The 144,179-nt window shown below is 34.3% G+C and overlaps 7 protein-coding genes, 1 long non-coding RNA gene and 3 pseudogenes across 13 annotated transcripts in view; 7 read left to right on the top strand and 4 right to left on the bottom strand.

Moving 5' to 3' along the window:
• Positions 1–3,112, bottom strand: part of LOC132266558 (F-box protein At4g35930) — a 3,764-nt gene extending 652 nt beyond the window's left edge. The window contains exons 1-5 of the mRNA XM_059767463.1: positions 2,970–3,112; positions 2,800–2,842; positions 2,102–2,622; positions 322–396; positions 124–233 (exon numbers count right to left, since the gene is read on the bottom strand). Coding sequence (XP_059623446.1) covers positions 124–233; positions 322–396; positions 2,102–2,485 — 569 coding nt within the window. The 5' untranslated portion in view covers positions 2,486–2,622; positions 2,800–2,842; positions 2,970–3,112. The remainder of the gene's footprint in view (positions 1–123; positions 234–321; positions 397–2,101; positions 2,623–2,799; positions 2,843–2,969) is intronic.
• Positions 3,113–26,364: 23,252 nt separating this feature from the next.
• On the top strand, positions 26,365–35,650 carry LOC132266556 (protein MID1-COMPLEMENTING ACTIVITY 1). Of its 2 annotated transcripts, XM_059767460.1 has the most exons (10): positions 26,365–26,720; positions 26,853–26,913; positions 27,143–27,404; positions 27,491–27,950; positions 29,137–29,561; positions 30,278–30,387; positions 33,156–33,227; positions 34,579–34,685; positions 35,129–35,222; positions 35,375–35,650. In XM_059767460.1, exons 4-10 carry the CDS (start codon positions 27,543–27,545, stop codon positions 35,425–35,427), a joined length of 1,269 nt encoding a protein of 422 aa, XP_059623443.1. In that variant the 5' UTR covers positions 26,365–26,720; positions 26,853–26,913; positions 27,143–27,404; positions 27,491–27,542; the 3' UTR covers positions 35,428–35,650. The 2 variants fall into 2 exon arrangements, with proteins under 2 accessions (XP_059623443.1, XP_059623444.1); XM_059767461.1 differs by lacking the exon at positions 27,143–27,404.
• Positions 35,651–52,322: 16,672 nt separating this feature from the next.
• On the top strand, positions 52,323–53,793 carry LOC132267510 (uncharacterized). Its single transcript, XR_009469015.1, has 3 exons — positions 52,323–52,507; positions 52,585–52,642; positions 53,423–53,793. It is a non-coding gene; the product is annotated as an uncharacterized LOC132267510 (long non-coding RNA).
• Positions 53,794–68,767: 14,974 nt separating this feature from the next.
• Positions 68,768–71,084, top strand: LOC132266555 (SKP1-like protein 1B; annotated as a pseudogene).
• A 2,016-nt stretch (positions 71,085–73,100) lies between these two features.
• Positions 73,101–75,418, top strand: LOC132266554 (SKP1-like protein 1B; annotated as a pseudogene).
• A 2,014-nt stretch (positions 75,419–77,432) lies between these two features.
• On the top strand, positions 77,433–79,748 carry LOC132266553 (SKP1-like protein 1B; annotated as a pseudogene).
• A 3,671-nt stretch (positions 79,749–83,419) lies between these two features.
• LOC132266552 (pentatricopeptide repeat-containing protein At3g51320) lies at positions 83,420–88,273 on the bottom strand. Of its 3 annotated transcripts, none has more exons than XM_059767457.1 (4): positions 85,897–88,273; positions 84,750–85,707; positions 84,122–84,168; positions 83,420–83,869 (listed from the first exon to the last, which is right to left on the bottom strand). In XM_059767457.1, the coding sequence occupies exon 1, from the start codon at positions 88,035–88,037 to the stop codon at positions 86,283–86,285; it is 1,755 nt and encodes a 584-aa protein (XP_059623440.1). In that variant the 5' UTR covers positions 88,038–88,273; the 3' UTR covers positions 83,420–83,869; positions 84,122–84,168; positions 84,750–85,707; positions 85,897–86,282. The 3 variants fall into 3 exon arrangements, with proteins under 3 accessions (XP_059623440.1, XP_059623441.1, XP_059623439.1); XM_059767458.1 differs by having other exon boundaries at positions 83,420–84,168; positions 85,897–85,991; positions 86,150–88,273; XM_059767456.1 differs by having other exon boundaries at positions 83,420–84,168.
• A 775-nt stretch (positions 88,274–89,048) lies between these two features.
• On the top strand, positions 89,049–92,315 carry LOC132266551 (uncharacterized). 2 transcript variants are annotated; one of them, XM_059767455.1, is made up of 4 exons: positions 89,049–89,199; positions 89,309–89,363; positions 89,962–90,116; positions 91,979–92,315. In XM_059767455.1, the coding sequence occupies exons 1-3, from the start codon at positions 89,099–89,101 to the stop codon at positions 90,088–90,090; spliced, it is 285 nt and encodes a 94-aa protein (XP_059623438.1). In that variant the 5' UTR covers positions 89,049–89,098; the 3' UTR covers positions 90,091–90,116; positions 91,979–92,315. The 2 variants fall into 2 exon arrangements, with proteins under 2 accessions (XP_059623438.1, XP_059623437.1); XM_059767454.1 differs by lacking the exon at positions 91,979–92,315 and having other exon boundaries at positions 89,962–90,380.
• Positions 92,316–93,959: 1,644 nt separating this feature from the next.
• Positions 93,960–94,370, top strand: LOC132316316 (E3 ubiquitin-protein ligase At1g12760). Its single transcript, XM_059814811.1, has one exon. It carries the CDS (start codon positions 93,960–93,962, stop codon positions 94,368–94,370), a length of 411 nt encoding a protein of 136 aa, XP_059670794.1.
• Positions 94,371–96,841: 2,471 nt separating this feature from the next.
• On the bottom strand, positions 96,842–98,590 carry LOC132267509 (protein FD). The gene is given in 3 exon segments (XM_059768665.1): positions 96,842–97,240; positions 97,581–97,658; positions 97,906–98,590. Coding segments are annotated over 3 exon segments (756 nt in total). The 5' UTR covers positions 98,512–98,590; the 3' UTR covers positions 96,842–97,168.
• A 9,807-nt stretch (positions 98,591–108,397) lies between these two features.
• LOC132266550 (la-related protein 1C-like) lies at positions 108,398–122,206 on the bottom strand. 2 transcript variants are annotated; one of them, XM_059767451.1, is made up of 6 exons: positions 121,303–122,206; positions 120,584–121,202; positions 120,350–120,509; positions 120,152–120,242; positions 109,694–109,765; positions 108,398–109,436 (listed from the first exon to the last, which is right to left on the bottom strand). In XM_059767451.1, exons 1-6 carry the CDS (start codon positions 121,822–121,824, stop codon positions 109,131–109,133), a joined length of 1,770 nt encoding a protein of 589 aa, XP_059623434.1. In that variant the 5' UTR covers positions 121,825–122,206; the 3' UTR covers positions 108,398–109,130. The 2 variants fall into 2 exon arrangements, with proteins under 2 accessions (XP_059623434.1, XP_059623436.1); XM_059767453.1 differs by having other exon boundaries at positions 120,350–120,479.
• Positions 122,207–144,179: the final 21,973 nt, after the last annotated feature.

Below are 144,179 nucleotides of genomic sequence, written 5' to 3'. Positions count from 1 at the left end.
ATTGAAGACCATAGGCTGGGTCAATCCACAAGCTATCATATCTTTCTTACTAACTCATATTAGAAAATGCAACAGAAGGGAAATTAGATCTCAAAGATGTTTAATGAGACTTGAGATACCTACCTCGCAAAAGGCCAATGTTCTGTTGGGAGTGGTGTCATTGTTCTTAACATCTCTTGTCGACTTCGATCTGGGGTAGTGTAATTGAAGTGGAACTGCCTAGCAAGCAAAACCTGATCCAATAGCATAAACAGTATCATTCATATTCCTCTCTGATATTAAACTATAAAAACACACATGTATACACTTGCAGAAACTCACAGCCTTTCTAATTCTCTGAGAGACATGGAATACTGCTCTGAGTTGGTCATGGTGCAGATGGCAGAGTATTTTGACCTCAAATTATAAACCAAATACAAATCAGTAACCCATGAGAAAAATAGTTAAAATACACAGAAAGTAGATGAATGCAACCATCCAATGCCTTATAAACCTAGTTTCATCTTTTCAAATACAACCATGCAATGCCTTATGAATATGTGTGTATGTGTGTGTGCGTCATAACAATAAAAATTCTAGGAATACTAAAATGATCTTGAATATGTGTGTGTATGTGTGTGTCATAACAATAAAAATTCTAGGAATACTAAAATGATCTTAGCATTTATCAATAAGTTGTTTAACTTCATACTTTGCGAAAGAAAAGCCATCCTGGAAGTAAACTTAGGAGAAAAAAGTAACTATGCATTTTCACCATGGCTCCTGGTCTACGAATTCTACGATTCTCAATTCTGTCTAGTCTATTTCTTTCCAGTGTTTGCTTCCAGGAAATGGTAAAAAATTAGAACGAAAAGGGAATTTATTAACTTGCATTATTGACTACCAAAAAATAACTTGCATCATTTACCAAACACATGTACATACCAGCCTCACCATTACAAACATCAGCATCAAAAACACCAGCCTCCCCATATTTTTCAAGAACCTTCGTATAATATATGAGCATATCCAATCTTAAAAAGAAAATTTGTATAATATGCTGGAATCTCTAAGGGATACACGAGTTTTTCACTGAATCAATGTTATATCATCAAGACCAACCTCAGCACAATCAGATTAACATCCAACTCAGAAATGTATGCACTGGCCTTGGAAGTATTCACCAGCACCCCAAAATATAATCCCAATCCACACAACTCACTTGACTCTACAGAACAAGAACAAAGTTCTTCAAATGAGGCATCACTTCCCTCAAACAACATAGAGAAATCTTCAAAATATATATCAGAAAAAACATGTATCTATCTTGAAATCTCACTATAATCCCAGATGTAAAAACTACCATAATAAGCTTCAATTTCTTTGTGCAGTAAGTGTGGAGTAACCTATTAGTTCCCATTATTTGCTGTATAAGATGACGTCACCTAACGCACTCTAGATTCCCAGTCGAAAGCCAATCTATTTCATAATCAACATATAAAAAGTTACTTGAGTCATTACTTCTACGATTTAACATGTATCTTTGGAGAGACAGTAAAATTCAATACATAAGTAATGGACAGACCGATTCTTTCGTTCAAGTAGAATCTCCTCTTCCTCTAACATGGGATATTGAAACTTCAAGTCCCCACGGGGACAACAGTAGGTGTGTGTGATTTGTGTCAATGTTCCTACATCATATACATGACCATTGTGCCCCAAAAAAAACATATGCACATGCCTCCCAGCCTCAGGTCACAGTTAAATAACTCTAGTCAAGTTAAAGATTAAGCCCTCAAACAACAAGGATCTACAAGGTTACATATGCAGCTCTATTTGGTAAGCACAAAAATACCAAAAACTCAAAATAATATAATCAATTGAAAATATCAATCAACATATAGAGAATTGCCAAAAGAAAGGACCAATTTAGGCAGTTAGAATTATTTATAATTAAAGTTTGGAACACAATTAAACTATAGCTATAAAGTTGTTCCAGCAAAAGATAAACTATAAAACAAAATCAACTGCATAACCAATTGATATCCATCAAAAGTAATTTGCTCAATTTAAATTCTTTATCCAAATCAAACAGTCAAACAGAAATGAGGATTATAAATACCAATAGATCCATTGGGAGAGACTCAAGCCTCGACTCGAATCTGTAGTCCTCAGCACGAGGAGTTTTCGGTGTCCTCATCAAATTATTCTGTTTAATAATATCAAGAGGCCCAACAACAGGACCAAACCCAAATTTTTCCGGTGATAACACCGAAGGGCTCTGGTGAACACCCTTGTTTAAAACAACATCATTGCCTGTCTGCTGGTCATCCAACACAGCAACCCTTTTCTTCCCAAGGTCCTTGCAAGACTTGGTGGTCGCCGCCTTATTGTTCCGAAGCTGAGCAAGAGCACCTGGCCTTAGATACTTGTTTTTCGATATCCTTAGCCTCCTTTTCTGCCTCGGAGTCTTAGATTCCCTCTCTTTTGAGGGAACTTTCCTCATACTTTATTCTTCCCTTTTCAATCAATATTATCAATTTGGTCTCTCCTCTAATCTTAAATTCGCACCCTCTTTGCCATTTCCCTAATACATATTCAATTTTGAACCAGAAATAACTTAATAACAACCCTCAATTTAACCTGAAACATACAAATTCAGAAAAATCAAGTCCAAAACTCAAACTAGAAATTACATCTTTTCTACAATAATAATATATCTAATTGGAAAAAGATACATAAAGAAAACCATAAAACAATAACTTCAAAGAAATTTATACACAAACCAAGTGATAAATAAGAAACATGATCGAAACTTACACGATTAGAGCCATGAGCCATCACTAGCCATTTTCAAATCAATCTAGCACAAAGAAATTTCATCAAACCTAATTAGAACTCGATTAAAAACACAAACCCAAAATAATTAGACAAGAGAACACAAAAAACAAACGATTAAATACTTTAAACAATACATCAAATTCAAGTACCTTTACGATAACAAGAGAATAAACAAAGTAGACTGATAAAAATGTTATCTTTACTCAGCATCATCTCAGGAAAACAGAGTGAGTACGAACCTCATGGCACCAGAGCAGAAAACAGAGAAGAAAGTAGAGAGAGAGAGAGACAGAGAGACAGAGAGAGAGAGAGATAGAGGGAAGGGGCCACTTGACTAGGGTTTGTTCTGTTTTTGAATTTCTTTCGATTGCCCGCCAAATTTTCAATCAAGAGTGGACTGGGAGGAGGGTACGTGGCGTGTTCTGATTGGGTGAGGATTTACTGGACCGAGTTGTGGGGACACTGGGAATCCAAAGTGCCTATTTGATGGGCCCATCCTACGGCGGAAATGGCGGCAAATAGATTTGGGGATTGGAAATTGATTTATTAAACGTATATTTTATTCATTAGTGTAATGACTATATTGCCCCCGGATGGTTGTGCTTATTTGGCAACAGCTTGTGGTGTAACATTCTTATGTTGCTAAATTAAAGGCCTTAATTGTAGGGTTTTGACATTTAATGCACTTAAATTTATTTTTTTAAATAAAGTATTTGAACTCTTTGGATCAAACTAATATAAAAGTATTGTTTTTATGATTTGTCTATAGCATCAGTCTCTTTTGTTTTCAAATAATACTTGCTACATGATTAGATGGCTCTGAAAACTTTCTTGTTTGATTTTTTTTCAAATATGTGGGTTGTTATTTAATGATATTATTATTTGAATTATTTTGAATGATTAGGAGTGGCACATAATATGGAAAAAAAAGGGTACTTGAAAAAGTTTTTATCGAATTTCTTCTTAACAAGTCAAATCACAATATGAGAAATGGGATATTGAATATTTATTTAAATATAAGAAATGATTCTTGAGTCGACGATTACTTTTTAATATCTTGACGAAACGCAAATAATTGTACACGTCTTACCACTTGCAATTACAGTATACAAGCGCATTGGGGTGGGGGAGAGTGAATAGAATTTTGAAATATGACAACATTTCATGAGATTTAAAATTATTTAAGCAAAAAATTACAATTTACCCAATTTGACTTCGATTTTAATATTTTAGATTTCAATTTATTTCGGACACATAAATAGAATTTCATTTCAAATTTAATTGAATTCCTTCTACTTTTATAAATTCAGATTATACAAAGAATTTAATTCCAAACATAATGGAAGGGGCAATCGAGACATTCAAATTGTATGAGGCTTGATAACTAACTGGGCTCTCCTCGTGAAACGTTTCAATATATGGAGCTGAGCTCAAATAAAAGCCCATTCACGAGTAATTAATTGAGCTTGAAGGCCCATTTTGTTAAACTCCATGTGTGGGCCAACCCTACGGCTTTTAATTCTAGCAATTATTTCTCTTCGGCTCTTTTGCATTATGAGTCTTTACGACCTTATCACATTCACATTTGACTTGCTTCTTTATTTATTTATTTATTTTTATTTAGATAAGTAAATTTTAAAAAGAAGACCACGACGAGTAAAATTCCACATCACTATATAATTTTAAGAAAATGTTTCATGGTGCATGTTATTTGCAGATCACATAATGTGAGTAGATATTTTTAAGAAAGACTTAGCAACAAAATTAGAAATATGGGGAAAGGCATTAAAATCAAGGGGCCTAATGTAAAATTTTAAAAAAATAAAAAACAATGAGAACATAAATATTATCCTTCAAAATCAAAGAGTACGTCCGTGTCGAAAGAACGATCTATATAACAAAATGATGTAAAAATAAATGGTGATGTAATATTAAGTGGGATTGGAGCCGACAAAGTGAAGGCAAGCTAGTAGCTTCTTTTGTGACAAACGACTACAAACTTATTATTATTATTATTATTTTCTTTCTATAAAAGAGTTATTAGGCTGACAATATCGTATGGAGTGGAGAGTTAGTCGTTGTGAGGATGTTTAGTTGAATGATAGAACCGCTAAAAAGGACTGAACAAACCATTAATGAACATGTGAGGAAACATTAGGTATAACACCTGTGAACAATAAAATTAGTAAAAACAAACTTAGGTGGTATTCATATTCAAAGTAGATCCAATAATATTTAGATGGTAAGCGAGAAAGAGACAAGCCAATGTTTACCTTGGATGAATATAAGTTCATTCCATACCGGACCAGACCGGAATAGGGTTATATACATTCTCATTATGAGAAAGGGTCATTCGAGCGTATCGAAATAGATACTATGTTTACATATGGATCCCTACGTCGTTCCATTCCATTTAGGATTAGGAATAGGCGTAGTAATCGGACCTGCTTTTACACATCTCTCGTTAGTTGGGACCCTATTTACCTCTTTGGGCTTGTTTAACTAGAAACCACTTAAAATTTTAAATTTAAGAGAAGACATGGCATATATATATAAGAAAAAAAAAATTCCATGTGGCCAACTCATTCACGCTGATATAGGCAAAGATGATGAGGATATAACTTCTTGAACATTATTTGATTATAGAAAACCCTAAGCTTATGTTTCTTAGTGCATAAATTTCTTTCCTTCTTCCTTTTACTGCATTCACGCCTCTTTCTCTTTTTTTTCTTTTTTTCTTTGTTTTTTTGGGGCACTTTTTGCTTTAAAATCTCACGATTCCATGACCAAAAACTGGTCCAGATGGATGCACCAGCAAAAGGGTTTTCCATAGGTTGGGCCATTCGTCCGGCCCAATTAATCCTGGGCTAGTTATTGGACTGACCTGTTGCAAAAAAACACTAGTCATTGCCTTTCATGTTTCATTTTTACCCACCAAAGCATTACCAATTACGTCGAAGACGATGATGATGATGGCGGCATGTAATAGACAGAATTGGAACCAAATACTTTATGGACGACTTCATTTATACGGGATTAAGATAAAAATGACCCGGACTTACTTGGTGTGGCCCCACACAAATTTCTCAATGCTGCAAAAAATCTTAAAATGAACATATATAGGACACTATTTTAAATTTTACTGTGTCAGACCCACAACACTGTTCAAAAGCATAACTTTAAGACGGCTAACACCGCTATGCCCGACAAAGGCTTATACAAGCCAAATCAGTTGTGCCGATTCTTACGTGGTCGTGATGAGATCATCAATTGTTGTGGTTCCTACTGCAATCTTGCTAGAGAGTCGGCAACAACTGACACAACTAATATACCACCATTCTTATAATAATTCTTTTTCGTCTTCCAACTATTGGCATGATCGTAACACCTCAAAATTCCATATCATTATGTAATTGGGACTCCAAATTATATACATTTATTAAAATATATATATATATATATATATAGTTTGCTACATATCAAACAAGGATAGGCTTTGAAATAGCAGTTAATGATTAATTGAATAATTAATTAGATTCGACCACCTTTATGAGACATAAGAGTAAGGGAAGGTAATATTTAATTGAATTGTATCCATCACACTGTGGAATCGCACCCCCCCCAAAAAAAAAAAAAAAAAAGGGCCTAACCTAGCCACCTTATAAAAATAATAAAAATCATAAATTATAGTGACAATACTAATAGTTACCTAACTAACTATATAATAATTTTAAAAATAAATAAATAAAAGTAAGTAGAGCAAATGAAAATAACGTACTACCATAAATTGCCACAAGTTGAGAACGTACGAATTACTATGAGAAGAATTGAAACATAAACTACCAAATTTTTTATTCATATGTTACGTTAAGTTAATCTAAAGAATTCTCTTATATCGTGTAGAGTAAGCAAATTTTTAATGGATAAGACAAAAAAAATTCTTGAATTGACAAGCGTTTAAACGTAGGCTCCAATTAGACATCAATCAATATGTATAAATAATATTAAATAGGAAAATGATAATAATTTTGAAAAATAAAAAGTTAATAAAAAATACTTTTAGGAGAGCGAAAAAAGATATATAAGATGATGACTCCACATGAATGTATCAAATCAGCAAGTATCATTCACCATGTAAATTCTTCTTGTTAGACTTTTTGGTTTGTGCCCAATCATTTTCTTACAAAAACACTTGTTTCACATCTCTAAATGCTTTTGTATTTTTATTTTTCGGATTATGGTAAGTTGCTTTCCAATTGCCATTTTAATTTACTTTTTTTTATTAAAAAAAACCAAATTAATTTACAAAAAATACACGCTCACAAACCCCACTTTATTCTTACTTTACCTCCCGTGCGACTTAAACTATTGAGCTTTCTATTACGTATCGCTGAATTACAACTATTATGATAAAATAAATTTAATTCAACATGAACAAAGTGAGCATAGACCTACAGTTCTAATAAGAAAAAGATTCTCGTATTTGTTTTAATTATACGAATCGTTGTATGTATATATATATATATATATATATATATATATATAGGGGCGGAGTCAGGATTTCAATTTGGGATAGAGAGCATAGGGCAAAAAATAATAATAAAGAAAGAAAAGAAGAAAAATAATAATAAGAATTTTAAGTAATAGAAGAGCAAAAAGGAAAGAAGAATGACATAATTTTGGAGAGAAAAGTAATTAGAGCGTAAACAAGGAAAGTTTTACTTTTTAAAGGAAATTAAGGGAATTTAAAGACAAGAAAAGGAAAATAAGGAAAAATTTATATAAAAAATAAAAAACTAAAATAATTTTAGGAAATCATTATATATAAAAATTCCCATTTATACGTAAAAGAATTAAGAAAATAACTAGAATAATATAGTAGACGAGATTTTGAAGTTAAACAATATATGTTAAAAAATAAGAGAAAGATACCCAGTTGAATGGCATTGCGTATTCTTGACACATGATTTAACTTTGTAAACTCAACTCTGTGTGCGTGTGACTTCTAGGTTGATATGAATAAAAGTTTTTGCACTTTAATAGTGAAACCGTACATTTCCATTAGCTGTCCAACCTTACATCACAGTACCCAATTTGTCTTCTAGTAATTAGGCCTCCTCACAACTCACTACCCTCACACTTTCCCATTCCTAGACTATTTTATTTCCAAACACCAACTTGTTCCCTTTTAGGTTTAGTAAAAACACATATGGGTGGCATTACTACGTGCACTTATATGAATATTTAATTTATAAAACATGCCTTAATTAAAGTTTTATTTGCAAAAAGTATTGGTCAAGAAATTAAATAAAATTAAACAATTATCGAGTCTGCACTCTGTTATTCTAATGAGTTGTCCACTCTCTCTCTCTCTACATATATATATATATATATATATATATATGTATAAGCTAGATGGTGGAACACTCTCCCCACTTATTAAAATTAAGACCATTATTCTTGTTTATTTATGGTGTTGTGGGGAGAATATTAATTAGGTATATTAGAGGAGTCACATTAGGTTCAGTGGGGGCCAACTGCTCCCACTGAACGTTTCAGTATATATATATTTTTTTACTACATTATACTAACATTCTCTTTAGTTAGTGTTTATTATACTTAATTTTTTTTATGTTTTGGATTATTATATTTTTTTTTTTCTTTTAGTTAAAACTTACAAGTGTGTGCGGTAAAGCGACCACCGCCGTTAATTTCACTATTGATCAGAGATTATCAACGCCGATGTGATAAGATTTTTAACTTCACATTATCGCTAGAATTAGGGATATAATTGTTTTTTCATATAATAACATTGGACAAAAGTGTCTTCATGACATAATAATAATACTCCTTCTATCCAACAAAGAGTGTCATTTTTGGAGAACTTGTGAGTTCCCAAACATGACACTCTTTTTTAAAACAAAGGGAGTAATGATAAGAGATAATCAACACTAATAAATGTATCCCTCGAATTAGGGGTATAATTGTCTTTTCACACAACAACATTGGACAAAAGTGTCTTCATGGCATAATAATAATAATAATAATAATAATAATTTACCATATCAACTTAACTATCTTTAACTACAAAAATTCAAAATGAAGAAAAGGTGAGTGGCCTTTATTTTTAGGCAAAATTTTTAATAATTATAGATGCGCCGTATTGAGATCCTAAAAAATTTAAAAATGCCCTTTAAAATATTTTAAAATTTTAAAAAATGCCCTTTATAATAATTCAAAATGAAGAAAAGGTAAGTGCCCTTTATTTTTAGGCAAATTTTTTAATAATTATAGATGCGCGGTATTGAACTCCTAAAAAATTTAAAAATGCCCTTTAAAATATTTTTAAAATTCAGAAAAGACCTATGTTATTCTCAATCATTGAGTCCCACAAAAGTTTTAAGAATCAAAATTCAGAAAATAACCCTATTTTACTTCTACCATTTGGTTTTGTAATGATTTCCTCCCGTGAAGTAAATTTTTGCCTCCGTCACTAATTAAGTGCCTAGATAATTTTGGATATTATTTACGTAAAAATGATTTAATTCATACTTTATGGGTTCCTATCTATTTATTATTTTATTAAAACAAAATGAAAGAAAATGATTTTTTCAGCAAGGACATTAATGTTGAAATAAGCTTATCAATACACTAGGTTACAAATAAGCATCCTAATTTTGGTCATTGCTGAGGATAAATCTATTAAAAGAATCCCTAACCATCACACAAATGCCAATACCTACAAAATCTAGTAAAAGAACAAGATTAAAAGACACATCACACCTTAAATTTTTGTTTAAGCTTCTTTATGTTTCCCTCCAACCTATGCCACCAACTCACCAAGCCTCACCACACATCTTATTGCTATCACAAACTTGTGATTGAATCTAGGCAAAAGTACAAAAAAAATCCCTGAACTATTCAGTTTTTTGCAAATACTCCCCTAAAGTACCAAAGAGTGCAAATACCCCCCTGAGACTCACTGGACAGCATGTTGATTTGAAATGACCGAAATAACCTTACTTATTACATTATATAAAATAAAAAAAAAAACCTAATTATAAAATACCAATTATACCTTACTAACTTAAGTTTGTGTTAGAGAGAGAGAGAGAGAGAGAGAGACGTACAGAAAGTTAGAGAGAGATGGAGGCACAGACGGGGGAACTGGGTCTACCGTGATAACAGATCCACAATGGATTGTGAGAGGATCGACAACCAGAAAGGATTCCGATGATGACGAAGCAACAAGGAACAGAGGATATGTTCTTAGAGTGACTGAACGATAAGGACGGTTTGTTGTGGATGCTGCCAGAGTTGAAGTACTATTCAGGAGATGATGGCGATTCGATGAGGATGGTATGCCGGTGGTGGTCTCGCTGGATGATAAGATGGTTCGTCGTAGTCTTGGAACGAATTGTGGGTACTGAGTTGGATAGAGAGCGAGGAGCGAATGAGTTGACGACTTAACCGGGACCATTAACAGACCCCTCCAATGTCGCCGGTGATGAGGTTAAAGTAGAGGAAAAGATTGAGGCGGCAATGAAAGACGAAGGCGACGAATTGGGACGACGGCAAGAGAGAATTCCGGCGAGCAATGGCTGGTTTTCTACAGATATATATATATATATATATATATATATATATATATATATATGTATCACCACTACCACCATTTCTACCACCATCATCACCACCCATTCTGACCCATGACAAAGCCAATCACACCCATCACTGAAGGAACAGTGATGCATGGCATTATATGTCTGAATTTTGATAATTAAATTTCATTCATACACACACACAAATTTGAATTTTTAAACCTTAAGCCCTAACAAAACAAAACCAATCTCACACCTCTAATTAACAACAATCTCATGAAATTTTACAGATTATTCAGCTATATTTCCATTGCATTTCTCTGTTTTGTCTTTGTTTCCATCACCGAAGACGATGTGAAGTGCTTGCAAGGTGTGAAGAACTCTCTCACTGACCCTCATGGCAAGCTCAATTCGTGGACTTTCACCAACAGTTCAATCCGCTTTCTGTGTGAATTCGTCGGAGTTTCATGCTGAAACGATTTTGAAAACCGTCTCTTCAGCCTCGGGCTTCGCGGTATGCATCTCACCGGCAAAATTCCGGAGTCTCTACACTATTGTCATAACTTGCAATCTCTCGATCTCTCCGGTAACGATCTCACCGCCAGTTCAAATTATCAAATTTGGAAAGAAGTTTCTGTTGCAAACAATGATCTTTCCAACACAATTCTGATGAATTTTGAAGATTTTGATGCGAGGGATTTTGCCAGGAATAATGGACTTTGTGGGAATCCAATTAGGGAGAGTGGTGGTTTGAGTAATAAGAATCTTTCAATTAGAATTGCAGTGGGTGTTTTTGGTGCCGGGGTGTGGATGTTGTTAGGGTTTGGGTTGGGGTGGTGGTGCTTTAAGAAGTTGAATTGGAGGAGCCAAGAGTGGTTACTATTGGATTGAAAGAGGGGATGATGATATAGTTAAATTGAGAAATTGAGGGCGCACAAGCTTGTTCAGGTTTTGTTGTTCCAGAAACCGCTTGTGAAACTTAAGCTGGCGGATTTAATAGCTGCTACCAACAATTTCAGATTGCCCTCTCTGGCTTCGTCGTCTAGAGGGTTTTCATGATAGTCTCCTCCTCCTCCTCCATCGCCGCCACCTCTTAAATTCATCAATGCTCGTGTCTTCAAAGCCTTCCCAGACTCCTTCATCGGAAGCTTCCATTGCTTGCTTCTTCGATTGACATGCGAATCGTACTGTTGATCACCGATGTCCCCCAATCGGAGACGCTCGGCCTTGGCTGCCATTTCGTACCAACGTTCTCTTATGAAGTCACCATCAAATTAGTTCCGCTGTTAATCTGACCCTCCGGTGGCTGTAGAAGATCCGCCATCCGATTCTTACACTGTCCGGGGAATGATATTGATATATATAAGTGAAAAAAAGAAAATCTAACAATGAAGTTAAGGAATGGCTTTTTTGGTACTCTTCTTAACGTCATCCAATGGGGGTATAATTGGTATTTTATAATTAGGCTTTTATATATATATAATGTAATAAGTAAGGTTATTTCGGTCATTTTAAATCAACATATGCCGAAAAAGTTGATCCGGTTAGTCTCAGGGGGGTATTTGCACCCTTTGGTACTTTAGGGGGGGTATTTGCAAAAAACTGAATAGTTCAGGGGTTTTTTTGCACTTTTGTCTTGAATCTATATGGTCCCAATTCCCAAGCCAAACAAAAATCCAAACCTAAAGTTTATATATATATATATATATATATATATATATATATATATATATATTATTTTCTCATTAACTCTACCCAATAGTAAGAGCAAAACAAGTCCAAATTGTAATTTGTGTTTTATTTTGAGTTTCGAAGTCGGATGCTATTTTCAAAAACTAAATTGTTGTTTTAGTTAACTTCAATTACCTTTTAATCAGATTTTAGAGAGGTGAATACTCTTCTTCTCTCTCAATTAAATACAAGCTTAGTGATTAATATTTTTGCAATTGAGAGAACCAACTCTCAATTTAATACAAACTTAGAGATTAGTATTTTCGCAATTGAGAGAACCATTTGAAAATATCTTTTACAAAAAATCACCTTAATAATTGTGTGTATTTTTATTTATTAAAGAGCATATACTATTACATATGAGTGATCTTGGGAGTTGGGATGGTGTTCTCAAGATTGGAGTTTCGAACTAGTTGAAGTTTCATTCTATTTGGATTGGAGAGCAGGATTTAATTTTTCTCTTTTGTCTTTGAGATCTATAGGAAAGAGAATCTAATCGCATTATGAAGTGATCAAAGTGTTCGCAAAGCATTTATGTTCTTTCAGTAACTTGTCTACAAGGATTAAGGATTAAAATAGAAGTATGCAGCGATTGGATGAGTAACAAGTGTACGCCTGTGACATAGAGTGAGTGTATATCCGAACAGTTATTTGTCCGTGATTTTTTCCCATTTGGATGCTAAGATCCTATAATCCACATATTAAACTTTCACATTTATACCGCATATTGCAACTCACACGTAAAAGTGTGAGGGTAAATCGAATGACATGTTAATCTTGTTCTAATTTTATGACACACAAATAATTCGCAATTGCATCCATTTCAAAATATTAGTTTATGAATGCCCTCTCGTTGAATCGGAGTTCGTGTGTCTCAATTTAATAATAAAATCATTCCCAAATCAATACAATTTTTTTAATGTGTGTATATATGTATATATATAAATGATTTAGACATGTCATTCTTTTGGTAGTGTGGTTATAAACTTATATATGCATGTGCATTATATAAATCTCAACCTTAAAATGGCTTTTGTTTGGTGCAAAATTGTCCCGAGTTTTCTGTAGCTTACTGCTTACCAGCCGCCGACAGATGAGATGAACCAAGATTAGTGCGTTGTTTAGTCGTTTTACATCTTTTTGTGGTGCACTGAACCTCTCATTATTCCGAGATCAAGTCTCTAACGATTTTTATTATTCCATATGTCCTAAAATAAATGTCTCAAGAAATTGTGTGACAAAAAATATATTTTGAATGCTTAGTCGTTGTCACTCATGGCACGTTGTCATGACTTGTCACTCATATGTTTAATCGTTGTCACTCATGTGTCGAATATTTATTTAAATATTAAAATAAATGTCTCTTTTAAAAAATTGTGTGACAAAAAATATATTTGGGATGTTTAGTCGTTGTCACTCACGCATCAAATAAATACTTAAAATATAAGTAATAATCTATTCAAAACTATTTAACAAAAAATATAAAAATAAGATAAAGATTGTTTTAAAATGTGAGAAGAACTCGTTCTATGCTTGGACCAATCAAACCTTATCCTAAGCCCACCAATAATTCTTTTATCATGTTAATTTTGTTTGTGTGTCACATGTATGAGTACGTCCTTTTCTTTTCTTTTCTTTTTTTTCTTTTATTTTTTTATTTTTTTATTTTTTTTAAAAAAAAGAGTACGTCCTTTAACTACCTAAAGAATCAACCATATATAATTCTTAACTTTTTGTCGATGATAAGATATGATAAAATAGTTGACTACAGTTGTTAAGGCTTGAATCTTAACATATATTGCATAAAATAATTTTAAAAATGTTTATCGATCATATATCAATTGATTTTTAAAAAAATAAAGAAAGAAAAACAAAACAATGCTAGTTTCTCAAAATAAAAAGGGCAACCACCAACTTATTGCATTAATTGCCATTAGACAGGAAGACATGTGAAATATATTCTAGAGATTATTATTTTATTTTTCGGAAGGTGAATAGATTAATTTTTTTCGTGGTAAAAGAATTAATTGTTGTGATGTATGAGCCATATATTTCTTTTTCGGAAATTATGAGCTATAATATAAATTAAAAAGAGAAGAGGATATGTAGGTATGGTCCTATTTAATTGCAAAAAATAAATAAAAAAAATACTCTGCATATATATATATGGTCCCTATATACAAATTCAGATTACATTGTAGAATGGGAGATGGTCTATTTTCGGTTAAAACTTGTTATTCTTATGACCCACTGTTAAGGATGTATGTATATATATATTATCATATGGTCCCTATATACAAATTCAGATTACATTGTAGAATGGGAGATGGTCTATTTTCGGTTAAAACTTGTTATTCTTATGACCCACAGTTAAGGATGTATGTGAAGGATTCAAGTTGTTGATAACTCGTATATAGTAGTTCGAGCGCTACAGTAAAGCACGGTTCGTAGTAGTTTGATAACTAAATCTTAATTATTTTTGCTAGTTCATGAACATGTTGAAGAAACTCAGGAAGACCATATATGCTATTTGTTCATTAAGAATTATTTAAATACGAAATGAGGCGATATTTAGGGATGCTCTGTCGTATTTGAGCTCAAAAGCGTCCACCATATTCACAAAACATTTAAAGATAATTTTTTTCCTTAACAATCTCATCTCAAGTTCGATTTTAAGCTCTTATTTCGGGCTCAAAATTGACTAAAACAAGCCAAACAAATTGAGCTCAAACTCGAATAACCAGATGCTTAAGTTGGCTTTGCTCGTTTGCTGCCCTATTCATTGTTAAAAACTTACATGTAAGGTATTATTTCTACATTTTTAGCGGACGTACACTTGGTCAATTGCTCCACTTGGTGCTTTGAGTTTATTTTTTATTGTTTGTACTTACGACAAAGGTACAAAATGTGCTCGGAGCTCAAATTCCTCTCTCTCTCTCTCTCCCCCTCTCTCTCTCTCTCTCTCTCGGAGAAATAGGTTATATCAACTAAGTTAATAGTCTAATAGTTAGCACTTCAATTCCACAAGTTGCTATATGTAAGTTGAAATATCTTCTTTATTTATTTATTTTTGGGTAATTAAGTTGAAATATTATTTGTTTATTATTATGTCTATTATTTATTTAATTTCTGGTTGAAAAATGGTTACATTATAGTTGTGCACTTCTAAACTTCCAAAAGTTTATTTGTTTTTCTTTCAAAGCAAATGACAAGATTTTACCATAAAGCACTAATTGGACTTTACTAATATAGAAAATTATAATATGAAACAAGTTTTGTAGTACTAGTTTTCAAACATGACAATGAAAAGGAGGGCTCATCTAAAAATTACGAGATCAACCACCAAAAAAATACTTATCTTTTAAGTAGACCAATGTAACAATAATCAAAGTAAATTTTTTTTTTTTAAATTTTTTATTATTATTATTTTTTTTAAGGTAGAAAAGTTAGATTATAAGTTAGAGATGTCAAGAAGTCCGGCTTTCAAGGAGACCAGAAGCAACTCAATTACTGGATTAGTGGAGAAGGTGTTGACAATAATTAAAGGAATGTTGAAAAGAAAAACTGTAAGATATTAATTCTACCCGTCTCTCACTTTTTCTCTGTTCTCTCTGTACCCTTTCTCTCTCTCCTCTCTCAGCTGCTCATCCTCTTCCCTGCTCCCTTTCATGGGAGTGGGAGGTAACTTTTCTTGCCTCCTACAGATTAATAATCTTGTCTTAATAAGTTCATTATGTGGGTAATTTTTCACGTCGTTTTTTGTTGTTTGATTTTTTCCCGGCTCGACAGGGTGGATTCGTTGTTTTCCCTTCGACTAGATCTCTGATCTAGGTCGATTTTTGTTTTCCCTACCTTGATTTGATTTTGTGAGGGATTGGGGGTGAAGAGGTGCCTTGTGGATGCAGTTTTGAAGCTATTGCCTTGATAATGGTCTGATTTTTAATCATTCTAGTTGTTACTTTTTTTCTCTTGGTGATTTCTATTCTAGAACGGTGACTCTTCTCAATAAATTTGGAGTCTGTTCTTCATTTTTATTGCTTTACTTGGCGATTTGTATGCCTTTATCTGGCTTGGCCTTACTTTTGCTTGGCCTTTGTGCCTTTCAAATGATTAAAAAAAAAAAAAAAAAAATTCTCCTCCAAATAGGTGTAATAAAATGGGGTAAAATAAAATTCTACTAAGAATTGGCCGTAATTTTGGCATCAAATCTTGTGAATCAATACATGTTTGGCCGACGAATAGGGAAAAGACTAATCAAATCATTTAACTTGCATTCAACACAGTGGTTTGTGAAAGGTAGGCTGATACTCGAGTCTAGAAGATAAATGATTAATTGAAGGAATTCATTTTTTTAAAATGAGGTACTCCTATATGGCTATATGACATTATGACTGGCACACTTAAGTATAATTGTGTCCCACTTTTCATGTCATATAATGATGGTTTACCTTAGTCAATGTTAAGACAAACAATATATATATATATATACATATATATATATGTATATATATATAATGTACGGATTGCTAGCTGTAACTTTAAGGTCCAGCTTGGTTTGAGAGGAATGAATGGGAAAGAGTAGAAAAGAAAAGAAAGGTTATGGAGGATAATGTTTATATTGTGTTTGGTATAAATTATTAAAGGAAAAGAAAAAAAAATATAAAAAAAAAAAATAGTTGGATTTGGAGGGATACAAATTAGGCAAGCTGGGTGAGTTTTGATACCATTTCAAAAATGGGAGAAAATGAAAGGAGAATGGTTATAAAGTTTAATAATAATAAAAAATAATATTAAATTGGCCCTTATTCTTGGTATTTTTATTAAGAGTATTGATCATTGCACGGATTTGTTGCACCGAATGAAAAATGTTATGATAAGAAATTCATTAAGTATTATTACTAAAATTTCATTTTCTTTCTTACAATATCATTTCCCTTTATTTCCTTCCTTTCTATCATGACTAATGTTATTAGGCTTTTCCTTTTCCATTGTACTAAACATAACCTAAGTGTCAGTGAAATAAAAATATAAGATTCATATAGCCAAGGTCAAGTAATCCAAAGGATACTATGTTAGTGCAATTTGTTACATAAGGGACTCTATTGTCTTTAGCACACGTTGTCTTGACAATGCACTCAGTACTCATACAAAATTTTTATATTAAAGATACACACTCATACAACATATTATGTCAAGTAACAATTTATACCACTATTAAATCGAGAATACAATATATTTATATCATTCTTACATTTTGATTTATATTTACGATTGTTACATTTTTGATTTGATGTTTTTTGCAAGAAGTGTTGTCAATTTAAGTGCCATTGGGGCTAAAAGTGCACGGGAGAGAATCAAAATTTGTTACACAAGTATTATGCAACATATACCTTTTTTTTTTTAGGGTGTTACATCCCAACTTTCCTTTATATTGACAATATCTAGTAATATTTACACTCTTTTGTAGCAAAGAGAGAATTGGACCATTACCTAAAGGAGGTTATGAAGGCATGTTGTTATTTTTTATCTACGTTGACAACGTGACCATGTGACATTCTTAAATAATGATTGAGCCTCTTTTGTGCCAAAAAGGATCAAATTCCATCATAGTAAAAGTCCATCTTGTTCCAAATGTTTTGAAATTCCATTAAAAAAAAAGAATGTTCACATTAATAGAATTCGAAATTTACTTATATAATGCATCATGATTTGGTGGACCAATAAATAATTGTTGATATATGTAAATAATAAAAAAAGTAATATATATTTGGATTTTTACCTGTGAAGACGTACACTTTTCTCGTTATTGATGTGAACCAATAAAAAATGAACATGTTTTCTTTCATTATTATATCACGTATGATGAATGTACCACCATCTCTAATTTGGTAAGTAAGATTTCTAATAAGCAAACAAAATGAGATGAGTTATTTGAGATCCATTTTCTCACCTCCTCCTGTTTTTGAGGCTTATTCAAGCATGTATTCACCATATCTGATTTGATAATTAAATTAATGTGAGTCATAATTTTTAAAATGGACAACTATATTGAAATAAATGGAATATCAATGTTGAGGACGTATACATTTCACTTATGAGGGCCTAAGTATTTTATTTACAAAAATATGTTTCTACTTATAAGTAATTTAGTTATAATTTAAGATCCTTAAATAAATTTAATTGTCTATGTTTGCTGGTATTTATGGAAGAGTATAAATCAATTTTATTATGAGCAGAAAGAGATTGGGGAGAGGGCTCTAATGCAGTTAGCGTTTCACCATTGGCATGAGTATCAAAAGGTTATTAAAGGCGGCCATGAAGCTAGGATGAGCAGTTCCTCTCAATCTGATGTTGTGTGATGGAAAGCTCCTGCAGAAAATGGATTGAAGCTGAATTTTGATGTTGCCTATAGAGATCACACCAAAGATGCTGTTACTGGCTTAGTTCTTCGAGATTGTAGGGGTAAGGTTTTAAAGGCGGTTATCCATTTCTTCCCAAACGTGGCTTCTTCATTAGTAGCTGAAGCCATGTCTGCAATATTAGCCTTAAAGTGGGCTCAAGCATGGGAATTAATAGAAGTGGAGATTGAATGAGATTGTAGTTTGGTGATTAATCCATCAAAAGTTTCAGTTGACATTGAAGCTATTTGGGGAGATATTCAGGCTTATATAAAACTACATGATCGATGGAAGATTGGTTGGGTGAAACGGCATGCAAATGTTTTGACTTATAGTCTTGCCCAGTATGCTATGCAGAGAAGTGAAATTGTATGTTTTTCTGATATTTTTCCAACTTTCATAGAAGATAAAGCTTATATGAATTGTATTCATATTTAATTTCATCTAATGAAAGATTTTCTTGCCTTTAGAAAAATAAATAAATAAATAAAATAAAATAAAATAAAATTATATACTTCGTATTAGTCTTATATTCTCCATATATCTTATTATTATTAGGGTAAAGTGCAAAAAAACCCCCTTGAACTATAGGGAAATTTGCAACTAACCCCCTGAACTTTCAAAAATGCAAGAAATCCCCTGAACTATGCAAAAAAGTTACAGATCACCCCATCCGTCACTGTTCCGGTCGGATCTTGCCGTTAAAGTGATCACGTGATGGTCACATGACAAACACTATATTTTTAATGACCATAATGCCCTCATGACCATGAAAAGACACTAATGCCCCTTATAACTATTAAATCCATACCCCTTTTTTTAAACCCCAAACACACCCTTATACTGTTGATTTTCTTCCTAGCATTACCTGAATGGAAAATAAAAAAATCTGACTCACGATCTGAACATAGTTCTGTTTTCCTCTTTCCCTCCCTCTGTCTATATATATATATATATATATATATATATATATATATATCATGTTGTTGTATAGATTGCTCGGACAATGAAAAAAATTTCAAAAAACAAAAACAAATTTGCTTCCCCCAGCAATTTGATACAGGTATTGTGGAAATTTGAGCTCTTAATGATTTGAACACCACGGTCTCTGAGGAAGAAGAGAGCCAAACCACCTGTTATACCCTTATAATCTCCTCCTAAATGAAGCTGTAACCTTTCCAAAAGAAAATGGGTTTGCTTTGTTTCAAGAAGACAAAAAAGGAATAGGGAAATTGAGTAATTAAACTACTCAATTGGGAAATTGTACATCAATTCTTCAAATCCTATGATGTTTGCTTCCGAAAATATGACCGGCAGTTGTAGAGTCGACACCTCAACGTCGCCTTCAACGTGAACCAATGAACAACAAAACTCAAAGAATCCATGCCCAAACACACCGTTAAACCAAATCAAACCCACCACCATCACTATTATCTCCATCGGCATCTCAACGGGACACCATCAAACTTAATCGAACCAGTACACAAACCCACTACCACCACCCAATCTCGCCACCACTATCACCAACCACTACCACTACCCCACTTCTGCCACTACCATTACCGCCACACATATAATATACACACACAAACACACTCATATATCCTTTGGTGCCGCCGCTAGTGTAACGTGCTTGATCGAAGAGGAATTGGACATACACACAGACATATATATATATATAATACCAACACCGATGAGTACTTCGGCACAAGAGACGATGGCGGAGTAGGCGCAGGAGACGACGGCAGCGAGATCCCGGCAAAGACGAGGATGATTTGGGTTTTGAGCTGCCACCGAGTTACAACTCGCTCGGTAACTCGTCCCGACCCAGTGGATCTAACGCGTCAACGTGTTGAAAATGTGCCGCCTGCAACGGGTAAAGAAGGGTTATTGCTTGATAATGCTCTGATTGGGTTTGTCCATTAGGGGTTTTGCAATCAATTGATTTAGGGGTGGTGGGGTGAATATAAGATGAAGAACTGAGGAGTTACTGATTTTGGGGCTTCTGAAAACAAAGTGATTGATTTTGGGGCTTCTAAAAACAAAGGTGTTTCCATTGATGCGGCCGACGTTTCCAAGAACCTTGATCGTGTCCCAACCTCAGTCCTGAAGTTCAAGCGCCGTAGCGTTCTCCGCCACTTTGTCACCATTGTCAGCGTCGCCGATTTGCTCTATTTGAAGGCCGATATGCTCTGTTTGAGGGCTGAAAGCAATGGAGGTGTTTGGGGTATGTTATGATGTGTTTGGGTATGAGGATAACAAAAAGGGTGTTACATTTTGATTGGTTTATGAAATTATCAACTACCACATGAGGTATAACTCTCAAAACAACGTAGTTTTAAATAAGGGTAAATTTGTCTTTTAATATTTTTGACCGAGTCACCTACCGAAATGCAACAAATCAATAGTTTAGGGAATTTTTTGCAACAAAATCATAGTTCAGGGAGGTTTCTTGTAGTTCAAGGGGGTTAGTTACAAAACCCCAATAGTTCAGGGGTTTTTTTTGCACTGTACCCCTTATTATTATATGGTGTAAATATTATACAAAATATATAGTATAATAAGATTTTAGTTTAATTTTAGTCTAAAATTGTAGAACCAAATCATTTCTCACGATTCAATTTTGTTCGTTTCCCACTGATTTTACAGTCCCACTTAATTCTAATTTTTACAAAATTAAAGCACCGATTTAATTTCAAAATACTCCTTAAACATATTTATTTATTTTTTAAATAAAACAAATTGTTTCCAAATGGGGTATTTATAGTGCCACGTCATGTACTCTGATCCAAGTTGACAACGTGGCGTAGTAATGGGTTACGGGTAGACAAAGACAATAGATGCAAGAAAAAGGAAGATGACACGTGTTATGGATGGCATGTGCCTGTCCACATTAATGTGGGCCCACCTGGCAGTTGCCCGAGAATGGTTGTTCATCTGGAATATGCGCCCTCCTGTTTGTAGTCGAACACTAAATGACTCCTTTGCCCTTTCTCTCTCTAGATGGACCTGGACAATCCAACCTCAATATATTATTACCTTGCCAACTGTCTCTCTCTCTCTCCATTCATTTTGTTGTTAATAATCAATCAACCAAACACTGTCTAACTTTACACACACATTATGAATCTGATTTTGGCAGTGGCCCTAACATTTTTATTGTAAACTGTCTAACTAATTTGTAGGAGAAATATCGAAAAAGAAAAAAGAGAGGGAAAGATAAAGTTTAATTCCTAACAAAAATGATGGTTTACCAAAGAAAGACAAATGAAAAAGATGATTGATTTTGACTCATTGTATTATTCGGAGAAACGAAATTTTTATATGATTTGGAATTACTATATGATAACGGTAAATTATAACTTGATATGTAAGTAAAATATAAATAAAATTAACATATTTATTTACATATTAGATTGTGATTAGTTGATCATGAAATAATTTCTCCTTTTACGTATAATTCATTTTTTACTCTCAGTGCATTAAAATTATAGGTGCGTGAGATTATAAGTATGATTGTAGTTAGGCACAGAGCCATCATATATTATTGTTGTTCAAATCTGTCCCTTTAATATAATTCTTTGCATCCGCCACCAATTATATTGGCATGCTTATTATAAAAAACCAATTTAATTAGGCACAGAGCCGTCATATATTATTGTGTGTGAGAGAGAGAGAGATTTTCAGTATGATCATAGCCATCCTTATTGTTAGAACCCTAAACTTTTATACTCAGTGGAATGAATCATTCCACTTATTCTAAAGGTGATTTGAGCTTCTCATTTTCTCCACATTCTTATTTATTTATTTATTTGCCGAATTTGAGAGTGGCTTTGGTTTGAAAATGAAAACAAAGTAGTACAACTTATTATTATTATGTTTATTTATACAAATAAAATAAAATTCATGTGAGTTTTACACTGAATAGTAAACATCGTCATAAAAAAAATTAAAATTTTATACTAAGTTGACAATTTATTTTTAAGTTTTAAATTTAAAAAGTTAGTGACTTTTTAATTGAGCCAATCAAGTATTGGAATTTTTCAATGCAAAATTTTCAATTTTATTAAGTAACATTTTAATCGAATGGCAACTTCAGAATTTTCAATTGCATTAGCTTATAAACAGTCTATTATTTACTCAATATATTGATGGATAAATTATAGCATTCAAAATGAAATTCACGCCACTTTCAATTCACTAATGCTAAGTTTGGTAGCATGTAACATAAGTTCATTTTGGTGGTATAGATTTATCATGAAATAATTGAAGAATTTGAAACAAATAGACATAGACCCAATTATTTAAAGACTATTGATTAAATTTAAATTTGATAATTTATATCTAAGTTTCACCATATGTCTACATTTGGGTTGTGAGCTTTTTACGTGGATTTCAAGTAACATGGTAAACAAGTATAAATTATAATCAACACAAACAAGTGTCACGTGTGTAAGGATACTAATAAATTGTATCTAATGTACCTCTATTCTAGTATTCTCTTGGGTCTTTAAATCTTAGTTGTATGGAATGTACTAGTAATATTTTCAATTACTAAATAACCTTCATAAATATTTAATAAATTTCATAAATAAAGTAAGGAATGTGTTTAATGGTAAAATTTATTTTTCCGGCCTTTTATCTACCGATCAAAATTAAATTGTCATTTTTTTTCATTCTCTTCCATCCAACCAAACAAAAAAAATTTCATTCTCTTCCATCCAACCAAACAAAAAAAAAAAAAAAAAAAAACGCTTCATTTCTTCTCTATGGATGTATCAATTATCCTTTCTTCTCACTCTTCCATTCAATGAATGTAATTGTCTTTATAAAAAATAAAAAAGAACATAATTGATTAATTAAAAAAAGTTACCTAAAATATTAAATCTCTACTTAAAAGTTAGAACTCGGCTTTAAAAGTTACAAATTCTAATTTCATTTAAAAGCTCTACTGAACTAAATTTAGTATTTAAAAGCGCTGTTAATAATTACCAAACACATCTAAACGTAATTTTTTTAAAAAAATAAAAACAATTTTAAGCAATAGAGAAACAATTCCAAATAAGCTAAACAAAGGTGGACCACTAAACTACTTAAAGTACATTATAACTTTGAAAAGAACTAGGTAAACTAAAATCAAATTAAGGGAAAAAAAAAAAAAAAAAACTAAAATCGAATTAGAAGTTAGAGCCAAAGCCCAATTCCTTCAAGTTTTAAATCAGTAAAATTTCATGTCTCTATATTATCTCCTGCATTATCAACATTTTTTTATTTTATTTTTATAATTTCATCCTCAAGCAAAAAAAATACATGTATATGGAATCTTGCCTCAGAATTTAAGTCAAAAAAATACATGTATACACATTTTGCTTGGGTTCTAAGAAAAAATTTCTGGTTTTATTCTTGATATTATTAAAAATTTAAAACCAACAAAAAAGAAGAAGAACTTAAAACCAATTTAAAATAAAGGGTTCGTCATATTATTGTGGGGACACATCAGGGTCTAAATTATATCAAAAAAGAAAAAAAAATGAAACGAGTTTCAATGCTGATGCTAACTTTAGTAATTCCTCTTTACACACGTAGCACCTAACATTTATACCACACCTAAAAATAGAGGCTAAACTAACTAAATGAGCTTTAGTATCTCTCACAATTAATATGCACAGCTCATCTATTATGTTCTTATGAATTTCAATTAGATTTTGTCCACCTACAACCCTGTGGGCGAAGTATGAAATTTTGCATATTGGTGACAGAATAATTATATTTCCGCAAATCTTGAGATAGAATTAGTTAAAAGGCAGTCTCCACAAAAGTTTAAACTTTGACATCTTTTTGAAAAGTAGGTATTTAGTGGATGACAATTTGCTCCACGGGATAGGTACCCATCCCATCTCATCCCGTCCTGTTTATAAAATAGTTTTGGGAACCGCTTAATTTATTTGGGTGAGAATGATTTTATTAATGAAAACTCGCGCGAGTTTGGGTGGGAGTAGGAGAAGGTCACTCCGCCCTGCCCCATTTAGGTAGGTAAATTACTAAATTATATTTATTTTATTAGTATATATAATTAGCTCTAGAAATCTTAGGTCACATTTAGTCACTTTTTCAACTGTTCTAGAGAGCGGCAAAGCCCTATGAACGTACTAAAAGAATGTTTATACGCTTGAATTTTATGTTAAATTAGCTCCTTTTTTTTTGAAATTTTTCAATAGTTATTTGTATTTGAGGGGAAAAAATAAAAAAATGTGGATAAATTCTGGAACTAAATGGGGCGGTGCGGGTGCTCGCGGTGGGTCAAAAAAGTAAAATAGAGAGGGTGCCCACGGGTTGAAAAAGTTAAACGGGACAGGGATGGGATGGAAAGGCCCCGTTTAAACAATTTTGAGAGGAAATGGGGTGGGAGTTTCTAAACGGTTGCGAGGGTAGGGGAGGGTACACCAACCCAAAACCGCCCGTTCCTACGCTGCGGATATGAAGTCTCATTCGAAGCATCCCTAGTTGTTAGGTTTTAATTTTTTCTACTCCATTGGTCCCAAATTAAATTTCCTTAGAAAAGTCAAAGTACTATTTTGTGTAACATTATCAATTTAACCTTCTTATATTGAACTTATACTATTTTGTGTAACATTATCAATTTAACCTTCTTATATTGAACTTATAAAAATTAAAGTGATTATTACATATAAGTGGTGTTAATGGCCTATATTTACTATTTGATAGAGTCAAAGTTTCATAATTTTGTAAAAAATGAAGTTGACCAAAATATTGACGTGGACACGAAAAAATACTGTTCATTTTGTTTTGGGCACAGATGTACCACATTTTGTGCACATAGGTACCACTTTTTGTGTAGCACAAAAAGTGGTACATAATGACAAAAAAGTGACACCTTTTGGTAAATGAATACAACAATGTTTTTTCATATGGACGTCAACATTTTGATCAACTTTATATTTTTTGAAACTATAAAACTTTGACTCCATCACATGTTAAATATGAGTCATTAACACCATTTATATATAATAATCACAAAATTAAATTAGTGAATTCACTATAGACTGATTTAATAATTCATATCAATACAATAATATTAATAATAATAAAACTCCTCATCTTACAAAGTTAGGTTTTCAAAATCACAAAATAAATGTCAAACTCAAAAAAATTATTATATCTTTTTGTAACATTGCTCAATTTAATCTTTTGCATTAACTTTATAAAATGTAAATCATGACTCATTATAGATACATTTGAAAATTCATTCTTTACCAATATTAAAAATAAAAAAAATTAATATTCATTCATTACTAATACAAAAAAATAAAAAATAAAAAATAAAAAACACGGGTAGTATTAAAACTCATTTATCTGGGTAGTACTAAAACGGTAGTTTATTTTGTTTTATAGGACAATTAAAACCTATAGTATTAATGAAAGAATTACAAAAGATAATTAAACTCTTAAATTTTTTTAGCACCATAAAACTCTAATCAATCAATCAGTTACCATGTTACTACAACTTCTTAGTCAAAATTAATTAATCACGTATGACTATGTTCACATTTTTAATTTTTTATTGGTTGGATAAAAGTTGGGGCATCTCCATTACGTGGAACAGCTGTCACTTAAACTCTCCACCAAAAACAACTTTCATTTCTCGAGTCAACCCGTACGCATTTTACCACAACCCCGTGAAGATCGCCGGTATTCTCGTAATATATAAGAAACATTGAGGATGTTTTAGACATTTCAGTTTACTACCGGTCCACCAGTAAATGCATGCTTGTCTGGTATAGTATGTGCACTCAAACCCAAAGAAAGAGACTGTGTTAGAGAGAGAAATAGAGGAGAGAGAGAGAGAGAGTGTGCTCTCTCTGCAGAACAGAGCAGAGACAAAAGACACCGAAGCCGTGAGGAGTGAGAGAGAGATTTGAGTCTCTTTCTCTCTGCAACTCATCAAATCCTCCAAAATCTGCTCAGAGATTAAAGAAGCTCTTTTGCGCAAAGCAATGTCTGCTAATTTTAGAATTTTATGTCCTTGTTGTTATCGATTTCACGTTTTTTGAGTTTATTCGCTCATTAAAAGCAACAAATCACGGAGGAAAATAAAGCCAGGTGATTACGGAACCCTAGAGAACGGAAGTTTTTTTCGCGGAAAATGGAGGTAAAATACTCGCGATACACTCACTTTGTCGTTAACGCACAGAATACACACACTCACTTTTTGTACGTGTGTATATACATATATATAGGTCACACATATATTCATATCGAAAATAATTGAATGCTATTACAGTTTGTAGCTGGATTTTCCGGCGAAGAAGAGTAAGGCAACCGACGGTCTCAAGTTGACATTGGTGAGCTTACTAGGTTTTTTTATTTTTTAAATTTTAATTTAATTTAATTTGTTTTTATAGTTTGTTCTTGTTGAAGAGATTAATTAAAATCAATATCATTATTTTTTATTATTTTTTGAGAGAAAAAAAAAAAAAGAAAAGAGAAAGAGAGTGAAGAAACGTGAAGGATAATTTTTGAGATTTTGTTGTTTGATTTGGTGAATTTCGTTGCATTTGAATTGAATTCCAGAGTTATCTTCAAAGATCTCGCATTGAATTCAATTTCTTAAAAGATTCTGTGAAGAAGCTTTTGATCTCGCTTGGAATCAAAGATTGTAGTCAGAGTTCCTTTCCGTTACAGTATTGCAAGTGGAGGACTTCACTTTAAGCTTGGACTTTTATGGCAATGTTGAAAAGTTTGGTTTAGTAATTACTAGTACTTGAAGTGGAAAATTCTGAATTTTCCTACATTTTCCTGATAAATTTGTGTTTGTAAAGGAAGAAAACGAAAGGTAAATACCTCCACAGTTGAGAAATTGGATCAAGAGTTGTCAATTAGGTGATTAATCTATTGATCTGAGAAATGTATATGTTGTAGAGTTGAGCAAGGAAGGGTTTTGGTGACCATTGATTGATCTGAGAGGTTAAAGATGGCAACTTGGGAACATTTTGGGGAGATTGCAAATGTGGCCCAGCTCACGGGCATCGACGCCGTGCGACTAATTGGGATGATTGTGCAAGCTGCGAGTACAGCTCGATTGCACAAGAAGAATTGCAGGCAGTTTGCGCAACATCTGAAGCTCATTGGGAACTTGCTTCAGCAGCTCAGGATCTCGGAGCTTAAGAGGTATCCGGAAACCGGAGAGCCACTTGAGCAACTTGAGGATGCATTGAGGAGATCCTACATTTTAGTCAACAGTTGCCAAGACAGGAGCTATCTCTATTTGCTAGCCATGGGATGGAACATCGTGTACCAGTTCAGAAAGGCTCAAAACGAAATTGACCGATACTTGAAGATAATTCCCCTCATCACTCTTGTGGATAATGCTCGATTCAGGGTATTTTAAATATTGCTCTTCTTCTTTCTAATTTTTTATTTTCGGTTGCTATTGCTTTTTCTTACAAGTATATTTTATTAATTTTTTCTAGCATTTGCAAGTTACTCTTGTTTTTTTACTAATTTTTCCCCCAAATTGTTTGAAATCAAGGCACACATGCATGTTTTTATTGATTCGACTTAGTTTTGGAATTTTCCGCAATATTTTTTTTGATTCCCCTCTCAGATATGTTGTTTGCCGCTGAAATTTTATTTTCTTTTACCAACCCTTCACTCCATGTGGAACCTAATATATTACTGCTACGTATCAGACTTGATTTTCCTGCTGATTTAGTTAGTATGTGTTAAGAAAGGGCATTTCCTGATTACCTTAATTGAAGGTGCTGGGAGAGGTAGATTAGGTACAGACTTGACCTTTGACAATAATTGTGTAAAGTGCGCCTTTCAGAATTGAACACCTGTTCTCATGCTTGAGTTTGACAGCTTGAACTTTCATCACTGGTATATTGCTGTCGGGACTAGTTTGTTTCACAGTAGCCAAATTTATTAAAGAAACTGTATATAAAACCTGGCAGTGGTTAAAGCGTTCACGATATGGTCAAAGGTTCCTCATCTTATCTAATGTTCAGTTGATATTTAATGACTGTAAGTTATAATACTTTGATAACTTTTCATGTTTCAGTATGAATGCAAATGGTCTGATACACTAAACCATGAATGTCTTTCATACAAAAGTGTTGTTTTCTGTAGAAAGTGGAAGTTTTATGTGAAGTTCTATTCAGTATTAGGGGAAGAGTATAGCTTGGTGTCACTATACTCAAGAATTAACATTTTGGTCCGTAGCATTGTGGTGCCATATGGTTAGGCTAACCATTCCTTTGCATTGTGACTGGTGAAAGGGAAACAAGCATAAAGGAAATGATCAATAGGAGTTACTAAACACAATCATTTGCACATGCATATATACACAATTTCCATTATTAGTCGCAGACTATATTTCTGTGTGGATATGTGTATTGCACTCTAATAAACACACTCATTAGATATGGTTTGGCCATAATAATACAAAATGAGACAAGGACAGCATTTTTACTCTTAAGTTACAGTTTGCTTGATAACTTATGTGCTAGTCTATCTTGTAACCCTTTTAAAAATTTGATTAATCTTTCCTTCCTCCAATTTGACAGGAAAGATTGGAAGATATTGAAAAGGATCAACGTGAATACACATTGGATGATGAGGATAGGAGGGTGCAAGATGTGATTCTGAAACCAGATCCCTCAAAAAATGACACGATGGTGTTGAAGAAAACTCTTTCTTGTTCCTACCCAAACTTGCCTTTTAATGAGGCACTTCAAAAAGAAAACGAAAAGCTTCAATTAGAACTACAACGCTCACAAGCTAATTTGGATGTGGGCCAATGCGAAGTAATTCAGCATCTGATTGATGTCACAGAAACTGTTGCTACGAATTCTCTACAGATACCAGAGAAAAGTTCACCCATAAGAAATTCCAAGAAGCTGGAGCCTAATTATTCAGATGTCAACAGTGATAAAGAACATTCATACTATGAAAGTGACACTCAGAGAAGTGTAACTCGTTCAACTCAAAGGTTGGTTTTTTTTTTTCTCTTTTGCATAGGAATTTAAATGAAATATGGTTCCTAAATGCACTTCAATTTCGCATGGTGCCAAAACACATGTGGTACATAAAAAGGGTCATTGCCCATCTCCATTAATCAAAGGTGTCCAGGGGTGGATTGGATAATTGCTCAACCTTTGGCATTGTTTGCATGAAGTGGCAACTCTCAGTATTTGAACTTTGAGTCTTCACGCTTGATAGCCTAGCATTTTACCGATGAACCAAGAATGGCCCCTAAATTAAACAGTTCATGTATTGGCTTTATTGTGTTATTCATTGTAATATCTATGCTAACTTGAACAGTTAAATATTAGCTTTATTGTGTAATTCACTGTTCCATCAAGGATTTTGTTTTACCAACTTCCTGGATGCTTCATAGCTTGACTACAAGTTTTATTGTTGTAAATGGTGTGATCTAAATGTGCAGAAATCTGTGTAGTGTCAAGCTATCTCAAGTTTTCAAATGCAGGAATTCTGAAAAATCTTAATCTTGAAAAGTTTTATTATACTTAGTTACGTATATTACACAAAGGATTTCAGCTTTTTATTCCTTACTATTTTCCTGGGAGTTCATGTGAAATGGCCTCTTGAGCTTTCTTGAATGACAATGTGCATGTTATATTTAGTTCCATTGCCCCCATGTGCTGTAAACTTTAGGTTTCTCTGATACTATATAATTATATGCAGAAACACATCTTCAGTTTCATCCGGACATGATCTGCTGTCCAGGAGTGGTTCCCACCAGCATGAAGAATGGCATTCAGATTTACTAGGCTGTTGTTCAGAACCTACTCTGTGTATGTTCTACTATCATATCACTTGATATTCAGTTACAAGACATATTTTGTGCATGTTCTATTATCATATCCCTTGGTATTCAGTTAGTTGATCAGAGTGGTTATAAGTAAACTGCTTTTCGTACTTGTCTTTCATACTTCAAACCTAAGAGTGGCTTTTTTTTTTTTTTTTTTGGTTTTTCCTTCCATCTCTCTGTTGTTGTTATTGTTATTAAATTTATTACAAAAAAATTTAACCTTAACATGTTGTTATCATATTACATCTTACATGCAGACACACATGTAAGATGTAAATCTGGATGTAATTTAAAATCTATATTTGCTTCACCTCCCATGAATTATAGAGAGGAAGGTAGTGATCCTTCTATTTTACTTTTCTTTTACTTCTATCGCAAACACTAGATCATTAGGTTTATTATATGCACACACGTATATCCTTGCTTATTATTATTATATTCTGTTTTTTTTTTTTTTTTTGGGGGAGTGGGGAGAGGAGGTGGTGTTTCGGAGAGTGAGGAGGTATCCATGGGCAGTGAGAGATTGTATGATAGTCATGGAGAGTTTTATTTGTAATAGACCTTTTTTTCTATGGTTTTTACCTAGCCACATTTGGTACAGTGATTCTTAACATATGAATTGATTTTCTTTTTCTGATACTTGTTTGCTAGTTACTTCTTATTGATTAGGTGTAGATTAAGTCTTATTAAAAGTCTGGTTTTGGATTATGATCATGATTTCCACAAATGGAGGCATATTTGTTCCAATCTGAAAGGTGATTAAAGTTTTGGAGGGTGAGGAGGTGTACATGGGCGGGGAGAAATTGTATGATAGTCATGGAGGGTTTTATTTGTAATAGGCCTTTATTTTCTCTGGTTTTTACCTAGCCACATATGGTGAATTGTGTTGGTACGTGATTGTAAATGTGGGATAATTTTTGAATTCATGCCGTTTTCTAGTTACATACAATTGAATGACTACAACATTTCAACTTCTATATTAGTAATTGTTCTGTTCTGTACGTTGAAGTAATCAACTATGGTTTACATTTCATACATGATAATTTGGTTTGTGACTTGGATTCTTTGTTTTCCATCTGATGTAGTTTGTATGAGAAATAGGAATTGAGTGAATTCTGATCATATATATATACATCGAGAGAGAGTGAGAGATGAAAAACAACAAATTGCTCAAACCACCTTGGTCTTCGAACAGTGAAAGGAGAAATAATTCGTTTCGTGATTTTGGTTCAAGACCCAGGCGATGTGGTTTGGGGATTTTGGTTCTTTTCATCAGTTTGGGCAACATGAGTTTTGTTCACTTGAAGATCCAAACATGTCGTTTGGGTAATGTCGTCATTTCACACTATAACTAACAGCTCCATAACGGAATGGTCATAGATGATCAGGTTTATAGTTTAGGGGGTTATTTGTTAGATCAGGGGGTAATTGGGTAATGTGATCAATTTTGATAGTACAGGGGGTTTTGTGATTTTACCCCTTACTATTATTGTGATTATTTGGTGTTATTATTCAAATACAGGTTAAGAAAGAATGAACCCATTTCTACTATGAATTCCATTGTTTAGGTAATAGTGTTTTTGGTTTCGTATGCTATGGGCTTGGGGTTATAATGTAATCTATGCGCATGCTTCATCTAGTGTCATTTTGGCATTCTTGTCTTCTTACATGAACAAATTCTTGATATTATGGAAAATGCGCTTGGATGTTAAGAGTTGACACCTATACTTGAACCTATAGTGTTTTTTTTTTTTACTTGTTGAAGTTTTTTCAGTTTTAGCTCATAGTTGGGAACTTATTTTATTTTATGTATTTGTTTTTTCTTTTTTCATTTTTTTTTTTTGTTTTTTTTTTTTTGTCTACTTTGATGTGAACTGTATGAATCCACTGTAAACTCATTGAAAAATTTGAGCATATGACAGGCACTCATTGGACATGGAATACAGAGCATTAGTTGCTGCCATGGATCATCATGGCCCATGGGAGCATTCTTGCATATGTTGTGTCATTTTCAGCGTTTAATGTGAAGTTTGGTCTTCTTTTATCTCTTTCTTTTTCTTCTGCTACTTTTTTATTTTTTTATTTGTTGGGGGGGGGGGTCTATATCTTTAAGAGATTGTGTTAGTTGGATGGGATACGAAGCATCCATTATTGCTCAATCTTTTGCGGGTTCTGTTCAAATTTGAATCTTGGTTCCACGTCTCCTTTCCACTTCTATAATTCAAAGAAAAAGTAGGCCACTTTTCAATTTTGAATTGCCTCGTGACCAATCTGGTACTGATACACCTACTTGTGGCCTATGCATGGCTTGTATTGGCTCAACCAGGGATCTCAAACCTGTCCATCTTTGGTTGCGTCGTTGTTTTTATACTTTTTTATAATTGACCTGGTAGCCATTGCATGAAACTAGTCATAAAATACGAAAAAAAAAAAAAAAAAAGGTTCTTTCTGTGGTGTTTTTTCTTCTTCTTCATATTCTTTCTTCTTGCTCACTCTGAGGAAGTTGTTTATTGATTATGTGGCTTCTATGGGCTGTTTCCTTCCGGTCCTTTCTAGCTCAGGTCCTCCTGCTTGTGTATTTTTGGCATTTCCCTTCCTGACATTCCGATAACAGCTTTCCTTTATTCTGTATATTTCCAATATTTGCTGCTAATAGACAGTGCTATGTCGAGTAACTGAAATGCTAAGCATGCTATGCTGTTATTACTATATACTTGGTTGTGTTCTAAGCGTCTCATCTGTACTTTGCAGGTTTAAAAACTTTCTTCTATCCTTGTGGCACATTTTCGAAGATTGCTTCTGTGGCGACTAACAGGCATATGTGTAAGTAGCTCCAATTGTTGTTCAAAACTACACTACCTCGTGATTGATTGCATCTAATAAGATTTAGAACCTGGGTGATTGAGTTATATCTCGATGCTTTCATATCTATGCATTCTCGCTCTTGGTTATTAGTTTTTTGGTTTTGTTCAAACTTTGGTATCGAATGTCTATTTGTGAGCTGCTAATAAAACTTGGGAGGAGTTGTACCGTATATTGTTACATACTCTGTATTGTCTAATTCAAATACCGTGTAATACGTGCTTATGTTGATGACTCTGATGAAGCATTTGTTTGTTCGACAATGATGTAAAAATGAACAGTGGTTGAATTTTTACATCATGTTTAGAGTCTGATGGATGTTTATTAGAAAATTTCATTTTTCTTTCCTTTTTCCAGATGTTCCCTGAATTTCAAAGCTCTCCGTGTGCACTCAACCATTGAAAATATTAAAATGCTATTGGTTTTCTTTTATATGTCTGGAAGAGCAGCTGCATAACTGTTTTCAGCCTCTGCTGCAACAGTTTTTGGGGAAATATTTGTAATATTTCACAAATCTTTCTAGGATATTTTCTCCTCTTCCAGATGGAACATATTCACCTTCTTTGCTATTGTTATTATTTTTTTAAGGAAGAATTTCTTGAAAAAAAATTGACCTTTTTTTTGGTAAGAAAAAAATCTCCTGTGAAAATCAAAGCTAGGAATAGCAACCTAATAAGGGAAACCTTTTTTTAGTGAAATAAGCATTGTCCTTTAAATTGTTGAACGAAGTTGTAAACATCTATATTAAAATAACTTTGAAAGTTCTTGCCTGCCAACAGTGTGTCATTGGTGATTGTTTGTAGAATTGGTTAATCAATCTGTGAAGTAAATTTCCCAACCTTTCTTGAACTACCTTAATTGAGCCATACACTATCAGATGTTTTTCGGGAAGGAAACCTCTTTGAGAGGAGAGTAAATGATCCAATTTCCTTCATATTAGAAGATTGTGAGATAGCACATGTAATCCCTCATAGTGCTCCTAAAACTATGGGAGAGTGAGAGTTTTGCAACCATCTCCTAAGTCTAGCGCCATACCCAATATTTCCTGTTCCGGGCCAGCTTTAAATATCTGCTCTCTCCCAACCAAAATAATAGAATTTGAGCTCAAATTGGAATTTATATTTGTAGATGTTCTGATTTAATGGATTCTAATTTAATGGGAGCTGTATCATAATTGGTTTGTAGTGTTGTACTTTTCAATTTCCTCACATCTTTAGCTTCAACTGCAGCATTGCTAAAGTTTTTAAACTTTATTCATGATTTTGGTACTATCTGAAAGCTTACACAAATATTTATTGTCTACGTTCATCAGCTTCAGCAGAAGCCTGTAATGAATTAATGGCTTATTCGTTGATAATGTCATGCTGTTGCTATACTTGCTGCATCCGGAGGAAGCTTCGCAAGACGCTGAATATCACGGTAATTCCCCTACTGCAGCAACGCAATATCTTTATGTACTGGAAACATGAAGTGGACAAGTGGCTTTTACCTTTGTTTTTCCCTTCTGCCGTCATCCCTGTTGTACACGCACCTTGTGTAGTATAATGGATCTAATAAAGATCTGTTTCCTTATTCTACATTTCTAGTGCTAGATCAATAATTGTGCATAATACACTTAACAAATTCATTTTTATTTATTTTTACCTGATTAGATGCTACTTGATCCAACCACTTTGTAAATGCTAGATCAGATTATCCAAAAGCAATTTTTTATCCAATCATGCAGATAAATTAGATGCAATGCATTTACAAGCCAGCTGTACATAATATGTTGCTACTAGTGGTCACGTTTTGGATTTGAGGTTTCCCAACAGATAGCAATTACAGCTAGTTTTAATGTTTATGCTGTTTATATTTGGCAGGGAGGTTTATTTGATGATTTTCTCTCACACTTGATGTGTTGCTGTTGCGCCCTTGTCCAAGAATGGCGAGAAGTCGAGATGCGTGGGGTTTATGGTACGTCCAAGAGATCTATCTTAAGTTTATTGAAACACCTAAAATGCTCCTCTATCTTACCAAAAAATTCTACTGTGCCTAGTACCAAGAGATTTTTAATTATATACAACATGCGTACACATTTGTGATGTGATGTAAAATTCATCTTGCAGGTCCTGATAAGACGAAAACAAGCCCTCCACCCTCTCAATACATGGAGTCCTAAGTGATAGGATGAAAGAAATTGTTATAGTTGTTTAAAGATTTGAAATATACTTTGAAGCCTTGCATAGAGATAGTGGCTAGATGCAATTGTTACTTTGCATCATGTGTTTGTGTTGTTTTGTGCCATTAGCTCACCTATTATGTAAAGTTGCTTTCTATATCTTCCATATTAAAGCATGTGTATCATAGATAGCCTTTTCAATTATAGTTTTCTTTCACTTTAATTAATGCCAAAAGATGTCATTTCCAAATTTTATACTGTGTTAGTTGCTTAGGATATGCTTCAGTCATTTAAGTGAGAAAGTAGTGGCATTTTGGTCATTTTAATAATTGCGGTTATCTTAAACTTCATTTGACAGGGGAGGATAGGTCAAATAGATTGGAAGAAAAAGTACTATTCTCTTTATTAGGTAAGTACGTATATTTGCCCACCTTCAAATTCCACACAAGGGTGAAAGCGCGTAATGCGTTAGCCTTAATATTTAAAAGCACACAATAGATTAATGATTGTGTGTTGGTGAAATTTACGCGATATAATACGACACCGTTTTCCTACAAAGAAAAGAGTAGAAGATCGATAAATCTTGACATTACCGATGTGGTGCCTGCTAAGAGTTCTCTGACGATCAAGTCAGTCACCGAAGGTTTAAAACAAAGGCAGGAATTTAATAATAATTTTTGTCATAGATTATTTCCTAGTCGTCTTTCTCTTTATCGTCATTTCCCTTATTTTTGATAAGGGAATATCATAATTCTTATCCCATGGAACTTATCATATAAAAATCTTATCCTTGATAAGATTTGTCATTATTCCATAGAACTTATTCAATGGAAATCGTTATCTTGATAACGAAATATTATCTTTCGAAAGTAGAAGAGATTTGGCGGCTGGTCAATACTTAGTTGTCTCTATCGTTAGGTCAAGATAGGTTAGGTTTATTTTTCCCTATCAGTTGCCCCCCATTCCCAAGCTTGCTCGTCTAGCTTTGGGCACTGTTCATTGAATAGTAGAATTATTATTATTATTTTTTTACCTTTGGATACTCTTCCCTTGGGTAATGTTCCCGTGGATACTCTGTCTTTGAGTAATGTTGGTACTCTGCAATTGGGTAATGTTCCCTTGGGTATTCTGCCATTGGGTAATGTTCCCTTGGGTAATCTTCCCTTGGGTACTCTTCCCTCAGGTAATGTTCCTGTGGGTACTCTCAAGTCTACCCTATTCTAAGGTAGCATTCACTAATTTTTTTTTCTTCTTGAAATCAATCTTATTAAATTGATTTATATAATTTTCTTTCTTAAATTAGCAAGAAATTATCCAATCTTGAATCATAACCCTTAAACATAAATAAAGGCAACTTATGTTTGCCTACCCGAATACCAAGAGCTTGCCCCTTATCCTTCTTCTACCCTAATGGTAAAATACCCTTCATGACTTTATAAAGCCAATCACACGATAATACCAATGCTGCTTTCATGGGTACAAAAAATATATATCTAATCCAATGGTTCGTTCTAATAATAACTTTATCAAATCCCCAAACTCTCGAAAAATGCTCCACACACATCTCTTTCTGAGATATACATAAAGCTAACTATATGTAAGTCAAATAGCTCTCATCCTTTTAATATCATTCGTTATACTTCTAGCAAATAATATCTCTTTCACATGACTACTCATCTTTGAGACTCAGCATCTTTTTTTTTTGGATACTACGCAATCTCCTCTATTAGAATCTTTGATCTCTAATTCTAAATTCTAGATTCTTCCTTAATAGAGAAATCGAATACAACTCGAATATGAATCGAATACGTATTCTCTTACTTCATCAGACCTCCTCTTTTTTATAATGTCAGCCATTTTATAATTACAGAATTTAATAGACATCAACTCGTTCTAACGGACCGTAGATAGAATACAACGAATCCTATTATGGGCTCTAAGTATCAAGAGACGCAACGCGGAATCCACATAACGAAAGACACCCTAGGGACTTGAACCTGGAATGCTCTGATACCAACTGTGATACCCTTGAATTTCCACATGTAGGTTGGCCAGGCTCACACCCGAAAATACGGGAATATCAAAACAATTTAGTATTTAAGCGAACATAGAATACAAGAAGAATAAAAAGAATGAATAAATCGCTGAGTGAAATTCTATTAATAAAATAAAACCTCATTTACAAAAATAAATTACATAAATTTAAAATTCTAAAATACAACTCGAAAATCCTATAAGTCAAGGACCCCTAAATCATAAACTATTAATTCACCAAACATCTAACAATAAATAACAATACTAAAAAGTAAACAAGATGAGTAGATGAATAACAGTCTCCCAACTGCGGATCCTCAGCCTCGAGACTGAAACTTCTAATAACCTGAAAAATAAATAGTGGGTTAGACCCACGAGTAAGTTCCCTCTACCAAGCCTCTGAAAACCAATAAATAAAACATCTCTAACCAAAATCATCCTAATTGAAGCTTTAACCTTTAATATAAGATGATACATATATATTATATATATAAATATATAAAGAATATGTTCATTAATATATTCTTTGAAATCCAAGACCATAAACAATGATAAGACTACCTCCATATTTAAACTAACCATCAAGTACATTCCACTTTTAAGAGAAAACTCATTTAAACCTAAATTCCATATTTAAATAGTTATTTAACGATTTAAATAATAAATAATAATCTAAGACATATTTTTCTTTAATTCAAATCCCAATACCCACCAATGTATGATTTTATTTATAAATATCACCTAATAAAGATTTATATTTTGGCAACTCACCATGCCTTCACTAATATTATTTTATTAATATTATAAAATAATATATTATCCTTTAAACATTAGTTTATTATAATATAAGAATATTTATTACCTCCAACTTATAAACACAATATCCATAGATGTATATTTAATCATCTAACTTACTTAGCAATTTATTTATAATTTGGCAAATCATCCATGCATCCACAAATATTTATTTATGTTTTGGTAATCAACCATGTCTCTAGAAGTATATTTATTTATATGATAGTAACTCAACCATGCCTCTACAAGTAATACATTTATACTTTGGCAAATCAACCATGCCTATTAAATGACAATCTATTTATGTCTTGGCAACTCATCCATACCTCCAAAAGTATGTTTTTATCCATACTATTAATTAGCAATTCATCAATGTTTCCCATGTATGTATTTTATTCATACAATTAATAAGACAATTTATTTATGCCTTTAGCAACTCATCCATACTTCCAATTTAACCATGTACCAAAACTTTACAACTAACTATGAAATAAATCATACATAGGCACTCCATACAAGTTATAAGCATATAATTAATTTGAATAAACAACCTATTATGATTTCATCAACACCACCATCATATATATAAACATGATAAATATCAATGAACAACTTATTAGTTGATTAGGTTATATTTATTTATTTATGCGTGCCAGTATAATACATAGGCGTATATAACATTTAAGTTACACAATTTAGCAATGTCCAAATAACACATTAAATATAAATATTAAGAATTATTTGGTCAACACCCAATCAATACAAATTATCCAAATTGGTTAAAACAATTATGGGATAAGATATATAAATATATACAAAATTCGTACTGTCTTCCAATCCAGTTTTGATAAGGTAAACATTCGTTTCACGAAATTTTCGTGAAATACAAAATTATAGATAATCGAATTTCCATTCAACCATGAGGAGTTTGAGCCGTTTTGACACTCGAGGAAAGAGATATAGACAGAATACTAAAACAGGAATTGGAGAAAGTTTCCTAATTGAAGAAAGATTCTTCCTTTTCTTCTAATCAATTTCTTCACATTAATTTATCCTATGTTTAGGTGATTAACATGCCAATTTAATCTATAGATTTTGATACCCAAAGTGATAAACCTATGGGTTCTAAGAGGAGAGTTAGAAAAGAATTTGTCTAAAAGTTTCAAAACGAAACCGATGCTTCAACCTTGGTTGTCTCCTCCAAATATGACGACATCTTTCTTTGATTCGGCCTTCTCGTTGTTAGCCTTTCTTTCTTTTTTTTCTCTACTTCTCTTTTTTTTTTTTTCTAACGTGAAAAACCTTTTAACAATATAACCTTATGTGTATATTTATACACATTAATACCATAATCATATTCCTAGTATGATTACCCAAATAAAAATAAAAATAACCGTAAATAAAATATATACACATATATTATATTATATATATATAATTATTTATTTTATATATATATATCTATATATATATTCCTCACACAATAAAAATAAATAATATATATTGCCAATTCAAATCCTCCTCCATGTAGGACTCTAGTTATATTAATATACATGACGCATATAAATATAAATAAATAAATAATATATATTGCCAATTCAAATCCTCCTCCATGTAGGACTCCAACTATATTAATATACATAAAACATATAAATATATATATATATATATATATATATATATAATATATATTTATAAATTTTTTTTAACTATACTTACCATATATATGCATAAAGTCCTATACATATATATTTACTATAAATATATAATTCTCTCTCTCTCTCTATATATACATATGTATATATATATATATAGTCATGCATAAATTCATGGGCCTTTAAACCATCCCAAATCCTTTTGAGGCTTCCCTCTCCAGCCTAAGACCCAAATCCTTTGGTCCAAATAATTCAAGCCTAATCCATTAAATTTAATTAATTAATTAAATAAATAAACACTTAATTAATATTAAAAGAACTAAATACATGTAGCACATAATTAAACAATAATTAACAACCAAGTTATACCATACAAATAAAAATCAATACGCCAACAAATCAATCAACAATCAAGCGCATCATCATACCAATAAATCAAATAAACAAGTAAACAAATAATTAATTTAAAATAAATAAATTCATTTAAAGGCAATTAATTTAATTAAATAATTCTTTAAAATAAAGGGGTATTACATATGTCTTTGACCTGCAATGAAGTGGCTCACAAATTGCTTTCTCAGTTCTTCGAAGGTATTGATGGTTCCTGGCTTCAGCTTATTGAACCAAACTCTTACTGATCCCTTAAGTGTAGTGGGAAAAGCTCAGCACATGATTGCATCTGGCACGGCGTGCAAATGCATAAGAGCTTGAAAGGTCTCCAGGTGATCGAGGGGATCTTTGGTCCAATCGAAGCTTTCGAATGAGGGCATCCTGAACTTGCTAGGCAGGGGGCATTTTATAATGGCGGGGCTAAATGGCAGGTTGGTAATCTACACCAGGTCATCTATGGCGGCATGACCTTTCCCTTTCATAGCCTGCATTACATCTTCTATTTTCGCCTTGAGATCCTTGATCTGTAGGTCGAAATAAGTAACTTTCTCTGTCTTTTCCTTAACACAGAAGGTTGTGCCTGTTTAAGACTGGGGATTTCGCGGAGGCGGGGAAGGAGATTCTCTGTGTCAGGTTCTGACTTGGCTTTGTTCTGCCTCAAACTTGTGAGAAGGATTGTTTTCTTGGTCCTCCTCGTGTTGTCCGCCATCATTCAGATTGGGAGGACATGGGTCGGACAATTCTTGTTGAGGTGGTGGTCCTGCTAGGATAAGATATCGCAGGATCTCTGCATTTTGTTGGATCAACTGGTCCATACTCTGACGTAGAATTTGGACCTGTAGTTCTAACGCTGCAAGCCGTTCCTGCTCATTCAGGACGTCTGGGTGCTCACCCAACCCTTTTCTTTGACTGGATCCCTGCAATGATATTTCTGTTCCAGTTACCATACCGGACGGCAAGTGCATATACCCAACCAAGTAATTGATTTAAAGGAATTGTCGTTTCCCACAGACGGCGCCAACTGTTGAGGGTGAAATCCACACGGTCCGATATGATACCGTTTTCCTGCAAAGAAGAGAGTAGAAGATGAATGAATCTTGACGGCACCGGTGCGGTACCTGCCAAGAGCTCTCCGACGATCAAGTCAGTCACCGGAGGTCTACAAGAAAAGCAGGAATTTAATAATAGTTTTTTGTCGTACCTTATTCCTGAATCGTATTCCTCTTTATCGTCACTTCCCTTATTCTTGATAAGGGATATCATAATCATTATCCCTTGGAACTTATCCTATGGAAATCTTATCCTTGATAAGATTTGTCATTATCCCATGGAACTTATCCAATGGAAATTGTTATCCTTGATAACGAAATATTATCTTTCAAAAGTATAAGAGATCTGGCAGCTGGTCAACACTTAGTTACTATAAGAGAGAATATTAAATATTGTTGTATATTTCATCATATATATATATATGTGTGTGTGTGTGTGTGTATGTATGTATCATCTTTGTAAAGAGAGAGTTTCATCGTGCACAAAATGAGCCATCATTTTTTTATTTTTTTATCACCTCCCACAACAAGACTGACGCCCTACAAGGTTAACAAAAACCTTAAGCTTTAAAGGGTATCAAAAATAATGGGAGTGCTAGCACCAACAAGATATTAAATTACATTAGAGCCCAAGATAAGATGTTCAAGGAGGACCACACAAATAAAGACTTTGTAAACTAAGCCCATAGGCTTTGCCTACCTAAGAAAAAAGTCAAAGTGGTGGGCCATAAACATACTGTGAATCCGCACGTGCCTATGGTCTGCCTGACCCCACCAATAAGCGTGCAAGAGATGCATCGGCAACAACAAAGCCACACACGCAGTCAAACACGTCGCCGGCCAGTGAACCCTAACCTCCGACTAGCCTAATAACGTCCGAAGGTGAAAAACTCAGTCAGAGGCATCCCACAACTGGGAGATCACTATCATCCGCATCACCCAATAGCGACTCCATATTCTATACAACTGCATACAAAGCCCCAAACCCTACCCCCGAAAATAAGCCAAACCGAAGAGCTTTGTAAAAAACTCAACAAACAGGCTTGCCGTCGGGAACCTCCACCCCAAGCCAGCATATCAGAACACTGGATGTCCTTGAGTCGATCACCATCTAGCGGGACAGAAATAAAACTGCAGATTAGAACAAACATTAGAATTAAACAGCAAATACAGAAAAGGAGAGCAATACCCGGATCAAAAGGAAAGCTCGGCATAAATCGGGTATCTATTCCACCAAGGCGCAAAAACCCCAATTTTACAAGCCTCATCTCACATGTGCCCCTCCGTCCTGACAACTAACAAGGTCTACGGACTGGAGAAGAGAGGGAAACCTTCGCGTAGAAACCACACCATCTTGGAGACATCTCCAAACTCTGATGAACAAAGGATCTCGACTTAGCGAGGAGCATGTTGAAACTCGGTTCAACGTCTCTCACGGAACCTCCCTCTCCCTCTAAAACGATGGAATCACGATATCGCTGAACTTGATGTTGATAAGTGAGAAGCGCTGTCGAAACCACATGATCTGAGTGAGAATCGCCGTCAAAACCACACTCTCAGATGGGAAATAGGGAAGGAGAGAAAAGAAAGAAAAGAGGCCCTTAATAAGTTAGAGCTTAGTAATGAGCCATCATTTAATCACATTGAGAAAGATTTTTCTAGAGAGAGATTTTGGAGAGTGGGAGAATATACAACATACAAGAGAATTCATCAAATATTGTAAACAAAGAGTATTCATCAAAGTTTAGAAGCATGCGGAATATTGTAAAAATGTATAAAGTGGGAGATGATTGTATAGAATTGATTTTCATCGTTGGTTAGATTGCATCATAGCCGCTCATTAGGGATGGTGTCTATAAATAAAGTGTAGGAATCATTTGTAGCCTTAACTCCCAAATAGGAGAGAAGGCTGAAAAAATAACGATCTTGTCAAAAAAAGAAAAGAAAAGAAATAAACATAAATAAATTAATAAATAAAACTTAAACTTACGTTGTACGTGTTGCGGACGTTAACATGAAGAACCGGATAAAACTAATCCTAAGAGACTCAAGAGAAACTGCAGATCTCCCACAGTAGGATCCAATGGCTTCTCTGCTTCGTCATCACGAAATGATACAATCCGTGGCTCTTTACACGGATCTGCAGTGCATATAAAGACGTACATCGCCAGAAAATATCTATCATGACTTTGTGGAGGTTTTCGGGGAAAATCTTTTAATCAACTAAAGGATTTCTCTCATGCCTATTAATTGATTCCTGCATCTAAGTCCCAAACTTCAAATTCTAAAATAATTCCACATAGCAATGACATACCCACACTCACGTCACTCCACCAATGTATATGACAAAGACAAACCAGCATCAGTTGAAATCTAATAAAAAAAATTGAAAAACAAACAAACAAAAATTGCCCTATAGATATGTTATCCGGTCCAACACCCTTGTTTTTACCCATTTTTTAAAATGTGTCATCTACATTATTATAAATTTAATTTATTCATTGCTCACAACTGTTTCTCTAGTATATACCCCATTTATCAATTGTTTAAAGTAAACCATTTCTTAACTTCATATATATATATATATATATATATATTTCTCTTAATCTTTACACACAAAAAGGACAAAATGACATTCTACACATTTTGAAATCAAAGGGTTGTTTTTCGCAATTTTCCTTGACAGATTGAAATCAAGGTTAAGGTTGGTTAATGGTTGCCCATTTAAGCCCACAATTAGACCTAATTGGAGAATTAGAGTCAAATTTAAACACGAAAATAACGTAAATACAGGAAAGCAGGAATTCTTATTATGAAAATGTATCATGCCAACGATATTCACGAAAATAAAGAAGAAAGTATAGCTCAAATAGGAAAGTATAACGTAAATACAGGAAAGCAGGAATTATTATTATGTAAATGTATCATACCCAGATGAGAACGATCTTCTGGAGAGGGAAATCGCATAACCCTGTAGAGAGAGAAAGCTTCAGAATCACCCAACTGTTTTCGCTGACAGAGACGACGAGAGGAGAGAGAGAGTTTGCTTCTCCAGAAATAAAATTAAAAAAAAAGAAAAAAAGAAAAAAAAAAGGTAGTTGAGCTCCTAAGAAGTATGTTGCAATAACACTCTGAAAAAATTGGATTTCAAATTTTCAAAAATTATGTTGCAACTTGAAATTTTGAATTTAAAAATTAATATAAAATTTTAAAAACAAAAATATTAACGGCTTCAAATTAGTGATTTTTTTAACTAATTTTTTTTTTTTCCTTCCAAATTTGTGATTTCTTTTATGATTAATGTTTATGTGCAAAAAAAAAAAAAAAAAAAAAAAAAAATCCTCATAAAATGTGCAAATGCCCCCTTCCTGCTGTTTACAAAATCCCCTTGCATTTTTTTAATTTGTGCAACTAAGAACAAATCATAATTTTAACAATGAAATTACTAAATTACCTTTACTTTATCATTAACAAAAAAATAATAAAACAAAAACAAAAGACCAATTGTCAAAATTACCCTTAAAATAATAACAAACCAAAAATCCACATATTCTGTATTCCTTATGCTAGAGCATAAACAAATCTCAGACACATTCTGTAGATGAACTTCTGAGCTAAATTATTGAAAACAACAACCTAGTTGATGGATCAATGTTTCTTGAAATGGGGATCCAAATTTTGATTGGAAGTCCTCTTGAAAATTAGAAATCTGTAAACTGTGAACCATCTTGAACACAACTCTTTGAAATCTAAATGAACCTATTTTTCCTCAAATGGTTTTTTGCTAAATTTATCAATAAAATCTATGGAAGCTCTTATCTAACTGTGAGAGAGAGAGAGAGAGAGAGAGAAAATCAATCTGAAAAGATAGAGACTCTGACCAACAGAGAGAAAAAAAATATATTTAGAGAGAGACGGTCCCTAACAAAAAAATAATTAAAAATAAATTTTGAGAGACATCGTCCCTAACAAAAAAAATTTAGGGGGAGAGAAATTTTGAAGAGAAGAAAAATTATAAAGAGAGGTTTTCTTGGACATGTGTTGAAGCATATCCAAACAAATCCATTATGTGTTTAGATATATACAAAATTGGTAGGGGCATTCTTGTCATCCAAAAAGGATACCTTTGGATTTTCATAAAAATATGACATTACTAACTGCTATTTTTCAACCAATTTATTTAGTAGAGGGCAATTTCCTCCCAAGATTCATAATGCAAGGATTTATATGCAATTTTTTTTCAAGTGAAGGTGTTTTTTGCACATTTTTTTGCAATTTATAGTAACCATGTTAAAAGATTGAAATAATAGTATGTATTTAATTTTGGATTTATTATATCTATATATATATATTATGGCATTGGAATAATATGTACGATCACCTAGGATTTTGTTAATACAAAACTAATAATTTAAAGGAAATTTTTTTTTTTTTTTCCCTGGCAATAGAAACGCCGAACGGCATCTACAAGAAACAAAACAACTACACACAAACCATAACCAAAGCTCTAATACCATATAAACTTGAAAGGAAGAAATATAGAATAATTTTTTTCTCTGTATTAGCACATTATTGACAAGTTTACACGGGTTTTCTTTAAAAGAAATAATACACGCACATAACTAACTGGCCTAATTAATAATTTCCTAATTTACAATATTTGACCAATATTCTATTTACAGCAAATATCCTCCAAATATTATATTTACAGCTAATAATATTTGGTAGTATTACTACCGAATTTTTCCTTTCCAACATTCCCCCTCAAGCTAGTTTGAAGATATCCTCCATAGCCAGCTTGCCAATTAGACTGTCGAACTGTCTTGTAGGAAGTCCTTTTGTAAGCACATCTGCAACTTGCTCGATAGTAGGAATTTACGGCATACAGATCAATCATTTTTCGAGCTTTTCCTTGATGAAGTGTTTGTCTACCTCCACGTGTTTTGTTCTGTCATGAAGCACTGGATTGTGAGCGATCGAAATAGCAGCTTTATTGTCACAGTACAATTTCATAGGCAACGGATTAGAGACCTTTAATTCATCCAATAGTCTCTTAATCCATAACACCTCACAAATTCCACGAGCAACTGATCTAAACTCGGTCTCTGCGCTGCTTATTGCTACTACATTCTGTTTTTTACTCCGCCAGGTGACAAGGTTACCTCCAACAAAGGTGCAGTAGCCAGAAGTTGATCGTCTATTAATAGCACTCCCAGCCCAATCTGCATAAGTATAGGCTTCAACTTGCAAATGCCCACGGTTTTTTAACAGTAGACCGCTTCCAGGGGTCCCCTTTAGGTATCTGAGAATTCTGTAGACTGCATCAAAGTGTTCTCGTCCAGGTGAATGCATGAACTGGCTAACCATGTTGACTGCAAAAGCTCTATCTGGACGTGTATGCGACAAATAGATCAATCTTCCAACAAGTCTTTGATGCTGCTTTCTATTCATAACTTTTTCATCTTTAAAAGGCTGCAGCTTAAGGTTGGGCTAAATGGGAGTCTCGACTGGTTTACATCCTAGCAGACCTGTCTCACTAAGTAAATCAAGAAAATATTTACGTTGATTCACAAATAAACCTTATTTGGATATAGCAAACTTCATTCATAGAAAGTATTTTAATACACCCAAATCCTTGATCTCAAAGTCAACTGCAAGTCTCTTTTTCAATCTCTCCAATTCTTCAGTGTCATTACCTGTCATGACTATATCATCCACATAGACAATTAACACTGCAACCTTGCCTTCTCTACTGTGTTTATAGAACATGGTATGGTTAGATTGGCTCTGACAGTAGCCACAATTCTTCACAGCTCTCCCAAATCTTTCAAACCAAGCTCTAGGGGACTGTTTGAGACCATATAAAGATTTTTTCAGTCTACAAACTTTATTAGGTCTTAATTTTCCCTCAAACCCAGGTGGTAGATTCATAAAGACCTCCTTCTCAAGATCTCCATTTAAAAAGGCATTTTTTACATCTAACTGGTGTAATGGCCAGCTGAAATTCACAGCCAAAGATAACAAAATTCTGATCGAGTTTATCTTGGCTACAGGAGCAAAAGTTTCCTGATAATCAATTTCATAGGTGTGACGGCCCTGGTTTTTAGGCCAGTGCGTCCTATGATAACCGAACATAAATCCAATAATGAATCCCGAATGCGGAAGTAAAAGGTGAAACAATGGTCTTTAGAGTTACTACACCTTTATAAAAATACAAATGTGATCCTCAATGAGGTCACGAAACCCAAAGAATGCAAATGCGGAAACGATATCTCAAAAACAGACAAGAATGAACTTAGGGGCAAAATGGTTATTTCATAGAGAAATGGATGCTAGAAAGCATACCATTGGAAAGACAACGAAAAATTAATAAAAATGGACTCAAGAATGACTTGATTTGGAGTCCGAACGAAGAAGATATCAAGTCTTGAAGTTAAGGAAAGAAAACCCATTTCCGGTTCAAACCAAATCCTAACACTACCTCACTAAAACTTGAATAACTTGAGTTACAAATGGAATCTGAAGCTCTAATTTATACCATTGGAAAGTTTATTTCGACACAGTCAGTTTAGACTTAAGAACGGACTAATTCAAAGTTAAAACGAGGGAGATACGATGACCCGAAATTGGAGGTGCAGAGCCCAGAAGCAAGGCAGGCACCCGCCTAAAACCCGCAGGCGCCCGCCCAAATGGGCAGAACCGTGGGAAATGTGCGAGGCCCCGCCGGTCCCTTGCGGGCCCCCGCCAGGTGCCCCCTCGAGCCTTATTTGACGGTGCGCGGGCTTGGTTTCAAGGCTATAGGTGCTTCCTAATTGATCCGAACGAGTTTCTAAACATTCTTTAACCCCATGCAAGCATAAAAAACATGCTAAATCAAAATGAAGCTTTGAATCATATCCCAATACATAGATTTTTGCTTAAATTTTCATAAACAACATATGAAAATAAAGTAGCATACATGGCACATAAGTATCTTTGGCCCTTGGCCTTATTACATATTCATCCCAAGAGTAACAAATGGTGCACTTAAGTGCATATTACATAGCTTAGACAATAAATACAAGTTTTAATAAAATACACCAAAAAGGATTATGATATGCTAACAATGCCTATTCAATGTCACCAAAAATACTCCAAGAATTCTAGCAAGTCTAAAAGTGTTGTGCATCCCACAATGAAGCTTCTTTACTTGAAAAACATCCGGTAACTTCGGGGTGAGTAAACAAGTTTACTCGTAGGGAATGAGTATGCATAAGTTTAACTTATTAAAAAGTTTTAAATTCAATAGAATTTAGTCCATGCTACTAAAATGACATTAGAACTTTTAACATAGCACAATGAGATACAATATCACAAGGTTATCAAGTTTGGAAATTAAAGAGTGAAATCAAACTAAGATGAATACTTGGATATCGCCCGGACTAAAACCGTACTCTTGAGATCACTTCAGGGCTATTAACCCATGGGTACCTTCCCCTAATACACGCTATAGTATAGGAAGCTCTCTATCTCCCGTACTAGAACCAAGTCCTAGCATGTCATGTTCTTGATGATATCCCAAGTTTCCAAAATCAATAAATAGAGTAATAAGTCATGATATGTGATAAAACACAACAAGTGCCATGGATTACATGACTAAATCATTAGATTAACATGATTTCTCTAGATTTCAAGAGTTGTCCAAATGATTCCAATTTAAGATATAACAAGGAGTAATTCATGGCCATGCCATATATTAAATCAAAAATGAAATACAAGCATGGTACAATTAATTAGAATTTAAATCAACTTAAATCAATTAATCCTCTAGACTTAAAAGCTCATTTAAATCATGCCAAATTACTACACAACAAAGATCAAGTTATGGCCATGTTATATATCAAGTCTAAAGTGAATTATATACAAGTTACAATTAATCATTTATTTCTTATTTCAATACAAGACACGCATACAACTTGGATATCACTACAAGAACATTTAAATCACTTGGAAAATAAATTATAACACCCCCTACCTCAATAGAGAATTGTATCTTTATAAACCAAAGCAACCAAGCTCTAAATGGGAAGCCAGACTAGGGTTTTATAGAGGAGAATGAGAGGAATATAAAGTATTCCAAGCTTATAGGTCTAAGGTGAGTGGAAGGGCATCAAAATGAAGCTTAAAACCTTGAATCAAGCTTTACTCTAATGGTGGCCAAGTTATGGTCCTTGAGAGGAAAGAGATGAAATGAGTAAAATGAGATAAAACCCTAAGTTAATGTGGTGGGATTCTCCACTCACTAGGTGCTCTTGCACTATCTCACACACACACACTTGTAAGACTAAAGGTGAGTCATACACTTGTCATGAATCTAAGGCTTTTTCCTATGCTTAATCCTAAGTCTACACTTGTCATTCATCTAAGACAATAAGTGCTCCAATTCTAGGCCAACAAATGGGTGAATCTCCACCCTTCATGTGTCATCATCCAAGGCTCCCATGGATAATCAATGAGGGGGCTACAAGTGGGCTAATGAGAGTGTGACACTTGTCACACTTTTTCGTAAATTGCAAAAAGGTTCTTTTTGAAAATATCTTTCAAATTTAATTGCAAAATGGTCCCTAAGACGAAAAATAATTACTTTATTTAATTACATAAAAAATCCCTCAAGTTTAGAATAATTACCAAAAGTCATGTATTCATGCAATTTACAAGAAAAGTAAACATTTGATATGCTTTTCTACAAAAGTAAAAATGTAGATATCATGAAATTTAAATATCATAGATGTATGCAAAGCCGGAATTAAATCCGAACACAAAAAGTGAGGTTATGTAAGAAAAAATGAAAAACGAGAAGAGGACGAAATAGGGAAAAAGACGAAAAAAGAAAATTACTGAAAAAAAGAAAGGAAGTAAAATGACCGGTTCATTACAACAGGTCTGAATGAACCCTTTTGCTACTAGTCTTGCTACTATTATTGTCCACTTCGTAAACTGTAACTCGCAATAGTCACAGTTTACGAAGTGGACAACAAAAATGGAACGAAGAGAGTATTAAAATTGTTTTAGAAGAACATAACTTGAAGATATAATAAAAAGTGCTTACGCTCCATAAGGAGGCATTAGATGACAATATTAAAAAGCCCTCTTTTGGAACATGGTTGATGAATTGATACAATTTATATCTAACCATTAAATTATATTCTTAGGCGGTAATTTTAATGGACATGTAGGCATCAATAAAATAGAATGTACATAAATTGATGGAGAATATACATAAATTGATGGAGGATATGATTTTGGAGAGTGAAATGACACAGGAAAAACAAGTTTAGGCTTTGCAAAAACATATAACTTACATATAACCACACATGGATCTATGATGGACTCAGTAGGGGAAATTGCCCCACTGAAAATCTTTCCTTTTGTTATTTTACCTATTAATTTTGATTTTTAAAATTTTATACTTTCAAAATGTTGAGTTTGTCCCACTAAAATTAGAGAAAAACTCTACTATTATCCCGACAAAATTTTTTTGATTAAAGGTTGCCTCCTCTCACATACTTTTCCCCTGAATATAATTAACATTTTCTTTGAAAAAAGAAAGAGAACTTCGTAACATTTGAAAGTGGAATAAGTAAAACAAAAATTGAGTGATTCTTAAGAGAGCCTCACAAACCAACATTGCATATTAATTGTAGACATATAAATCAAAGAGTTTGGTATAAAATGCATAAAAAAAATGTCGGCGAAAAGATTTGAAAGGTATTGTTTGATAAAATTGAAAATTAAGTACTGAAGGTTTTAAGAGATGAATTTTAAGTGTTGATGGTTTTAAGAGCTGAATTTTAAGTACTCAAGTTTTTAAGTGATAATTAAAAAATAAATATTTTTTTCATATCCTTTAAAATTTTGAGAGCTTGATATATTAATAGCCATGTACAAGTTGGGTCTTTTTTTAATAATTAAACCCTGTCAAAAATTGTATCCAAATAGACTTAACATTCCATTAAAAGATGTAAAAAGTCAAAATTGTCCTTCAATATTTTATTAATTTAAAATTTAAAATATCAAAACTCTTAAATGACACTTTTACACATATTATGGACTCATTACACCTCACCAGTCACCACCCACACACTCTCTAACCCCTTAACTACTCCATAAAAAACTCTAACCCTAACCCTAACCCTACCCTCTATCTCTCTTATTTCTTAATCGAGATTTACATATATAAATGTATATTTTATATATATATATATATATGCATGTATATTCTAAACCCAAAAATCAGACCACATCCGGACGCCACCACCATCACCAGTCCGCCACCACAACATTATATAAATAAATCGATAACCATCCCCGTTCCACAGCCCGCCACCACCACTTCACAGCCCACGATGTATGACGATACTTCAATTTCCTACCATACTGAAATTAAAATTCACCAATAAAGAGGAATTGGAATTTACTTGATATTTAAAGTGGGAGAAAAATACATTTATAAATTAGTAAAGAATCAAGATGGATCAACTAAAAGCTTAAATCAAATTAAATGCATTAACAACAGATTACACAATACTATTCAAAAAGAGTGATATATTAACTAAATGGAAAAAATTAGAAAAAATATTTATTAAATGAGGAATACTCTAAAGAAGAGGTAGAAGGGAACGAATTTTAAAGTAAGAATCATAAATAAAATCACTGAGGTAGAGAGGACACACTTAAGAAATTAATATATATATATATATATATATATATATATATATATTATTTCATTTTGTTAATTTAACTCTTTAATCTCCAAAACACAATAAAATAATTATGTTATTTCCTTTATTTCTAAACACACAATTCAATTCCTAGTCCTTTTCCGATTCTAATTTAAAATCCCAATCGGACATGGTTCCCTCTCCAAATTTGATTTTAAATCCAAAAGGATTGATTCCATATCCTCCTTCCTCTATTTTGTATTTTATGTAAATAAAAAATAAAAAATAAAAATTCCTCTATTTTAAAGCTATTCTGTAGGGGTATTCAGGAGGAACAAATTAACTTTTTGTTACCTGTTCATTCTTTATAAAACATTTGACAGATTCTAGGGTTTTCTGGAGGATCAAATCAGAAGAATTGAAAGGCGGTTGAAGATGTCATTGCTTGCTAAAATCAGTATTTCTCTCCCCCCTAAAATTCCCTGTCGTATTAATTGTGCTTCAATTTTCACTAATTTTGGTTTTTTACATCAGTTTCCATCCCGGTGGCTGCTGTTGCTACTTATGGTTCCGGTACGCTAATTGCTAGTTGGTATGGTTTCACTCTCTTGTTCACATCTCCATTTGACTACTTCATACCTTGAATTAACACTTGTTCTCATACAATGCTCATATTTTGTGTATCTAAGAATTGTTTTGGAAGTAGTATTTTGTATAATGTGTCTTATATCTTAATTTGTTTTGATTACACTTTGGCTTACAGTAGATATGGGGTGTGGATTAATCCGTTCAACTTCAATGATCGGTTTGTCTTATTCCCTTAAATTTTTTACTCGTTTTCTACTAAGTGGATAGATCATAGATGTCGATGAAACCATTACTTAATTTAATGTTCATGATCCTGGAGCTGTCATTGTAATATTTTGAATCTATTTTGTGGTTGATGTCTTTGGCAATCTGATACTTGAAATTTTGAATGTAATGGCGAGCTTAAGGATATTAAGAATGATCTGACTCGAACTTCATACCAAACATGCATGCGTGACCTATTCTTTACCACACCAACCCATCTCTGTCGAAAAACCACTCCAACCCTAAATCGCCACAATCTGTACACCATTAACAGCACCAGTGACCACCAGTTGACATAGATAGCAGTGGGAGGTTCAATTTACTTCCTTTATAATTGTTTTATGTTTGTCAATTTTAATAGAATTAATATATTTTAGTTTTTTTTGTATTTGCTGCTACTATGGTTACTGTCTAATTGGTCTTAATAACAATTAATAATATTAATTGGGCAGTATTTGTAATTGCTACTTCTTTTGACCCCCAAATATTTTTTTTTTTTTTTTTTTTTTTTTTTTTTCAGATACGTTCGTGATCAGTTAATGAAGTCTGATCTGCTAAAATTTGATGATGAAGACGCAGAATATTATGGACGGGAGGTTCACCGGCAAATAAAGGCTTGGGAGGCTGCAAAGAAAAAAATCGAGGCCGAGGAATTGCTTGCAAGTACAGCTTAAGTTTGACAGTCTGTGTGGAAGACTAGTAGTATTTGTTTTATTTGGCTTTAAAATTTATTAATTATATAGATATGAATGCTATCAGCTAATGTGAGACTAGTAGTAGTACCATTAAGTCTAAATGAGAATGCTTGCAAGTTGCAGTTGATTAGCTTATGGGGAACCAGTAGCATGACTTTCTTTTGGTGAACTTTAATGAGTTTGTTCCAAGGGACCAAATGGCCCAGCTTAATTGCTTTAACTTCTAATAATAATAATAATAATAATAATAATAATAATAATAATGAGTTTGTGTTAGAAAGTGTGATATTCTTAGATTTTTGAATGCGGGTTGGTCAGGCCCACGCCCGAATACTCGGGGATATCAAAAACAAATCGGTAATAAACGAACACAGAATAAATAAAATCTTGAAAATAAACTAAAATGATAACCCAATAATAAAATATCATAATAAATTTTCATTCATTAATAAACTCTTCTGATACAACTGATCCTCCAAATAATACAACTCATGAATCCATACTATGTGGACCCCTAGAAAATCCAAACTGAACAATTGACAGTAATAACTGTCTACAACCGAAGAACGAAGCATAAAAGAACCTCCTAAGTAGAATCGGAAGAATGAAATAGACTGATCTCTGCTCAGCACGAACAACCTCTATTCCTGACGAACACCTGAAAAATAATGGTGAGTCAGGCCCACAAACAAGTTCTACTCTACTACAGTCCAAACAGAGATTCGATACACGTATACATCCTAGTCAATCCAACAATAACTAGTAGTCCGTATATATATATAAATATACACTAAAGGAATCTCACTAGACTATAGGGTTGACTCAACTTGAATAATAGGCAACATGCAAATATAGTGGGCATGAGTACCTAGACCTACCAGGGCACACAACTACACTATATCTAGTTATACATCCCTGGCGATATACGCGTCCTAACCACTGATCCTGAGACTCAAGCTCATATCGTGGCACCATAATTATATATAAGTAACCATTCTATCGAGTAAAAATTAATCTTTTACAAGTAATCCTTTATAAGTCATTTAACTTGTTTAGTTGATCTGACTTGAATATAAGGATGACTTAACATTTTAGTTAATCCATTTGCTTATACAAAAATAGGTAGGACTCAACTTCTTTGATTAATCCGTCCCTAAAATGCCACCGTCCTATATTAGTGTATTAAACCACACAATCCAACAATTGATATAACAATTAAGGAAATACATCAAACAATCCATAATAACCATAATAATATAATATCAAGTTATCACAAAATAGGAACGACTTATTATTTATTTATGCTTCCTATAACATATATCCTACACAAACTGCATCTTAAACAGACTGATATTTTATTACACAGTCAAGTAAGCATTCTCCGTATCCAATTCATCCTACACAATTAATCTCAATTGCTAGAACAATTTAAAAGATTAAATCCATTCGTTTGTATAACATTTAAATAACAAACATCATTATGATCGAGTCTATTTAAATTTATTTAAACCCAAACCTAAGTCCATATTTAATGTTCAGGACCCTTCAAAATCAACCAGAAGTAACACTAAGCTGTTTACGAAACTTTTCCAGGTAATGCTCATGCTTTTGTCCCAAATGCTCGAGCACCCTGTCCAAGGCTCAAGCATCCTACTTCAAGCTCAAGTTTTTTATCCTAGTTGCTCGAGCTTTACATCCCAGGCTCTAGCTTTACATCCCATTGCTCGAGCTTTATAACCAATTTCTCGAGCTTTTCTTTACAAGTTCAAGCTTTTCATCCATTGCTCGAGCACTGTAACAGCGGTCCGAACACTGTTACCCGAATCAACCCAGAATTTCGCTGTGCATTCATTCTTTATTTGTTTCAGGAATCTTAGGCATGTCTCTACGTTCCATCAATCCACATATATGAAAAAAACATAATTTAAACATGTGAATGTTCATAAAAGAAACCAGATCAAATCCAGGAATTTAACAATTCATATAACAAGAACACTATGAACCAAATTCATAAAACTTATGTTCTGATCCAATTAAATATGCATAATTATTTAGTTTTATGTGTTTAAAAATGCTGAAATCTCTTAGACATGTATAGAAAACAAATCTAAGGGAAAGAGATAGAAGAAAAACTTCAAAAGTTAAACTTTCGGATCGAAAGTTAAACTTCTTTTTTCTTGATCTTCTCTCTACAGGGTTTTCTCCTCATTCATTCCTTTTCCTCCTTCTCTCTCTAACTCTATCTCTCTAGAATATATTACGTGAATATTTCTAACCCCTTTTACTACCTATAGTTATATATTTATAGGCTATACAAACTAACCCTAATATTTTTCTCAATCTAAGTCAACTTAAAAAAATTAAAAATTAAAATTAAAATTAAAGTATTGAAAAGGTAACTTAAAATATGTTACGTATATAATTTATGTTTAACCTTATTAAATAAACAAATTACATACATCCGATTATTTATTAACAGATTATTTAATAACATTTAAGTTACCATAATATTAAAAGGTAACTTAAAAAAATGATACGTATAAAATCTATATATCTTTATTATATAAATATATAGAATACATACATCAGATTAAATATTAATACCCAAATTACCATAAAAGTAATTAATAAATACATATACAACTATCTATGGGTAATTATCCATACCCATCCAACCTCTTATCCAAGTAGTTCATGGGACCCAATTGGTTGGCCCATTACTACTAACCATAACCATAAAATAAAATAAAATAAAATAAAACATTATAAAATAAAATAAAATAAAACATTTAATTTACAATTAATCAAAACACCATTTAAACACATAATCTAATTAAACAATTAACACATAGACAAATACAAATAACACATACACACATAATCCAAATAATCAAGTAACACTTAATTCAATTAAACACATAAATAATTAGTCAAATAATCAATTAAATAATTAAAAATATAATTAAAACAAATAAATAAATACTGAGACTATCTTGTTAAAATTAGGGGTATTACAGAAAGTGTTTGCAACTGCAGCTTAATATTGACAGGTTATAGGTTTGTTAATGAAATAATTTCGGTTTGTTTAGTCGAACAAGCCCAATTATAATAATTTCATTGAAATTCGTTTAACAAACGAATCAAGCTTGAACATTTTCGAGCTCGGCTTGTGTAATAACCCTAAATTTCAAAACAGATAAAATGGGAATTTATTTTGTTTTTATAACATTTTGATTTAATTTTGTGACTTATGTGGTTTATTTGCTTAGTTGATTTAGTGTGACTTTATTTTAAATTAATTGATTTATTGTTATTATTTATTTGTTTTATTTAATTGGTTAATTGTAATTATGTATTTGTGTTATTTAATTGGTTACATGTAATTATTTGTAGGTTTTAGTTAGTTGTTTAATTATGATTAAATTTACTTATTTGATTTATTGGTTTTAATTAATATATTTTATCTAGAAGCTTAGGTGGGTTATTTGTTTTAAATATGTATGCTAGGGTTTTAGTTTCATATAGTTTTGGGACGCCGACTTATATTAGGTTTTAATTAACAACTTGTAGATATAAGTTTAAGCCGACTTAGGATGTGGGATGCATATATATATATATATATATATATTCTTAGACGGCTGCTAGGGTTATGGGAAAACCCTATTCACGTGATAGGGTCTTGAGAGGAAAATACAGAAAGAAAATCACAGAGTGTCTTGAGAGATTAATTAAAGGGGTTGCTTCGGGATGGAATTAAGAAGCAACAGTGGAATGAAACTGTGATCAGAGGAGAAACGGTCTTGGTGAATTCTGGAATTTAGCAACGGCATTGAAAGGTTTCAAATCGGAATTTTAAGGCAAGTTTCAGTCTATTTCTTTCCTGTAAACTTATGTTCTGTGCATTCTATGTAGTCTCCAGGATGTTAATTGAACTTTAAAACGGAATGTTGATGCATGTTATCAGACTTTAAATTGTTCTTTTGTTTTGTTAACTGAAACGATGGTTCTTGCAGTTAACTGTCTGTTATGCTTTAAGTTTTGGGTCAATTAAATCACACAGGTTTATGTAAGGTTCCTAGGACTTTAGGAACTTAAATAGAGTCCTAGGAATGCTACAAAAGTTTGGGATGGGACAGTGGGCTTCGCCGGAAGCACAGAAGGCAACCGAACGAAGCAAAGACGAATTTAGAGCAGAGGAGAAGGCTCAAAGTGAGAGAGAGAGGGCTCCAGATTGTGGGAGCCGTCTCCCCCTTCAAAGAGCCTAGGTGGCAAAGAGCCTGCTCCAGTTTTTTTAGAGCAGGCTCACTTGTGTGTGTGCGTTTCTGAAATTCTTTGTGCACTGTTTGGAGAAGTTTTATTTTTCAGAAGGGTTTGGAAGTTTACAAGGGTTTCTAAATATGATTTTCATGAAACTTTAAATCCTTATATGGCATAAATTATATCTGCAGACGTAATGGATGCAATGGTAAGAAAGTAAACAACGGAGTAGGCTCTGTGGCTGGGTGTTACAACATGTGTTACAGAAGCTTAAACTTAGAGAAGGCTTTTGAAAACTTAGAGAAGGCTCTTGAAAACTTAGAGAAGGCTCTCCCTTAGTTGGAGACGTCTCTAGGTAGCTTAGAGCCTTCTCCAGTTTTTTTTAAGAGAAGGCTCTGTGATTTTGTGCAAGACAGAAGGTTAATTACGCCTTGTTTGGTTAATTGGGTTATTTTTCCACTATGGTTGGGTTATTGTGATGGTTTTAAATATTAATTCATGGAATATTAAAGCCCTAGGATGCATTAATTTATTTATATGCTAATGGTTTAAACCGTGGGAAAATCCGAAGCAAGTCACAGGCTGTTTATGGACTTGACGGACAGGAAGGATTTAATTGTGTAAACGGTGTCTAGAAATTTAAAAGGGTTAGAACATGGATTTTAATCATTGTACTATGCTACATTAGAGCCACACTTGATAAATTAATGTCTCTGAACTCATGGGTTTAATCGTAGGAATGTATACAACGGTGCAGACGGTTAACAGTTGGAAGAGGTTTAATTGTTTAATTTAGTTTTAGCAATTTAACGGAATATGTTCATATTTACAAATCTTGTTGGGGTTGCATGCTAAGATCATTTAATTAACAAGTTTGATCTATACATATTGTGATACCCCTCGGATCCGAGACACGGGTTGATTAGGCCCAGGCCCAAACCCGAGGGAATATCAAACAATTAAAGTATTTTAAAGCGAACACAGATGACAAAATGAAACAAAAGTGATGGAATAAAACTGGAAGTAACATTAATTCTAAAATCCTCCATGTATAACTAAAAATTAAAAATCCAATCCTCCAAAACTTCAAGGTTACAACTTGGGAATCCACTGATGGACCCCTAACCAAAAGTTCAACTGAAACTGAAAACTGAAAATAGATAATGCTAGAAATATCGAGAGAAGTCCTACGTAATCAGATGAAGGTGAGACTGTCCTCGACAAGCACGATCAAGCTCTAAGGCTGGAACCGTCCTGTACCTGAAAAGAATAATAAAGGAGTGGGTCAGACCCACGAGCAAGTTCTAATCTAACTGCAATCCATACAGTGACCCGATACGCAGATACACCGTAGACACCTCACAATATCTATCTAGTCCATACGTATAAATATATCCACACTAAGGGACATTCACCAGTCTATAATAGGGGTCTCAACCTGAATAGAAGGCAACATGCGAATACGCACCCAAAGGTGGGCATGAGTACCTAGACCTAACAGGGTACACCTCAACCTATTATAACCAGCTACGCATCCACTGCATATACGCACCCTAACCAACGAGTCTGAGACTCAAGCTCAACTCGTGGTACCATAACCATATATATAAAGTCCGTCCAAATCCAGGGTATGCAGTTCAACTATTTATTAAACTGTCATACAAAAAAAAAATAAATAAATAAATAAATAAATAAATAAATAAAACCAACTAGTTAGTCATTCAACTTATTCAGTTGATATGACTTAACTACCATCCGTTAATCCAGGAAGTCATCCAACTTGTTTACAGCTGATCTGACTTAGTCACAATTAGGATTCGATATCTTTCAATCCGTTCCATTAATCCATTAGGTTAGGTTTATGCGTTTTGAGCTAAACCGTCCCTAGTATGTCACCGTCCCATACCGGTACATACCATCCTCCATACCCATGTAAATTACAACATATATAACAGTTCAATAATTTACGGACCAAAAACTACCATCCAAACAATTGCAGAAAAATATTTAAAGCTTCAGCAATTTAAATCCCAGCATTTAACCATATAGTTGCAGGAGACGATTTAACAAATCAACAACTAACATCCAGAGCATGCATAGACCAAATTTAATATGTCAGGGACTCCATCATGCATGTGAATAGGTTAAATAATCCTATTATTAACCAATAAATTGCTAAAACAATTCAGAAGATTGGTTAAATATTTCAGCAGTTTAAATCCAAGCATTAATCATATAGTTGCAGTAAACAAATTAATAATTCAGCAACTAGCCTCCTAAGCATGCATAGATCAAAATTAATAATTAAAGGACCTTATCATGCACTTGAATGCATTCTAAAACAAGTTTTATACACATTATGTTCCATCAAATTGCTGAATTTTATTTCAACAATTAATTCAACTTCCATTTGTTAAGTGCCTTAATTTTTACATTGTTTGTCCCGACAACTTAGAATTAAACTTTACTCAATTTAGGATCTTAATAACACTCAAAATTCATTCCTTGATCCCTCTGTAAAGTTCCAAATTCATTCCAACAGTCTCCATGCTCCAACAGTAACCATAGTATGTAGAAAATAAAAAAAAAATCGTAAAAGAATTACAAATAACAAGGGAGCCTGCTCCAGAATTTGGAGCAGGCTCTTTTCCAGCCTAGAGCCGGCTCTAGGACTTCCTAGAGCCGGCTCTACTTTGTTGTGGGAGCCGGCTCCCACTTCCATGGAGCCGGCTCTCACCTCCTGTGTGAGCCTTCATCCCCGGTGCGTGTTTCAGCTCTTGTGCTCCTTCTCCGGCTTATTCCTAACCCTCTGTTAGTTTTTAAAACCAAACTTAGGTGTCCTATGAATACCCAGTAGCATCCCAATGGCTTGATAACAACAAGTAAAACAATTACAGAGACTAAATTTGCTACCGAACTAACCTGCGTTAGGAACAAAACTGAAATCATAATTCTATTCCAACCTCTCTGTTTCTATTCACAAACTGATCTTAGGAGTCTTATAACATCCCACTAACATCCCTAGGGTTTGTTTACAGAAGATAGAGGCAAGAATCATAACCAAAACGCAACAGATTTTTAGTATGCTTTAATGAACAGAACAGGAAACAAACAATACACGAACTATAAACAGATTTGGATTCGATGCAAACAAATCATCAACAAGCATACATTGAACACATAAGTTTCATTTACTAATTAGTTAATCCCTAGAGACTATCTAGGTGCACAGAACACGAGCCAAAGGGAAGGAGAAAGAGAAGAACTTGCCTGTGATTTCAATCTTGAAATCCCTGCGTCGTTTCTAAGTTTTCCGGCAATTTTGAACGCCGCCAAGCTTCCTATAACTCAGTCTCTAATTCTTACTCAACCTCCTTGGTCCTCTCTGTACACTTCGTCTTAAGCCTCACTCTATTTTCCCACAACTGCTCTCTGTTTCTCTCTCTCTGTATCTCACGGTCTCTGTTGTTTTTACAGAAATTCCGGTTAATTATTCTCAAACCCTAAACCACCGTGACACACATACTTATAGGCTTAGTGATTAAACCCTAATCCATGTAACCTTAAGCCAGAGCCCATCTCGGCCCATAAACCGACCTAAGATAAATACCTACGTCGGCCACCTATGTAATTTCAACCCTAAATTTAACTGTAACTAAAACAGAATTAAATGGAAAAAAAATAATAATAATAATAATAATATGAAGTAAATCCACTTAACTAATTAATTCCAATTAAATAACCCAATTAAATAATTAAAAACACTTAAACAATAAAATGCCAATTAAAGACTAAACGATAACTTAATTCAATTTAAAACTTAATTCAATTTAAAACACATGACACATAGGTAAACACTTACATCAAAACAATAAATAAAAATAATTCAATTTAAAACACATGACACATAGGTAAACACTTACATCAAAACAATAAATAAAAATAATTAATCCAAATAATCATGTAAAAATACAATAAAAATAATAAATAAATACCGAGACTATCCTTTTAAAATTAGGGGTATTACACATATCCTGGATGTTAATTGTTGAAATACTAATTACTTTTCTGCAATGGATGGATTTAAGCTTGGAATCTTAATTGCTGTAACATTAAGCATTTCGCTGCAATTATTTGGCTTAGGGTTTAGACTTAAGTTGCTGAACTAGTACTTAGGTTCTGTCAGTCTAATTGGACGTTGGCCTGGAATTAACTGAAGAATTAAATGTAAATTTTCTATCAAATACCTGGATGAATGCTGGACTTTAACTTGACGAATTATTAAGCTTTGTCTCGTTTAATTACATGGATGGATTCTGGATTTTTAGTTGATGACTTGTTTAAATTCTGTGTTTATCAACTATATGGATAATGTGGACTTTATTTGATTTACTATATAAAATGTTGCATCATTTATGGATCATTTGCATGTATACACCGGTATGGAACGGTAGCATACGGAGGGACGGATTAGGTCACAACGCTAATCCCTACCCATTCATACATAAGGAATAGATTAATTAAAACAGTTAAATCCTATATGGATGCATGTCCTGTCAAGTAAGACAGTTGAACGACATAACGGATATTTGCTTTACTTTTCAGTATTATGAAGGAATTTATATATATACTTATGATACCGTGGTACGAGCTTGAATCTCCTGATCACGGTTAGGATGCGTATATCGCGTGGAGGGATAACTGGACCTAATGACGTTCCCTGGTAGGTCTAGGTGTACATGACGACGCTACGGCGTTTTGCGTGATACCTTCTACTCAGGTGTGATAACTATAGGTTTGTATGTATCCTATAGTGTGTGTGTGTGTGTGTGTGTGTATGTGTATATATATATATATATATATATATATATATATATATATATAGACTATTTTTAGATATTGCAGAGCTATCTAGGATGTATCTACGTATCGGGTTTATGTACAGATTGTAATAGATTGGAACTTGCATGTAGGCTTGACTCACTTCTATTTTTCAAGTACTCGCTAGTACTAGGCTTAGAGTTTGATTGTATTGATGCAGATACACACACTCACTCTTCCGGTTACATAGGATTTCTTTTCTATTTTGATTTTGAATTTTAATTCTGTAAATTTATTTAAAGATTTAGGATTAGGGGTCCACTAGGTGGATTCCCAAGTTGTACGGAATTAAATTATATTAGTTTATTATTTAAGGTTTGAGGATTTTCATTTTAGTGTTCTTTCTGCGCATTATTATTTTAATCTTAATTTAGTTTTTATTCCTACTTGTTTACATATTGATTGTTTGATATCCCTCGGATCTATACTCGGACTTGATCACCCGTGGCACTAGAAACGAGAGATATCACAGCTTGCCAAACTACTTCAAAATATTCTACTATTAAATCTGGGTATGTTGTGTTTTTAATGGTCCATGGAGTTGTTTGGTATTTATAAGCCTAGCATATTAACCCATTTATGAGAAAATAATGGAAACCCTAACTCTTCTGGTGGACGGCAGCTTAGATAATCTCACTCCAATAACACAAGGTTATTACCCTCTCTTTCTATGCCATGTCCTCACTCTCGCCCGAGTTGAGCCTAAACACCCTTTTGTGTTAGGATTTATATGCCCTGTTATAACAAATTCCTAATTGGATTAAAGTGACATATATTCTTAAGTATCTGAAATTTTTATGCTTTATACAATTGGTGAATTTAATGTATTATGTTTCGATTCATTATGGAATTGATAGTGTCCACTTGATTACAAAAGATATTTATATATGTATGTGATAGCAATCAATACATGAATATAAATAGTTCATAGTCGGTAATTATGGATGGACTCATTATTAACTAAGACTTGAACTGGATCCGCGTTAGGTTGAGATATATTGCGAGAGCCGTCGTATGCAATTGTTCTCTATCACTGTCATAACATTTGACTCTTAAGCATGAGAGAAGTATATACTCTTTTATTAATTAGTAATTACTTTGATTTATTTAGCAGAATCTTCGAAATCTTTAGACCGACACTTTGGGTAATTATGTAATTAATAGTTAGAGAATTATATTTTCAATATTTGCATCATTACTTGTATTTATTTTGTATTGATTATGGTTGATCAAAAAGTAAATTCAAAGGCCTTCGTGTGTTTTTAGACAAAATGATTTATTATATATTTATTAATTTAAATTATTATTTTTGTCAAACAATTGTAGGTACCAAAATAAATATATTAATTAAGTAATCGGATTGATGACTTTATTTATCCGATAACTAATTATGCATAGAGGGATCAAAGTGCAACATTGACTTAGAAGTTATTTATTATTTAATTTGAGTTCAATTAATCTCTTTTAGTGGAGTAAAAATTAATTTATGAATTAATTTAATTGGATCCATGGATCAGGCTAATTATTAATTTATTGCAGCCAAGAAAATAATAAGCTCAAAGGATTTTCACTCATAGCCCAACTTGATATTGAAATCCTATTAGATTTGAGATATGGTAATTAGAGATTGAGAAGGATTTATTATTTCATTTCCTTATCTTTATATTGCCTATACATGATCCATGTGTATTTTAGATGTGACTTTTGGAAGAAAAAAAAAGGAATCTATATGTTCTCTTTCTAGAATTTTAGGGTATATTTTCACATCTAATAGAGGCTCCTACAAGTCTAGTTTTCCAAGGTCATTCGTGGTGGCTTATAGGTGATTCTTAAAAGTAAGATCATTATCAAGAAGATGAAGATCCAAGGAAGATACATCTTGTTAAGGGATCTACAATAAGTGAGAACATTCACTTTAAAGAAAAGATTTAAAGGTTTTTCTCAAACCTTTGATGTAAGTATTCAATCTATTAATTGAATGATATATCATATTTTATTTTTGCATAAAACTTATCTTTATATGATGAATAAAGTTTTATGTATGAAAATCTCTCAAAAAGTTTTTAAAACTTGCACGTTTCTCAACATTTTGACCATGACGAGGTGAGCTTGAACACACCAAAGCTCGATTATGTTTGACTAACTCGATTTATTTGCATGTTTAAGAGTGAGGGTTGGAAATTTTAAGAAACTACTTATTTAGGTTTTCATATTAGCAACTAAATAGAATAATAAATAGTAATTTAGATTATACAAAATTTATTCTATTCTCACTCGAAAACTATTTCTTTGAATGTATGAAAAAAAAAAAAAAAAAAAAAAAAAAGAAAGAAAAAAAAAAACATGGAATTATTGGCATCATTTTACATTGACAAGAGTCAAAGTCATCACTTACGAGGAAAATAGTCTTTTTAAATTATTACAAGAACATGGAATTTTCTTTTTCATTAACATACCATATCAATTAGTGATGTGATAAAAAATGATTCGTTCGTGATTTCATCAATAAACATAATTTTGAACTTTTTCCTAGCAATATACACACTTTCGTTCTTACCATCAAGCATAATATTGACACTTTATATGCAAATACTGAGATTTTTTTTACAATTGCCAAACAAAATGGTGGAAATGAAAATATTAGATTTTTTAAAAAAGACGGTAGAAACTATTTTTGATAAAAAATGACGTATGAAATTAGTATCAGGAGATGCTCAAGCAATGTTGAGACATTTTATGAACAGTATATGCGAGAGAATGCTCTTTATTATTTATTTTATTTTTTTGCACTGAATTTGGATGAAGAACACTGTTTAAGAAAAGTTTTCTAGACTAATGCAAAAAAACGAAAAGATTATAATTTTATTGGAGATGTTCTTTTGATACTACATATATTACAAATAAATACAAAATGTCATTGCTTATTGATGTTTAGAATTTTTAATTTTTTTTTTTTTTGCCTCACTTTTATGTTATGTTTGAGAGTACATAATCAGTGTCTTAGATTTAGAATCAAAAGAGACTTAGTTCAAAATTTATATTAATTTTTTTTCAATTGCAAATTCAAGACCCGATACTAATTTATTGATTATTGCTATGCTCATGGTTGGATGGGTTTGTAAAAGTGATAGTATTTTTTTTTTTTTTTTTGAAAAGAGTTTTGAGTCGTTTTTTAACTACTGAAAACATTTAACAGTCTTATGTGGCGATAACATCTAATAGGTAATTTGTCACCAAAGTCTCATCCAACAAATGGATGGAGTGATTTGGGAAAAAATATGAGAATCTCGTAAAAATTGAAAATAAAAATCTAAAATTTAGTCATTTCAAGAAAACCTAATAATGATTACATAAGGAATATATGGTGAATGGGATTTTTTTAAAAGATCCCTCAGAAGATGACGATCTCTACACTAAAAAAAAATCATACAAATTTGTGAATGAGATCATTCAAATTCAAATAATTACCAAACAAACCCTAAAAGATGCAAAAATTGTGAACAAGCACGTTTGTCTTTGACCAAATTCACATACAAAATCTAGTAAACAAACAGAACATGAAGTTTAACTCCGAATGGTTCCAAAAACTAGTATAAATTTTTATTTTTATTTTATTTTTGAAGTTAAAGCAAGCACATTACCGTACTCACGAACTTTCTTTCTTTTCTTTTAGAAGATGAGATTATATCATTCGAACTAGAGTTACAGTGATAAGAAATTTGTTTATATAAATATTTTATTACTCATGTTGTATTAATGATATGATACCACTAATATTGAGACAATGATATGACTCACTAAAATAAAATGTTTTTATTCATCTACTGAGATATTGGCTCGAATAACCTAATATCATTGACATAGCAAAGGCTGTGAGGGTTCTTTAATGCAAATCAATACTATTTAATAAAAATGAAAGATATTTGAGTACAAAATACAATAGAACATTCAATTCAAGAAAATTCGGTCCTAGGGATTGAGCCTCTCGGCCCTTATTTATAGGCCCAGGTCCTTACGCGAATGGAGAAATATCTCGAGACTTCTCCTAGGATAGCAATGATACCCTGTTAAACACAATAGGGCTACTCTGATCCTTTCGTCTTGAGGATAGGTACTATCACAATATTCATCATTTCGAAGGCGACAGTAGTTGAAATTCATTAATGTGATGAGCAGTGTCCCAGTCGAGACGCGTGGGTTATTAGTTTTTTAGTTTGCCAAAGTATCCCGTGTTGTTAGTGTTAATTGGCTCGAGTGAATTCTGATGACGTCAAATGTGTCAGGTGGCTTAATCCTCTGCAAAGGCTTTGTCTGAATTTTGCTCCTAAACGAGAACTAATAAACCAAGATAACCTAGAACATTAGATTCATCTATCAAAACTCACATCTTAGGAATTTCTATTGGAGGGAGATGTGGTTTAGTTGCTAGATTTTCATGATACGGTTTGGTCTGTGGGTCCTTTTTTTTCTTTTTCTTTTTTTTTTTAAAGGTGAAACCCACAATCACAAAATAACAAACCAAAAAATCATAGTGTTTGGTTTTTATTTATTTATGGGCCCACTTTGAAATGATTGAGAACCACACATCATGACAATTTTGGTTGGAGTCTAGTGATAGAATAACAACAAAGCAATCAAATCATAGTGTTTGCCAGTTGCAACTTATAAGTCCCAACTCCAAATTTGGTGCACCATTATACACCCTGTGTCCCCATTTAAATATAACTTTTGGAAAGTAAAAATTTTTAAATGATATATTTTGTCTCTTTAAAAAGTTATTAATTTATTTTATTAAATTTTAAATATTTAAATTCTAAAAATATATATGAAAAGATATAAAACATATTATTCGAAAAAAAAAATGACAATTATTTTGGAACAGATCAAAAAAAATATATTTTTTTAAGACAGAGAGAGTAATATATATATATATATATATATATATACATATATATATATATTCTTCTTCGTCTTAATTTAAGTGTCACTTATACAGAATAGTAATTTTTAAAAAAACATGTAGAATATATATTGTCGGTCTGAAAAATAACTTGTCATTTTAAGTTTTGAATATTCAAATTTGAAATTTTAAATTCAAAGAACATATATGGAAAGATGTAAAATATAATTTATTTTATTTTAAAAAAATAAACATTTATTTTAGAATAAATAGAAAAAGAAAGTATGATACTTATTTGAAAGGGAAGAAGTATAATCAATTTTGTCTTTCCTCTTTGGTCAAAAAAACAAAAAAAAAAATTACATACGTGGAAGCGTCTTATTGGTACAGGATAGAAACAAAATAGCCCATCTTTATCGTTTAACCTAAGGCCCAATTTGCCACGGACCAATTGCTGCCGAGTGATATACCCAGTGTTTGCCAGTTGCAACTTTCAAGTCCCACGTCCAAATTTGGTGTACCATTACAATATCTATATATATATATATATATCTAATCAATTTGGTCTTTTCTCTTTGGTCCAAAAAAAATTACATACGTGGAAGCATCTCATTGGTCCAGGAGAGAAACAAAATAGCCCATCTTTATCGTTTAATCTAAGGCTCAATTTGCCACGTACCAATTGCTGCCAATTCACAGCTCGAGTCCAGCCCACACACCATCCACACTCACGTTAAATACACTAATGGCCCGTTTGGTACTCATTTTATTTTTGCATTTTGGTTTTATTCGATTTATTATAGGATGTTCTGAGTAATAATTAATTAATTAAAAATATGTTTGTTATCGTAAATTTGTTGTAAAATTTTTTTATGTTTGATAAAAAAGTATAATAATTTAAAAAATATAATAATTAATTAAAAAATATTATATATTCAAGAGTTTCAAAAAAACAATATTTACTGTTTATCGCCACTAAAACAAGTAAAAAAATCAAATTGATGTTTCAGTTTTTGACTTTTCGGGCACGTCCAAAACAAAACATATATATTTTTATATCAAATGTATTTTTTACTGTTCACTACCACACGGTATCGGACAAAAGTATAAAAATTAACGGGCATACCAAACATACCCTAAATCTCTTTCTCATTATCTTATAATTTCGCGTTCGTCTGCGGAAGAGCAAACAACAGAACTAGGGTTAGGGTTTCGTTTTTTTTTTTCTAGAGAGAGAAAAACAATGTCGTCGTCGAAGATGATCACCTTGAAGAGCTCAGACGGAGAGTCTTTCGAAGTGGAGGAGTTGGTGGCACTTGAATCGCAGAGGATCAAGCACATGATCGAAGACCATGGTGCCGACAGCGTTATCCCTCTGCCTAATGTGACCAGCAATACGTTGGCTAGAGTGATCGAGTACTGCGAGAAGCACGTCGACAAGCCTATGGTTGATGAGGAGCTCAAGACCTGGGACGCTGAATTTGTCAACGTCGATCAGTCCACTCTCGTCGAGCTCAGTAATGTATGTCACCTGTCCAATCTCTCCCTCTCTCATTAGGGTTTGTTATGGTGCACGGATTTAGAACTCAATTCTGTATTCTTTGTATGGATGTATCAACTCTAAAATTCATGTGCATCTAAAATCTCTACATTGACTACTTTGGAATTTGGAATTGAGATCATGGAATTTTTGGTGTATTGGGAATTGTAATTAAATTTTAAATTGAAATTTATTTTGAGCTACCAAACTATGGGATTGGATTGGATTGGAATTGGAGTGTTCCATTACAATTCCAAGATCTCAATTCCTGAACATGTTTTTGTGTGCTTATGTTTTCTTGTTGAAATATTAGGATTTGTTTTTCTAAATTGTTATTTTATGGTTTTAATGAAATTTCATTTCAAAATTTGAATTGTGGTTTGGTTGAAGTGTTATTTTTGTTATTTTGTTGAAGTGTTATTTTTGTTATTTTGTTGGTAACAAGTTTGGGTGGGTTAGCTTTATAGACCAAATTCACCATAAAAATATAGGAATGGATAAAAAAAAAAAATTAGTGAGTTTTGGTTTGACCTAATACACGTGAGTAGGCTTGAAGTGAGTAGGCTTGAAGAGACGAGCCATAAATATTTTTCAGCTTTTCTCAGCTCAATCAACAACTACAATTTGTACCAGTGTTTAGGATCTAACCATTAGTTGGGTTTTAAAATAATCTGAATAATCTATAAGTTACCACACCATTCTTACAACGAATGATTACGTTTTAGACAAGTGTTTATGATCTAATGGTCAAGGGAATTCTAAAATTGTATTATAGAATATTCCAAAAGAATAATCTGATATTTACAAGCTACCTCGCAATTCTAGAGAAGTCTATTGCATATCTACACAAGTGTATTTTAGAAAGTGAAGCTTGATCCATGTCATCATCGGTCATTCGTCATCTTTCTGTGCATCTACATAGCGTCTGTGTGGCATAACCTTTCCATGGCAGGACAGTTATCTTATATGCTGCTTTTCCTCTCCCATTTATAGATTAGTTTCATTTTCTTGTGCTCGGTTATGTAAATTGACATTTCACAATGGAATTGTGAGAAATATTAAAATATGTGCATTCACTGTGAGAAACATCAAATATTATTGATTATTTGCTTTTACAGCATCAACTTTATGGTAAAAAAAAAAACCTTCAAAAAGCACCTCTGCTAGATATCTTAGCTAGATTATGGGGTAGCCTTGGTCAGATAAAGTAGTTTAGGCTTGCTAGATGGTTGTGTATTCTTATATTATTTTATCAGGTTTGTCTATATTACCGTTATTTGCACATATCTGATACCATGTAAAACGATGCTTTTGGCCTTTTATTGAGGTAATCCTCAATTTGATAGTGTGGTATTACTGGATTTTCTATCACTGATTCTGGTTATGATTTAAACATCGCGGCCATATTCTGTTTTCATTGGCTCGTTCTAATATATACTTTTTTTTTCCGTATTTTTTATTTGTTCTCAACAGGCTGCAAATTATCTGAACATCAAGAGCTTGCTGGATCTTACATGCAAGACAATTGCAGACATGATAAGAGGAAAGACCACTGAAGAGATACGCAAGACATGCAACATCAAGAATGACTTCACTCTTGAAGAAGAGGAAGAGGTTGGTTCGCAGGGAGAACCAGTGGGCATTTGAGTAAGAAAAGGAAGTGTGTATTGTTGTAAAGTTGAAAGGAATCAGAAACCTACTAGGATGGATTGTGTAATCCAGTCTCAAGTACTCTAATACCTTTCTTATTTCTCTGATTCAAGTATTCTATGATAGGAGCTCTTTGAAGTGTTAATTATAGCTTGATTCTGTTGATTTTGTTGGTGGCGATTGGGACTCTGCTTACTGTCACCACCCTTGTTTCCCGTGTATTAGTGCATATAGTTAACAGAAGTAATGCTTGATTGCACCTTTGCTGATGCGTCCAATTATCTTTGGGTGAACTGCTTTGTGCAGGAATTTTCGAGTAGCCCTGTTAAACACAATAGGGCTACTCTGATCCTTTCGTCTTGAGGATAGGTACTATCACAATATTCATCATTTCGAAGGCGACAGTAGTTGAAATTCATTAATGTGATGAGCAGTGTCCCAGTCGAGACGCGTGGGTTATTAGTTTTTTAGTTTGCCAAAGTATCCCGTGTTGTTAGTGTTAATTGGCTCGAGTGAATTCTGATGACGTCAAATGTGTCAGGTGGCTTAATCCTCTGCAAAGGCTTTGTCTGAATTTTGCTCCTAAACGAGAACTAATAAACCAAGATAACCTAGAACATTAGATTCATCTATCAAAACTCACATCTGAGGAATTTCTATAGGAGGGAGATGTGGTTTAGTTGCTAGATTTTCATGATACGGTTTGGTCTGTGGGTCCTTTTTTTTCTTTTTCTTTTTTTTTTTTAAAGGTGAAACCCACAATCACAAAATAACAAACCAAACAAATCATAGTGTTTGGTTTTTATTTATTTATGGGCCCACTTTGAAATGATTGAGAACCACACATCATGACAATTTTGGTTGGAGTCTAGTGATAGAATAACAACAAAGCAATCAAATCATAGTGTTTGCCAGTTGCAACTTTTAAGTCCCAACTCCAAATTTGGTGCACCATTATACATACACCCTGTGTCCCCATTTAAATATAACTTTTGGGAAGTAAAAATTTTTAAATGTATTTTGTCTCTTTAAAAAGTTATTAATTTATTTTATTAAATTTTAAATATTTAAATTCTAAAAATATATATGAAAAGATATAAAACATATTATTCGAAAAAAAAAATGACAATTATTTTGGAACAGATCAAAAAAAATATATTTTTTTAAGACAGAGAGAGTAATATATATATATATATTCTTCTTCGTCTTAATTTAAGTGTCACTTATACAGAATAGTAATTTTTAAAAAAACATGTAGGATATATATTGTCGGTCTGAAAAATAACTTGTCATTTTAAGTTTTGAATATTCAAATTTGAAATTTTAAATTCAAAGAACATATATGGAAAGATGTAAAATATAATTTATTTTATTTAAAAAAAATAAACATTTATTTTAGAATAAATAGAAAAAGAAAGTATGATAATTATTTGAGAGGGAAGAAGTATAATCAATTTTGTCTTTCCTCTTTGGTCAAAAAAACAAAAAAAAAAATTACATACGTGGAAGCGTCTTATTGGTACAGGATAGAAACAAAATAGCCCATCTTTATCGTTTAATCTAAGGCCCAATTTGCCACGGACCAATTGGTGCCGAGTGATATACCCAGTGTTTGCCAGTTGCAACTTTCAAGTCCCACGTCCAAATTTGGTGTACCATTACAATATCTATATATATATATATATATATATATATCTAATCAATTTGGTCTTTTCTCTTTGGTCCAAAAAAAATTACATACGTGGAAGCATCTCATTGGTCCAGGAGAGAAACAAAATAGCCCATCTTTATCGTTTAATCTAAGGCTCAATTTGCCACGTACCAATTGCTGCCAATTCACAGCTCGAGTCCAGCCCACACACCATCCACACTCACGTTAAATACACTAATGGCCCGTTTGGTACTCATTTTATTTTTGCATTTTGGTTTTATTCGATTTATTATAGGATGTTCTGAGTAATAATTAATTAATTAAAAATATGTTTGTTATCGTAAATTTGTTGTAAAATTTTTTTATGTTTGATAAAAAAGTATAATAATTTAAAAAATATAATAATTAATTAAAAAATATTATATATTCAAGAGTTTCAAAAAAACAATATTTACTGTTTATCGCCACTAAAACAAGTAAAAAAATCAAATTGATGTTTCAGTTTTTGACTTTTCGGGCACGTCCAAAACAAAACATATATATTTTTATATCAAATGTATTTTTTACTGTTCACTACCACACGGTATCGGACAAAAGTATAAAAATTAACGGGCATACCAAACATACCCTAAATCTCTTTCTCATTATCTTATAATTTCGCGTTCGTCTGCGGAAGAGCAAACAACAGAACTAGGGTTAGGGTTTCGTTTTTTTTTTTCTAGAGAGAGAAAAACAATGTCGTCGTCGAAGATGATCACCTTGAAGAGCTCAGACGGAGAGTCTTTCGAAGTGGAGGAGTTGGTGGCACTTGAATCGCAGAGGATCAAGCACATGATCGAAGACCATGGTGCCGACAGCGTTATCCCTCTGCCTAATGTGACCAGCAATACGTTGGCTAGAGTGATCGAGTACTGCGAGAAGCACGTCGACAAGCCTATGGTTGATGAGGAGCTCAAGACCTGGGACGCTGAATTTGTCAACGTCGATCAGTCCACTCTCGTCGAGCTCAGTAATGTATGTCACCTGTCCAATCTCTCCCTCTCTCATTAGGGTTTGTTATGGTGCACGGATTTAGAACTCAATTCTGTATTCTTTGTATGGATGTATCAACTCTAAAATTCATGTGCATCTAAAATCTCTACATTGACTACTTTGGAATTTGGAATTGAGATCATGGAATTTTTGGTGTATTGGGAATTGTAATTAAATTTTAAATTGAAATTTATTTTGAGCTACCAAACTATGGGATTGGATTGGATTGGAATTGGAGTGTTCCATTACAATTCCAAGATCTCAATTCCTGAACATGTTTTTGTGTGCTTATGTTTTCTTGTTGAAATATTAGGATTTGTTTTTCTAAATTGTTATTTTATGGTTTTAATGAAATTTCATTTCAAAATTTGAATTGTGGTTTGGTTGAAGTGTTATTTTTGTTATTTTGTTGAAGTGTTATTTTTGTTATTTTGTTGGTAACAAGTTTGGGTGGGTTAGCTTTATAGACCAAATTCACCATAAAAATATAGGAATGGATAAAAAAAAAAAATTAGTGAGTTTTGGTTTGACCTAATACACGTGAGTAGGCTTGAAGTGAGTAGGCTTGAAGAGACGAGCCATAAATATTTTTCAGCTTTTCTCAGCTCAATCAACAACTACAATTTGTACCAGTGTTTAGGATCTAACCATTAGTTGGGTTTTAAAATAATCTGAATAATCTATAAGTTACCACACCATTCTTACAACGAATGATTACGTTTTAGACAAGTGTTTATGATCTAATGGTCAAGGGAATTCTAAAATTGTATTATAGAATATTCCAAAAGAATAATCTGATATTTACAAGCTACCTCGCAATTCTAGAGAAGTCTATTGCATATCTACACAAGTGTATTTTAGAAAGTGAAGCTTGATCCATGTCATCATCGGTCATTCGTCATCTTTCTGTGCATCTACATAGCGTCTGTGTGGCATAACCTTTCCATGGCAGGACAGTTATCTTATATGCTGCTTTTCCTCTCCCATTTATAGATTAGTTTCATTTTCTTGTGCTCGGTTATGTAAATTGACATTTCACAATGGAATTGTGAGAAATATTAAAATATGTGCATTCACTGTGAGAAACATCAAATATTATTGATTATTTGCTTTTACAGCATCAACTTTATGGTAAAAAAAAAAACCTTCAAAAAGCACCTCTGCTAGATATCTTAGCTAGATTATGGGGTAGCCTTGGTCAGATAAAGTAGTTTAGGCTTGCTAGATGGTTGTGTATTCTTATATTATTTTATCAGGTTTGTCTATATTACCGTTATTTGCACATATCTGATACCATGTAAAACGATGCTTTTGGCCTTTTATTGAGGTAATCCTCAATTTGATAGTGTGGTATTACTGGATTTTCTATCACTGATTCTGGTTATGATTTAAACATCGCGGCCATATTCTGTTTTCATTGGCTCGTTCTAATATATACTTTTTTTTTTCCGTATTTTTTATTTGTTCTCAACAGGCTGCAAATTATCTGAACATCAAGAGCTTGCTGGATCTTACATGCAAGACAATTGCAGACATGATAAGAGGAAAGACCACTGAAGAGATACGCAAGACATGCAACATCAAGAATGACTTCACTCTTGAAGAAGAGGAAGAGGTTGGTTCGCAGGGAGAACCAGTGGGCATTTGAGTAAGAAAAGGAAGTGTGTATTGTTGTAAAGTTGAAAGGAATCAGAAACCTACTAGGATGGATTGTGTAATCCAGTCTCAAGTACTCTAATACCTTTCTTATTTCTCTGATTCAAGTATTCTATGATAGGAGCTCTTTGAAGTGTTAATTATAGCTTGATTCTGTTGATTTTGTTGGTGGCGATTGGGACTCTGCTTACTGTCACCACCCTTGTTTCCCGTGTATTAGTGCATATAGTTAACAGAAGTAATGCTTGATTGCACCTTTGCTGATGCGTCCAATTATCTTTGGGTGAACTGCTTTGTGCAGGAATTTTCGAGTAGCCCTGTTAAACACAATAGGGCTACTCTGATCCTTTCGTCTTGAGGATAGGTACTATCACAATATTCATCATTTCGAAGGCGACAGTAGTTGAAATTCATTAATGTGATGAGCAGTGTCCCAGTCGAGACGCGTGGGTTATTAGTTTTTTAGTTTGCCAAAGTATCCCGTGTTGTTAGTGTTAATTGGCTCGAGTGAATTCTGATGACGTCAAATGTGTCAGGTGGCTTAATCCTCTGCAAAGGCTTTGTCTGAATTTTGCTCCTAAACGAGAACTAATAAACCAAGATAACCTAGAACATTAGATTCATCTATCAAAACTCACATCTGAGGAATTTCTATAGGAGGGAGATGTGGTTTAGTTGCTAGATTTTCATGATACGGTTTGGTCTGTGGGTCCTTTTTTTTCTTTTTCTTTTTTTTTTTAAAGGTGAAACCCACAATCACAAAATAACAAACCAAACAAATCATAGTGTTTGGTTTTTATTTATTTATGGGCCCACTTTGAAATGATTGAGAACCACACATCATGACAATTTTGGTTGGAGTCTAGTGATAGAATAACAACAAAGCAATCAAATCATAGTGTTTGCCAGTTGCAACTTTTAAGTCCCAACTCCAAATTTGGTGCACCATTATACATACACCCTGTGTCCCCATTTAAATATAACTTTTGGGAAGTAAAAATTTTTAAATGTATTTTGTCTCTTTAAAAAGTTATTAATTTATTTTATTAAATTTTAAATATTTAAATTCTAAAAATATATATGAAAAGATATAAAACATATTATTCGAAAAAAAAAATGACAATTATTTTGGAACAGATCAAAAAAAATATATTTTTTTAAGACAGAGAGAGTAATATATATATATATATTCTTCTTCGTCTTAATTTAAGTGTCACTTATACAGAATAGTAATTTTTAAAAAAACATGTAGGATATATATTGTCGGTCTGAAAAATAACTTGTCATTTTAAGTTTTGAATATTCAAATTTGAAATTTTAAATTCAAAGAACATATATGGAAAGATGTAAAATATAATTTATTTTATTTAAAAAAAATAAACATTTATTTTAGAATAAATAGAAAAAGAAAGTATGATAATTATTTGAGAGGGAAGAAGTATAATCAATTTTGTCTTTCCTCTTTGGTCAAAAAAACAAAAAAAAAAATTACATACGTGGAAGCGTCTTATTGGTACAGGATAGAAACAAAATAGCCCATCTTTATCGTTTAATCTAAGGCCCAATTTGCCACGGACCAATTGGTGCCGAGTGATATACCCAGTGTTTGCCAGTTGCAACTTTCAAGTCCCACGTCCAAATTTGGTGTACCATTACAATATCTATATATATATATATATATATATATCTAATCAATTTGGTCTTTTCTCTTTGGTCCAAAAAAAATTACATACGTGGAAGCATCTCATTGGTCCAGGAGAGAAACAAAATAGCCCATCTTTATCGTTTAATCTAAGGCTCAATTTGCCACGTACCAATTGCTGCCAATTCACAGCTCGAGTCCAGCCCACACACCATCCACACTCACGTTAAATACACTAATGGCCCGTTTGGTACTCATTTTATTTTTGCATTTTGGTTTTATTCGATTTATTATAGGATGTTCTGAGTAATAATTAATTAATTAAAAATATGTTTGTTATCGTAAATTTGTTGTAAAATTTTTTTATGTTTGATAAAAAAGTATAATAATTTAAAAAATATAATAATTAATTAAAAAATATTATATATTCAAGAGTTTCAAAAAAACAATATTTACTGTTTATCGCCACTAAAACAAGTAAAAAAATCAAATTGATGTTTCAGTTTTTGACTTTTCGGGCACGTCCAAAACAAAACATATATATTTTTATATCAAATGTATTTTTTACTGTTCACTACCACACGGTATCGGACAAAAGTATAAAAATTAACGGGCATACCAAACATACCCTAAATCTCTTTCTCATTATCTTATAATTTCGCGTTCGTCTGCGGAAGAGCAAACAACAGAACTAGGGTTAGGGTTTCGTTTTTTTTTTTCTAGAGAGAGAAAAACAATGTCGTCGTCGAAGATGATCACCTTGAAGAGCTCAGACGGAGAGTCTTTCGAAGTGGAGGAGTTGGTGGCACTTGAATCGCAGAGGATCAAGCACATGATCGAAGACCATGGTGCCGACAGCGTTATCCCTCTGCCTAATGTGACCAGCAATACGTTGGCTAGAGTGATCGAGTACTGCGAGAAGCACGTCGACAAGCCTATGGTTGATGAGGAGCTCAAGACCTGGGACGCTGAATTTGTCAACGTCGATCAGTCCACTCTCGTCGAGCTCAGTAATGTATGTCACCTGTCCAATCTCTCCCTCTCTCATTAGGGTTTGTTATGGTGCACGGATTTAGAACTCAATTCTGTATTCTTTGTATGGATGTATCAACTCTAAAATTCATGTGCATCTAAAATCTCTACATTGACTACTTTGGAATTTGGAATTGAGATCATGGAATTTTTGGTGTATTGGGAATTGTAATTAAATTTTAAATTGAAATTTATTTTGAGCTACCAAACTATGGGATTGGATTGGATTGGAATTGGAGTGTTCCATTACAATTCCAAGATCTCAATTCCTGAACATGTTTTTGTGTGCTTATGTTTTCTTGTTGAAATATTAGGATTTGTTTTTCTAAATTGTTATTTTATGGTTTTAATGAAATTTCATTTCAAAATTTGAATTGTGGTTTGGTTGAAGTGTTATTTTTGTTATTTTGTTGAAGTGTTATTTTTGTTATTTTGTTGGTAACAAGTTTGGGTGGGTTAGCTTTATAGACCAAATTCACCATAAAAATATAGGAATGGATAAAAAAAAAAAATTAGGGAGTTTTGGTTTGACCTAATACACGTGAGTAGGCTTGAAGTGAGTAGGCTTGAAGAGACGAGCCATAAATATTTTTCAGCTTTTCTCAGCTCAATCAACAACTACAATTTGTACCAGTGTTTAGGATCTAACCATTAGTTGGGTTTTAAAATAATCTGAATAATCTATAAGTTACCACACCATTCTTACAACGAATGATTACGTTTTAGACAAGTGTTTATGATCTAATGGTCAAGGGAATTCTAAAATTGTATTATAGAATATTCCAAAAGAATAATCTGATATTTACAAGCTACCTCGCAATTCTAGAGAAGTCTATTGCATATCTACACAAGTGTATTTTAGAAAGTGAAGCTTGATCCATGTCATCATCGGTCATTCGTCATCTTTCTGTGCATCTACATAGCGTCTGTGTGGCATAACCTTTCCATGGCAGGACAGTTATCTTATATGCTGCTTTTCCTCTCCCATTTATAGATTAGTTTCATTTTCTTGTGCTCGGTTATGTAAATTGACATTTCACAATGGAATTGTGAGAAATATTAAAATATGTGCATTCACTGTGAGAAACATCAAATATTATTGATTATTTGCTTTTACAGCATCAACTTTATGGTAAAAAAAAAAACCTTCAAAAAGCACCTCTGCTAGATATCTTAGCTAGATTATGGGGTAGCCTTGGTCAGATAAAGTAGTTTAGGCTTGCTAGATGGTTGTGTATTCTTATATTATTTTATCAGGTTTGTCTATATTACCGTTATTTGCACATATCTGATACCATGTAAAACGATGCTTTTGGCCTTTTATTGAGGTAATCCTCAATTTGATAGTGTGGTATTACTGGATTTTCTATCACTGATTCTGGTTATGATTTAAACATCGCGGCCATATTCTGTTTTCATTGGCTCGTTCTAATATATACTTTTTTTTTCCGTATTTTTTATTTGTTCTCAACAGGCTGCAAATTATCTGAACATCAAGAGCTTGCTGGATCTTACATGCAAGACAATTGCAGACATGATAAGAGGAAAGACCACTGAAGAGATACGCAAGACATGCAACATCAAGAATGACTTCACTCTTGAAGAAGAGGAAGAGGTTGGTTCGCAGGGAGAACCAGTGGGCATTTGAGTAAGAAAAGGAAGTGTGTATTGTTGTAAAGTTGAAAGGAATCAGAAACCTACTAGGATGGATTGTGTAATCCAGTCTCAAGTACTCTAATACCTTTCTTATTTCTCTGATTCAAGTATTCTATGATAGGAGCTCTTTGAAGTGTTAATTATAGCTTGATTCTGTTGATTTTGTTGGTGGCGATTGGGACTCTGCTTACTGTCACCACCCTTGTTTCCCGTGTATTAGTGCATATAGTTAACAGAAGTAATGCTTGATTGCACCTTTGCTGATGCGTCCAATTATCTTTGGGTGAACTGCTTTGTGCAGGAATTTTCGAGTATGAGCTATTCGAAAGCCTGCTTGTTGAAGCTACATTGTTGTTTAGAACTATTGTTTTTGACTTTCAGTGAGTTTATTGATAGTTGTTTTTCATCTGGTTAGGTGGGGTTTGAACAAGTGTTGGTACCTTTCAGTTTAAAATGAAAAGATTGAATGATGTTACCAATGAGCTCTAGTCTAGATGGTATAAGCTCTCCTTCCCCATTGGGGGATCTTGTCTAAGCTCTCTTTCCCATTGGCAAGGTTGAGTGTTCGAGCTCTATAGTGAGTGTCGGTGTTTGCTTGGCTTTAAGCTGTGTTCTGTTTGATTTCCAAATTCTTCCTATTAGACTAGAATTTTGTCTCAGGCACTAAGCATTTATTCTGGTCTTGCTCTTTTGCCCAACACGTCTGGTGCTGGTTTATTCAAAGAGTGTCTTCATTTGCTGGATTGGTTGGTGCAGTTGCTGTCATAGCTCTAATACCAAACACAAATTAGGTAGATACTTTTTTACTTCCATTGTTTGGTGTAACTGGAATAAACAGCAACAAAGTTGTTCAGGGAGGGATCTCATCCAACGCAACTGAGGTTGCAACAGAAGCCTGTCTAGAGAGTCTTTCCTCTTTAGGCATCTCTCTTTCAGATTTTCTAGTTTTCATATCTTCCATGTAATGAGCGGTCTTTCAGTCAGGGGATTGATTACGGTCACATTCTTTATGTTCTTTTTGAGTGGCTTTTAGTTTTAGACCACTATTCTCATGAACTTTATTGTTTATTTTGTACCTATAAAATTTCCCAAATTCAGGAATAAATGGAGGGATTTGGAAGGAAGCAAATTATATATGAGGTGTTGGTTTTGTTATCATTCAAAAAATTAGAGGAAATGAAAAGAAAAAATTATTATTTTTTAATGAAACTTTGTTAATACTAAATTTACCCTTATTTTTATAAAAGACAAAATGTATAGAAAATGGTAATGATTTCATTTTCTTTTTTTTTTTCCAAACATGATTACAATCATTTTTTTTTATTAATCAACCCAACAAGCTATAAGCTGTTAATAATATTATCTCATTTCCTTTCTTTTCTTTTTTCTCCAAACTAATTTTTTTATCATTTCTTCTCTTTTCCATTGAACCAAAACTTCATTTGGATTGAGTGATTTGTGGGGATTTGGAAAGGAAAGAAAAGAAAGAATAGTGAAAATCGTGTTTGGATAACTTTTATTGGAGAGAAAAGAAAGGATGGAAGAGATTTGGAAGGAAAGGATAATGAGTAAGTAATATTTTCATAATTCCGAAATTACCCTCTTATAACATTTGTCTTCATCTTATAACATTTTATAAAAAAGTTATGATAATAATTTTTTTTTTCAAAAACAAAAATACTATTATTTCCTCTCTTTTTTTTTCATAATTTATCCAAACATAAATAAAGGTTATCCGAGCCCCATATTTTGATATAGCCTCAACAGGCTACATGCATACAATAGAAGCTGAGAATCCAACGTCCAAAGTGGAGCCAAATCAATACCCAACAACCTCGTTAAAAACCAAGAAGCACCAAATGTATTTTTCCAGACTTTTATTTATATTTTTAATTTTCTTATCTTACCATCAATTCATTTATTTGCGTGCCTTTATTTGCATCATCATAAACTGCAGTTCTTAAGGGATGTCAAAATAAATGTTAATCATGTAAGCTACAGATTATGCCTAAAAACCTTTTAAGTTCATTTGTAAGCAAGTAGTGTACTGTGTACATACGTTCATATTATAGCATTTTAGTCAGGCTATAGCTTTAAATAATTTTGATATTATGATTATTTGATAGTATAAGATGTGACTCTTTTGTATAACTAGCATGGTGCAAATAACTAATTGATGACTTTAAATAAGATTTTTAACATCATTATTATTTTGTTAATAATAAAAATAAAATAAAAATCAGTTTCTTAACAATAAGACTGTTGGAGATTAAATAATAATATTATTAGTATTTAAACATTATAAAAGTGCTTCAACTAAAAGGGCTTCATTATTTTACAGAATTAACATTTTTATTTTAGGGCGATTATATCAATTTGTATTTTTAATCAAGCCTTGTTTCATGCCCCTTTTTTTTAGTATGTGCTTTTAGAATATAATATACATACGACTGTGTAAAAAAGGTGTTTGAAATCATTTTTCTTAGAATAATTATCTTCTAAAAGGAATTCTATTCAGAATCGTATTTTCTAAAATATCTTTTTGTCTTTTAAAAAGTAGTGTTGCTTGAAATCATATTTTCTAAATCGATTAATCATGTTTGTCGAAAATAATAATATTCTTTGGCGGCATATTTCATAAATAATAATTTTAACTTAACAATCTTTTGTTTAGAATCCTATTTTTTATTTTTAAATAAACATTTATCTTGGAATCTTTAATTTCTAAAAATAATATTTTTCAAGAAAATAAAGTTTCTTAAAGTAAGATATTTCCAAACATCACATAAAATTTGATAGGAGTCATTCTAGACATGTTCAGATGACATGATTTCCTTATAAGGGTTTGTAAATTCTAAAGGTATAAGATTTTAGGAATTGGTCTTCATAAAGGCTTAAGTGTAACCCTTTCAATGTTATTTTTAAAAAATTGGGTAAAGTGCAAAAAAATCCTCATGAATTATTGACTTTTTGCAACTAACCCCTTAACTAAGATTATCCCCTAAAACTATTGATTTGTTGTAATTAAGGACAAAATCAATCACAAAAGACTATTTTACCTTTTGTTATTAAATTTGTCATTTCTTATTAAATTGTTTTTAATTATATTTTCTCTTATTTAAATATTATAACCCCTGAACTAAGATAATTTTCATACTTCAAACGAATAATCTACAAGCTCTCACATTATTCTTACAACAAAGTATTACAATCTAGAAAAGTGCTTACGATTTACGACCTAACGGTCAAGATAATTCTTAAAATTGTGTTATAAAATGATTTGAAAGAATTGTGGAGATAATTTACAAGTTACCAGTTTATTCAATAAAGTACATTCATTATTATATTTGTAAAACAGATTCGAGTTATGTAGACAATCCGGCATAATATTACACATTCTAAAGTATTTTATGTGTTTTTTGTCCTTTAATTGACATTTTACAATGGAATCCATTGTGAAGGGATGTCAAAATATGCACATTCACAAGGAGAAACATCAACGGGAAAACGGGCGAGAGCGGGAACACGAATTCGATAAAATATAAAATTTGGTTAAAGTGCGGGAATATCTCCAGTGCGCTTGTACATTTATATGCTATTAGGAGATACATATTATTAATAATAATTAATATATATAAAAAATTATAACATATTTTTTATTTGTAAAGTAATGTAACCTCATAAATCTATATATTTATTTTAGGTACGTTTTTGTACATGAAATGAATACTTTAAAGAATTATAAAAGATTAAGAGTCTTAACTAAAAATAAAGTAAAACTAAAAAGTATTTGAATACTTTGTCTGCAAATATATGTCTATACAATCACTATACACACATTTAATATTTTTAATATTTTTTAATTTAAATAATGAAATAAAAGTGATGAATATACAATGAACCAAGAATTTATTATTCCCTTTTCATATTGCAGGTTTATTCTTAGTTTTATACATTTCTAACTGTTTTTATTCAGCATTAGGAACATTTTTGAAAACTACCTTCGATAACAAATGTCACACCTAGTTGTTCATAATTTCTCGAATGAAAAATTGTTGTGAATTCGAGGATTCACAAATTGAATTCGTGAATTTACATAATTGAATTTGCGAATTATGAAAGAATTTCTTCTCCAGAGCGCCAATTAGCGTGCAGAGCGTGAGAACGGCACCTCCTTAAAAGGATTGTGTGACTTTGGATAATCTTCAATTTTATTGTGTGTGGTATTTATATTTATTAATGGATTTTCTGTCACTGTGTGGTATTACGTCTCGTGATTTCCTTTGCCGCCTTTGCGTCGTCACTATGGGTGGCCTCTAGATCAGGCTCTCTCTTTATAGGACACGATTCTGCTCCTCCAAAAGCCATTGCTTGTCTACAGAGCCAAGGCAAAAGATAGGAAGTGAGACATCCTATGCAATGGCCTAAAAAAAATGAACTGGAGATTATCGAGGAAATTCAAACATTGGCTTTGTGAGATACTACTAGATTTCTCTGTTTCGATATCCCACTGAGCAAGCCAAATAGCTCTAGGAATACTTACATACATACATACATATGCACACAGATCTATATATATATATGTATGTATGTATGTATGTAAATATGAAAGTAACGGAGTTCTCACGTTCTTGAGAATTGGCTGTGGTACTCTCTCCCGTCTGTCAAAAAGCCCTGCAAGAGCACAAGCACATGAATTATGAATGAAGATAATGTTCATTGGACTTGACTCCAGTCCTTCAAATGGATTAATACTCTCATGAAGCTTGGATTCTCGTGGTCTTGTGCTTGAACTCTATCCAATAGTTCTGCAGAATTAGCTCACAGACGCTAGGGTGGAAGAAGTGTCTACTCGAAGGGGCATATTCAGAAATGTAATCCGTTCTAAAATATCCGTACAACCTATTGAGATGGTAAGCTTGGGAATTCTAACAAGTAATTTGCTCTCTTTCGTGCGCCAAACATGCCTATAACCTAGTACACGAGATTCTCCGTGACCTCTAGGTCATAATAGAACTAACCCTACTGTGTTTAACAGCTTTTATTCGGTGTTATTCTGGGTTCTATTTCATTTCCAAATTCTTCCCATTAGACTAGAATTTTGTCTTCAAGCACTAAACTTTGCAGTTCATTATTTTGGCTCATCAGCCAGACCTTAAAATGACACGTTTGTTGAGGACACCAGGTATGAATGCCGCCATTCACAACCCTTCTAGCATATTTTGTAGGCAATTGAGAAGTGAAAATATACATACCACAACATCCAGCATAATCAGGTAAAATGAATTTAGTGGCTGTTGTAACCCAATGCGCAACGAATTTAATCCCTGCACCAGTTCATCCGTCTTCATTTTGACTGTTTTGCATCAACATTTACCTACAAGTTGGCAAATAATTTCTTAAAAAAATTATAATAAATCGCTCTAAGACAAGAAATTCGGAGATCCACTTGGACATGGTGCTGAACAAGCCAACGGGTAAACAACTTTTTCAATAACAACAATCAACCATTCTTGAGCATATTTCTCATGATTTCCTTCGCCTCTTGTAACCCAAAAAAAAAAAAAAATGAAGGAATACCAAATGCTGGACGACCTGAAAAAGGAAAAAATAGAAACCAAGAATTAAAGATGACAAGCTGTAGCAGCATTCTGTCCACTGATCACAGGCTGGGGAAGTCAGATGGACCAACTCATGCAACTTGGTTTCTCGTGGTCTTGTGCTTCAACTCTCTCCACTACTAGTTCTGCAGAATAAGCTCACAGACACTAGGGGGGAGAATTGTCTACTCAAAGGGGCATATTCAGAAATGTAATCTGTTTTAAAATATCCATATAAGCTATTGGGATGGCATGCTTGGAAATTCTAACAAGGAATTTGCTCTCTTCCTTGCGCCAAACATGCCTATAGGGCATGTGTTGAAGAGTAACCATCTTCCACACAAATTCATACCCATAGTCTGATAGTCAGCTTGGCTCATTTTCTACATGGCACATCACCTTAGGAAAAATTTTAGGGGAACGAATCGCTTAAAATCTTCTATAGAGATCTTTGATGTGCAACAGCATAACACTCAAACTACACAATGTCATATGAATCATATTGGGTTTTCCAGGTATGACTAGGATGTTTAGAAACCGTGATATGGCTCTGTGGGATGCCAGCTTCCTCAGTAAATTACGTCTGTCACTCGCGTCCAAGTCTCGTCTTAACCTTCAGAACCCAAAAAAAAAAAAAAAAAGATCGATGAAGTAAATAAAATTTGCTATAAATCAGATGTTGAGCTTGACAAATCAAGAACATTTATTATCTACCAACTAGAATGCAATCAGCGCAAAACTGGTCTGGAAAAAAAAAAAAAAAAAAAAACTGTTACAGTTTGTATAAAAAAGACTGGCATACCCCAGTTTCCATCTTGTGGAGCAGGCTGCAGCAGTATGAATCAGTTGCTGACAAATAGTCCTCAAATCTGTCAAGTCTATCAGTGTGCCAGCATTCTGCATGGAACAACACTTGGGGTAAAAAAACAATGACTTCCATCATCTCCATTGTGAAACTTATTTCAAACCCCTCTAGTGCTTCCACCAAACTAAGATTGTCATTAAAAAGACTCAATTTGATTCATTGTAATCAACATAATCCTCTTCAGACAAACCTTATTCCGTAATTCCATGATTGACTGCATATATTCTGTTCCGTCAAAACACTCTTTAGAACTAAAACAACAACATGAGGAAGTGAACCAGAAACTTCCCTCTAGTGCAATGGTGGTTGTTGAGAATTAGTGGTCAAAAGCCAAATCTCTGTGCTAGTTCACCTGCCATCATTTCAGCCTCCTGCATACCCAGTCTACATTTATCCCCCATTTTGAAGTCATGAACAATTTCTTTCAAATCTACAAGACTACAACCTGGCATTCTTCTGACCCCTGTCTCCTTCATCATCTCCTTCATCCTTGCAACATGTTCCCATTGACCAGCTGCAGCATAGACATTCAACAGCAATGCATAACAGAAGAAATTATGTGGCTCCAATTCAATTAAAGCTTTTGCGATTCGTTCTCCCAAAAGCACGTTCCCTTGGAAACGGCAAGAACCAAGCAAACCAGCCCACAATGAAGAGTCTGCTGACACATCATCAATGGGAACATTCCTCAAGACTTCCTCTGCCTCTTGCATTAGACCAACACCGACAAAGAGATTAGCCATGCACCAACAATGTGCAAAATTGGCTTTAATTCTGAATGTATCAATCATTTCGCTGAAGTGCTTTCTCCCCTCCATCAACAACCCTGCTCGAGCACAAGCACATAAAACACCAATGAAGGTTATTTCATCTGGGATAATTCTCTGTCCTTGTTCTCGCTTTATATTCTTGTCAAAATTGATTTCTCCATCTTCCAATCTAGCGATGCCCACTATCTCTGCATATAGATCAAGGCCATCTTTTGGATTCCCATGAATGCAATGCCCTAAAATCATTGCATTCCAACAAACCAAATTCCTCACTAACATCCTATCAAAAATTATTCGAGCAACGTCTAGCCTTCCACATTTACTGTACATATTTATCAAAGCTGTGTCTATAATCAAACTTGAACTAAAAATTGTCCTGATAAAAGACCCATGAACTGATCTTCCTTCCTTCAGTCTGGCTGACCTACCACAAGCAGTTAGCAAACTCACAATAGTAGTGTCGCTGCCTCTCAATCCCGTTTTCACCATTTCCCTAAACAACTTCAACCCACAACCAGGATTTCCAGCATTCAGATACCCGGTAATCATAACATTCCAAGAAATCATATTCTTCTTAGACATTACATCAAACAACTTATGTGCTGCATCCATATTACCAAACTTAGCAAATCCATCAATAATCGAATTCCACGACACCAAGTCCCTATCAGGCATTTCTTCAAAAACCTGCCAAGCAACATCAATAAGCCCACAACAAGCATACAGATGAATCAAAGAGTTCTGTACAGGTAAAACGCCATCAACGCCATTCTTAACCGCCTGCCCATGACATTTTCGTCCCGATTTGGAGCAACCCATCTTCGCGCAAGAACTAATAAGCGGTGGGAAAGTAAAACTATTGGGAAAAAACCCATTTCTCAGCATTTCAAAATACAACACCACAGCTTGGTGTGGAACACCACTACAAGCATAGGCCTTGATAACAGTATTAACACAAAACGCATCAGGCGATTCAATGCACCTAAAAATTAGGATCGTGTAATCAATACTACCAAATTGTGTCGAATACCTGAGAACTCTGCCGGCGAGAGATGGGTTTTGGAAGAGACCGGAAGATATCAACTGGGCTTGGATTTGATAGAGTTGCCTTTGATTGTAGCATGTTTCGAAGAGGTTTAGGGTTTGGTGACTGGGGATGGATCTTCGTTTGTCGAAAGTGAACTCTGAGGAAGGAAAAGAAGTGTATGGAGATGAAATGGAGAGGTTGGGTTTGGAGGGGATTGGAGTCGGATGAGAGAGAAAGGAGCTTCTGAGACGTAGGAGTTCTCGCATGGAGACTCTTGCCATTCATCTGCGAGTTGGGTTTGACGATGTCGTTTTGAGCTCGATACTGGTTCCGCCATTAACGTTCATCTCTCTCTCTCTAATCGGAGGAACTGCAATTCTCTATTCCTTTGTGAAGCCCAGTAGGGGGGTACTGGGGCGTAAAAGTGTGCTTCTTCAGTTTTGGATTTTTAAAAAAAGCCCAAAATAAACTTACAGGCTCATACAAACTGCCAATCTTAAATTGGAGTCAACTCATAATTATACCATACGAGTTTATAGTCGGACGAGTATATAGGCGGTGTTGTCGAGTGATAAAGGTCACCAATTCCTTCCTTCTAATTTTATTAATTACTAACTCTCGATAAAAAAAATAAAAATAAAATTAAAAAATTGTATATAATGTTTCAATTTTATATCTGGTACATACACGTATTATATTTATATGATTTTTTAAATATAAGGTAAAGGACAATAGTCTTCACCGGCAAATACTTATTCTATCCTCAAAATAATATTATTCTTGTACATACATTTTAATATCGGAAGAATGGCTAATTGAAAGCTTAAAAACAATGGCAACAACTTAATCAATCATTAAGTGAATACTTTTCAAAATTGCTAATTGTTCTCAAGTTTAACCGCATAACACCTATCGAGCTAAAAGGAATTTGCATTTTACTCTTCAAGTAAGTGTAACATGCAAACTTTTATAATTCAGAAAATTGGACGGACATAAATAAAGATTTTTTCAAAAGTCGCAATGTCTTAATGCTAACTATTATCTTTTTGCAGATTTAAACCTTAATTTTCTATTTTAAGAGTTGAGGAAGTAACATTAGTATCTCTTTGGTACTTAATAAATAAGTGATATTCAAATTTTATATGGTTTGAATACCTTAAAGCTAACTTGAAGGAAGGGTTGTTTTGTAACATTTGTAGTATTATAGGGTGATTATTTACTAAAACTTAGTGAATAGTGATATTCAAATTTTATATAGTTTAAGGAGTTTCACGCAATTAACCCATAGTTAAATAAGCAAAACTATAAAACCCAAAAATTGGAAGACAAAGTGACAGCAAAAATGGTGAGAGTGACTATAGTTCTTCTGCGAGATGGAGTGGTTGGAATCAGCAAAACCCTCTCAGAAATACTGGTATGCCCTCTCTCCAAACAGCCCTTAAGGTAAGAACTATATACCCAGCAACCAATTCGATTTTCATTCTCCAATTTATCTTCCTCAAAACCCTAATTTTGGATATGTTCTTCTGTTTGATTGTTTGTTTCCTCGCAGGGTATGTGAGAAATCGAATTCTCTAATCAGCGACGCAGTCGGTGTTTCTTATCCCGTGAGTGCTCATTCTTTGATTATCAATCTCAGTCTTTGTTAATTTGGTAATTGGTATGGCATTGCTTAAGCAATTTCCACAAAACCCTAAAAAATATTTTAAGCTTTGATGTTCCAATGTTGTGGGAATTAGGAGTAATCAGAGCTGAATTCGTGAAAAATACTAAATTACTATCACATTGATCAGTTTGATGCGAAAATATTTAAGCTTTGATGTTCCAATGTGGTATGAATGGGGAGTAATTGACGTTGCTTATCCCGTGAGTTCTCATTCTTGATTTTCAATATTGGTCTTTGTTAATTTGGTAATTGGTGTAGCATTACTTAAGCATTTTCCTCAAAACCGTAAAAAAATATTTAAGCTTTGATGTTTCAAGGTGATGAATTGGGAGTGATCAGAGCTGAATTCACGAAAAATACTAAATTACTATCACATTGATCAGCTAGACATGAAATTTTTGAGCTTTGATGTTCCAATGCGGTATAAATGGGGAGTAATCATTGATGAATTCACGAAAAACACTTAAATACTACTACGTATCACATTTATCAGCTATTACTAGTATGTGAATTTTCTGTCTTCTTTGTTTATATGGTAGATTGTGGATGGGATTCCTTGCCTTGTACCTAATGATGGGAAGATAATTGAAACTGATGACTCGGCGAAACCTGATGGCAGTGTTGATTCAAATGATAAGGAAATGGAACGTCGAGGAGGTAGCTCTTAAGATCGTGAATTGAGGAGTAGGAAGAGGTAGCCCCTGTGTTGAATTGTTAGATGTGGCATGTGCATTGCACGGAAAATTATTTTTCATGGGGTTTCTGTAAATTTCGTCACATCTTTTGGAGAATTTATTTACATAAAATAATTTTGCGAGCTGTGGTTGTTTGTTTGCAGCCATCAATTTTTTGCACCAACATTTTGAATGACTTATTTATGCTTCTAAACCTCTTTATTCTCATAATCAAGTGATCATTAGTGAACTCTGTTGACTATCAGTAATGGTTATATGTCCATTCTTTTTGATTTCATGTGATAAAAGTAATCCATTGCAGTTAATTTCTAGACCAGTGTTTCTTCCTTCAGTTGATCTTTGCCCTTGATTACTTGTTTTTCTTAAACATATTTCACATGATTCTTTTATAATTGCTTTTTTTCTTACACTTAAAAAATAGATTCAATCCTTGTCTCTTGTTTCTATCTCTAGGAAATGGGAACTATTTTATTATTATTATTATTATTTTAATGTATGGGTAGCTTCTGGGAAACAACTGATGTCTACCTTGTTTGTGTCATATGATGATGTGTGCATAGCTTTTGGATCTAAATAGGCAGAAAACTTTAGTTCTATTTACTTTCAGATGGAACCATAAAGGTGTGTGATGCTTAACGCTTCAGCTGCAACATGGGCCTCAAATATAATATGTGCAGTCTCAACCTTGGGGCCTTGTGCTTTGAATTGCGAGGCACTCATTTGATTCTTTGTTTTTCACTCATAAACTGAATGTTCTACTTGCACAACTAGAACTTAGAAGATTGTTTCTACATACGCAAGCATTCTTGTGCCCACATGCTCGCGTCACTTTTGCAGTTGTATGAATTTCATATATATATTTATCTTGAGAAAGAGTCATTGTTTGGTGCAATGATAATAACTTGGGCGGTCAAGTGTAGGAATGTAGGTTCAAGTTTGGTAGCATCTGCTTCATGTAAATAATACTAAAGGTTATGTCTGTTAGTTTAGATACAATTCACTCCTTTATGTCACAATGGCCCGATTCCATACCAAAAGAACTAGTCACTTGTGGATTTTTCTGCCCCCATTTGTTCCCCCCAAGACCGTCCTGTACACACCCGATGTCAGATAGAACACATCTATGTGTCAGTGACAGGCCCTTCAAACCAGATCCTTGCGACCTTGCAAGGGGACCGACACCTCCGTGTGTGACCCGTGCAATAGTGTTTTCGATTCACATTGCAGTACCCATGGGTTGGCTTTGATACCACTGTCTCAATGGATGGGTTCCACAGGACTACTCGTCTGGTTCCTTTCACCCATTTATTAACCCCAAGACCACTCAATTTATACTCGGTGTGAGACAGGACACATATACACATCCATGACAGTTAGCACCATTAATTAGAAAGATCAACACTAGCCAATGACCTTTTTATGTTTATTTTAAGAAATAAGGGATTGCCTCGTGTCTAAAGGCTTAAGCATGATACATATGGATGTCTAGTTGCTTCACTTGACATCTTTCTCTCTTTAACTCACTGGTCAAAATTATCAACTATCCTGTTTTGAGACATATCAGAGTTTACTTGGTGGATCGAATTGCTTGTGATGGTCATAATCTTCTTTTTTCTTTTTCTTTTTTTTGGGGCAAGTAAGACAAACACGCACTTATTTGTCCCATTGGGGATTCGAACCCTCAACTTTCAATTTGGAAGGAGGGGGAGATAAGCCTTTGGTGGCAAAATCCATTTTTCATTTCTGTTGGAATGTGGAAATTTTTCTTATTCTGTGTGAAATGATACTTAGAAAGTTGTCTGCAACGTTTCCCCTGCTTAAGCTATCATCTGACACTTCCATTTGGTTCAATTCTTATCAGGTTCTTTTAAAGAATTTGTGACTGATTAATAAAGAGCACAAAAATTCTGAGCAGTTACCGGAGTTCTTTCGCCACTATACAATTAATTAAAAAGGCAAGTTCTTTTCTACAGTAAGTACATAATCCGCGATAAAACATAACTTAACAGCGAATTATGGCATACAGATGCATGTCTTCAATGACAATGAGTGCTTGAGGGCCTACAAGAATGCATATTGTATATTTAAATGCAAGGGAAAGGGAATTCAACTCTGTCACTATATATATATATATATTCTAACAAACTCTATCTAGCTTTTATGTAAAAAGTTGAAAATCTTTTGGAGGGGTTTGAGATTCGTTAAGTGCTTCCAAACTGCTTGTTATGAAGCAGTGCATGAAGGCCTTTTATCTTTTCCTTCCTAGTTGGTACTCACACACACGTCTTTTTCTGAGACTTGAACTCCTGACCTCTTTTTGGAAAGTAAAAGGCTGATACCGCTAGGTCACTGACCCGTTGGTAAGGCCTTATATCTCTTTATATATATATATATATATAATATGGGAAATGATTAGATAATTCAACCTATAGTTAACCTTCTTTTGATGAGTGCCATTTGGGATCCAATTCTTGAAATCTTGATTCTTCCTAGTGGGAAAATGCCCAATAGGCTTCTATTCTTTATATCTAAAACGGACATGCTTGCTTTGGAAAATCAATTCATTTACTGTTAGAGAAAAGTCTTCAGTCTAGGCCATTATATTCTGATTGAATTTTCTTATAGGTAAATTCTGAAGCTAGCTAGGTTTGGGACCCTTGTTGCAGTGCCAGATTCAAATATGACAATCTGAGCAAATTTTCCATTGAAGTTCTTTGTGAAAAGATATTTCTGACTTCAGGGTTGATGCTAAAGCACAAGGAACAAATAGTGCCATTTGAGTCACTGTTTGTTCAGTAGTTTGGAAAATGCATTGTTTTCCCAATATTTCTGTACAATATTGGAGCTTAGCTCGAGTTTTTTTTTTTTTTTTTTTCCTTCTTCTTCTTCGTTGGCAGGTAGAGATACCAATAGGCTACAAATCCTTTGATGAGACTGGCTTGAGTTAAGCTAAGCGTGTGAAGTGTTTGAACTCGACTTTGTTTTCCGCTCCCCAAGCTCAAGCTAGAGTCCTAGACTCGTTTAGTCATCATCGGAGTATGAGATCAAGATTCATTTAAAAGATAAATTACAATCTTAGGAAGTTCTTTTCATAGGTGTTAATAAGTTTTTTAGTGAATCCCGCAGTTCACGAGTATGTTCACAAGCTGAACAAGCAGACTCGTGGCTATTAGGAATGGACTCATTTAATAAACAAGCTTGAAAATAATGTTCGAACTCGAATCATCTACTTAAGAAATGAAAATTAATGGAGCCCCTGGAAAACCAAGTCAAAATATTGTTCTCTAAACACAATGAGATTGGAGATATATTTGCATATCGAATATCATTCAAAAAGAAAGCACAAAGGATCAGTTTGCAAGAAAACAATTCTAGCTTAACTAGTGCTGCATTACCAATGAGACAACCCTCAAGCAACATGGTTGATTAACAAAAGGATATTAAATTAGTATTTACAACTAATTAGGGATAAGCTTGAAGTATTAGGTTCTTAACCTCTCCATTTATCTTATAGAATATAAATATGTATATATATATATCATATGATGGTCAAGAGTTAACATCTTTATATATATATATATATATATATATATATATATATATATCATATAATGGTCCAGAGTTAACATCTTTAGGTACAACCAATGTGTTGAACCCTCTTTCAATCCTAACAACCCTTCCAAACCACGCAAAACAACTGACCAACAAAATGACCTATTACTTGCTACCACACTTGAGATCGATCTCTCTCCCTCCCTCCCTTTCTCTCTCTCTCTATCTCTCTCTCTCTCTTTCTCTCTCCTATTAAGCCTGTAATAGATGTTAAATTTTGTACTAAACCAATGGTTATCAAAAGGTGGGTGGCTTTTATATGTAGTTTCATCGGTCTAAGATTGCGACGAAGAATCAAAGACTCGTCATCTTACGAGGCAGTTGCATCCATTATTGAGGGCAGGGTTGTGGAGGGACCGAATGAATCTCGAGGAGGAGTACCTGCACGTAGGGAGGCTATAATTGAGGTTCGGCTGTGTTGTGTGTGTTTATCGAGATTGAAGGAGGGAGAGGAGACGCGGGTACTTCCCTGCCTGCATGAATTCCATAGTGTGTGTGTGGATAGGTGGTTTACTATGTGTCGTAGAACATGTCCAATGTGCCGGTTTTCGATGGAAGAAGAGAACTCTGAGAAGAGGGAGGAGTTAATTACTGAGGAGATGATGATTTGGTTTTCTTCCTTTCATGTTGCTGGATTCTGATCAGTTCTTGAAATCTAATTGTGCCCTGCAGCAGAACTCTCTCTCTCTCTCTCTCTCTCACACACACACACACTGATTGCATGGCTGCAACATTTGTTTGTAGCCAGTGAACATAAGACAAGACCATGTTTGGCTTGTAATGTATCAAATGCTTTTACATGAAATTTGAATTCAAAGATGCCTAAAGTACAAGGCTCGAATTCCAAGCAACCGAAAATATCCCATGTGAATTGTCTTTTATGAACACAATTTTTGAGCTGATACACACATTTGAAAACTATTCTCCTTGATAATGTCCTAGTCTGGATGCTTTTTTTACACTTTAAAAGCTTTCGGAGAGCTAATCCAAATTTTTTTAGGAAACATCTATATAATTATATATATATATATATATATATATATATATATATATATATAGCATGGACTACTTTGTCAAGTCAAGGCAATCCTGGATCCCAAAGTTGGGTGTGATTTATTAGAGATTTTATATGGACAAATTACTCCCTTGTTGCCAACTTGGCTATATCCATGTACGGGAGATTTTATATGGACAAATTAAAAATTATTTGTTGCAACTTATTTTCATATTATTTACGGGAGAGTGTAGGCAGGGTCTATATGGTAGGAGTATTTTGAAACCAACCCGATTTTATAAAAAGGTTGAAACTAAAATTAAATCGTTAATTAAATCGAAACAAACTATAAAGATTTTTTTTTTTTTTTCTCGGCAAGAAAGGTAAATAAAATTAACAAGAGTTACAATCAAGTACCACAGCACTTATAAGGTCGGGAAAAAAATGGTCCAAGAAATATACATTAGCTTTTATCTGTAAAGCATATTTAGCTAAAGTATGAGCGGGGACATTTCCCTCTCGATTGACAAAGTGCACTACGAAAGAAGGAGAAGACTTCAAACAAAAAATAATATGACAAAAAAACATTCCATTCACCATCCAAACAATAACCTAAGCATCCATTTCAAATTGAACTTTTGAGAAACTCCAACCCACGATCCTTAATAAAATCTGTCTCAACATATATGCTTCGGCCACACAGACCGAATCAGAAATATGAGAGAAAAAGAATTGTTTATTGCAGCTAATTTTCGGATTAGATATGAGAGAGAGAAGGTAGGGTCTATTTATATCCCAAAGAATTAGGAATTTTTTTTGTTTTTTTGCAGGTATAAAGAGACACTCACTGTTAATAATAATAATAGTACCCTACCTCACACATGCTTATTAAAAGTATTTCTTTACAAGACGTGGCCCACAATGCTTTCAGGTTTGATATTATCTACACAAGGTGTTAGGTGGGCCATAATCCAAGCAGTATCTTCAGTAGGGCTTTTAGAAGCTGCTTTTCTGTAAGTAGGCCCATTAATGGGCTCACAACAACTAAATAGACTTTTTACAAGTGGCATTAAGCAATGCTCATTTTTACCCGAGAGATCGTACCTCATAATCTTTCTGTCGTTGGATCATTTATCAAATGAGTCTCATCACCCTATTCAATGGTTGGGAACCCGAAAATACATACAGTGTCCCGGAATATTGTAGACTTTCACCTTTTTCACAAGTGCAAAAAGTAATAATAAATAAATAAATAAATTTGTTATATAGAGAATGTGTAACATTCTCATGTTAAAAAAAAAAAACTCAAAATATTTTTTAAATTGAGCAAATAAGAATATTTTGTTAATTTGAAAATTAAAATACCTAACACGCCCTTAAACCAAAATAAAAACATTGGTTTCATTAAAAAAAAAAAAAGAAGGTATTATTAATGTTATTTTGAGATTTTAATAAATAAATAAATGATCAAAATTGACTATTAAAAATTTTTATGAGTTGTGCACTTTACCCTTTTCATAAGTAGGGCCTTTAGAAGCTGCTTTTGTGCAAGTAGGCCCATAGGCTCACAACAACAAAATAGACTTTTAAAAAAGGCATTAGGCAATGTGGATTTTTAACACCATAATGATTCACAAAACCTCTTTTTATGAGTGGTTTTTTAATTTGTACAATTTAGAATAGCACTCGTATTCTTTCTCTTCTTTTTATTTTTTCACTATTTTTTCTTTCTTTCGAATTATGGAGTCAAAAAAGCAAAGGTCATAGATAACCCAACAAAATAGTGAGAATACATCAATGGTTGTAATAATAAATGGTGAGAAAAGGGTTTGTAAATGATAGAAAGCGACAGTAATGGAAAAAAACAGAGAAGATAAGGATGATGTTGGAGACTACTTGAAGTGATGGCATGTCAAGTGATGGCATGTCAAGTGATCAAGAACAAAGCAGTCCCACTCATATTTACTTCGTCGAGTTTTAAAACGCACTCTATTTTCAACTTTTAATATTATTAAAATAAATCCGTTAAAAATATCTTAAAATATAAAATAAATGGGGTTAAAAATAAATGCAAGTCCCTTGTAAAACACTATTATAAACCCTAGGCTTTGTTACTTTGTATCCTCATCAAGTCTTTATACAAAGGTTAGCCAAAAGCCCAAATAAAATATACTATATAAACAAATATATACATATAGAGAGACAGAGAGTCAAGTCAAAGCAAGAAAATGTAAGACAATTTAGCAAGGACCCACTAAAAATCCCCTTTCTTGTTTGGAAATGCAAAAACACCAACTTTTCATTGTCTCCAATCCTTTCCTAAAACCACCACTATTTAGAGAGTGATTTTCGCCCTAACCCATCAAAACCTTACAACATACACCCCCTCCAGTAGTCACTCTCTCTCTCTCTCTCTCTCTCTCTCTAGGAAGCCACTGAAACTTCTCAAAATGGAGCTGTTGATGTTCGTTGGAGAGTGTGCTTTTTGGGTGGTTGATTAGCCGCAGCTAAACACAACTGCACAAAAAAAAAATTAAAAAATTAAAAAAATATATTAGCACAATTAATAGTAACAATCAGAATAGAAAATAGAACCAAAGGTACAATAGTTTAGACCCAAATTGAGAAACCACTTTGGAGGTTTTAATTTAATTTAATTTAATTTAATTTTAGGGTTCTTAAGCTAATGTACAATATAATTAAAAATATATATATTAGCACAATTAATAGTAACAATCAGAGTAGAAAATAGAACCAAAGGTACAATAGTTTAGACCCAAATTGAGAAACCACTTTGGAGGGTTTAATATAATTAAATTTAATTTAATTTAATTTTAGGGTATTTAAGCTAATGTACCTGTTGTTGCTGTTTTTTGAGTCTGGCATTTTCTTCCATCAAATGTGCAACTTCTAGCTCCAATTCATTTGTGTAAGCCTGTAATGTGCATAAAAATGAGAATCAGAACCATATAAAGCCATTCAGACAACCAGTTAATAATTTAATTATTTTTGGGAAAAAATTAAAAATTGAAATGGCATGTGTCTGTATAATATATATATATATATATATATATATATATATAACACAAAAAGATGCTAACTTGTAGTTGAGAATTGAAGTCTAAAGAGGTCATGTATTTGTATGGGTGTGTATATATATATATATATAGATTACATCAAACAGAGTGTCATTCCTGTTTTCTAGCCCTTGATCGAGCAGCTGACTCTCTGTTCTTGATCATTCGCTTATGTCGTCGGTCGCCGGAATTGTTGTCAGAGTCCGGGAACCTCTTCTTCCCAAACGCCGGCAAGTTAGAAGCAGCCGCCAAAGAGTCAAATGGGTGACTCATAGAACACACATTCGACATGGGTTGGGGCGGAAAGATCAAGTTTTGGCCTAATGGGTCGGAGTTACTGAGAAATTGGAACTCAGGCCCGGAATTCAAGCTCAGCACGGTGGCCGGAGCAGGCGGCGCCGGCGGAGATCTGGAGGCGCCGGCGACGCTCGTAGGTGGGTCCTTGTTAAAGGGTCGGGCCAAGAAGTCCTGGAAGATCATGCCACGGTAGCGGGTGGTGTCAGAGTTGTCACTGATGGAGTGGTCATGAAGAGAGGCAAGGTTGATGTCCTTCCAGACCTCTTCCATGGTTTTAAGCCTAGGGTTTGGGTGGAAAATAGAAGGTGAGAATGAGGATGACGAAGATATTGATGATGATTTTGAAGTTGTCGTTGATGATGATGATACTCTGTTTATGATTCCTCTGTTTCTGTTCTCTTCATCACCCAACATTGGAGAGATGAAGAGTACACAGAGAGTGTTTGGGGAAAGGTTTATACCATGTCTTCAAATAGACACATCACACAGAGAGAGAGAGAGAGAGAGAGGAGTATTGTGTGTGTGTGAGAGAGAGAGAGGAGTTATAAGTTGTTCTGAGTGAATGGTCATTTCAAATTTGGTGCTATATGACACGTGCAACAAGCGTGACCCCTGGAAAATACTACCATGTTGGGAATGGTATTAAAATGAAGAAAAACTTCCGGAACAGCACGTAAAGGTAGGTAAAAACAATGTGTGCAGATACTGTACTTACATTAAGACCTAGTTTGCACTCGAATTAGAAGTGTTTTTGTCTGAGAATTTTTGCTCCTTATTATTCTTTTCTGTTTTTAGGGCAACAGAATTTTCCATCTTTATTAGTAGTGGTGACACATATCCTACTACATGTTGTTTCATTTACACTAATCAATGTAAAACATTTTACTCTTTTTTCTGGTGCTTTACCACAATTATTCATGTTCACACACCATTTTTGTACCTTTATTCTCTACTCTATCTTCTTATACTCACTACTCCTTTATTGTGTACAATTTCCAATCTTTATGGGACCAAAACTTTGATACACCAAATGCTTGTTATTCTCTATCTTGTTTTACTTCTTTATTGTATACAATTTCCAAACACATGCTACACCAAATGCTTGCAAGAGAGAGTGTGGGCATTGACATAACATGTTAGAATAGATGACATTTACTAGGATACCTTGTCAATTGGACTGATAAAAGGAGGGGGGAAAATATATGTGTGTGTGTATACATATATATATATATATATATATATATGTATATATTAACACTTTTTAAGAGGTAATACCAGATTTAGTACCTTGTGTGTGGGGCTCATTGCATCGCAAGTTTCACTAGGATGTGAGTTTAAATTTGGTAACTGTATCACTTTCTATTTGAGCATGTGTTTGAAATTTGAGAACTATCATTTTTTTTTTCCCTCCATTGTACCCTTGGGAATCTTTGAATGATCTGTCTTGTACTTTGAAACGAGAGAAGAGAGAAGAGAGAAGAGTTATAATTAGGTCTTAAAAGATCTTGATCCATGTAGGATCCGGATAAATAAAAATAAAAAAAAGTTTTTCGACATATGCAAGTGGGTAAGCAAAATCACCTATCAATCCGTTTAAGTTTTTGAGTTTGATGGCAATGACTCCGCCCACTAGAAGTAGTATTTTAGTAGGTTCATTCTTTGATTTGATGTCAAGTCAAATACCACCGAGTTAATGGTAGGTCCAAGTTGTTATTGAGTCATTCTATTCATAGAATGGCATGTAGACATGGTGATCTGACCCCTATAGATTAAAGAGAATATTATAGAGGATGAGTTCTTATTGCACATTGAATTAGGATGAAAATGGTCTTGTCCATGTGAGGATGGGTATGCAAAAATTATCCTTTTGGATTGGATGGTAAACAATCTCATATGAGTACCGTCAATTTATTCCAACACTCGTGCTCGGAATGGCTTTTAACATAATCGGCTTTGGTTAAGATAGTTGTCTTATACTAGTTTAGACAAGCTCATGTTAGGTTAATTAACCTATACAAGCTTATATATGTGAATGTAGTCATGGCTTTTAACATAATCGGCTTTGGTTAAGATAGTTGTCTTGTTTGTGAATTTATACGAGTTTAATTATACAAGCTTATGTTAGGTCGGTTAACCTATACAAGTTTGTGTATGCGAATGTAGTCATGAACATGTATTCATGGACGCATTCGAGCTTATATGATTGTAGTCTAAGAATATTTGAAATCAACTTGTTCACTAAATGAGCAAAAAATAAAACTCGTATCTGACTCGTGTTAAAGAACAAGTTCAATCAAACATTAAATGAGCTATTCCAATCGGTTTATGAACAATTTTGATCATTTGCATTAAGTAAATTAATGTATATAATATATTTTTGAATAAAGTACGTGCAAAAAAATTATGAATTACAAAAATGCTGCAATATATGGGCTATTTTTATTAAATATCTATAATGCCCTTTTCTTATTGAATTACACATAATTCAATTTTCTTGTTAAAATAAATTATGAAAAACAAAATTCTTACTAATTTGATAACACATTGTTCATTAAATTTACATAAATTTACCTTTAATTCTTTAATTAATTGTTTAAATCTTAAGTAGAACATTTTAAAACAATTTAAGTAATTTTTTATTTTTCACGAATATATTATATAAAAAAGAATGTATTTTTTCACGATAAAAAATTTTAAAACCAAATATACTAAGTTTTATTATAAATAATAAATTTTTAATAATAAGATACATTTAAAAAAATGGTAGTTACAACTCTATTTTTTTTCATTTTTATGATAAATTGATAATAAAAATAAAATTAAAATAAATGGTATAATTAATATTTAGATAAGATAAAAGACAACAAAAATAATTTAATAATAAATAATAAATTTAACAATAAAGGGAAAAATATTCTTTTGTTACACGTCTGTTGGTGGTTATTTGTCGTATAATTGCTAACATTCTCTCCATCCAAACTTGCATCGCTCTCCATCCGACTAATTTCGGGTTCGAATTTACATAGAGAAAGTCTTGTGCAATGAAAAATGCAAGGACAACTTGGGGAGAGATTTTTACTTGTTTCATTTAACAAGGAAATTATTTACTCCATCCGACTAGTTCGAACCCGGGCAACCCATTGTCATATCCGTTCAGATTCGATATGAGACACCTTTAACATTCTTTCTTATTCGAACTTTCATCTCTTTTGTTATGATTGGATAGGTTATCGAGTCACCCTGCCAACCTGGGGCAACACACCCAGACACTAAATCAAGAATTAGTCTGACTCTCCAATATTAAAAATAATAAATTAAATATTTTACAAATCGACCAAAAAATTTAAACTATGAGTTGGTGTGAACACTCCACTCATTTATAGTGATTTCAATTTCCACTCTAAACCAGTAAAAAAAAAAAAATTCCCCTCTAATATATATGTGAGAGTGGGACCACCTCCACGAGTAAACGAGTAGGATAAGTTTTTTTTGGAACAAAACATAACGACGTCGTTGAGAAGATGCCTCGGGAAGGCGCGGTTTTCTTTAATGAATTTTCGTGCTTGATTAATCGGCATGAGACGGACGTCTGAGATGAGAGGGCATTGCTCCAGCTGTTGAAGCCTTATGCATCTATGTATGTATAGAGAGAGAAACTGATCGATATGACAGGTTCATGAGAGATGACAAGTGTAGTAGGGTACGATTTCCAGCCCATCAAAGGCATGCCTCGCCTAACTACACTATAGTACGTATATATACATATTGTGTGTATATATATATAAATTTATCCAATTACCAATGGAAATTTTGTTGATGCAAGTTGCAACCCACCACCTTTTTATTCCATGGAAATTTTTATGCTGCTGAAGTGGGAGAGGGGGCCATCTCTCAGCATCCTTTCTGAGCTGTGTATATATATATATATATATATGTTAATAAAATAAAAAGTTAAAAATTAAAATTTATATATCCGATTATTTACTAATTTTACTTCTATCTCTTTTTGCTTTGTAATAAAATATATATATATATATCAGATTATCTAATGTATTATAGTGTATGGTAAATTGGTAAGTTATATTTGGAACAAGTATATTATACAAAATAATATATATTATTTATTTCTAGCGATTTGGTTCATTTGAACTCTAAATGGAAACTATACTCCAATATTTATTTATCCTTTTTCTCTATACCCCTATATTTATTTACCTCCTAATTAATGAGCAATAACCTTCTTTTTATACCAAAGTGTAAAAATGTGGCATGTTTATTTAAATTTAAAATATATAAATAAATATATATATATATATATATATATATTTTTTTGATATAAAACAAAAATATGACATTTTATGATCGTGTCATATCAGTGACGAGACAATCACTCTCTTGGAAATTTTTTTGGAAGGCGCCATTCTCACTTTATTCAATCACTTTTAATATCTTGACCAACCATATAAAAAAGATACTTAACGCCTCTGTCAACCTCTTCCAAAAGTTCTTAATTTTTTTTCCAAAGTGCTTTCACATCGTCTAATTATTTACCTATTTAATAAAATTCAAGTTGAACCATTTTATCATAAAATCGAACAAAACAGTACCGTTTAGTTCATAGCAGCAACCTATCACAATTAGCTTAGCAATGGCGTGGAATGTGGATATTAGTAAATGTGGCAATCATTAATCTCAAGATCACCTTTTACTGTATTTACCTAAACTTACTCCATTGTGCATAGTTTTGATTAGTAAAATTACTTTTGGCCCACATGCATTTCTACATGGGTTAAAGACATAAAACCCCTTACTATTTACAAAATCGACATATAATTCTTTCAATTATTATGTGAATGGGCTGTTAAGTGAGGGTTAAATGACCAAATTGACCTCTATAATATATTATTATTTTAATACTCCAATTTATATTTTTAAAATGACGATTATGCCCTTATTTTAATTTAGGAAGTTGGTTCAAATTTTAATTTATTTCAAAAATATGAATTAAACAAGGCAGCAAGTGAGTGAGAGACAATAACACGACATTAATTCTTTCCTTATTAATAGAATTGGCAGTGGCTAATGCAGAAGTAGCATAGTCCATAACCAGCTTTTGCATATATAGCAAGTGAGTGTGTATATATGTGTGTGTGTGTAATTATACTAGTATCTTTCAGTGTCTTTCAAAGGCAAACAAAGCTCTAATTCACAGCCAAAAAAATTGGTCAACTTTTTGCAATCCGATTCAAACAATAATGAAGATAATTTATCGGATCACAAAATCTCCGAAACCTCCTCCTTGGCCAGAAAACGCAGACAATTCACCTAATACTCCATGGAACCAGTCCATTTTTTAAGTCCCCGTGGTCCTCCAACCTCTTCAGTTGCACAGGCAATGATTTTTAGGCTTACACCGGCCTTATGGACTTGCTCGTCCGCAAAGATCGCTGCCTTCGGTGACTTTATACACCGAATTGGACAGAATAACATCTTATTATGGAAGAATGAGAAAGAATTTTCAGGGTTCAAATTAGGGTAGATAAATAATCCGTGAATTCGATCGGATCCATGCGGATCGGATCGGATTGCTACACCTACGGATCGGTGGCAGATTCAAAAAAATTGAATCCGTAGTTCATGGATTGGGTTGTTAAAAATCCGATCCATTCATGAAATATATATATATTTTTTCAAAGAATATATTAGTTAATGATAATTTAATGGCTCTACGATATATTAGTTAATAATTATTTAAATATATGAATTAATATTAATAAATTAAAATTTTATCTATTGAGTTATGATTAAAAGATAAATAAATAATATTAATTATAAAAATAATAATGGATAATATATTTAGATAAAACCCAATTCGTGAATCCGATCCAATCTGTTATTACACGGATCCGGTCTGATCCGTGGGATAACGGATCAGTGGTGGATTAATATTTGTCTAATCCGTTGGGAGCGGATTGAATTAAAATTGATGCCTAATTCGGTCTATGGCCACCCCTAATTCAAATCGAACAATGGATTGGTTAAAGTGATTTAGGGCAAACAATATTTTCAATTTAGGCCTTCAAACAATTGATTTAGGCTCTCGTATGATAGAAATCAAATGATTTGGGAAAGATTTTTTTGAATAAACAGAAAGCTTTGCTTCGCTACAATGGAGGATGATAATGATTTAGGGCTTATGTGTTTGCTCTATGTATCCTTTGCTATAATGGTAGAAGTTAATGAAAAATTGGGTTTGCAAGTGAGTCACGTGATAATTGAATGGGTTTAAGAGGGCAGTATGGTCAATACATGATTATAAGGGCAAATTGGTCAATAAGTTATTAAATGGTTGCACATGAGAATCACGTGCTTTTATCCCGTCTGAAACTAATGGCAAACTAACGGGATGGGGTGATGTGATACACTTTTGAAAAGTTAAGGGAGTCCTCTCATGGTAAACTGGATTGCTAGCAATATGAATAGCTACCTAATTGTCACAATGGAGAAGAATTGGGTACCAGACTGAAATCCCATCTAAACTAGACAATTAAAATGAAACATGGAAAATCTGGTTTCCTTTAGATTGTACTAGGTGGGATAAACTAAATGCAATATTGATGGGAAGAAGGAAATCAATTATGAGATTTGAAAATTATTGATAATTTTGTGGTGTCATGCATTTGTGTTCATGAATATTCATAAATTCTTTGAAAATATTAAAGCATGTGTTGACTTGAAATTTATGAGTTAATTCTTTCAATTTTTTTAAGCAGACGGGACACTATAAGGTAGAGTGTCCTCTTGATTAGCCTAGTTCTTGTTTTCGGTGTGATCAACGGGACCATATAAAGAAGGGGAATATGATAGTTTCTTTAGATGGGGGGTTAGATGATAGTTTTGGCAAAGTAGAGGGGGTTTTATGATTTTAACCCTTTCTATATAAATAAATAAGAATATTGCAGGAATTTTAGTTATGTTAAAGTTGGACATTTTATTTTTTCCCGAAACTTATATGCGCCCACAATATTGTTTCTATTACGGGGATTGAACACTCAAAATTTTATATGGAGAGAAAATATAATATCATCTAAACTAATGTCCATTAAATTTTTTTTTTTTTTTCCTAGGTAGATCGTTAAAATTGATTATTGTTATCATGATACAATATGAAAATGGAAAGAAATACGATTATTAAATATCATTATTTTGAAAGCAATCGATTAGTGATTTAGAATATTAATTGCTTTGCATTGTCATCGTTCATTTCAAAATATAGTGTAACCAGGGATGATGGAGTCAGAAAGTTATAAGAGGGTATTTTTTTTACTAGAAGACTAAAAGCTAATTATCGAGACTTTGAACTATCCAGATACATACCTTTAACAAGAACAAAATAAAAAATGTTGTGGGGGTAATAGTGGAGTTTTTCTATAATTTCAAATTTAAAATACCCCTAATGTCTTCTAGATAGGTCTGTGCCAGGTTGTAATATCTCACATCTCTTTAGATGAGAAGTTGATTGTGTGAAGTGTGAAAACGTTTTAAAAATTATGAGTACAGGGAGTACAAAGCGGATAGTCCCTGCACAACATGAAGTAACATATTGAATTAGAACAAACCCCCAGTTATAAGAACTAAGAGCATTGGTAGCAATGAGGATGTATGTAGATGTATTTTTGATAGCTGTAAACATAGAGAGTGTGCAAATCAAAGGTATTGCTTGGTTTGTAATTCTGAAAACAGTTGAGAATAGTTTTCTATTCTCATAAAATTGAAAACTATACAGAAAACTTCTACTTGATTCAGTTTTCTGAAAATTCAGTTATAAAAATGTTTGTTTTCAGAGAACTGTCTTTTATTATTTTCTGAAAACTGTTTTATATTTTCTAAATTCTTAAGAATTATTTTTAGAGTTACGAATCAAATAAACCCAAATATTAAAAGGAGAACAATTCTTGGCATTAATTTAGTCCCTTAATTTAGTTAAAATGCAAACCAGAAAGTAAAAATCCAAAAGGGTGATGCAATCATTCATGGCTAGAAAGAAACTAGATGCTCATCACTAGTTCATTGAAATTCAAAAGAAACCTTAACGTGAGTCCAAGCCAAGGTATAGAGAGATATGGGAGAGTGAAACTAGATTTTATATCAGAGTTCACAGGGTCTAGTCTTCAGGCGACAGCTGTCAGCTCTGTGCAGCACTCCTCTCTCTTCTCTTTTTTTTACAGTGCTGCACACCCAATAAAGCCCATTCATCAGCAGGGCTTACCACTCCCTTAGTCAGCTACAGTAGAGTCCATGTCTACTTTTCCATCACATTTGTACCTCTAACAAGTTATCCACAGTCCAAACACCTACCCTCATATCACAACACACACTTCATTTTTGTCCTCTTCTCGTGATGGGCCTAATGTAATAATTTTACATTGTCCATGCAATAATTTTAAACCGGACCTAGCTGGTCTAAGTTGACAGAGCCGAACAAATGGTCAAGAAAAAATTTTAAAAAATTCAGGAATAAATCTTAAAACCTTCCTATGCTATTCTAAATAATAGTATAACCCCCGGTAATGTCAAATAACCCTACTACTAACAAAAATGATTATTTTATTTTATGAAGTGACATATCTGTTAATTAGGTTATAAAATGACAAAATTGACCCTGCTCTTTGATTTTAATTTAAAAACTTAAAGGGTATATACAAGGGCATCTTGGTCTTATGGAGAGTAAGCGGGAGATTTCCCATTGGTGTGACGGCAAAAAAGGAATAACTTATGACTTTTTGAAAAGATAAGATGATTTCATGAAGTTTACCTAGTATAAGGGGTTATATGCATAAATTTTCAATTCTTTATTGAATGATGATATAGCTTTGTAAGGATTCGGGTTCTCCTCTCCTTCAGTCTCTCTCTTTTTTCTCTTTCTCTTTTATATATATATATATATATATATATATATATATATATAGACACACACATATGTTCAAAAAAGAACTTATAGTATAAAGTATAAACTTTCCATGTCTAAAACATAAAAGTGTAATGAACCGTGAGTGACACTCACTATAACATCCATTATGTATCGTATGCCATATGCATATACTGTGAGCTCTAAATTGTTAAAGGAAAGAAGGTATCATGGAAAAGTGTGTGTGTGAGAGAGAGAGAGAGAGAGAGAGGGAAGGTACATTTTGTAAATAGACATAATTGAGTTTTTGATTTGATTGGAGACTTAAGTTAGCAGAAAAAGGAGAAGGAAGTAATAATGACACTATTATGTCAGAGATATTCTGTTCTATTATAGCAGAATACTGATCAGTAGTCAGCTTACAGCAGCTTACAGTTATGATCCAATGGACAACACGTGGTGCGATGGGTCTAGTGACCATTGGTTCGATGGCTAGAGCCCATAGTACAGGGCCAGTTTGGCTGACAAAGACAAATGTTGTAGTGGTTCAGGCAACAGGTGGTGGGATGTCCATCAAACCCTATTTTGATAGGTGGCATACAACTTTTTTACATGTGTTTTTGCCCACCTCAAGTTGTGCCCACCCATATGTTAACAGTTAACATTGTTTGCTTTCTGGTTTGCTTGGTATTTTTTTGCCAAGCACACAATTCTCAAGACTTTAGGTCCTAGGCCATTTCAAAATACACCAAGCTAGGAAATAGCAAATGCCTAAAAGGGTAACTAAAAGGCCTCTAGTTTGGCCACAAAAAATAAGCTGGCAATAGATTCTACATACCAGTCAATTCTCCTAAATCCAATTCTAAATATGATCAATAATTTCTTACAACTCTCAATGCTATGTTAGACTACATGGAATTAAAATTCGACAAGAATTTTAGTTCAATTTTTTTGTTACTTGGAACTACAATTTTCTTGAAAAAAAAAAACACACACACACACACACACAACTTTTCAACAATTCTATGCCGGTCATTGCCTAAGAATCATCAAGAACGTAATAAATTACAACTAGAGGTCTAGGAATAACCCAGTGCCTGAAGCTTGGGCCATTGCAGAGTCTGAAAAGGATTTGATGTACACAGCCATACCTCTGCACGTACAAAGTCTATATGTCTGCACATAGAGAGAGTTTCCTATTTTGACTTGTGAAGAACTGTTTCCTATTTTGAACGTATGACCTCTAAGAGTTTCCACAGAGACTTATTATCTAAAGTAATCAAATTACTCAACAAAAAGAAAAGGCAGAAACATTAGTAGAAAAGAAAGTTTCATCACCTCCAAATTAAAAATTACAAAGAAAACAAACCACACGTAATATTTTGAAACAAGTTGTCCCCCAACCAGGCAATTTATGAAGTGAAATTTTCAAAAGGTCCACATATGAATGTAATTTTAACAATATCTGAAAACAAAAAAGAAAGGGAAACATAGAAAGAAAAAACATCCAAAACAAGAGATGATTAGGCGAGCAAGCACCGCGCACCATGGATAGAGTAGCATGAGTAGCAGGTCCACCAATGCCACTTCTCTCCCTCTCTCCCCCTTCAACCACATAAATACAAATCCACTCATTTCCATCAGCCTATTTCATATGCTTACCTGCCAAGAACGGGAGGTTATCTGACCCTAAACATTTTTTTTATAAAAAAAACTAAGGAAAAAAAATAAAAAAGAACAGCATAGAGGCAGCACGGGGAAGTGGAACCAAAATTCCCCATATGGACACAACACATCGCGGTGAATTACCATGAAATAAGGGCAACAAATTTCTCACCAAAATCTTAAATATATCCCAGCGGACTCATGCTAACCTTACAGTCATAGGAGCTCCTTTTTACCTTCTTTCCTTGCCTCCGTTTTTCTTTTATTTCTCAAAAAGCTCTATATTTTACCCTTCTAGCTTTGTGTATATTTGCCTCATGAGAAATCATGTTTCATCACATCAAAGCATGACCAAGACCCCCTTAATAACTAGAAAACATAAGATATTTCCCATCTTTGAGAAGCTTTCCCGCATCCCTAACAAAAACCCTTATAATAGAATGTGCAGTAAGCTCAGTTCTTATTTACTGGAACTCTTCGCTGAAATTGAACTTTCAGAACCTGCTTGAAAAGTGGCTTGGCCTGTCTCCTCAGAACTGGATTGTTGTGACCGACTATTCACATCTCCGGATGATGATCTACTTAGAACAGCCTCATCATGACCCTGCTTGTTAATCCTCTCCTCGAGTGAGATATTTTGGACATTGGCAGCCAGTATATCATGACTAGAAGAACTTCCCGGTGATTGAGGACTAGAGACATTAGGAAACTGAACAGGAGGCATGAGCCATCTCTTCCAATCGTTACGCCTCCTTACTTTGTCACCCTGCAGAACAATAAGAAACGGAATGGAGAATCAGATACCCAACATGAACAAATCAGAAAACAGAAACTGCAAAAGCTGAGAAGTTATTACTCACTGGTGTCAAAAATAAAAACCACCACCATAAGCAAGCACAATATACTACTTAAAATCAATACAAGTTAACAAATGAGACATATGGCTTAGTCGATTTGCAAGAGGACAAGGGCGAAGCAAATGGTTGGAGTCTTTGTTAGTTATCCTAGGGAGGAATAACACACCTGTACTTCCACAGTAGTTGAAGCGCGCACAGCTTCCAATATAAGCTGGATATTTTCTGTCAATTGCATAACCTATAAAAGAAGCCAAGGAGTAAATCTCAAAATTTACATCAAGAATTAAAGAATAAATTGCTCCCAACAAAGGGGACCATTAAATCTGGACTCTTCAAAACAGAAACAAGCTTCAAATTGTGTATTTACACTATTAAATATAGCCATTGCTGTGATATTGATTACAAAGACAAGCAGAAGATATCCAAGAGATAGTTCTTCGAAAACAAAAATATGAAAGATAAAGAACCACTCTCAAAAGCCTTCATCCACCACTGTTAAAGGAAGTTCCAGAAAACATTCCCACTCCTGACCAGTTAAACATGGAACCTCAGTCACTACCACAATAGCACCTCCAAATGTTCCAAGACACTTGGTCACAAGAAAATTTAGATGTGTGCCACTTTATTTGTAATTTCCTAGCCAACATCAAACCAAAATTAAAGCCTTCAAATTTGACAATTTCAAGTTCCTACTTATGCTATCTGATCAAACTCCATCATCCAAAACTACAGACCTTGAACGTCATCTTATACACAGAAATAGAACGTAATGTGCAACCGAAGTGGGTAACAGAAAGATCACTTTGGTAAAAGAGTAGGGAGATAGCAAGAAACCCATTAAACAAGGTAAATTTTTTTTTTTTTTTTGATAAGTAAGATTTAATAAAAAGCGCTCAAAAGGGGAGCAAATCCCAAAGAAACAAAAGGCCACAAAAAGCCTCAAGCCTTCAAAGAGGCCAAAAAAATAACAATCTCCTCAATAGAACGATAGTCTCTCCTTGAAACCCAACAAAAGAGAGTGGAAATAATGGAGAACTTGAGAACAGTACAAGGTAAATGAATCCTAGTAGTTCAATGAACAAGCATCTAGGTGTAATACCATGCTCCAGATAATGCTTTCAGAGAATAGAAAGGTCAAAAAGAAAAAAAAAATTATAAGATATCCATGGAGGCAAACACAAATAGACGAAACAGAACAGTAGAAAGACCAGAGAGATGTATATGGGTTAGGAAGGTTAAATGGACCTCTCTGTATAATAGCTTCGAACAGAACTCCTAAGGAATGTTTTGGCAAACAAACTGACATTATAAACTGTAAGGAGTAAAATCAAATCAAATAAAAAATTTAACTATTTTTCTACATAAAAAGAAAGAAATTATTTGGAACTTAAAAACAATAAATATCACACAAATCATTCATTTCATTCATCCTATAGTCAACAAGTGCTTCATATCCTCTGAAAACCTCTTCGTATGTGTATGACTGAACCCACAGGCTGGCATGCATGCATCAAGAACCCTTCCCCATTCATTCCCTAACAGTACTACTGTTTTTTCATTGGGTTGGAAGGAGTCTACGATTGGTGCAATTGTAAAAGTTCAGCTGCCAAAGTGTGAAAATACAAGCTAGAGTGTGAGAGCAGCCACTTAGTAAAAAAAAATTTGGCAAGGCATCAGCTACATATGGTGTACATGTCTCCTAGCACAGGGAACCAAGGTTTTTATTGGGTCAGGAGGGCATGATTTCCAGTCCCCAAGAAAGCAGTCTCCTTGCCATATTCCTCCACAATTCTCTGCAGATAGAATGACACTTCTCTCTTAAAGAGCATTCCTGGCTATCCACACTCCAAAAGTTGAATATGGTACCTGTCAACTTCCATGACAGTTTTTGATAATATTCATCCAAGTCATATTCAAAACTCATTATGTCAACAAAAATATCAACAGCATGCATATATTATATCAGCAGGTAACACACCCATCTCATGCAACAGACAATTAATCTCCACAAATTACATATATCACGTACTCAAGAATATATAAATAAATAACTTGGGGACATAATTTACACATTCACACCAAACTGATCAATAGTTTTCCAATATTGCCATCTCATTGCCTTGTTTTAAGGATTTTGAAAGATTATAAGATAAAGAAAAACAAGAATTGTGGAAAGTTGAAAAGACTTTTATGACTCAACTTTCCACAAAGAAAAAATATTATCGGATGGCTAAAAGAGGAAATGAGATCTAACATTATAGGAAAGTACATATAAGAAGTTCATATATAATTTATGGAAAAAAAAAAGTTCATACATACTACGGAAATACATATTTTATATATTATAACAGCAAAGACAATTCAAAATATTGTCAAAAGTACCCAAATGACAAACAAACTGAAATATATGAGCAGAAGTTACACAATATGGGATTTAACAACAATATATTGTCTGATCCATCAGCTATGGTGAGTAAAATAAATCAAATACAACACACTCTTTAAACTGAAGATGAAAAAAGATATTAAATTCTAATATATTCAATGTGCTTCCCTGGGTGACTACTGCAATTTTTCCAGAAGGAACATATTCACCCAAATACTTGTCAATTAGAAAGATAATGTTACCTAAAGGCGTTTAGTATAAAATAAATTACGTGCATAAATATATATGTTTATTTATATCTTGTAAATATAATTAATAGCAAATAATTGGGATAGAATTATTACAGACTTATTAACTTAGAAGTCCTACAAATGTGGGGAATAGCACTCCAACATATTTATGATATAACGTAATTACATGTAAATAGATTAAGAATGCACCCAACATTCATACCATACATACATATTATGTACCCGTGTATGATATTTTCATAAAAATAAATAAAATGACAACTTATATATGTTATACTAACATGCAAATACACTAGAAATTTAAAGCAAAAGGAAAATTTTGTGAAGAATGATGTACGAACTGGAAATGAATGTCAAAAATAAAATAAATATATAAATCACATGAGAAACTAAGTGTGATGTGGGACATCATAATAGAAAGAACTAAAATTGAAGACTGAGGTGCTCACTTTTTACTACTTTTTAATATAAATAAGAACTTAGTCCTGAGTCTATCAGAATGGAAGTCATTCCCCAACAAAAGTTCATGTTCCATCGAACAAGCTGACTTTAGGTATGCATGGTAGTAGGAAAATGTGGTTCTACTGTATTCAGAGGGGGGGGGGGGAGGAACGTGGTTCAACTGTACTCTATATCAAGTTTTTTAATGCCCTGTATTAGTCTATTATATTTCTTGTCTTGATTATCAGACATTTCTACTTCTCTCCAAGGAATGAGTGCAAGCTACTTTTGCTGCTTGTAGAATCTACTGTTGCATAATGTTTTTATTTCACGAATTGATCTTTATCGCTTTATAACTAAACCTCAAGGTTCCATACAAACGAAAGAGAATCAGGTTCAACACATGAATGTAACAAACTACAACCACCACCACCACCACCAGGCCTTTTTCCCAACCACTTGGAGTTGGCTACATAAATCCTATGTTTCCATTCCGCTCTATTTAAGGCCATAATAGCCTAAGTCAATCGACAAGCTATCACATCCTTCCTTGCTAACTCTACCAATGTTAACTTTGGTCTATGTCACTTTTCCTAATTGATGCATTTAAACAACTTCTTTGCACATGTGCAAACCATCTTAACCGATTTTCTCTGATTTTATCTCCAATTTGTGCTACTCCAACAATCTTCCGAATGTGATCATTTCTGATTCCATCATTTCTAGTCTTACCGCACATCCATCTCAACATTAACATTTTTGCCACACTCACTTGGTGTCACGCCCCAAGACCATAGGACGTGATTAGTGTGGTTAAAACAGAAAACGAAACAGCAGTCCTCAGCTAGAACAAAAATAAAATCTGCGCAGCAGTTAATAAAAAAATCATAGAAAATTCAATTTTAATTGGAACGAGGCAAACTAAAATTCTTTAGAAACTAGACTCAAAGGGTAAAGTGACCGAGCCACTCCCCGCAGCAGAAACTTTACCAATGAAATCACTTTTTAGAAGAAAGAATGGACTACTTTTCGTGTGCTAAAATTAAACCGTGCGACAAATTTCAGCCGTGGTGGTAATTTATAGAGCCGATAAAATTTGGATGCCTTCTTTTTAAAAAATAGACTCATGAACTAACAAAACTGGAAATTTTCCAATGTCGGGAAGTCTGTCAAATAACTTTCTCAAAATCTGTTCTCAAACTGTGACACGAAGCTGAACAGCAGCTACTGCCGGGTTTTTGGAAAATAATTAGTGTCCTAAAATCAAGAAATTTTCCTGAGAGGACACATAGGTGAACTTGTGGTAAAATTTTCATAGCATTTGGAGCACTACAGCCCCTTATAAAAAATTCATTTCTGAACAAGGACTAAAGAAAATTTTAAAACAACACTTAATAGCGAACAAGTGGGATGGCAGTCAACTATCCTAGCAAAAATAGGTATAGTCCATTTTAGAACTGCCCCAGATCATCCAAACACACCACTCCAAATACAGCCCACAATAGAATACATTTTCAGTCACCAAAATCCTTAACAACTTGATACCCAAGTCCAAGTATGGTATTCAGCAACAAGGAAAATAACTTCTGCAGAGACCTTATAATTTTATGCATATATCAACAAAAGGTTCAAATATATCATACAAGCTCATGGTCAGCTTCGTGTCAAATTTCTTGATTTTAGTACTTACAGTTTGATCATTATCTGCCACATCTGCAGCTTGCGTGGTTACAAAAATTGCTCATCAAATAAGTGTGTGGCATCATGGCCTTAAATTTTGGAGTCGATTACAGCGTTCACAGACCTTGTACAACTCAATGGGAGAGAAACTGCCAAGTTTCAGCAACCATTGCTCTACATCAGGATACACACAAAAGAATGTGTCGTAGTTCAACAAACCCAAGCATCCTGACTATCAAGCAGACAGATCCAATAATCTCACCAAACTAATAGCCCAAAAGTTCACAACGTATAATCTCTATTGCATAGCTTTTGTTTATGTATTTTTGAATGCAAATGCATTATAAAATCCTAACAGTATCCAAAACTATACCAGAATATAAATAATTATATTTTTGATCCATCAAAGATTTTATTTATGTTTTCATAATTATCTACTTTATCAAGTATCAACACACCTGAAATTTCAATATGAAGGAGCATAATTAATAAAATAAATTTGGCAATAACTTGGTATTGCTTAGACATGCATTACATTGGCTACTAACCGAACAATGATAGTAACATATGTAATGTATACTTCCACTCATCAAGGTCTCGAAATATCAACAAATACTTTTACAATTCTATGGAGATATCAACTGTTACCTAAAATATTCAACATATTTCCAAACTGCATCCTGCAAAATATCAATCAGTTCCACAGAACACATAACACTATACGCTTCTTCGTTTATCCAGCCAATTCTGAATACAATTGAAATTGATGAATTCAAGTAAATCCTCATCTTAATGAGCACCATCTAGGAGTTGTCACAAAAAAATGAGCACCATCTAGGACTTTCAACGTGTGTATTGAAGAGAACTTATAGGCTGTACTACAAAAACTAGTCGACACCAAAAAACGGAAGTTTTCAACATATCAATTCAGTGCCATTAATAAAATCAATATACATATATCCCTTCAATTTACATATAATTATAAGTAAATCAATTTAGAATTAAAAATAATTCAATATATGTAACACAAAACTATACAATTTTTTAGAATAGATCTCTAGCATGTGTCATCTTATGCATGTGCACCAACTTATTCAAATACCATTACAATCATATAGATATTAATCATACATTATATTCCTCAAATTCTGATATTATTGACCGATTTTATCCAGAACCAAGTACTAAATTACTAATTACATTTAACTAATTAATCATAACCTTATTAATTCAGAAAACCATCAATTCATTTAGGATTAAATATTATAATCTATCAAAACGTAAGCAAGATATGGTATAAAGCATGTCAATTAAAAACCATTAGAAAAGAAATGACAGAAACTCATTAAATGATTAAAAACAGTCTTTTTATCCAGAATGTACTTGCTTAAGAGCTTTATGTTCATATGACTGGAGGTGCTTTGGCTGAGCCTTGATGAACCTGGCATTTTTGCAGCCTAGCACCTTTTAACAACTACAGTTCAGCTACCAATTTCTCTCAACTCAGACTTCAAACACTAGACAAAATATGCTAGCAAAATCTAAAAACCGTTATATCATTAAAGCATTCTGCAATCCGTTCTCCATCACCTCCTTTCCATCAAGTATCACTATCATTTTTAGCAATGACAAATCAAAAGATTCACAATATACGTTTTATGGATTCAAGGTCCTTATTAAGATAAGTGGAAATACTATATAAACTACACGTGGGTACAAGAAGGATTAGGGTAGGTGGAAGTCAAGGCTAGCCTGAAGAAAATATAGTTGAAACTTGAAAGTCTCCAAGTTGCTGCTGACCCCTCAAGGTAAAGGTGTTATTTGAGTAATGTTTAAAGATAAAGGGTTTGTTCAAGGTTTTCCAAGGGCTTATTTAGTGCCTAAGATAAGGTGAGTTGGTCTTTCTTTGTCTGACTTGAATGCCCATTGGAAACCTGTCTATATTTCTTAGTTGGAGACATCACAGTGCTCAATCAGATTACACATGTCCTTCCCATGGCTTGATGAGACAAGGCCCTGTAAAGATGTAACAAGCAATAGGTATAATTGGTGAAAATATCAATGACTGATTCTTATAACTTTTGGGGAAGGGTAGTGAAGTTAAAAATCCTTTCCATGAATTCCCATGTAAAAAGATCTAATAAAACAAGTCTAATATCCCCCATTTTCTAAGAAAAAGCCAACTTAATACCATCTAGGCCTCATGCTTTGTCTTGAACCAACTACCAAGTCCAATATTCCCCCCGATACCTATGCTTACATAGAAGGTCTTTGTAAAAAAGCCACTTTGGTTGAGATTCTACAGAATTGCAGCCTATCAAAATGAGGTCCTCTTCATCATATGTTGTTGGTAAACCTTGTCAAAAAATATATATATGTTGTTGGTAAATGTCATTACCTCCAACCCTATTCTCCTACCTCCAGGACAACACCATCTCCTTCAACATCACTATCCCGTTCCCCCCATTCTCCGTCTTCTCACATTTATGATTTACCAATTACTATTTCAGCTGCAATTTCATTTGGCTTGTGTCCATGGGAAAACTCCATGGAGCATAGCAACCTATTGTTTCAGATATAAAAGAAACTGCAAGCACTGTGACTGTAGTCCATATTTGGGAAAATTAGACAATCTAAAATAATCTACAAAGGATTTTAATCTAGGAACTAGATGATGATAAGCTTCTTTGATAGAAAAGGTCAAAATACTAAGGACTTGGTATCACCTAACAGCCCACAGCCCAGTGGCGGCGGTTGTACAAACCTAAGTTCACATGCAGACAAGGCCAGCCTGTATAGATTACCAAGCAAGCCTAGGCCGCCCGCAAGCCTCGTCGAGGCAACTAAAAAATTACAATAAGGGGAGGTAAATATTCTTATATTTTGATTTTTGGAATTGAACCCGATCAATTTTACAATATAACATTGACCCCAACATATTTTTTCTTTTCATTGTGCGGCAAAAACTTTGACACTCATAACTCTTTACTTCTTTGTCTGATTTTGATGAAACGCCTTGCCGAGCCTTAAAACAAACTTTTTTCCTGGATAAATCAATAGTGTGATAAATAATTCATTAAGCGTTAAGTGCTTTGGATAAATTGAACCATAGTTCACAATTTAATTAACAAATACATCCATCAGAATTTCGTTAAGTTACAATACTTAATATGCCTTGGTACACCAAATATATATTTATAACTAATTTTTGCATATTGTGTTGTTAGTTATATTGATATGTGGCTTTATTAAAGCAACTTATGGTTAATGTTCGAATCTCATAGCCACTCAAAAATCCACATCAAATTCATATCAAATAATATAACTTATATACTATAAAACTAATACATAAATATAACTTATATACATCTACGCTTAAGTGGTATGCACTCCACCTCCCCTAAGGTTTGGCTGTATATTCCTAATGATACCACAAGCGCTTTAGGGCGTCCTGTTGAGAGTTCAAACCCCCTCATGGGCATAGTTTTCTTTGTAAGTTTTTAATACAAAAATAGAAAAATACCCACGCCCAGTTGACCAGCCAATCACTAGGCCGGACTTGGGCTTGACATTTCACTATCAGGCCGGACCGGGCAGTTGATCAGTAAAACCCAACCCGGATTGGGCCAGGCAAGCCCGAGGCCATTTTCCCGAGTAGGTCCAGACCGTTGCCAATACCTACTAAGGGCACATGGCAAGAGAAATACTAAAAATGAATTTATACATTGTTGGAAATTTAAAGAATATTTAAAGAAAAATAAGTATATATCAATTAAAATTGTCTAGCTATATGTGCAATGCATACTGATGGGTAATTGGTCCACTAGCAAGGAGAGTCCTCCTTGGAAGTTGAAAACTATCAGGATGTCACAAAGACAAATAAGACAACAAAGAACATATGTTACAGGCGATGATAGCCCATGTTTTAAGAAGTCAGATGATACAGCTGCAAAAACAGCTGAATGGTGACAAACGACATCATGTGCAGGTGGACAATATATAAAAATGACAAATGCTATTAAGTTTCAAATTTCCTAAATTAGAGCTTAAATCCCTGCAGTTGCTCTTTGGGTAGGCTCCCCTTTCAGCATTTTAATGAAAGATCGTTTATAAAATAAATAAATAAATGACTAGCCCAGTGCACGAGGCTCCTGCCATGGCAGAGTCTGGAGAGGGTCAATGTACGCATCCAAAAAAATTAGTGCATACATTCCCAAGAGATTAGCATCCAAATTCTAGCATCTTAAATGCCCACATACAGCTCTTACATTTTATCAATGTTTTACAATAACAAACATAACAAGTAAAAGAAGTAGGTGATATCGAGATATCTAGTTTTCCTATATATATATATGATATGCTAACCTACCTTAAACCAGATTCAAGACAAGTACAATTACAATGTGAAAACCAACACAAAATTTCAGACAACTAAAATATAACTTGTATGTGGGAAGTATAGTTTTATTTCACTTAGGCATAAAGAACTACATAAGTACATATGACACTCGAGAATAGTACAGATATTTATGCAGTTATGTACATGACGCTTATTATATCTAATATGTGGAAGCAGGTGGCAGAGTTGCCCATACCTGTATCTAAATATAAAAGATCTCCACCCAAAACCAGTCCAAAAAAGTCAAGTAGTGAACTTCAGCCAGCATATTTAAGGATTCAAATACAACCACAGATCAAGCCAGATGGAGTCTAGGAAATGACAGCATTAATAAAGCTTATTAGCTAGGAAGTACTTATATAAAATAAATAAATAAAAAGCGTATTAGCTGGGAAGCACGAGCACTTCTCTAGTAGCACCATGGCCGTGTACGATACATACACGTGGGACATGTGGCTGACATGACTACAAGTGCTGATTTTTTTTCCCCCTCTGGTTGGACAGGTTTGAGACACTTTCAAGACAGAGCGGAGTAGTTTTTCAAATATTTATAAAAAGAGAGGTTCTAATGCAATTATGAAAAATATTATGGGTTAATTAAAAAGTTATTTTAGAAAGCAACAATTATCCAACTCTAAGCTCCATACTAGTGATTACATATACAATAATATAGATAAAATGAGCAAAAATTAATTTTTCGTACATATAATAGTATTTTATTTTTTATTTTATTTTTGTGTTTGTGCCTTACTCTTTTAGATGTGCCGCATCGCCATGACCATATCTGTCCATCATAGTGTATTAGTCATTTAGTCTCCCTTCATGACCAACTCAAGCCATGGGATCATAACATAAATCCTAAAGGGAGAACGGTTTCAATATAACACAGATAATGCTTATTGATTGTTATACTTAGTACGCCAGCTCTTCTTGGCATCAAGCAAGGTTTGGACTAATCCACTCGTGTGTGCGTGTGTGTGTCAGCATTACAAGTCTATATAGATTTATATTACGATAAATCAGATTAGAATATAAAAAGAGAATGAAAATCAAAACAAAATTTCATGAATTCAGCATATAAAATAGAAGTGACCACGAGGAAAGTGTAGAGCCATTACAATCTAAAGTACAGTGAACACACCCAAAGCAAGGTCCAAATAACATTGTAATAGCATGACACATGAAGTAAATAACATGCTTTAATGCGTCCCCCTTTCTATCTATGACCAATATTCTCTACTTGATAGCAGTTGTATGGTTAACAATAATTTAATACCACGCGCATCTACAAGGACTGCCACAATTGTAAACTAAGATGATCAAAACATAGAATTTTCAGTGATTTAAGATGGAAAAGAAACAGATTATTATGAATTATCTATTACGCCATAAAATTTTATCAGTACTACAAGTGTTATCATCAAGAAAAAAAGAATAAAAACCAGACAAATGGTAAGAAAAGCTCACTTTTTTAAAGCCTGCTATCAATATAACAGGAACCCAACCCTGGTCATCCATGTTCAGTCGTAAGAATGTATCTTTAATTAAATTTTCGTTGCTGCAATAAATAAGAGTTGCATTAGCCATTAAGTTACCAACAACAATAAAGTAATCAACTACTTATGATCATTCTTATAAAAAAGGGAACCAATACAAAAAAAATACCTGAAATAATAATCTATCTGATTCACTATTTTAGTGTGCAACTGAGGATCCAGTACAGGGCTGTAATACATAGCGTGAGGTGGCATTGGTGCAACAAGATGCATGCTTCTAAGAGAATCCGGATGATGACCTGAAACATAAATCATTGGTGATGGCATTTCTGCAAACAAATAGAGTTGTCAGGGGAAAACCATACATTGAAATCATGAAAGTTGAAATAGTAATACATCTTACCAGGGTACACAATAGGGTTGGCAAAAGGTCTCACGGGCACAGGTGGAGGTATCAATGGGGTGGAACTATGTGGTGGTGGTTGGTGTCGTATAAAGCCGCCCCTAGTAACACCTCTGTGGGGCTGTAGATGACCTTCCCTGCCATTGAAGCTCCGGTTAAGATTCAAATCATGGTTTCCACGGTCCCTGCCCCCATAATTGTTATGGTAATGACCATCACCCCGAGGATGAGAACCTCCATTGCCCCTCCTAAACGAATTCCGTTGTTGTTGTCCATGATCATTCCTTGGAGAAGAAATGTTATGAGAATGTGACCCAAAGCCTCCCGTCTGTCCAGTCTCCTTATGTGTTGTTGGGTCTCTTGGAGAAGACTCCAGAACTGAAGACCCTGGTTTTCCAGCATTATTAGCAGACATTTCCACTGCTGAACTCACTACCGAACCCAGTGTTAAGGGCAGCGGCTGATGTGAGCCACCATTAACGGATACATTCCCACCACCACCACCACGCCTCGTAGACTTGTGGCGCGTAGGTGGTGTTGCATGATTCGGGGTTGAAACAGGGCTTGCATTATTAGCCATGGTTTGCTTCTGTGTGGAAGAAGAAGCAATTCCAATTCCCTATATTACAAGCACACACATCACCAATAACTCCAAATAAACCACATAATAGCAATAAACAAAAATTAATTTATTATGAAATCAATAGAATAAAAACAACCTGCGACGCAGAGATCGATCCATCAGAGAGAGCTTTCAGTGACTCAGAAGATGACGATTTCGGAGAAGCCCTAGTGGACTCAGAGAGCGCAGGCCAGGAAAAGGCTCCCATCACAGGTCCACCATCAGCACCACCATTGGAAGGCTTGCTCCAAGCTGACTTCTTAGCCGCATTGCCATTCCCATTACTGTTGTCGGAGTACTCCGCCTGAGACTCCACCGCAGATTCTTCGGGGGAAGACGAAGCCGAAACCACCGCCGAAGCCGCCAACTTGGAAGGTGACGAGTCAGAAGAAGAGTGTCTGTCCTGTTCCTGAATAACAGGCAATGAAGAAGGAGAAGATGGTGGCACCGCCGCTGCGGCAGAGGTTGAGGAGGAGACGATGGATTCAGATTCACCACCACGAACAATCTGTGTCCACGGCGACGCTACGGGAGAAGCTACACCACGCGCCGCCGCCGCCTGACGATCGCCGCCGGCGTGTTTAGGGGATTGATGATTTGAATTGGAAGCTGCAGCCATCAAAATTGAACTTTTTAATCGATATTCAAAACGTAGGGTTTCTAAATTGCAGGTCTCGAATTAGGGTTTCAATCAGTCTCGAATTTAGGGTTACAATTTGATCGAGCGATTAAAAACCAAAACAAACAAACAAAAAAAATAACCGATCAAAATTTGGAAGAGATTAAAGAGCGTAGGGATTAATTTAAGGAATGAAAAGAAGCTAAGATCGATCGAGAATGCAAGTGTGAGTTGGATAGGTTGGTTGATGGATCACTGAGGATCTGATCGCAGCACGAAACTGAGCGACAAAGAGACACGAGAGCTCTCTCCTCTTCTATTCTCCTCTCTTCTCTCTCTCTCTATAATTCCTTCCTTTGTTTTGCCCTGAGAATCGTGTTTTGGCTTGTTTCAACAATTTTACGTAACTGCCCTTTATTTTTGAGCTTTCATGTCTAGGGTGGGTTTGTGTTTTAACTTCTATTATTTTTTTCTAGTTAAACAAACAAACAAAAAGTGTTCATATATAGATATATAAATATTTTTGTGATAAAAATTGTTGATATTTAAATAGTTTCCGTGAAGAGAAATCAATTTTTATATATTATTAATGAGTAAATAATCTGCAATGGAAAAAATCTCATGCATAAGGAAACTTAACAAAATAAGAAAGCTTAAAAATAAATCAAAAAAAGTTATTTCAACTCCCTAAATATTATAAGAGTTATGATACTTGCACCGAATATTTTTTATTAGTTATTTATGCACAGTACATGTTAATGAAGGGTCCTACTTTTCTATTTAATTTACACAAAAATTCAATAATAAATTTTTTTTTTTGTTCGACTTCTATAGTTAGTGTTGAACAATGATTCTTGATAAGTAACAGATGAGATAAATTTTCTTTCCTAGAATTATCTCAATTATTGTCACGGCCGGTCACAAAAAAAATGAATTGATAATATTTTTTTATTATTATTTTGAGTCTATATGAGCATTAAATTTGAGTTTTGACCATAAATTTATATGTAAAAATAACTTTTAGTTATATGTGAAAATACAATTTGGTATTTTAAAATAATTTTTAGTTATATGTGAAAATCTGTATCGAATTTAAATTATAAAGTATTCTAAGAAATTTGACATTAAAAATTAATAAATAAAATAAGACATTTTTCATATATTAAAACTTCATTACTAAATATGAATCCAATTTCAGTTATGATTTAAGCATACTAATTTGAATTAGGTCAATCCGCATATTGTTTTTTTAACCTTACCAATGACAATTTGTATGCCCTAATAAAGTGGTCAAACTTGTTGATAAAACTAATTCATGTTGTTAGTATATAAAGTCAATATTACATTATTAGTAGGGAAAATATCACTGACACCCCTGAGGTTTGGTCAAATATCAGTTTAAAATATCTTTCGAAAATAACTATCACTCACATTACAAACATTTGCTCTGTTTTTCATTCACACCCCAAAAGTTAGTTGGCAGGTGTGTCAGACCACTTTTTACATGTAAAAGACATTCTTACCCTTTGACTTTGGTTTGACCTATTTAATTATTTTTTTATGATTGAAATGACATATTTACCCTTATAATGTTAGACTTTTATACTCTTCACATGTTTTACTCTTCTTTAACCTTGATGGTCTACGGAAGCATATTCCTGTGTTTTGCATATGAAGAAAACCACCCGTGCTTGTGCTTGTGCTTGTCGACCTAAGCTCATTCCGATCAGACCTAAGCTCGTGCTTGTCACCGGTGAGAGAGCTTGATGTTGGTTGACAATGAAGCAAGAACTGGGTTGCTGCACTTCTGCAACTTCCGGTGAATAAAACAGAGGACTTTGGCGGTGGAGAGTTTCAGATTCCGGTGACAAGTTGAGGAACTAATCCTCTGATGGGTGTTGGGTTAGGATTAGGTGGTGAAGTGCTCGCCGGAGTTGATTTCCGGAAAATGATTTCGTTTCGTGGTTGAAGAAAACAGGTGATTCCGGAATCTCTCCGGTGAAATTGTTGAATGACAGATCAAAAGTGGAGTTCGTCGGAATTTTGTCTGCAAAATAATGTTTGGACGGAAAATGAAATTAAGAATATGAATGTAGTTGGTAGTATTAAGTATCGAACTATATTGTTTTACAGGTATGCGAGTACCGTTTCAGTAATACATATTGTTAGTATGAAATAGTGTACATAGAATGTTTGGTTTTCCAGTTTCCACCATTACTTCTAACAAAAAAACTTATTTTCTTCTCAACAGTCCCCTTTCGCTATGGACTTTCTCTGTCTCTCTCCACAAAGAAACCCAATAACAGAGGTCTTCTGTGACGACAGAAGTTTGATACACCATATCACTCTCAATTCCTCCTCAATCGCCCTTATCATCAACCCTATACCCAACCTCTCAATCGTCACCCGAGGATACGACCATGGATCACGATCTTGATTCGACCCACAACAAACGGCTGTCACGAACGGCCTGAGACAACAACGATTCCGGTCACGACGCTCCTCGAACCCAGTTCCACGACCACAGCCCGATCTTAATTTGACCCACAGCGAACGGCGGGCGCGACGGTCCGAGCTCTGCGACGCCGCCTTTGTGGTGGTGGTGACTTGTGAACGCTGTTGTGGAGGATCGCGAAATCATGGAGGGCCACCGCCGTTTTGAGCTCGCCACGTTGCGATGGTCGTCGACTATCTCTCATGTTCTCTGTTATATATACATGTACATATATATATTTACCCATATATATATATATATATATATATATATATATATATATATATACCTCTGTGTGTGTAAATATATGTGTGGTGTATATGATGGGTGTGTCTGCAATCCAAACTGTTTGTTCATGGATATATACATAGCAGCAAAGCAAACAGACATTAAAAATTCCAAACGAAGCTCTGTTTTGAAGCTCGTCGATCTTTGGTTTGATGAAGCGTTGGACACTCGTCCGTTCCCCTGTTTTTTTTCCCTCTGCCGAATCAGTCTCGGTTGCCGGACTAGTGCACCCACTTTTGCCAGCGATCTGTACAATTAATCAAGTTCTGCATCTCTAAAATTGTCGTCGTAGTTTCTGATTGCCGGAACAGTTCTTGCTAAATTGTAAGTTCAGTCTCCTCAGTTCAGTCCGTGCTCACCGGCTCAGTTCGCGTCTCGCCGGGCATGATAGTTCTTGCTCTTGCCGTTCCGTGTTCGCCGTTCAGATCCTTGTCAAAACAACTCTCTACTCCTAATCGTCGTTCAAATCCGCTCATATATATATATATATATATATATATGACCTCATATATATATATATAATTATATATAATTTGTAATTTTATAAATGTGATTAAAAAATTAGGGACAAACATGTCTTTTCACACGTTTTTAACGGAAGCAGTAACGGAAAAGTGAAATTGGACCTAACTGATAATTATTTTCGAAAGATGTTTTAGACTAATATTTGGCCAAACTTCAAGGGGTGTCAGTGAAATTAACCCTTATTATTATAACGTGTGTACCGGTTGGAGTTAAGAGAGCACGGTAGTTGGAGTCAAATGTGATTTTTATGATGAGAGTTAGTGTAATGAATTTTTAACTTTTTTTCTTTTTTAGATATTTTTTAATCTTTTTATTTTTACATTGGGGGAGGGAATGATAAAATTTTAATTACGGTTGTATTAGTGACGTGTTATCATTAACTGATTCGATTGGACGCGTTGAACTTCAAAATTTAAAATAATAACTTTACCAACTTGGCTACACAATTCGTCCATAATTTTTTTACCCATTTGACTGGATACTAGTTCAAAGTTTTATCAACTTTGATTTGGCTTTTGACAAAATGTCAAGTAATTAAAATATTAATAATTCAAATATAAACAAATAGGCTTGAAACAAATTTGATAACAATGGGTATTTATTCTTTATTGAACATTCAAAATTGAAAAGTAGAAGGTTAAAATTTTTCTGAAAATAGGATAATATATATATATATATATATGCTAGGACCAAAAAGAAAAGAAAATTAATAAAATTATCACAAAAACATGTTTTTTACACTGAAAGACGAATAACAATAAGTCCTAGTTTTGAGATATTTTTCCATTTCAGTTTTAAATACGGAGTAAATCATTAAATCTTTCATCCATACCTTTACTAAATTAAATATACTCTTACTAAATTAGATATAAAATTTAGATTCAAACTTTCACGAAATATAATAATACCCTTACAAAATTAGCCATAAAAATTGAAGAAAAATGAAAATATATTTTATTGATTTTTTCCTACTCAGTCAACACTAGTCAGTAGCCAGTACTGTCCATTCCCAAGCCAAGTGCCACACGTGACCATTTGTGGAGCTTTTCATTTGCTGGGGATAATAGGTCGGTGCCCTGTTGGCATTGACACGATTCATCTTACACTGTATAACGTGGATGACAATGGTGCTAGGTGATGATGATACGTATATTCCTTTAAATATAAATTTATTCAAGAATGGATATACAGTCTATTTTTTTCTTCTTTCATATGTATATTCCTTTAAGTTTTAGTTACTTAATGGTATTGCATTATAAGTTTAAATAATAATAAATTTAATTTAAATTCAATTCAAACACCATTGTGTAAATTACACGATTTTAAGTTTGTTTCTTTTTGCAAACTCAAACCTCTGTTGATAGGCAGGAATGGAATGAAAATTAAATTGGAATGGCTTTTCTTACTCAATTGTTTGATTGCACTAGTGATCATTATTGCACTAAAACATGGATGGATTTAGCAAGTAAAGATACGATAACAAGTGCTTTTAAGTAATGGATAGAACAGAACGGCTGATCCCAAATAGTGACGGGCTCCAGGAAGGCACCTTTTTAGTAAACATGCTTTTGCTAAGAAAACAAAAGGAATTCTCTGTTTTTTTACAACCTTAGTTTTTTGACTACCATATCTTCTCTAAAACTGCAAAACAGAACAGATTAACTAAACAAATAAAAACATAACATAAAGCCAACAAATAAAAACATAACATAAAGCCTTACGCCTACTCATTTTCTGCACCTCCACCTCCACCTCCCACTCCACCTCCACCTCCACCTCCACCTCCACCTCCAGCAGCTTCTACACCTCCGCCTCCACCTCCGCCTCCACCTCCACCAGCTTCTCCACCCCCACCTCCACCTCCACCTCCACCTCCGCCTCCGCCTCCACCTCCACCTCCACCTCCACCAGCTTCTCCACCTCCACCTCCACCTCCACCTCCACCTCCACCAGCCATATTTTCCACAAGAAGTCGTACAGCTTCTCGTACAGCTTCTCCACCTCCACCAGCCAAATTTTCCACAAGAAGTTGTAGAACTGTGATTGTCTTATCCTTCTCCCTCGATGCATCTTGAATCCCTTGGAGCACTTGATTACGCTCTATCAATGTAGCTTCCAGCTCTACGATTCTCTCTATGTTCCGTTGAATGCTTGTCCAGGCATTTACAGAATCTGTTCTCACCTCCCTGGCCTGCCAGGCCAACGCATTCACCAGTTCTTGCCGGTGAGGAAGCTCAGCATCGGTGATCCATTTTGAGAAGGCTTCCACCGTGTAGACGTTTTTCATATCGTTAAACTCCTGGGTGTGAGTCAGCTCACACAAAATGTGCTCATATATGCAGGAGCCTGCTACGCAGGTTCTCCCCTTGTGACGACACACAGCACATTTCACCATTTTGTTTTTCCTGTTTAAACAAAATGAGTGAATGCTTATTAATAACATTAACATTCAACTGAAATCAATTGGATTATTCAATTGACAGAATGCATCAACCACAGTCGAATAACAACTACAAAACCAAACATTCACTGAAATCAATCAACTCTATTTATAATTAATAAGACGATAGGTATAATTCAGATATGGATATATGTATATATAAACAGCTAAAAGGAAATTCGGTTACAATAAACCTAATAGACTCTGAAAATACCGACAATATGAACTGAAATCCCTTTTTACACAGAGGAGCACTCACTGAGTTGAGTTATCAACTCGGTAAATCAACTCGCTATATGCACTCAACTACAAAAGCGAAAACCACAGAAGTTAATTAACAAGCCGATTCAGAAATGAATTGAGTTTCAAATCAATTTGACAATTCAACTGGACATTCAAAAATCATTAACAAATATGTATTGCATTGGAATCAATAGACCTAATAGACTGAAAGTGCCATAAATATGAACTGAAATACCCCTTACACAGAGGATGACTCACCGAGAGAGAGAGTTGAGTTATCAACTCGGTAAATCAACTCGGTAAATGCATCAATTCAAATATTAATAACATAATTACAAAAGCGAAAACCAAAAATAATGCAGAAGCACTGAAATTTCTCAATTGTTTGATTGCACTAGTGATCATTATTGCACTAAAACATGGATGGATTTAGCAAGTAAAGATACGATAACAAGTGCTTTTAAGTAATGGATAGAACAGAACGGCTGATCCCAAATAGTGACGGGCTCCAGGAAGGCACCTTGTTAGTAAACATGTTTTTGCTAAGAAAACAAAAGGAATTCTCTGTTTTTTTACAACCTTAGTTTTTTGACTACCATATCTTCTCTAAAACTGCAAAACAGAACAGATTAACTAAACAAATAAAAACATAACATAAAGCCTTACGCCTACTCATTTTCTGCACCTCCACCTCCACCTCCACCTCCACCTCCAGCAGCTTCTACACCTCCGCCTCCACCTCCGCCTCCACCTCCACCAGCTTCTCCACCTCCACCTCCACCTCCACCTCCACCTCCACCTCCGCCTCCGCCTCCGCCTCCACCTCCACCTCCACCTCCACCAGCTTCTCCACCTCCACCTCCACCTCCACCTCCATATTTTCCACAAGAAGTCGTACAGCTTCTCGTACAGCTTCTCCACCTCCACCAGCCAAATTTTCCACAAGAAGTTGTAGAACTGGGATTGTCTTATCCTTCTCCCTCGATGCATCTTGAATCCCTTGGAGCACTTGATTACGCTCTATCAATGTAGCTTCCAGCTCTACGATTCTCTCTATGTTCCGTTGACTGCTTGTCCAGGCATTTACAGGATCTGTTCTCACCTCCCTGGCCTGCCAGGCCAACGCATTCACCAGTTCTTGTCGGTGAGGAAGCTCAGCATCGGTGATCCATTTTGAGAAGGCTTCCACCGTGTAGAAGTTTTTCATATCGTTAAACTCCTGGGTGTGAGTCAGCTCACACAAAATGTGCTCATATATGCAGGAGCCTGCTACGCAGGTTCTCCCCTTGTGACGACACACAGCACATTTCACCATTTTGTTTTTCCTGTTTAAACAAAATGAGTGAATGCTTATTAATAACATTAACATTCAACTGAAATCAATTGGATTATTCAATTGACAGAATGCATCAACCACAGTCGAATAACAACTACAAAACCAAACATTCACTGAAATCAATCAACTCTATTTATAATTAATAAGACGATAGGTATAATTCAGATATGGATATATGTATATATAAACAGCTAAAAGGAAATTCGGTTACAATAAACCTAATAGACTCTGAAAATACCGACAATATGAACTGAAATCCCTTTTTACACAGAGGAGCACTCACTGAGTCGAGTTATCAACTCGGTAAATCAACTCGCTATATGCACTCAACTACAAAAGCGAAAACCACAGAAGTTAATTAACAAGCCAATTCAGAAATGAATTGAGTTTCAAATCAATTTGACAATTCAACTGGACATTCAAAAATCATTAACAAATATGTATTGCATTGGAATCAATAGACCTAATAGACCGAAAGTGCCATAAATATGAACTGAAATACCCCTTACACAGAGGATGACTCACCGAGAGAGAGAGTTGAGTTATCAACTCGGTAAATCAACTCGGTAAATGCATCAATTCAAATATTAATAACATAATTACAAAAGCGAAAACCAAAAATAATGCAGAAGCACTGAAATTTCTCAATTGTTTGATTGCACTAGTGATCATTATTGCACTAAAACATGGATGGATTTAGCAAGTAAAGATACGATAACAAGTGCTTTTAAGTAATGGATAGAACAGAACGGCTGATCCCAAATAGTGACGGGCTCCAGGAAGGCACCTTGTTAGTAAACATGCTTTTGCTAAGAAAACAAAAGGAATTCTCTGTTTTTTTACAACCTTAGTTTTTTGACTACCATATCTTCTCTAAAACTGCAAAACAGAACAGATTAACTAAACAAATAAAAACATAACATAAAGCCTTACGCCTACTCATTTTCTGCACCTCCACCTCCACCTCCACCTCTACCTCCAGCAGCTTCTACACCTCCGCCTCCACCTCCGCCTCCACCTCCACCAGCTTCTCCACCTCCACCTCCACCTCCGCCTCCGCCTCCACCTCCACCTCCACCAGCTTCTCCACCTCCACCTCCACCTCCCCCTCCATATTTTCCACAAGAAGTCGTACAACTTCTCGTACAGCTTCTCCACCTCCACCAGCCAAATTTTCCACAAGAAGTTGTAGAACTGTGATTGTCTTATCCTTCTCCCTCGATGCATCTTGAATCCCTTGGAGCACTTGATTACGCTCTATCAATGTAGCTTCCAGCTCTACGATTCTCTCTATGTTCCGTTGAATGCTTGTCCAGGCATTTACAGGATCTGTTCTCACCTCCCTGGCCTGCCAGGCCAACGCATTCACCAGTTCTTGCCGGTGAGGAAGCTCAGCATCGGTGATCCATTTTGAGAAGGCTTCCACCGTGTAGACGTTTTTCATATTGTTAAACTCCTGGGTGTGAGTCAGCTCACACAAAATGTGCTCATATATGCAGGAGCCTGCTACGCAGGTTCTCCCCTTGTGACGACACACAGCACATTTCACCATTTTGTTTTTCCTGTTTAAACAAAATGAGTGAATGCTTATTAATAACATTAACATTCAACTGAAATCAATTGGATTATTCAATTGACAGAATGCATCAACCACAGTCGAATAACAACTACAAAACCAAACATTCACTGAAATCAATCAACTCTATTTATAATTAATAAGACGATAGGTATAATTCAGATATGGATATATGTATATATAAACAGCTAAAAGGAAATTCGGTTACAATAAACCTAATAGACTCTGAAAATACCGACAATATGAACTGAAATCCCTTTTTACACAGAGGAGCACTCACTGAGTTGAGTTATCAACTCGGTAAATCAACTCGCTATATGCACTCAACTACAAAAGCGAAAACCACAGAAGTTAATTAACAAGCCGATTCAGAAATGAATTGAGTTTCAAATCAATTTGACAATTCAACTGGACATTCAAAAATCATTAACAAATATGTATTGCATTGGAATCAATAGACCTAATAGACTGAAAGTGCCATAAATATGAACTGAAATACCCCTTACACAGAGGATGACTCACCGAGAGAGAGAGTTGAGTTATCAACTCGGTAAATCAACTCGGTAAATGCATCAATTCAAATATTAATAACATAATTACAAAAGCGAAAACCAAAAATAATGCAGAAGCACTGAAATTTCTCAATTGTTTGATTGCACTAGTGATCATTATTGCACTAAAACATGGATGGATTTAGCAAGTAAAGATACGATAACAAGTGCTTTTAAGTAATGGATAGAACAGAAAGGCTGATCCCAAATAGTGACGGGCTCCAGGAAGGCACCTTGTTAGTAAACATGTTTTTGCTAAGAAAACAAAAGGAATTCTCTGTTTTTTTACAACCTCAGTTTTTTGACTACCATATCTTCTCTAAAACTGCAAAACATAACAGATTAACTAAATAAATAAAAACATAACATAAAGCCTTACGCCTACTCATTTTCTGCACCTCCACCTCCACCTCCACCTCCACCTCCAGCAGCTTCTACACCTCCGCCTCCACCTCCACCTCCACCTCCACCTCCACCAGCTTCTCCACCTCCACCTCCACCTCCACCTCCACCTCCGCCTCCACCTCCACCTCCACCAGCTTCTCCACCTCCACCTCCACCTCCACCAGCCATATTTTCCACAAGAAGTCGTACAGCTTCTCCACCTCCACCAGCCAAATTTTCCACAAGAAGTTGTAGAACTGTGATTGTCTTATCCTTCTCCCTCGATGCATCTTGAATCCCTTGGAGCACTTGATTACGCTCTATCAATGTAGCTTCCAGCTCTACGATTCTCTCTCTGTTCCGTTGAATGCTTGTCCAGGCATTTACAGGATCTGTTCTCACCTCCCTGGCCTGCCAGGCCAACGCATTCACCAGTTCTTGCCGGTGAGGAAGCTCAGCATCGGTGATCCATTTTGAGAAGGCTTCCACCGTGTAGACGTTTTTCATATCGTTAAACTCCTGGGTGTGAGTCAGCTCACACAAAATGTGCTCATATATGCAGGAGCCTGCTACGCAGGTTCTCCCCTTGTGACGACACACAGCACATTTCACCATTTTGTTTTTCCTGTTTAAACAAAATGAGTGAATGCTTATTAATAACATTAACATTCAACTGAAATCAATTGGATTATTCAATTGACAGAATGCATCAACCACAGTCGAATAACAACTACAAAACCAAACATTCACTGAAATCAATCAACTCTATTTATAATTAATAAGACGATAGGTATAATTCAGATATGGATATATGTATATATAAACAGCTAAAAGGAAATTCGGTTACAATAAACCTAATAGACTCTGAAAATACCGACAATATGAACTGAAATCCCTTTTTACACAGAGGAGCACTCACTGAGTTGAGTTATCAACTCGGTAAATCAACTCGCTATATGCACTCAACTACAAAAGCGAAAACCACAGAAGTTAATTAACAAGCCGATTCAGAAATGAATTGAGTTTCAAATCAATTTGACAATTCAACTGGACATTTAAAAATCATTAACAAATATGTATTGCATTGGAATCAATAGACCTAATAGACTGAAAGTGCCATAAATATGAACTGAAATACCCCTTACACAGAGGATGACTCACCGAGAGAGAGAGTTGAGTTATCAACTCGGTAAATCAACTCGGTAAATGCATCAATTCAAATATTAATAACATAATTACAAAAGCGAAAACCAAAAATAATGCAGAAGCACTGAAATTTCTCAATTGTTTGATTGCACTAGTGATCATTATTGCACTAAAACATGGATGGATTTAGCAAGTAAAGATACGATAACAAGTGCTTTTAAGTAATGGATAGAACAGAACGGCTGATCCCAAATAGTGACGGGCTCCAGGAAGGCACCTTGTTAGTAAACATGCTTTTGCTAAGAAAACAAAAGGAATTCTCTGTTTTTTTACAACCTTAGTTTTTTGACTACCATATCTTCTCTAAAACTGCAAAACAGAACAGATTAACTAAACAAATGAAAACATAACATAAAGCCTTACGCCTACTCATTTTCTGGACCTCCACCTCCACCTCCACCTCCACCTCCACCTCCACCTCCACCTCCAGCAGCTTCTACACCTCCGCCTCCACCTCCACCTCCACCTCCACCAGCTTCTCCACCTCCACCTCCACCTCCACCTCCACCTCCGCCTCCACCTCCACCTCCGCCTCCACCTCCACCTCCACCAGCTTCTCCACCTCCACCTCCACCAGCCATATTTTCCACAAGAACTCGTACAACTTCTCGTACAACTTCTCCACCTCCACCAGCCAAATTTTCCACAAGAAGTTGTAGAACTGTGATTGTCTTATCCTTCTCCCTCGATGCATCTTGAATCCCTTGGAGCACTTGATTACGCTCTATCAATGTAGCTTCCAGCTCTACGATTCTCTCTATGTTCCGTTGAATGCTTGTCCAGGCATTTACAGGATCTGTTCTCACCTCCCTGGCCTGCCAGGCCAACGCATTCACCAGTTCTTGCCGGTGAGGAAGCTCAGCATCGGTGATCCATTTTGAGAAGGCTTCCACCGTGTAGACGTTTTTCATATCGTTAAACTCCTGGGTGTGAGTCAGCTCACACAAAATGTGCTTATATATGCAGGAGCCTGCTACGCAGGTTCTCCCCTTGTGACGACACACAGCACATTTCACCATTTTGTTTTTCCTGTTTAAACAAAATGAGTGAATGCTTATTAATAACATTAACATTCAACTGAAATCAATTGGATTATTCAATTGACAGAATGCATCAACCACAGTCGAATAACAACTACAAAACCAAACATTCACTGAAATCAATCAACTCTATTTATAATTAATAAGACGATAGGTATAATTCAGATATGGATATATGTATATATAAACAGCTAAAAGGAAATTCGGTTACAATAAACCTAATAGACTCTGAAAATACCGACAATATGAACTGAAATCCCTTTTTACACAGAGGAGCACTCACTGAGTCGAGTTATCAACTCGGTAAATCAACTCGCTATATGCACTCAACTACAAAAGCGAAAACCATAGAAGTTAATTAACAAGCCGATTCAGAAATGAATTGAGTTTCAAATCAATTTGACAATTCAACTGGACATTCAAAAATCATTAACAAATATGTATTGCATTGAAATCAATAGACCTAATAGACTGAAAGTGCCATAAATATGAACTGAAATACCCCTTACACAGAGGATGACTCACCGAGAGAGAGAGTTGAGTTATCAACTCGGTAAATCAACTCGGTAAATGCATCAATTCAAATATTAATAACATAATTACAAAAGCGAAAACCAAAAATAATGCAGAAGCACTGAAATTTCTCAATTGTTTGATTGCACTAGTGATCATTATTGCACTAAAACATGGATGGATTTAGCAAGTAAAGATACGATAACAAGTGCTTTTAAGTAATGGATAGAACAGAACGGCTGATCCCAAATAGTGACGGGCTCCAGGAAGGCACCTTGTTAGTAAACATGCTTTTGCTAAGAAAACAAAAGGAATTCTCTGTTTTTTTACAACCTTAGTTTTTTGGCTACCATATCTTCTCTAAAACTGCAAAACAGAACAGATTAACTAAACAAATAAAAACATAACATAAAGCCTTACGCCTACTCATTTTCTGCACCTCCACCTCCACCTCCCACTCCACCTCCACCTCCACCTCCAGCAGCTTCTACACCTCCGCCTCCACCTCCACCTCCACCTCCACCAGCTTCTCCACCTCCACCTCCACCAGCTTCTCCTCCTCCACCTCCACCTCCACCTCCACCTCCGCCTCCACCTCCGCCTCCACCTCCACCTCCACCTCCACCAGCTTCTCCACCTCCACCTCCACCAGCCATATTTTCCACAAGAACTCGTACAACTTCTCGTACAGCTTCTCCACCTCCACCAGCCAAATTTTCCACAAGAAGTTGTAGAACTGTGATTGTCTTATCCTTCTCCCTCGATGCATCTTGAATCCCTTGGAGCACTTGATTACGCTCTATCAATGTAGCTTCCAGCTCTACGATTCTCTCTCTGTTCCGTTGAATGCTTGTCCAGGCATTTACAGGATCTGTTCTCACCTCCCTGGCCTGCCAGGCCAACGCATTCACCAGTTCTTGCCGGTGAGGAAGCTCAGCATCGGTGATCCATTTTGAGAAGGCTTCCACCGTGTAGACGTTTTTCATATCGTTAAACTCCTGGGTGTGAGTCAGCTCACACAAAATGTGCTCATATATGCAGGAGCCTGCTACGCAGGTTCTCCCCTTGTGACGACACACAGCACATTTCACCATTTTGTTTTTCCTGTTTAAACAAAATGAGTGAATGCTTATTAATAACATTAACATTCAACTGAAATCAATTGGATTATTCAATTGACAGAATGCATCAACCACAGTCGAATAACAACTACAAAACCAAACATTCACTGAAATCAATCAACTCTATTTATAATTAATAAGACGATAGGTATAATTCAGATATGGATATATGTATATATAAACAGCTAAAAGGAAATTCGGTTACAATAAACCTAATAGACTCTGAAAATACCGACAATATGAACTAAATCCCTTTTTACACAGAGGAGCACTCACTGAGTTGAGTTATCAACTCGGTAAATCAACTCGCTATATGCACTCAACTACAAAAGCGAAAACCACAGAAGTTAATTAACAAGCCGATTCAGAAATGAATTGAGTTTCAAATCAATTTGACAATTCAACTGGACATTCAAAAATCATTAACAAATATGTATTGCATTGGAATCAATAGACCTAATAGACCGAAAGTGCCATAAATATGAACTGAAATACCCCTTACACAGAGGATGACTCACCGAGAGAGAGAGTTGAGTTATCAACTCGGTAAATCAACTCGGTAAATGCATCAATTCAAATATTAATAACATAATTACAAAAGCGAAAACCAAAAATAATGCAGAAGCACTGAAATTTCTCAATTGTTTGATTGCACTAGTGATCATTATTGCACTAAAACATGGATGGATTTAGCAAGTAAAGATACGATAACAAGTGCTTTTAAGTAATGGATAGAACAGAACGGCTGATCCCAAATAGTGACGGGCTCCAGGAGGCACCTTGTTAGTAAACATGCTTTTGCTAAGAAAACAAAAGGAATTCTCTGTTTTTTTACAACCTTAGTTTTTTGACTACCATATCTTCTCTAAAACTGCAAAACAGAACAGATTAACTAAACAAATGAAAACATAACATAAAGCCTTACGCCTACTCATTTTCTGCACCTCCACCTCCACCTCCACCTCCACCTCCAGCAGCTTCTGCACCTCCGCCTCCACCTCCACCTCCACCTCCACCAGCTTCTCCACCTCCACCTCCACCTCCGCCTCCACCTCCGCCTCCACCTCCACCAGCTTCTCCACCTCCACCTCCACTTCCACCTCCACCTCCACCAGCCATATTTTCCACAAGAAGTCGTACAGCTTCTCATACAGCTTCTCCACCTCCACCAGCAAAATTTTCCCCAAGAAGTTGTAGAACTGTGATTGTCTTATCCTTCTCCCTCGATGCATCTTGAATCCCTTGGAGCACTTGATTACGCTCTATCAATGTAGCTTCCAGCTCTACGATTCTCTCTCTGTTCCGTTGAATGCTTGTCCAGGCATTTACAGGATCTGTTCTCACCTCCCTGGCCTGCCAGGCCAACGCATTCACCAGTTCTTGCCGGTGAGGAAGCTCAGCATCGGTGATCCATTTTGAGAAGGCTTCCACCGTGTAGACGTTTTTAATATCGTTAAACTCCTGGGTGTGAGTCAACTCACACAAAATGTGCTCATATATGCAGGAGCCTGCTACGCAGGTTCTCCCCTTGTGACGACACACAGCACATTTCACCATTTTGTTTTTCCTGTTTAAACAAAATGAGTGAATGCTTATTAATAACATTAACATTCAACTGAAATCAATTGGATTATTCAATTGACAGAATGCATCAACCACAGTCGAATAACAACTACAAAACCAAACATTCACTGAAATCAATCAACTCTATTTATAATTAATAAGACGATAGGTATAATTCAGATATGGATATATGTATATATAAACAGCTAAAAGGAAATTCGGTTACAATAAACCTAATAGACTCTGAAAATACCGACAATATGAACTAAATCCCTTTTTACACAGAGGAGCACTCACTGAGTTGAGTTATCAACTCGGTAAATCAACTCGCTATATGCACTCAACTACAAAAGCGAAAACCACAGAAGTTAATTAACAAGCCGATTCAGAAATGAATTGAGTTTCAAATCAATTTGACAATTCAACTGGACATTCAAAAATCATTAACAAATATGTATTGCATTGGAATCAATAGACCTAATAGACTGAAAGTGCCATAAATATGAACTGAAATACCCCTTACACAGAGGATGACTCACCGAGAGAGAGAGTTGAGTTATCAACTCGGTAAATCAACTCGGTAAATGCATCAATTCAAATATTAATAACATAATTACAAAAGCGAAAACCAAAAATAATGCAGAAGCACTGAAATTTCTCAATTGTTTGATTGCACTAGTGATCATTATTGCACTAAAACATGGATGGATTTAGCAAGTAAAGATACGATAACAAGTGCTTTTAAGTAATGGATAGAACAGAACGGCTGATCCCAAATAGTGACGGGCTCCAGGAAGGCACCTTGTTAGTAAACATGTTTTTGCTAAGAAAACAAAAGGAATTCTCTGTTTTTTTACAACCTTAGTTTTTTGACTACCATATCTTCTCTAAAACTGCAAAACAGAACAGATTAACTAAACAAATAAAAACATAACATAAAGCCTTACGCCTACTCATTTTCTGCACCTCCACCTCCACCTCCACCTCCACCTCCACCTCCACCTCCAGCAGCTTCTACACCTCCGCCTCCACCTCCACCTCCACCTCCACCAGCTTCTCCACCTCGACCTCCACCTCCGCCTCCACCTCCGCCTCCACCTCCACCAGCTTCTCCACCTCCACCTCCACTTCCACCTCCACTTCCACCTCCACCTCCACCAGCCATATTTTCCACAAGAAGTCGTACAGCTTCTCGTACAGCTTCTCCACCTCCACCAGCCAAATTTTCCACAAGAAGTTGTAGAACTGTGATTGTCTTATCCTTCTCCCTCGATGCATCTTGAATCCCTTGGGGCACTTGATTACGCTCTATCAATGTAGCTTCCAGCTCTACGATTCTCTCTCTGTTCCGTTGAATGCTTGTCCAGGCATTTACAGGATCTGTTCTCACCTCCCTGGCCTGCCAGGCCAACGCATTCACCAGTTCTTGCCGGTGAGGAAGCTCAGCATCGGTGATCCATTTTGAGAAGGCTTCCACCGTGTAGACGTTTTTCATATCGTTAAACTCCTGGGTGTGAGTCAGCTCACACAAAATGTGCTCATATATGCAGGAGCCTGCTACGCAGGTTCTCCCCTTGTGACGACACACAGCACATTTCACCATTTTGTTTTTCCTATTTAAACAAAATGAGTGAATGCTTATTAATAACATTAACATTCAACTGAAATCAATTGGATTATTCAATTGACAGAATGCATCAACCACAGTCGAATAACAACTACAAAACCAAACATTCACTGAAATCAATCAACTCTATTTATAATTAATAAGACGATAGGTATAATTCAGATATGGATATATGTATATATAAACAGCTAAAAGGAAATTCGGTTACAATAAACCTAATAGACTCTGAAAATACCGACAATATGAACTGAAATCCCTTTTTACACAGAGGAGCACTCACTGAGTTGAGTTATCAACTCGGTAAATCAACTCGCTATATGCACTCAACTACAAAAGCGAAAACCACAGAAGTTAATTAACAAGCCGATTCATAAATGAATTGAGTTTCAAATCAATTTGACAATTCAACTGGACATTCAAAAATCATTAACAAATATGTATTGCATTGGAATCAATAGACCTAATAGACTGAAAGTGCCATAAATATGAACTGAAATACCCCTTACACAGAGGATGACTCACCGAGAGAAAGAGTTGAGTTATCAACTCGGTAAATCAACTCGGTAAATGCATCAATTCAAATATTAATAACATAATTACAAAAGCGAAAACCAAAAATAATGCAGAAGCACTGAAATTTCTCAATTGTTTGATTGCACTAGTGATCATTATTGCACTAAAACATGGATGGATTTAGCAAGTAAAGATACGATAACAAGTGCTTTTAAGTAATGGATAGAACAGAACGGCTGATCCCAAATAGTGACGGGCTCCAGGAAGGCACCTTGTTAGTAAACATGCTTTTGCTAAGAAAACAAAAGGAATTCTCTGTTTTTTTACAACCTTAGTTTTTTGACTACCATATCTTCTCTAAAACTGCAAAACAGAACAGATTAACTAAACAAATAAAAACATAACATAAAGCCTTACGCCTACTCATTTTCTGCACCTCCACCTCCACCTCCACCTCCACCTCCACCAGCTTCTCCACCTCCACCTCCACCTCCACTTCCACCAGCCATATTTTCCACAAGAAGTCGTACAGCTTCTCGTACAGCTTCTCCACCTCCACCAGCCAAATTTTCCACAAGAAGTTGTATAACTGTGATTGTCTTATCCTTCTCCCTCGATGCATCTTGAATCCCTTGGAGCACTTGATTACGCTCTATCAATGTAGCTTCCAGCTCTACGATTCTCTCTCTGTTCCGTTGAATGCTTGTCCAGGCATTTACAGGATCTGTTCTCACCTCCCTGGCCTGCCAGGCCAACGCATTCACCAGTTCTTGCCGGTGAGGAAGCTCAGCATCGGTGATCCATTTTGAGAAGGCTTCCACCGTGTAGACGTTTTTCATATCGTTAAACTCCTGGGTGTGAGTCAGCTCACACAAAATGTGCTCATACATGCAGGAGCCTGCTACGCAGGTTCTCCCCTTGTGACGACACACAGCACATTTCACCATTTTGTTTTTCCTGTTTAAACAAAATGAGTGAATGCTTATTAATAACATTAACATTCAACTGAAATCAATTGGATTATTCAATTGACAGAATGCATCAACCACAGTCGAATAACAACTACAAAACCAAACATTCACTGAAATCAATCAACTCTATTTATAATTAATAAGACGATAGGTATAATTCAGATATGGATATATGTATATATAAACAGCTAAAAGGAAATTCGGTTACAATAAACCTAATAGACTCTGAAAATACCGACAATATGAACTGAAATCCCTTTTTACACAGAGGAGCACTCACTGAGTTGAGTTATCAACTCGGTAAATCAACTCGCTATATGCACTCAACTACAAAAGCGAAAACCACAGAAGTTAATTAACAAGCCGATTCAGAAATGAATTGAGTTTCAAATCAATTTGACAATTCAACTGGACATTTAAAAATCATTAACAAATATGTATTGCATTGGAATCAATAGACCTAATAGACCGAAAGTGCCATAAATATGAACTGAAATACCCCTTACACAGAGGATGACTCACCGAGAGAGAGAGTTGAGTTATCAACTCGGTAAATCAACTCGGTAAATGCATCAATTCAAATATTAATAACATAATTACAAAAGCGAAAACCAAAAATAATGCAGAAGCACTGAAATTTCTCAATTGTTTGATTGCACTAGTGATCATTATTGCACTAAAACATGGATGGATTTAGCAAGTAAAGATACGATAACAAGTGCTTTTAAGTAATGGATAGAACAGAACGGCTGATCCCAAATAGTGACGGGCTCCAGGAAGGCACCTTGTTAGTAAACATGCTTTTGCTAAGAAAACAAAAGGATTTCTCTGTTTTTTTACAACCTTAGTTTTTTGACTACCATATCTTCTCTAAAACTGCAAAACAGAACAGATTAACTAAACAAATAAAAACATAACATAAAGCCTTACCAGCCAAATTTATTAGTATATTCTCAGTATATTCATTAGTATCTTGAGATGGGACTTATAGTATGTGTTGTCAATACTGTGCACTGTGTAGTAATAACTGATTTCCCAGGTAGGGAAAAAAAACACTTAACCACCTCATGTGAGTCTGAGTGATCACCGTCTATTCTGGTTGGGGTCTTATTGTACATTGTGTAGTTTCATTAGGGTGTATACAGATATAGTATACTTTCGAATAATAATGATTAATTTATTTGATTATCTGATTTTGGTCATAGTAGAGAGGAACCCGTTTCAAGGTTGAGGCTTAGCAGTGTGGGACCACCATCCGAAATCATCTATTCTTACGGTCTTGTTCAGGGTAGAAGTTTTATGTATTATTTTGATTTCAGTTTTATTTACTACCGACGTTGAACTTTCGGGTTTGTATTCAGGAATCCTTGACATAGAATTTCCAAGTATGTATAAAGGAGTATTGTATTTAATAAATGATGGATGGATGTTTTATTATTTAGTTTTCATTTTCTGTTTAAGTTCGTCTGTTATTATCATTTTGTATTCCATGCTTGTTTATTACCAATTGTTTTTGATATATCTCATTTTTCGTATATAAGCCTGATCAACTTATGCGGGGTATCACAACTGCCCTTATAATTTAATTGTTAAATTTAAAACTTATAATATTATTGAAAAATTACAAAAATACCCAGTCTTCTTCCTTCAACACTTAGGTTCGATGAAAACCTAGGTTCGATGATTCAACAAAAATCCAATGCTTCTATGCATGATTTCAAAGAAGATGCAGGAAAGAAAAAGAAACTAAAATTCCTTTGCTTGTTTTGGTCTCATATTATAAATCTAATTTATATTTTTTTGGTTAAATTTCAAAATTGTGCAGATGCATCTTCCTTTACAAATCGAAGTCCCAGACTTTGATCGTACTGAACTTCGACGTTACCTCCGTTTCTTCTTCAACACCAAAACGTAGGGAACAACGGTGACAAATAAGCAAAACACAAGGAACAACTGTGACAAATAAGCAAAGGAAAGAAACGATGGTGGAACCTTTATAAACAAATTCTCCGGTGACCAAGTTAATTCTCTGTCCCTTTTTCTCTCTCTACACTCTTTCACACAAACTAAGACAGTTTTATAAATCCAAAACAATAATCCTGGCCGGAACAAGACCCTTTGATTCAGCTGTTACCGGCGGCCCATATCCAGCCATCTTCCCCTAAATTCCTCCTCTCCACTGTCGGAGCCTACCGCCGCATCACCATCGTCGTCGACCTCAGCAACGAGAGTGCTTTCGCCGTCAAGTGGGAGGTACAGAACTACCTCCGCCCCAGGGACGACGTGATCCTCCTCCACGTCTGCCCTACCTCCATCCTCTACGGCGCCGATTGGGGCACCATCGTCCTCTCCGTCGACACAGACTCCAATGAGTTACAACAGAAGCTCGAGGATGAATTTGACAACTTCACCACCAGTAAGGTAATAACCAAAGTATTGTTGTGAACCCTTCCTTCTGCGGCAGCATTGCCATAATCACCAACTCCGTCAAGTTAAAATTTTGATTCAAACCTCCTTGTGCGACTCTGGCAATATTTTCCCTCTGCTTGCTCCTCTTGTAAGTAGTTAGAAACACCCCAAATTGATTGAACTCTGTCTCCGCCTGAATATCCGCCGCCGAAGGACACCCCAACTAGCCGATTTCGATTGAAATTTCGGCAATTCTTATCGCCAGTGTTTCCAAAATGGGTTCGCCGATAGAGGACGATGTCGTATTGGTCCAAAAAGGGAAGAAACAAGTTGAGCCCCACGTAATCACCGTCAATTGTACCGACTGTACCAGTGAGATGGAATTTTCAAGTTACTAAAAGAGGTATTGCTTTTCAGCTCCTTAAAGCCAAATATTTTCCATCTTGTTCTTTCTTGGAGCCTTATTTGGGATCAAACCCGTCTTGGGGCTGGTGTAGTATTTGGTCCACACAAGAGCTTCTTCGTAATGGTTTAATGTGGTCAGTGGGAAATGGTCAATCCATTGACATTTGGAATGATAGATGGATTCCAGATTTATCTGTGAAACTTCCATTTCGACAAGCTGGAGCTCATTTATTCAAGATTGCTGACCTCATTGATATGCAACACGCCTCGTGGAATAGAGATATTTTAAATTCAGTTTTCTTGCCTATGAAGTGGTAGCCATTTCTAAATGTCAATTTATCCTCTGTAATAAAGATGATTCTTATATTTGGGCTCCTGAGACATCAGGTCGTTTCACAGTTCAATCTACTTACCACTTAGCTATGTCTTTGCATTGTTATACTCCAGTTGGTGAGGGGAAAATTTGGAAAGAGATTTGGCACTGTAAAACTCTTCCTAAAATTAATCATTTCATGTGGTGTTGTTGTCTTGATGTTCTTCCATTGGGTTCCACACATCTTCATAAACATCTCATTGATGATGCGGTGTGCCCTCGTTGTGGTGTGGAGGAGGAGAATATTCTCCATTTTTTTTTTTTTTTTTAAATATCCTCACTCCTTGCAGACTTGAAGCTAACTCCCCTCCACTTGGATTTTTCTAATTTCGTTGTGAATTCTTTTTCAGAATGGTGGTTGAGCCTTCATAATCTTGCTTCTTTGCTGCTGGTTTTTATGGAAAGCTTGAAACAGGTTGATTTTTGAGAGTGAACTTTGGAATCCTTCCATTGCCCTCCAAGGCAGTCCAAAGTTTCTGGGAATTTTTTTAATTCGCAGAGGTGTTGTTTGAATGTGCATTTGACTCCCAAACCTTCTGTTTCTCCTCTTTCTTGGTTTCTTCCCCCTTTAGGCAAAATCAAGTGCAATGTTGATGCATCTTTTTTCCATTCAGCCGACCTTGAGGGTGGGGGAGCTATTTTCAAAGATTTAGAAGGCTTGGTTCTTAAGGGAGTAGTTTTTAAGCAATTTTTGGCTTCATCTCCATTGGTGGTTGAAGCATTCGCTTTTAGACTTGCTATCATGTCGGCTCGTGCTTTTGATTTTTAGAACGTATG

Source organism: Cornus florida, unplaced genomic scaffold (assembly GCF_030987335.1).
Source record: "Cornus florida cultivar Cherokee Brave unplaced genomic scaffold, ASM3098733v1 CherokeeBrave_3.0.0_Hap2_Chr07, whole genome shotgun sequence".
In the NCBI taxonomy this organism is placed as follows: domain Eukaryota; kingdom Viridiplantae; phylum Streptophyta; class Magnoliopsida; order Cornales; family Cornaceae; genus Cornus; species Cornus florida.
This window is presented reverse-complemented; position numbering and strand designations above follow the sequence as displayed.

What these genes read in the sequence shown, in the direction of transcription:
- LOC132266556 (XM_059767461.1), top strand. Translation starts at nt 27,543, where the DNA reads ATGGCAACTTGGGAACATTTTGGGGAGATTGCAAATGTGGCCCAGCTC. An exon ending in GGCGACTAACAGGCATATGT is followed by an intron (nt 33,228 to 34,578) that starts GTAAGTAGCTCC and finishes TACGTTCATCAG; the next exon opens with CTTCAGCAGAAGCCTGTAAT. An exon ending in CGAGATGCGTGGGGTTTATG is followed by an intron (nt 35,223 to 35,374) that starts GTACGTCCAAGA and finishes TTCATCTTGCAG; the next exon opens with GTCCTGATAAGACGAAAACA.
- LOC132266552 (XM_059767456.1), bottom strand. Translation starts at nt 88,037, where the DNA reads ATGGCAAGAGTCTCCATGCGAGAACTCCTACGTCTCAGAAGCTCCTTT.
- LOC132266551 (XM_059767455.1), top strand. Translation starts at nt 89,099, where the DNA reads ATGGTGAGAGTGACTATAGTTCTTCTGCGAGATGGAGTGGTTGGAATC. An exon ending in CTCTCCAAACAGCCCTTAAG is followed by an intron (nt 89,200 to 89,308) that starts GTAAGAACTATA and finishes GTTTCCTCGCAG; the next exon opens with GGTATGTGAGAAATCGAATT. An exon ending in CAGTCGGTGTTTCTTATCCC is followed by an intron (nt 89,364 to 89,961) that starts GTGAGTGCTCAT and finishes TTTATATGGTAG; the next exon opens with ATTGTGGATGGGATTCCTTG.
- LOC132316316 (XM_059814811.1), top strand. Translation starts at nt 93,960, where the DNA reads ATGGTTATCAAAAGGTGGGTGGCTTTTATATGTAGTTTCATCGGTCTA.
- LOC132266550 (XM_059767451.1), bottom strand. Translation starts at nt 121,824, where the DNA reads ATGGCTGCAGCTTCCAATTCAAATCATCAATCCCCTAAACACGCCGGC. An exon ending in GATCGATCTCTGCGTCGCAG is followed by an intron (nt 121,203 to 121,302) that starts GTTGTTTTTATT and finishes CTTGTAATATAG; the next exon opens with GGAATTGGAATTGCTTCTTC. An exon ending in CAACTACTGTGGAAGTACAG is followed by an intron (nt 109,437 to 109,693) that starts GTGTGTTATTCC and finishes ATTGTTCTGCAG; the next exon opens with GGTGACAAAGTAAGGAGGCG.